Source organism: Heteronotia binoei, chromosome 3 (genome assembly GCF_032191835.1).
Source record: "Heteronotia binoei isolate CCM8104 ecotype False Entrance Well chromosome 3, APGP_CSIRO_Hbin_v1, whole genome shotgun sequence".
Lineage (NCBI taxonomy): Eukaryota > Metazoa > Chordata > Lepidosauria > Squamata > Gekkonidae > Heteronotia > Heteronotia binoei.
Window position 1 is genome coordinate 90,821,578 of NC_083225.1, and position 144,179 is coordinate 90,965,756.

The following is a 144,179-nucleotide window of genomic DNA, read 5'->3' on the forward strand; positions in this document are numbered from 1 at the left end:
GTTTCTGCAGAACTGAAGGATGTCTGCTTTTAAACAGTGTCTTATTCAACTGTATCATCCCACTAATGTTCCTAACTGCTCTTCTTCATCCTTCAGTTTCCTTTTTAATTATATGCAGTTATGGAGTGTTAAAATAAAAATTGAAATCATACATATTGATGACATAGTTGGTCCTGAAAGTCATTCATCTTGTCATCTTGTACATTCAAATTCCAGAGATATAGGATTATGAAAGCTTAAGTTGGGGCATTTATTTATTTGTTGTTGAAGAGAATTTCCACTTCTGCAATGTAATGTAACATGGCATGAAAATCCTGAGAAAAGCATGTTGTACAGCTTATGCACCACCTCCCATTCTGTGCAGCAAATTACTGTTGTGTACTCATTCCAAGATTCCTCTGCATCCCATTCCTATTACTACATATATAAAAAACACAAAGCTAGCTATATATTATACAAAGTAGGAGTCAAGTGCACCTTTAAGACCAACAAAGTTTTATTCAGAACGTAAGCTTTCATGTGCTCCAAGCACATCATCTCCTTGTCTAATGAAGTGTGCTTGAAGCACACGAAAGCTTACGTTCTGAATAAAACTTTGTTGCTCTTAAAGGTGCACTTGACTTCTACTTTGTTCTATTGCTTCAGACCAACACGGCTGCCCACTTGGATCTATATATTATACAGCTCAGTTGTCCATTGGATGGCACTGAATGCCCTGGAAAAACTTACACTGTAATCCTATGCAGGTCTAAGTAATCCTTTGGTCTAGATCCATTAGTTTTCAATTATCTTAGACTGAATAGGATCTGACTATTATACAAGCACAGCAACGGAAATATTTAAGCCCATGCCTTGAATCCAATTCTACAATTTAGATGCACCACTAGGGTATAGACTTCAAAAGAAAACTTAAGATCCATAAAATTCTCTGTTCTATATGGAATATTTGTTATGTGTGTTTGGGGGAAAGGGTAAAGAGATCAACTAGTACCAGATGGATAATGAGCCTACAATTATTCTTTAACATGAAAACCAGCACAGTGTTGTGTTACTTGTGAACTTTCCTAATAAGTGAAAATAAAAGGAGTTAAAAATCATATTTGAACAATTCATTTTCAGTGGTTAAAACAATTTTATTGGTAACACATGGTAATAAATCTATTTCTTACATCTTTAAAAACTTATTTTATCTACCCCATATACTACTTTCTACTCACCCCTCCCCCCGTTACTTGACCCCTGCCGGTGTTATTTACTTAAAATGCAAATATTTAAAGGTACCCTTAACTATTAAAACAAAAATTTATATTCTTCTTCTTTTTAAAACTTAATCATTATCAAAAATTGTCCAATGTCCTTTTATTTTCCACTCTTTTTTTACATATCTTCTAAACTTTTTCCACTCCATCTTAAAAACTTCTAAATCATAATCTCTTAATATTCTTTTTAATTTGTCCATTTCACTCCATGTCATAACTTTTATAATTCTCTGGTATTTTTTCTTGCTTCCGCAACTGCACATATAATGTCCTAGCAGCTGAAAGCAAGTACCAAATTACAGTTCTATCTTCTTTTGGAATTTTTTCCATTTGTAATCCCAATAGAAAAGTCTCTGCAACTTTCATAAATTCATATCCCAAGATCTTAGAAATTTCTTGCTGAATCATCTGCCAATACTTTTTTGCTCTTTCACAAGTCCACCACATATGGTAGAAAGAACCTTCATGTTTTTTCATGTTTTTTACATGTCTGGCATCTTATTGTTCATCTTTGCCAATTTTTTAGGAGTCATATACCACCTATACATCATTTTAAAACAATTCTCTTTAATACTATGACATGTCGAGACTTCATAGAATTCTTCCACAAGTATTCTCAAGTTTCCATCTGTATTTCTTTATTTACATTAATTGCCCATTTAATCATTTGAGATTTCACTACTTCATCCTCTGTAGACCATTTCAAAAGTAATTTATATATTTTTGAAATTAATTTTTCATTATCTCCAAGCAGAACTTTTTCCATTTCTGTTTGTTCTTTTCTTATTCCTTCAGTTTTGATATCGTACCAAGCTCTTTATTTGTTGCATTTGGAACCAATCATATTTATTATTCAACTCTTCAGCAGTTTTCAATTCTATTTTGCCACTTTGTATTTTTAATAATTGATTATATGACAACCACTTTTCTTCACCTATCTCAGCCGTTATTTTTATTACTTCAGCTGGCACTATCCATAACGGTCTTCTCTCATCTCCATATTTCTTATATTTCATCCATGTATTTAGCAAATTATTTCTTATATAATGGTAGAATTACAATTCATTTTCAATGGCAAGTTAAAAGCAGAGAAATCCATATAACCTCAATTAGTATTAAAAAAATAATTTGTTAGTGCTTATTATACCAGTCCTCTGACACATGCTCATTTCATGAAATGGAGCCAGTTATCCAAGAAGGTAATTTTGCCCTTTGAGGGGGGATAGTAAGAATGAATTCTACTAACACTGCTTTTTCCTGGCCATCTACATTACAAGTATGAGGGCAGCAACCTTTTAAAACTTTCTGAATAATTATGGATGTTCTTAATCATTCTTTTCCTACACTGCCCCCAATTATCATGATGCCTTCTTCGCAATTTTAGCAGAAAACAATCTGCCAAATAAGGCCTACTGAATCATGAGTAAAAGGAATTATTTTATAGCAATAATCATATAACACTGTAAATTACAATTCATATATATATGAAGTGTAAGTGTGTGTGTGTGTGTGTATACACACACTTTTCATCGCCTTGTTCAAATTAGCTTGCAGTTTCACATCTTCACCACTATTGCTTTGCCAATTACCTGACATTTGTGTATCTTATCATTCCCCTCATGAAGTACTTTATGTTTTTGTTTATTGAATTTCTTATTGTTGACTTTAGGGAATTTGTTCAAAGCATCATAATCATATTGTAGCTTTTCGCTTCCTTAGCATTTAACATCCCTCCCGGCTCTTTACTTTTTACACGTTTGACTGGCACATTTCCCCTCCACAATCTGCCAAGACACTAATTAAATTAACAAACAGAAATCAACCAAAAAGACATACTCCTGTGAGAATCCAAGCTATTAAATTATCACTCTAAATTTCATTTCTTTAAAACTGGTTGTTTTGATTTAAGGGAACATGGTCACTACATATGAAAGACTCAGCTGAAGATCTCATTGGCCTTGAAGTCTTTCCAGACTAACAGGCACAGGAAAATGTGGAGCAAACAGGATGGAAAAAGTGCAATAAAATAAAGGCATTAACAATATATACTGGCAGTCATCAACACGTTCTGCTTGTTGATTTTCCTACGACATCAAGTTGGCCACTACTAGAAGACACAATAAAGCTGGTCCATAAGATCACTGGCTTGGGCGCAATATAACAGTTCTGAAGAGCAACGGATAGTAAACACTTCAATCATTTTGTTACGCAAAACATTTCTCCTCCCCCCACCCCTAACAAACACTTAGCATATACAGTTGTGCTCAATCCTGACAAGATTCAGGCAAATTCTGATGACTACTTAAGATGGATACGTTATTTTCAATGCCAATTTCAATTCAAAAAACCTTTCTTGGCATAACCATTTCCAATGCCCTTAAAAAAGAAACGTACACTATAAGAAATGCACTTACGTAGTATCTTTGCAGATCACAAACAAAAGCTGCATTCAAAGTATGGTGTGCAATTTTTAAACCTGACCAAAAAAATAACAAGTGTCATAATGCTCTCTCTTTATATAGTTGATATAAGGCAAATGAGAGTTTTAAATGATGAGAACATGTTTGAGCAAAATCTACATTGCTACTCTACCTCATCCCATCCCACTTTTCCAGAACTACAGATGAAATCCAGTGAAAATATATGGCTTCGAACATGGCAAGTCAGTATTTTCATCATGGTTTCCTGCCATTTTCATCCAAGAAATAGTATAAATTCTATTGGTTGTCAAGGCAGCTTGAAATTCAGCTCCAAACTAGGAGACTACTGGGGAAAGATTTTGGACTGTCAGTTTCCTCATGCTGGCCCATTTCTTTCACTCATCAAGAGGATTCCACCTGACAATGAATTTTCCTTTAAAATACATTTGCTCTATCCAGCCTGTTTACTTGGTTCTCTTGTATTTTAATCCATAGGAGCAATAATATAGTAAGATTCCATTCAACAGATTGACATAGGTTTAGTTGTATTCCTGTTCTGCATCAACTGGGAACAGTTGACTCATGATAGACTTCAACACTTGTGCAGAAGAGATGTTCAGCATCAGTACTACGAGGCTTAGCAACCAGAAGTCATGCCCTGATTCTTGTAACATTTCTGTATGCATCAGATAATGCAAGAAGACTAATCAGATGGGATTTCATCTTATGAACATCATTCAAACTAAAGCATCTTCCCAATATTAGTGAAAGTTCTGTCAGTTCAAGACCTGTGCCTAGTCCCTTATGAAATTAAAGACCTGTGCCTAGTCCCTTATGAAATTAAAAATCAAGAATTCAAAATTTTCATTTCAGCTAGCGTCAGTATCTCTCTAGTCAGATGCATACTGGCGGGATTGTCAGAGCCAGTTTGTGTGCTTTCTCATCAGCTGAATTCCTTTCAGCATCATTGTTCCATCTGGTTATGTAATAGCTTAGTTTATAAAAATCTTGACCCACACACTAAACAGATACTGTTCTTCCCATGCCTACAATGTAGATTTACTGGTAGTCAGCTGCTCTACATCAAGGATGGTGATCCCATCTCATTGCAGCTGCTTCTGGTACCTACTGAGGGACATAAGTATACTAGCCAGAAAGCACATAAGAGCTTGCCATCATCAAGAATGCAGTTTGTTATTTTTAAATAATAATTTTTTTAAAAAAAAAAATCAAGAATGCAAGAAACATAAATGCTGTCCTCTCTCCAGAGCTAAAAAAAGCAAGGACACTGGCACTAAATTCATTAGTGAGAAGGAAAATTCAGCCTTCCTGACCTGAGGAAGCTTGGAGAGTGTGAGATGACAGTTGTTGCCTTCTGCAACATCCTGAAGTTCTCTAAAACTGAAGCCTGAAGTGAAAATACATGACAAACTTCACTGGTTGAGTTATCTGTTGAACTTCATACAGAATGAGACCTGCAGATTGAACACCAGATCTTCAACAAATAAAGTCAACATAACTGACCACCACACCCTTCCTTTGAGACTAGAAGAGAAACCACAAACATGATTTTCCACCTGTGTTGATGGGTGCTCCATATGTGACCAAGAACGATTTATGCACAATGATATCTAACTGTCAAAGATACAATTGACGCTGCAGGCATCTTTGACTGCATCTAGTACTTCCTTGTGCAGCACAGCATCAGGGTTCAATTGCACCTAGGCAGTACAGCTCTTCATCACACAATTTTGAAATGACTTTTGATATTACATTCCCCCCCACCCCCCAGTTCTGGTTTCATCCACATCATACATCATCAGCAAGCCATTTCTTAGTGAGGTTGTCTGTTTTCTATGGTTCACTGAAGAAATTCTTTGTAGGTATTTGGAATCCATTACCAACTTTCCACTGTGGTCCCACATACTGATTCTGCACTGTTAAAAAGCAGACACTACTTCACTTACAACTACACTTGCAGAAAATGGGTATGCACTCAAAGTCAGCTTCTCTGTATATTTATACAGGAGAAGGGTATCAAATTTGCCTGCTAGCTTTTCATTGGCCTTGGATATTTCCCGTATCTGCCTAATTTACACAAATGTCAGGGTAGAGAGTAGAAGTGCTTTAAGTGCGGTAGTGTGTGGTAGAATTGCTTGAAATGCTTCTGCCTTGTCTAAGCATTCCTTCAGTCACAGATTGTGTGCTCACCTGAAACAGAAAGGAACTCTTTCCAAAGGAAAAGTAGTGAAGCCTAGTATAGACTCCATCTATGGCAGGCTATAGTCCAAAAGACTGTCCCCAGCAGAACGACCCTTGGCACTTACCGTGAGGGGTCCTTCTCCTAAGAGGACAGGAGGACATCTTGGGTGTTTTCCCACCGTCCAATCAGGGAGGCAGGAATCTAAAAGATCTTCCCCTTCCTGTGGCTGTGGGAACCACCCTTCAGTTCGGGTGACTCCGAGAAGCAGTACGAAAATCCTATATCTAGTAAAAAAAGAACTTCTCATGCAAACAGTTAACAGTACGTCAGGTACAACTGCCTAAACGCGGCAGATTGAAATTCAAGGTAAACCCTAAAAAAGGAACGTAAGAGGGAAAAAACAGGTCCATGACAATGGACATAATTAGTAGAAAGTACCAGCAATAGGTGTAGAATGAAGGAGTAGGAACAGGCTGCCCAAGGTAGGGCGATAGATGGGAGGGCAAGATGTCCTCCTGTCCTCTTAGGAGAAGGACCCCTCACGGTAAGTGCCAAGGGTCGTTCTCCCTAAGAGGCGGAGGACATCTTGGGTGCTCCCAGAGCAGTATTGTTAAACAGGGTGGGGTCGCCCTACTCGGGCAGGACGTGTTGAAGGATTCGCCTGCCGAAGGCGGCGTCTGCTGATGCGTAGCCATTCAGTTTATAGTGCCGAATAAAGGTGGATATTGAAGACCACGTAGCTGCCTTGCACACCTCCTCGACAGAGGCGTTCTTATTGAAGGCCGCGTTGGCCGCTGAGCTCCTGGTCGAATGTGCCGTGATTCCTTGTGGAACTTTGAGGTGTAACGCCTTGTACGCCTCCGTTATGCACTGCTTGATTGCATAACTGATAGCAGACTTGGACATCTTCTGCCCATTCTGGGTTCTGCCACGTTGACAAACATGGCGTCAGATTTACGAAATGTCTCAGTCCTAATCAAGTAGATCTTGAGTGCCCTGCGCACGTCCAAGGTATGCCACGTGCGCTCCTTCGGGTGCTTGGGATCTGGACAAAACGATGGTAGGTTGATCTCCTGGCTCTGGTGGAATCTAGAGGAAATCTTCGGGCGGAAAGTGGGATCCGGGTAAAGAACGACCTTGTCCTTATGAAATACGCAAAGTTCCTTCCTGACCGACAGCGCACCGATTTCGGAGATCCTCCTGGCTGAGGTTATTGCCACCAGGAAAATCATCTTCATGCGCATTATCCTTAATGGTACGGACATTAATGGTTCGAAGGGTGGATTGGTTAGAGCCGAGAGCACCGTGTTCAGTTGCCAAGTTGGAAAGCGATGCATTTGTGGTGGAGAGCTCAAGGAAGCCCCTCTAAGGAACCGCCGGAGGTGTGGATGGGATGGCAGATGTACGCCATCTACCTGTTGGAGAACTGATGCCAGGGCCGCGACCTGTTGTCTGAGGGTAGCAGGTTTCAGTCCGGATCGGAGGCCGTCTTGAAGAAATTGTAGGATCCTAGGGACCGTAGGCTGTAGCGGGTCCACCTGTTTTCTCCTACACCACCTGTGGAAGGCCTTCAAAGACGCGTTATAGATCCGTGTAGTGGATTCTCTTCTGGAAGCTAGAATTGTATTGGTCACATCGCTGGAATAGCCTAGGTCTAGCAGTGATCTCCTCTCAACCTCCACACGGTCAGACTCAGCCATTCGGGATGGGGGTGCCATACTGGTCCCTGCAATAGCATGTCTGGTTGAACTGGTAGGTGGAGAGGTTCTTCTACCGACATCTGCTGAATTGAAGAAAACCAAGGACGACGAGGGCACCAGGGTGCAACTAGTATGACCTCGGCCCCCAGCCGGCTGATCTTCCTGAGCAACTTGGGAATGACCGGTATCGGGGGAAAGGCGTATAGGAGATCCTGCGGCCATGGAGATGTTAAGGCGTCTGTGGCCTCCGCCCGACTGTGGTAGTACCTCGTGAAGAACCGAGGGAGCTGGTGATTCTGGTGAGACGCAAAGAGATCCAGTGAAGGTGGGCCGAAATGTTTCACTATCTTCAGAAACAAGGCCCTGTTGAGCGACCACTCCCCTGCTTGAATGCTCTCCCGACTGAGCCAGTCTGCTTGGGCATTGCAGGCCCCCTTGATGTGCTCCGCTCTTATTGATTTTAAATGGAGTTCCGCCCATTCGAATAACTTCGCAGCCTCCTTGTGAAGGGAACTGGACCTGGACCCCCCTTGATTGTTTAAGTAGGCTTTCGCCGCTATATTGTCCGTTCGCACTAGCACGTGCTGTCCCGATACCTGGACCTGAAAGTAGAGTAGTGCCAATCGTATGGCCCGGAGCTCCAGAAGGTTGATTGGAAGAGTCGACTCCTTGGCTGACCACAGACCCTTTGTGGGAACCTCGTTGAGAGTAGCCCCCCAACCTGAGAGGCTGGCGTCTGAGAACAGTTGTAGTTCTCTCTCTGCGGCGTAGATTCTTCCCTGCCGAAGGTTGGTGGTCTTGGTCCACCACAGAAGACTCTCCTTGACCTTCATCGGTACCGTCAGTGAGATGGCACATCTCTCCATGATGCGGAGTTGATAGGGTCGTAGAAACATTTGCAACTGTCTGGTGTGATGGCGACCCCACTGTAATGCCTCGAGATTCGAGATCAGGAGACCCATGAGCCTTGCTAGTGTCAGGAGCGTTGATGATGATCCCTGAATCACCTGCTGTACCAGTGTCTTGGTCTTTGAGATCTTGTCCTCCGGAAGGAATATGGAGTTCAAGTTGGTGTCGATTATCATGCCCAAATGTTCCAGTCTCTGGGTCGGATGCAATTGGCTTTTGGATAGGTTTATTAAGAACCCGTGCTGTTGAAGGCAATTGACAGTGCGCTGGACGTCCAATTCCGCTTCCCTCCTCGACGAAGATCTTATCAACAGGTCGTCGAGATAGGGGTGCACGTGGATTCCCCTCTGTCTGAGGTGTGCTATCGGATTCACCAGGACCTTGGTGAACACCCGCGGTGCCGTCACCAGGCTGAATGGAAGGGCCCTGAATCGGTAGTGTGATCTGTTCACGCAAAATCGAAGAAATCTGCGATGCGCGGGTAGGATCGGAATGTGCAAATAAGCCTCCATTAGATCCAGTGATGCCATGTAATCTTGGTGATGTAGGGCTTCTGTAATGGACCTGATGGACTCCATTCTGAAGTGTCGAAGTTTGATGTTCTTGTTCAGGAATTTTAAGTCCAGGATCGCCCTCCAGTCCCTGTTCCTTTTGGGCACTGTGAAGAAGATCGAATAGACACCTTGATATCTCTGATTCAAGGGAACTTGTTCTATAGCTGCGATCTCTAGGAGGTGGTCTATAGCCCTGAGGGTAACATTCCTCCGACCCGGGTTCGAGCGAAGAGGAGAAACGATAAAGCGGTCTGGGGGTGAGCGCTTGAATTCTATCGGGTAGCCCCGAGTAACAATGTCCAGAGTCCATGAGTCCGCCCGTGACTCCCTCCAGGCTTGATGGAAGTGAAGCAAGCAGCCCCCTACTGGGATGAGATCCCAGTCATGCCTTACTGGGCTTGGGGCCCTTCTCAAACTTGTCCGATCGGTTGGGCTGGTTCCTCTGGAATCGGGGGTTGGAGAAGTTCTTGCGGAAAGTTTGTTTGGATTGACTCCAGGATTGTCTTCTGTATTCTTGTTTAGGCTTGGAGAAGTTGGCTGTGGTACGAAAGGAACTAGAACCGAACCCCCGTCTGTCGGGGCGTCTCAGAAACTTTGGCATTGCTTTCTTTTTGTCTCGCATCTCCACCAGGATCTTCTCCAGTGAGTCCCCGAATAGCTTCTCTCCTTGAAAGGGATAGCCTGACACGATGGATTTTGAGTGATTGTCGGCTGGCCACGCTCTCAGCCATAAGCCCCTTCTCGCGACGGTGTTAGCTGCCATCGCCCTGGCTGAGAACGAAAGAGAGTCCAGTGAGGCGTCCGCTGAGAACTCTGCTGCCCGCATGAGTCTGCTGGTGCCCTCCAGAATCCTCTTATCCGTGTCTGGTACGAGTTGTGCTAAGCGTCTGACCCACACTATTGCTGCTCTAGCCACAATAGAAGTAGCAGTAGTTGCCTTGATGGCCAGGGCTGTGGCCTCGTGGCTCCTCCTCAAGGCCAGGTCGATTTTCCTGTCCCAACTGTCGCGGACTGAACCCTGACCGTCCTCAGCTAGCAACCCCTGGGACTGTAGGGCTGCCACGGGAGCATCTACCAGGGGAACCTGTAACATATCGTTAGCAAAGGAGGGAAGCTCATACAATTTTTTGACAGAATTGGGAACCTGCTTGCTGACACTTGGTTTGGCCCATTCAGTTTTTAAATGACGTTCAAAGAACTCTGGGAAGGGGAAGACGTTGTCCGAAGCACGGTACCTCGGGAAGAACTCCGTGTTCCCCTTGGGCTTATTTTTGGGGTTAGTCAGGGAACTAGTTGTTTCCTGTTCTTCAGGTGACCCCTGAAGGTCCAGTGCAGCTAGCACTTTGGGAAGAAGAGATTGAAACTCCTCTGGTTTGAAAAGGCGTGAGGAGGGTTCTGGCACAGTAGTGCTCTCTATTTCTTCATCTGAGAGGAATTCACCCTCCTCCCGTTCTTCCCCATAAGACTCCTCCGATAGAGCTTCATATGGGAGCCTCTCACCCTCCCGGAAATCACTGGCTGAGGAACCCCTTGGAGCCTTAGAATGCCCCCTGGATCTCTTGGGAGATGGGGATCTGGAGGAGGAAGCATGGCTAGGGGACCTTGGTCTCTTGTGGGTGGCTGCCATAATTGCTGCACCCACAGTCTGTTTTATGGAGTCTAAAAATTCTGCAAATAAAGAGGGCCCCATGGTGGGTACGTTACCAGAGCCCCTCTGGGGCTGGTAGGTCTGCGGAGCTTCCTGAGTTGGCTGGTCATTGAAGGCGCTGGGGTCTCCCGCCTGGAGATTGGCATCCATCGTCCCCCGCCACTGGAGGCTGTTGGCCTGCCGGCCTGCTTCCTTTCGCACCTTTTTGTGGTGCTCAAAATGGCCGTCGTGGCCGGAATGCAGCTCTGAGGAGGCCTCCTCCGCTGCAGAATAAGACCAGCGCCGCTTCCTTTCGTCTTTTCTTCTGCCCCTACAGGGCACGTTGCCGGCAGCCGAGGCAAGCCCCAAGGTCATGCCGGCTCCGGGAAGCGGCCTTTCGGCCCCGCGCGATGCGTCGGGCGCCGAGTCGTCATCTAAGAAGGGATCTCTCCCCCGACGTGCCATCTGGCCTCTCTTCGCGCCGCGGCTTGCGTTTCGCTCGTGGTTTCCGCGGCGCCGCTCCTCTCTCCGAAGGAAAATGGAAGGGGGGGGGGAGGAGTAGCGAAAAGAAGAAGAGCTGGTGAGTGAACAAAAGGCTGCAGTATTTAGACGAAGGGTAAGGTAGAATAATTAGATTAGGATAGGAAGGAGAAGAAAAAGATCTGAGGAAAGTTTTTTTTTTTTTTAAGAAATTAGTCTCTCTCCAAGAAAAGAATAGGAGCCTATTCTAAACACTTGCTCTCCCTGTTGAGGCAGGAACAGAACTGAAGGGTGGTTCCCACAGCCACAGGAAGGGGAAGATCTTTTAGATTCCTGCCTCCCTGATTGGACGGTGGGAAAACACCCAAGATGTCCTCCGCCTCTTAGGGAGAACTTTGTTTTGCTAGTATGCTTAATTCTCTTTCTCCCAGCAGTCAGGCCAGCCCCTCCCCACCAACTCTCTTCCCAGCTCGTTGTTCTGGATCATCATCCTTCATTCTTCAATTATAACAGTGGCTACTAGGGAAGGGCATGAACCAAAATAGGAACTGAAATTCATCACAAATGCACCACCAGGCCAGTTCATGATTCACAAAACTTGGTTTGTGTCGTCAGATATGCTATTGCCAGTCGCGGGGCTAGGAGAAAACATTCAAAGAAACTGCCTTCTGAACTCACCTGCAAGTCACACCATGGTGGCACAGTATGCCAAGACCACTTAAAGGGATCCCTTTAAACAGCTTTTGCAAACTGCAATGCCACCGCAACACAATTCACAAGTGAACTGAGAAGGCAGCAACTGATTGTTGACTGATTTTTACATGGGAAATTCCCGCTCAATAACAATTTTTGCCAAACCTGAACTGAATGTCACCTGAACTTAATGGCACCCGACTTACATGCAACCATATCTCTTAGTACCTTGGTATTACCGTGGAAAGGACCTTGAGCTATAAACACCATCTTACCAAAGCAGCAGCAAAAATATGCCTGTGAAACAACATTCTCCAAAAATCATGTGGTAAAACTTGAGGTACATCTACTACAAAATTTAGATGCTCAGCTTTGAGGTTGGTACATAGTACTGTGGAATACAATGCTTCAGTGTAACTCAATCGGTCTCATGTCCACAAACTTCAACTCAATACAACAATGAGAACCATCAGTGGATACATTAAACCCACCCCAAACTATTAAAACCAACTATGCTGTGCCACATCGCTCCCCCACATCTTCAAAGGCAAGTTGCTCTTCTTCATGAATATAGAAAGATCACTGAAAGCAGAGAGTTGCCCATCCACAAAGACATGGCTAACATGGATCTATCCAGACTAAAGTCCCAACACCCAGCAACACATCAGCACACATCCTGCAATCACAATTTTGATCTAGGGAATGAATGGTTGTGAATATGGATGAAATCTGTTTCACCCGATACCCACAACCTGATAAACACCAATGAGAGGCCTGCATGCTTTGACTTGCCACATAAAGTATGAAACATGGCTAATAGAATACAAACAGGCTTTTGCAGTTGTGCAGCCCTGTTTAAATGGGGCAAAATACCAGGACCCAGATGTGATTATGGTGCAGCCTGCCAAACTATTTTCCATCTGTCACAGGAATGTGAGTGTCGTGCTTTCCTGGGAGACGTGATGGAGCTCTTTGTAGTCTCCCCGGCTGCAACTGAGTGGACTGAAAATTTAGAAATTATTATTTAAGATTGCCCAATCTGCCTCCATACCTGTTATATCTACTTAGTTACGTATTTTATATTATTATATACTTTCTGTGTGTAATCCTGCTTTATGATAAATAATAAACCCTGCTATACAATAACCCCTACAATAAATAATGAATTAATAAACTTTGCTATATGATAAATAAATAATAAACATGGGAAACTAGCAAATGGACAGTTATATCTGATCCCCCCCCCCAAAAAAAATCAGGCTGATTTAGATGTCTTGAAGGTAATATACAGACCATACTGTCCATCATTATTATCTGAAATTGACACCAAGATGCAGAAGAATGCAAGGCATTTAACAGAATACAGACACAATTTGTCACTAAAAGTTATTTTAAAACCTCATACTCACTTCCTAGTATTTCAAAATGCCTAAATTTTTGGTGACATTATCTGTTTCAGTTGCAGCATTTAATACCAGACAATCAGATGTTTAACTCTAATTTTACCATAACTTAAAAAGCAAATATTTTTTAACTCTACCCTTGTACCTCTCCAGTTTTGTTTTGTTTTTAAATTCTCATAACTTCCTCTGATGTAAATTGGCTGGGCCATGTATGCACACTGTGGCATAAAAACTAGATGGGAGTAAAAGGATAGGAGGTTTCTACCATCAGTAGAAACCCTCTGTTCTTACATGTCATCCATCTCTACTCAAAGCATCCAAGTTGTATATATGCACTGCTCTCATGTTTCAGCCTCAATTAGGTCATGAGTTCTAGAGGAGAAAAGAAAACCTGGGAGTCTGAATAAGGATTCCCATCTATTAGCCTCCAAAGGATTTGGTGTAGTGGTTAAGTGTGTGGACTCTTATCTGGGAGAACAGGGTTTGATTCCCCACTCCTCCACTTGCAGCTGCTGGAATGGCCTTGGGTCAGCCATAGCTATCGCAGGAGTTGTCCTTGAAAGGGCAGCTGCTGTGAGAGCTCTCTCAGGCCCACCCACCTCACAGGGTGTCTGTTGTGAGGGGAGAAGATATAGGAAATTGTAAGCTGCTCTGAATCTCTGATTCAGAAAGGGCGGCGGGGTATAAATCTACAGTCTTCTTTTTTAGTCTACATATAACCAATTCAAGGAGTTTTGCCACCTTGAGCCTGCCTGGTTAATGACATCCTTATTTAATATTAGAAGGATAAATAGGTCACCAATATTACATCCCATTCATTGCAACTAAACTTAAGTAAGTGACACAAGTAAGCATTTTAATTTGCAGGATTTATGAGGCATCCATTAATATAATGGTTAATCTAATGCAACAGCAGATAGAAAAAAATACCAAGATGAATCATTTTACTTTGATTATTTATTATTTCTTATGAAGGACCTCGTTTCTGAGATTAACCGAAGAGCAAACCAGGAGAGGGCCTTCTTGGACATGGCACCAAACTCTGCAACAGAGAGACTCACCTGTCCTCTTCTTCTTCCACCAGCATGTGAAGACTTTTTTGTTTTTTCTGACATTCCCTGAGGAATTCTCCTTCCTGCCTTTTTTTAATTGCATTTTTATATTTTATGGCTGTAACAGTTCACTTAGACCCCACCCTTTTTCAGTCACAAAGGACAGAAATCTCCAAGTACTGCAATTCAGGTGCTCTTCACTTTATCAATTAAGACTTCACTGATACTCTAGTGCCAGCATGGGTTTCTCAAGAACAAGTCATGTCAGACACTAACCTTATCTCTTTTTTTTTATAAAGTGACTACCTTGCTGGATCAGGGGAATGCTGTAGACATCATTTATCTTGTTTTCAGTAAGGTTCCACATACTATCCTTGTTGACAAGTTGATAAAACGTGGTTTGGATCTTGTTACCATTAGGTGGACCTGTAACTGGTTGACAGATCACATCCAAAGAGTGCTTGTGAATAGTTCCTCATCCTCTTCAAGAGGAGTGACAAGTGGAGTGCCTCAAGGATCTGTCCTGGGGCCTGTTTGTTCAACATCTTTATAAATTATTTGGATGAAGGAATAGAGGTAATGCTTATTAAATTTGCAGATGATACTAAATTGGGAGGGGTAGCAAATACAGTAGAAGACAGAAACAGGATACAGGATGATCTTAACAAGCTGGAAAACCGGGCTGAAACCAATAAAATTAATTTTAACAGGGAAAAATGTAAAGTTATGCATTTAGGTAGGAAAAATTCCATCCATGGTTATAGGACAGGGGAGACGTGCAGTGGTGGGATTCAAATAAATTAACAACAGGTTCTATGCCCAGAGTATTGCCGATATTAGGCCGATATTAGGACGGCCTCCCCCTCCCACCTAGGTTATCTCCACTTGCACTTAGGTTCGCACCCCACCAGCCACTTCGGTCCCTCAATTGTCTGACTCACTACTTATTTATTCAAGATTAATTAATTTGAAAACCCACCCTAATACTCCCTCTAATTGATTAGTCAAAAATTAATAAATTCATTCCTAGCATTATTAATAAATAATCCCATCAATCTTCCCAATTAATAAGCTAAAAATATAAATATAGATATATATTCCAAATATATAATAATAATTACATTTACCAATCAATTGACTAAAAAAACCCTGATTAATTAATTAATAATAAATTCCAACTAGTGGTCAGTAAAATCTTATAGTCAGTGGGATAGAAGTCCAATTATTAAGTCAAGTTGAGTGCTGTTCTTAAAGTGCCAGTGCGTTGTTATCAGAGTGCAGTTCGCATGGAAGTGGCTTTCTTGGGGCCTGGTAGTACTCACAACTTGGCGACCCAGCGGGGGGGTGAGACCTCCCCCCGTGTTCTCCCAGCTGCTCAGTTGAGACCCTACAGCTTCGGCCAGGGAAGAGCACAGACCTGTAGGCACCACCTCTTCTCTGATCTTTCACAGCTCGGCACACACCCCAGGACTCCCCAGTCGGGGAGTTCCCGGTTGCCTGCCCAGCCATGCCCAGGTAGTGTCCGCAGGGTGGGAAGGTGGAGAGTGGGGGGGGGGCGAAAGTTGGGGGTGCCTACCGAGGCCGACGCCCTGGGGGCAGTCCGCCACCTCACCCACTCACAATATTCTGCTCCTCGGCCTCCGTCTGTCACAACCTCCGGCCACACCATGCAAATACGCACCTTCCTCGTTCTCTCTCCCACGGTTCGAGCCCCGAGCACAACACCAGTCCTGCTCAAGCTCCAGCCCTGGCAGCACTCTGCACGGTTCCTCCCTCGCCTCCCCGACTCTCCGTCTCAGCTGCCCGACCAAGCCGCTCACCTTAGTCCGTGGCTACAACGGCCACAGCCTCCAGCAACGTTACCTCCCATTCAATCACAAAGTAGTGTTTTTCGCCGCACGCTCCACCTGGCCGGCTTCCAAGACCCCCCTCCAGCCGACTCCATGTGCCTCGCCACCCCACCAGTGACCTCCACTCCGCACAGGTCACACTTCCTGGCTCTCCATCCCAGTCGCCCGGCCAACCGTTCAGTCGCCCAGCCAACCGTTCAGTCCAGACCGCGGTTGCGGCAGCCCCAGCCTCCGGCGCTTCCCGCACGCCTCACTCAGCCAGCTTCCAGCGCCTCTCTCTAGCCGCCTCCCTGTGCCCCCGCCGCCAGTGCTCCTCCAGACACGCTTCTCAGTTGATAAGTAAATTCAACAGACTCTACGTTTATGTAGTTTTGGTGTTTTGCGGTGTTTTTGTTATTTTTCCTCGGAGCCTCAGCACTCAGGCTCCTCACCGCGCCGCCATGTTGATTAGCAGATTAAAAGAGTTTGTTTTAAAAATTAGCAGCAGGCACCCAGCCAACAAACGGTTCTGCCGAACCGATAGCAAATTAGGTATCGGTTCTGTAGAACCGGTGCGAACCGGCTGAATCCCACCACTGGAGACGTGTCTGGGCAGTAGTATGTGCAAAAAGGACATAGGGGTCTTAGTGGACCGTATGCTGAACATGAGTCAACAGCGTGATGTAGCGGCTAAAAAGGCAAATGCAGAAGTATAGTGTCCACATCACGTGAAGTGATGGTATCACTTTCCTCTGCTCTGGTAAGTCCTCACCTGAAGCATTGTGTTCAGTTTGGGGCACCACATTTTAAGAAGGATATAGACAAGCTGGAAAGGGTCCAGAGGAGGACGACGAAGATGGTGAGGGGTCTGGAGACCAATGAGGAAAGGTTGAAGGAGCTGGAGATGTTTAGCCTGGAGAGGAGGCAGCTGAGAGGTGATATGATCACCACCTTCAAGTACCTGAAGGGTTGTCATATAGAGGATGGCATGGAATTGTTGTCTGTGGCCCCAGAAAGTAGGACCAGAACCAATGGGTTGGAATTAAATCAAAAGAGTTTCCAGCTCAACATCAGGAAGAACTTCCTGACCGTTAGAGCGATTCCTCAGTGGAACAGGCTTCCTCGGGAGGTGGTGGGCTCTCCTTCCTTGGGAGGTTTTTAAACAGAGGCTAGATGGCCATCTGACAGCAATGTAGATCCTATGAATTTAGGGGGAGGTATTTGTGAATTTCCTGTATTTTGCAGGGGGTTGGACTAGATGACCCTGGAGGTCCCTTCCAACTCTATGATTCTATGAAACTATTTGCCTTGCCTATTCACTAAAGTCTCTCCCCCAAGTTGCCTGTTTATAAATGCCACAGTCCTTATAGGCCCTCTGCCTGCCCCGCTCTCAAAGTCAGTCCTTTCTCTGGTAGGAAGGATGACAGACGTCTTCTCCACTGCTTCTCTCTGGGAGGTATAATTTCCTTCACCCTCCCTGATAACATCCAGGGATGACATTTTCCGGCTGTCTTTCTCAGGCTGCCATTTTTCTCTGCTACATTCCTGTTTCATGTTGCCTCTTGGACCTCCATAGTTATCCCATCCCTCTCTTGCATGGTCCTGGATCCTTGCAGGCACACTCCATCCTCTTCCTCCCCTGAACTCTGACATCTTTCCCTTTTATTTCCTGGCTCCTAGGCCTCCACCCTGTTCCTAATTGCTCCCACCTGGGCTTCCATGCTAATCTGCTGGCTACTCCTTGGGAAACTGTTACAATGTGTATTTTATATATATATATATATATATATATATATATATATATATATATATATATATATATATATATATATATATATATATATATATATATATTTAACTTGGTTTTAATTGCTTTACTGATGAGTTTTTGTTTGCTTTTAATGGTTTTTAAGATGTGCTTTTATTATGTGTTTCTGTGCAGTTTTAAACTGATAGCAGAAAGGCAGTATATAAACTTTGTAAATAAATAAGAAGTTGTTCAGCAGTCCATTGAAGGATGACTTACACAATAAAAGGGGGCCAATATTGCTACTTTTGATGTTACCATGAAACAACCCCATACCTTGTTTATGCATGATATGAATTGCAGGGTCATGTAAGCACATGATCAGGCTCTCATTTGCATGCATTTATGTGCTCAGCTGAGGGAAGAGTTGCAAATTAAATGCAGATGAAACTGCCATGGGAGTCAGCATGCCATGCTTTGTGATGGCCTGCATACCACAATGTAACTCACAGGCAACCTTCATAGACACATTAAGAATGTGCCTTCGAAATAAATAACTGCACATAGAACCATCTTCATTATCTGGCAACTTTCCAATCTTAGCAATTATGCCATACAATATAAGGAATGGCACTTTTTTAAAAAAATGGTTCTTAAAAAAATTGTCTAGCTGTCTTTTGTGTTTAAAAAGCCTCATATTTCATGTACACCAATCACAGTGCTGATGTGCATGTGAATTTTGTACTCTGAATTTGATGCTTTGCCCATGTGTCTCTGGGGAGCTCACCTACACATACACCAACACACATATGTTAGTTAAACGCAACATACTAAATGACAGCTACTGCCATGATTCTTGCTAAGGAATAAAACAATTTAAAGCCATATACAGCCTGGATATGCACAGCCATGCACAGCTTAATAACAGCATAAGAACCTACACAAACATTATGATTATCTTCAGGGCGCTGCTTCAGGTGCCATCATCTGAGGCTAGATGGATGGCAAACCAAGGAGCAGCCTTTTGGGTCATGTTGCTGAAACTTTATAACTTTATAACCAATGTATATTTCATTTGTCTTCCTTTATTTCTGTCTTCCATGAACAGGTAAGCCTTTTTGGCTTCATCTGATGTATCCTTACTGGCCCTCATTATTTTAATTGCTGGTTATCATATATGTACTGTTTTTAAAGCTGATCTATATTGTCTTTTTATGTGTTTAGGGCTTTGAGGACCCTAATCAGTTAGGTAGGTGGGATACAAAAGTTTTAAATAAAATAAATAAATAATATACATTTTGGAGTGGAAAGCTACCACAGCACCCAAATGTTAACTAAGCTACAAATACACTCATGAAACCATGTGACACTAGAATACAGCTCTACATACAAGCAAACTAATAGCAAACAATTATTCAGGTGAGTTTTTTCTAAGCTTTGTATCCTTTAATTTGGTGACCAGACAGTAAAATTTTGATCAGTTCTGTACAGTTCTATCTGCCAGCCTTGGTCTGTGTCAGACCAATGAGGGATCTGTACAAATCTACTTCATGCTTCTTTCCTGAAACTGGTGTTTCTGTTTTTGTTCTGAAATGCCTGCAATGGCAGCACATGGCCAGTAAAATCAGCATTATATGGTGTATCTGGAGACACATCTAGAAAGGCACCTGCAAATTTCACATCTGCCTTTCATTACAAGGGGACATGTACTTGTATACTTGGGTCTACAGCAGTCAAATTATAGGTAGTTCACATTATCTAATTGAAAAAGTCAACTGACATCCCAACCCTAAGCAGCATGGCCATTATTTAGTAAAAGTAATTTCTTTCCACAGTCAGTTTCTTATATGCTCCACATTCACAAACTACCTTTTTGTAACAATGTCAGCAAAAATCCAAGTATACCTGTGCACAGCTGCAAAATGTAGGGGGTTTGGAGGATCAGCAATCTCATGAAACAACAATTTTGTGAATGTTTTAATAGATTGTGTCCTATATTGTCGATGGCCACATTTAGCGTATGTACAATTTCCAGCACTTCATGACCAAAGGGATATAATATGGAGGTATTTATCAATGCATTATCTAGTAACCTTTCTGGCACCTAGAAGACCTTTTATTCAACCTAACAGGAACACATTTTGCTTGGTAAATTCCTTTTATACTCAATATGATTTTCACCACCAGTAGCTATTAGCTAGCTACTGTCTTTGAGAACACTGCCCAAATGTCACAGTTCACCACAAAGAACAAGTCTGAACATTAATATATTAATATAAATACTCTTCTGTATTTATGCCAACTGCAAAACATTCATAGAAAAAGACAGAATTATCTAATGTAGCAAAGCCAAGCAAAATATATTGACTTCAAATGGGACTGTTTTGGATCAAGGCAAGTGGAGATCACCTGTGTAGTAAATATAACCTATAAGTCTCAGATTCCCAAAAAGTCCAATTATATAAAATAAATTTTCCCCAGATCCTAAAGTACAGGTTGTATCCAGAGTCAATCCCAATGAAGAAAGCACCAAGGCTACAGCTACCACCACTGTGAGTGGTGTGCATACATATAAGATGAGGCTTTTAATACTACTCCCAGAGTTTCACAGTAACATTTATACTACACTATAAAAAGCTAGAACTATCCCATCCTTGTACCAGTAAAGAACTGCTGACCATAGACACCACTGAATAAATCAACTGTAGTACTTTTTAATTCTTTCATTATAGTTAATTGTTCCGCAGCAATGTCCATTTCTTAATTAAGAGCAAAGTGAATAATTAAACTAATATCCTATTAACAGACTTGGTCCATTTGTCAACTCATTGAGACTGTCCACAAAGATGATCTAGGCTCCCAACCCATTCATAAGGATTTTAAAAATCATCTATTTTAGGTGTGTTTCACTTCTTCCTCTCACAACAGGGTTTCCCCTTGATGACAACTAAAACTAACTTCCTCCCCCCCCCCGGGCTTTTTTACATGTTTCTGTTTTATCAAGCCAACTAATTAATTCTAATCTGTGTTCTATCAATCATCAAATACACTCATCAGGCCAAATGTGGTCCAAAAGTGTTCCCTGTTACAGTGACTTCTTCCAGTCCGTGTAAGAGTTTCAGAATGCTAGTAGTGTTCCCAAGGTCTCCATCCTAGGAGCTTTTTTGAAATGAAAAGCATAAGCATCTGCCTTTTGGTTGAAATCCAGTGTTTGATCATTATCTACGTATGGTTTGAGTCACATAAAAAAAAAGAACGTAAGGATCCATGTTGTCTAGAACTCAAACAGGAGGAATGCAAGCTGCCAAGATGGCTGTACTGAAGAAAGCAGAGTCCCCAAGATTATCAAACTGGTACATTTCATTATCAACACTCACATAAGCATTCTGACTTCTGCATAAGTTGCTGGAGAGGGGAGCTTGCAGAATTATAGACTTTCTCCCCTCAAGTACTTGGTGAACACACAGACCAGGATCAGACTTTCTGAATGTGATGACAGTTTATTTCAATTATTTATGACAATTCATCACAATGTACAATAATGGTACTTGTAGTGTAGTGAAGTCTCTGTAATAAGAACCCTCAGTAGAGCACTCCCCCCACTCCTCTTACATCAGACATTACGGTTAATATTTTATGCCTGCTTACTGTAACAGCAAGACACATTACTACATCTTTACATGCATGGCTATGAATTTATACTTCCATTCTGATGTATTCCTTTTAGTAACTCAATTAATCCAACAAACTTTTTTATTCCTGTTGCCAGAGGCTGCAAACAGGCATTTTTTTCTTTACATATGAATTTGCTCCACTTCCTTTATTCTAAACACAGAGTCCAGTATTCCCAAGCAATGTGTATAGGACTGAAGTATAACTAACCAAGTACTTGAATTATTTAAGGTATTACAGAATAAAATAAAATACATTTTATTTTATTTAGATTATTTTACTCAGAGACTGGTGAACAACTTTTGGGAAATAATAAACTAAGTAGGTTTAAAAAATGAAAGATTACCAATGTATTTCAAAACAAGGCTGCTTATTGTATAACACTAAACTCTGGTTCTGGAATATAATTTTGCATACAGATAGTTAGGTAAACATATTTTAATGACATTCTCTTAAAGCTTTCAGTAACTCCTGAAAGTCTCTTCTTAAAACACATATTACATGGCTAATTACAATCGTGTTCATGAATGAAAATACATTATCAATTACTCTGATTTTATACTGTATTCACTTTTCTAGCACACAAAATATTCTCATACTCAAAAAGATATTTATAAAGTGATTTTAATTAATCCTATAAATGGTCATTAATAAATGTTTTGAATATGAAATGCTAGAACACTAGCATCACACAACACACAATTCAGTTTATAACTGACAACCAGAAAAAATATTAAACAAGAGTTTACTCAAAGTTCATCACTAGTCTGAAGTATTAATTCAGAGGCAACAATGTAGGGGGAGGGTTCTGGCAGCTAGCCAAAATTTGTGGTTACTACCAACTAGACCCAAAATCTCCCCCCCCCCCGGGGGGGAGGGAATGACTACAGTGGTGCTCAGCCCAACATTATTTATTTAGTTTATTATTTATTTATACTGTATTATTTATTTCCCAATTTTCTGCTTCAAGGTACATTACATGGCATAGAACAGGGGTGGCCAACACTAGCTCTCTAGATGATTTTTGCCTACAACTCCAATCAGCCCCAGCCATTGGCCATGCTGGCTCGGGCTGATGGGAGTCGTAGGCAAAAAACATCTGGAGAGCTACCATTGGCCACCCCGGTATAGAACAATCTAATCAACTAGCATGAGAGATCTAATAACTACAGCAATAAGAGTAAAATTACAAAAATTAGAAAAGTACAAAACAACTATCAGACATGCTATGGTATGAAAACAATGCTGTAAGACCATGATAGGACATATAACAAATAAATAATATATAGCATACACTGTAGAGACTACTGTCCTGTTCTGAATTGGCTATATAAAAATGCCCTGCCAAACAACTGCTTTACGTAGTTTGAGAAATTAAAAGAAATGTGGGAGCGTTTCTTCCCATACTGAAATTTGAAACTGTAAATACTACCTTCTTCTCTTTGTAAATCACCATCTCAAGGCTTCTAATAGTGTCACCCAACAAATGGGTACGATCAGCTCAAACACATTCTTTTTCTGTTGTGGATCCTATTTTGTGGAATGGCCTTTCTGAGGAAATCAGGAAAGTTCCCACACTTCTGACTTTATGAAAACTGTACAAAACAGAATGGCCCGAGATGGTGTTCTTATAAACACACTATATGACAATGGAATGGTTCAGGAAGGAACTTTTATAAAAGGAACAGACTGTGGACTGTCTCATGGTATACTATGTATCATCTGTTTGCTATATATATTATCTTGCTCTTACTGCATTGCTTTCTGCTTTTGTAATATCATTTTCTGCACTGTTTGATGTGTAATGATTTTCGCTCTGCTGTAATCCTAGTCTTATTGCATGTCTCATCTGGTTGATTACATTGACTTCTATTGTGTAACCCATTTTGAGACTCAGTGAGAAAGACAGACTAGGAACAAAGTAATTAAATAAATGTAATGCATAGGATCAGGCGGTAAGTCAGATTCTTTTCTAAGTGAATGAACACAGGGTCAAACAACAGTGGCATGATCCCTGAGCTACTCACAGGTAATGGATCCTTTCTCAGCAGTTATACATCTTCAAGGCAAACACCACAACCATCCCTGTGAATAAGTTTCCTGTGGGGTAGCATTTATCAGCAAAAGCAGATTTCTGTTCACTTACCTGTGAGACCAAACCCTTTATTATTAGTCTCCTGTTCTATCAAAAACGATTTCTCCAGCAATAATAGAAGACTATTATGGAACAATGTCGTGTTCTGGTTTTTGTTTTGTTTTTTCTTTCTTCTTTGTTTGCTACACCACCACTTTTACCCCTTCGTTCCCTAATCTCTCTCTCTCTACTTTACTCCAACATGATATCACCCCCCCCACCCTCATGCAGGCTTTTAAAATCAGGATTCTTCAGCCATGCTAACTGCTAATTTTGTTTTATTCAACTGCACAGAGAATTCACCCTTGGAAGATTCATGATAGAATTCACACTTTTTAAGCTCAACTCCTTCCTCTTTCACATAGAGAATTTACACTATAAAGATATGTGACAGATTCTACACCAATACCTAGTGTTGATTGGAGGGGCATGGCAAATGACTAATGAGGCACTGCCCATTTTTGCACCACTGTGCCTTCAGGCCTAACACCACCCCTGTTCATTCCTAAGTGCAATGAAACCTCCTGTCCCAATCACTGTACAACAAGAAAGCTGGATGTACATAAGGAACTTCTGAAGTCCAGTGAAGATCCAGGAAAGCCTTCAGACTTCTCCTGAGCAGTACAGGGCTTCAGAGGCACACTGAAGCAATCACTCATACTGCTTTCTAGCTGCTTCCAAACTCCTTTCTAAGCATCTCTGCCCTTCTTGTGAATATGAAGAAAGGTGCATGCTCATCCTGACCCTAAACTAACATTTGGAAAGGACAAACTGCTTTCTGAATCCCTCCGAAGCCTTGAATGGGTTCAGGGAGAACCACCTCCTGCCTTCTGCTGGGTCTGGAGGAAAGGAGAAGGAAGGAAATACCTTTCACACTGTGGCTTGAAGTAATTCAAAAGTCTCACTGCTCTGAGCACCTGGAAATCCCAGTCCAAGACTAGAGGAAGCCCCCCACCCACACCTCACCAGACTCAAAGAAGTGCTCACCATCCCCTTCTCTGTTTTCTAGAACATCCGATTTTAGATAACTGCTTATACCATTTGTTCCACAATAATACTTATCTGAACTGGAATCCTGATTTTAAACACTTTTAAGATATATACAATTCCCCCTGAATTTAATTGAACTTACTCTAAAGTCTGCCATGGGCTCAGGATACATGTGTTTCAGGTTAAGGAACTAAACAGCTTGAATAGGAAGCTGGCAGCTTTAATTAGCTCATTTGTACCAGACATAAATGTTTTACAGAACTTGAAAATTATATTTGTTAGCAATAAAAAAGTAGATGATTATGGACATAGTTAACACAATAGTCAAGAAACACACTGTTTAAAATATTTTGAATATAGCTTCAACAACAGCAAAAACCCTGTGAGATTCCCACAGTCTCTACCCCCCTCAAACTGTTTAAAGAACTTTTTATCATACATCTGTTTTTTTGTACCATTTGGCTGTTGAAAATGGATCAAATGTACCTGATATTTTAAGTCAAATTTTCTGCAAAATGGCTCACTGTTAGAATACAGTAAATACTTGGAGTACTATAGGCAGTAAGATTAATCAATTTACATACCTGTGGTTTCTCAAGTTCCCAAGCCTAGTCATGTGTACACTCTCTTCATTTTCTCAGAGAGAGAGAGAAAATAACTTCTTCCAGTACTTGGCTTCCACACTGCCATCTATAGTCAAATAGAAGAAATTAGATATCTATTAATCTAGTAGCTAACTGTCACAGTCTAGAGTGCATTAGAATCTCAGCATTTCCATCAATAATGCATACACAGATACATCGATAATTCTTTTTAGTAACATCCAGCAAAAGTGAAGGATTTATTACATCTTAGACTACGTGAAGTCAACCATACTAGCTGTCTGGCAGTGTAATGCTTTGCAGCTTTCGCAGACTCAGTATCGTAAGTCAACATGTGCACATGGACACATCCTTGATTCATTTGGTATGAAAAACTAAAATGCCACCATCTCTGTAAACATCCATATGAATGACATGGCTATTCTATGAATATGCTTCCATATTAAATAAAGACTGTATGCCTTTTGAAAACTACTTCAGCAACTCTGTAAACAAAAATGTTGAAAGGGGTGGAAGGGAAAAGTGCTAGTGCCTATTATTTTGCTATTATACAAGTTTCTGCATTTTTATTGCAATAGAAAAGTGCCATGTTAACAATTTCATAGAGATAACTTCTTTACCTGAATTAGTGTTTTTGCAATTAATTTAACATGCTAACTACAATTAAACCGCTTCATACGTGAGTCAGAAAAATGTCTCTGAATTAGTCTTACAAGCTCATATGTCATTTGTAAGAAAAACATAATACAAAATCTTGTACTACACATTTTTCATATACAGTAATAATGGCAGCTGCCATCAAACCTACTGCTAACCATACAAGTTAGAAGAGGTGCATTTCACCCCAAATCCCAGACTGACCAGGAGCAATTTCATCTAAACACCAGACCACAGTGCTTCATTGTGCCCTGCACCACACACAGAGGAATGCCTAAATCTCTTCGTCTCTGGAAACTGCTAGTCAAGAAAAAAATTGTGTTTCGCACATGGTAACAGTCCGAGCACAGTACAAAAACCGCCAAGCCGCTTGTCAAGATACACTCATGTCATTCGTACTCCGGTCGCCCTCTCTCTCCTCTTCTTAGTCCAGCTCCCCAAGTCAAAACGTACAAGCAAATCAAGCAAGGAAAACGCAACGTGTGCAATCTACCACGCAGACGCTGACAGCTATAGCTTACAGTTGCATGCCTTTGCATTCTCAGACTGACACTGGAAGCAGTGGAGAAGAAAAGCAAAACGACTGATTACCTCCCCGACTCATCAGTCACTCTCCAGCCCTCCCATCCAGCAGGAGAAAGGCAGCAAGTTGCTCTAAAGCTACATTTTGTATTTGCGAAAGAGAGACAGACCCACGCCCCGTCCATCCCCGTCCCATCATTTATTGGTTCTGGCTGCGCGAGTCCAGCTTGTCGCCCGGCTCCCTCCCTCTCCCTCCCCCCCACGCACGGCTGCAGCCGCCAGGGGCTGACAATGCGGTGGAAACGGGTGTTGCCCACCTGCGCACATGGGCTCGCTCCTCTCGCGCGTGGTGCCTCGCGCTCTGCCTCGCTCTCAGCTTCTCGGTGCCGCAGGATGAAGCGGCGGCTGCTCCATGCAGTTCGGGGCTTCCCCCCTCCCCTCGCTCGGTCCGCTCCAAGCAGCCAGGGGGAGCCTCACACTGCGGGTGCCGCTCCTTCGCCGTTTGGGATTCCTAAGGAGGGAGGCAGGCAGCTCTTCCCCCTCGCAGTTCACGAAGTGCTGCTGCTGTTCCCAGCTTGGGTGCGCGCTCTTTCCGAGACACGTTTCTCCCGCCGGCTCCCCTTGCCGAAGTCCCACCGCATCTACAGCCGGTGCCCTCCCCTCTTTCCTTCTCCTCCCCTCCTCTTGCTTTTTATCACATGCCCAAGTCTCTCCAGGCCCCTCTGGCGCCGCTTGGTGAGTGCAGCCCTCTAGCTAGCCTGCCTCCTGCCTACACACAAGCCAGTCCGCCCCCTCCTCCCGCCTGCACCACAACCTGACTGAGCCACACAGACAGACACATACACAGGAGTACAGAGTCAGTCACCTGACTTCGTTGCTTTTCCCCGCCGCCCCCTTCCTTTTCCTTTCCTCCCCGACCACGTTCGCCGGAGACGCTCAGGCCAGCCCACCTGTCTGCGGCCCCTCCCTCCTAGTCAGCCAGCCAGCCAACCTCCCACCCTGCTCTCCCTGCCAGCTAACCACCCACCCACACAGCCTTGCAGAGCGAGAAGCGGGCGGCAGAGGCGCACACACACGCACGGCACGCTGAACCCCTTTCCCTTGCCCGGCGCGCGCCACTGCAAACGGGCACACGCAGCAAGCTGCACTCTTCGCTAGCCTCACCAAAAGGGCTAGATAAACTTCGACTGCCCCTCCAGGGAAAGCGGGGAAGCAGAAAGCCGCAACAGTTTGACCCATGCGATTGTCGTGACCTGCCTTCTTTGCTGTGGCATCTGTTGCACAGAGGAGGTAAACAGATTGAGATAAATGTTTGGATTTGAAGCAGTTTTGCTTCATATAAAAATTATGTGAAAGTAAGTGCAATGCAAATCCCTTCCAACTCACTTTAACCCTCTTACTCGAAAATAATAAGTTCTTCTAACTCTGTGCGACCCACTTCAAAGGGACCGTGTTTAGAATCAGGATTTTAGTCTTACTGGAAGTACCCTGAAGGCATTGAAACTGGCATACCGTTCTAGATGTATTTACTTCGGAGTGTATCCCGGTTATTAAAGTAGAATATATTTCAAGTTCCTGTATTTTAATTGACTTAAATCAAAGGCTTTCTGTTAAATTGTAGCTGAAAGTAATATAAGACTGCAAGCCGAGTAATTATGGAATAGCTCTCAAAACGTGCCATTTTAGGAATGGTTGCTCTAAAGCAAACCCTTAAACGTCACACAGTGTCTTATCCTAGGCTATGTACTGTATATGTGCTTAGAATTGTATCTATAATGAGTTCTGGCCTGGCTCGTTGGAGCCTGAAGTACTGAGCTTGGGGACGCAGGAACAATAGGGAGTAGGATCCAAATTCCTGCTGCCCTGCTCCAATCACAAGTCCCCAGCTGGTCTGAATGGTCCAATCACATGCTAGCGTGGGAACTTTGGGTGTGTATATAGTTAGCCCTGTGGCCCCAGTCTTTAGTCTTCTAAGGTAGCGCTATACCATGCTGTATTCAATAAAAGAGCTATGTTCACTACCACCTCGCCTCATCGTTGCAGAGAACCCACTATATTATACTATGCATATGTTCTTGGAGGTACGATCCATGGAAATCATATACTAACTACTATGCATGGAAAGGAAGGAAAGGTCTCCTGTGCAAGCACCAGTCGTTTCTGACTCTGGGGTGACGTTGCTTTCACAATGTTTTCACGGCAGACTTTTTATGGGGTGGTTTGCCATTGCCTTCCCCAGTCTTCCCCAGCAAGCTGGGTACTCATTTTACCAACCTTGGAAGGATGGAAGGCTGAGTCACCCTTGGGCCAGCTACCTGAATCCAGCTTCTGCCGGAATCTAACTCAGACCATGAGCAGAGTTCAGACCACAGTACTGCAGTACTGCTGCTTCACCACTCTACGCCACGGGGCCGCTAACTACTATGCATAGAAGTGCATAATTTCTTAGATGGGGTACTTAGAATTGCAGCCTGGAATGAAGCAACTGGCATGGGGATTCCAGCATAAGTTTTATGTTTACTATAGTAAAAGAGATTCCTTTATGTGTCATCAAGAGTGAACGAATGAATTAACAACCTGGGGAAGGCAATGGCAAACCACCCCGTAAAAAGTCTGCCGTGAAAACGTTGTGAAAGCAACGTCACCCCAGAGTCGGAAACAACTGGTGTATGCACAGGGGACCTTTCCTTTCCAAAACCTCCATCCCACTCAGGGTGAACCAATGAATTATTGACTTCCGAAATGCCCTGTGGTTACCTGCTGAGGTCTTGCACACTGAGGACCCTGGCTTCATTTATTGGGTCAATACATCATATTGGGTCTTTCTCTTTTCCTGCTGCTTTCAACTTTTCTAAGGCTTTCCTAGTCCTGTTTTCTCATAATATAGGGTTGCCACCTCCTTGTTAAATAATGAGTCCAGACAGCTTTCATCTCAACAAAGCTTGTTTATTAGCAAGAACAGTCACAAAGAAACACAGACACCATCGCAAACTATATACAGTTTGGAATGTTTAAAACACACACACACCCCACCCCGGCAGGCTCCAGCCAATCTCATTTTGCTTTCCAGGATCCTTCATTTGCATTTTCTGGAGAAATGCCTCGCTTCCGGATCGGCCAGTTCTGAGAGAACAGCCATTGAAATGCAGGCATCAGGATCCTGGAGAGTAATAGGCGCCAGCCTCAAACTCAAAAAAAAGTAACACATAACACACTCAATACACAACACCGCCCCCCTCCTGCTACCAATGGGTTAGGAAACTTCTGGAGATTTGGGTGTGGAGCCTGGAAAGGACAGGGACCTCAGTGAGATTCAATACCATTGAGTCCACCTTCCAAAGCATCCATTTTCTTCTGGAAAACAGAACTTCCAGAAGTTTAAGAACAGAACTCAAGTATAACATTACACATTAAATGATGCAAAAATTACATAGCAGAATCCTAGTTTCAGCAAACAATATGCAGTAAACTTACTTGAATACAGTAATATAGACAACAGCCGCTAATAATTTATTCAAATAATTTTGTGAAACATTTAGTACTCTGATGATGTTGCTTGCATAGAAAAGCCCTCTTGAATAATTCGGTTTTGCATGGTTTGCAGAACGCTTCCAGCACATTTTAGAACTGTAGTTTTAGTACAGCTGACAATGATTTTTTAGATATAGCTAAGTGCAACAACAACAAAAATCCATATATGTAACTTTTCAGAGCCTGAAAACAGACAAGGTAATGTGCTTGGCTTCATCAGGTAACAACTGAAAATTAACAGAAATGACAGCATTGTTGCTATCTTGACTTTAGTCATGTATTACATATTGTAGGGTATAATCCATATTTAAAAGATTAATAGGATTCATAAAATGTATTTTCCTTTGACATTGTTTCATCAGGTTACATTTCATCCCAAAGCAAAAGCGACAGTGCACAATAATGTATTATAACTTCAGTTACATTGCTCTCTACATGCCTGCCAGATGCAACAACCACCATGGGGTGTCGAACTCATTTGTTACGAAAGCTGGATTTGACACAAATGGGACTTTGTGGGGCCAAGCCATGCATGTCATAAAATGTAATGCCATGTAGATATAAACTTTATAAAGGTTACAGGCAGGGTCTTTTTTGTAGAAAAAGCCCAGCAGGAACTCATTTGCTTATTAGGCTATACCCCCTGACACCAAGCCAGCCGGAACTGCATTCCTGTGCATTCCTGCTCAAAAAAAGCCCTGGTTACAGATAAACACAATCAAAGATACTATTTTTAACATAAAATACAAACATGCTTAAGATTCTTGTGAGATTTTGTTTAAAATGGACAGGTGGGGAAATAGTGAGATTTGGCAATGCAGTTCTTAAAACATGAAGAAAAAGCATAAGGATCATAGCAGAAAATAAAAATATAAAATGTTCTGAATCTAGGAAAACATGAAATGGCTGGACATTGCAAGCTTCTCCCCCCACCCTGGGTCTACTCAGATTGACAGTGGCTCTCCAGTGTAATATCCCCCTTTGGCTGTGGGATCGCAGGTTGGATTACTCATTAGGCACCAGTTCTCATGTCCATTCAACAGAGACAAGCTGGCCCAAAGCATAAGCCCTTTATTTGCAAGGAGCTTCAACTGGCCATAAACACTGCAAAAGTAAAATTGCCTTAGCTCCACTCTATTAAAATACATTGCAGCACAGAGTTGCAAGGAAAACATGGAAGGGGTTTTTCATTAAGATACCTTGCAGCTTTGAAAGCCCAGAAGCCAGCAAAGACAAGGCAGAAGGAGCTGGAAACTTTGCAGGCAGCCTTGGAGCTTTAAAGGGTGAGGACTGGGGGCGGGGGGAATTGCCATGGGCCAGATTATTTTATTTTAGTATATTTCTATTCCGCCCATTCCTCAAAGGGCTCAGGGTGGAGTACAACATATGATACAACAATAAAATACAATAATAACATTTTATAAACAAACAACTCAACAGCACTCAGCAAATTTTCCATATCATCGCATATTGCCCAGCCTGACCATCTCACATCATGGTAAGATGTTATCCCATAGAGATGGCAGATATTATTCCATTTTATAGCACAGGTGACAGTGCCGGCAGTGCTGGCTCTGGATGGGCCAGGAGTTTGACAGCCATAGTGTAGTGATTACAGTATTGGACTAGGACCTGGAAGGACCAGGTTCAAATTTCTACTCCACAGTCCAAGCTTGCTGGGTGACCTTGTTCCAGTCACCCAGCCTAACCTACCGTATCAGATTGCTGATTTGGAGGTAACATGGAGAAGAAGAGAGTTATGACTGCTTGGGTCCCCATTGGGGAGAAAAGCAGGGTATAAATGAAGAAAATAAATAATGAAGTAAATAAATTAGCTACCAAATTCGGTTTCAGTTTTTTGTAAAAATTATCTTTGTGATCACTTATCCTTTAGGTAATTTAATCATGGCAATTTCTTTAGGAAAGCCATGCATAGGCTTCACAACATCTACTCAGATTTGTAAATTACACTCCTCACAGTAAACCTATTAGTTGTATTCCTGTAGTACTATGCATAACAATATAGATCATTCACATAAATAAGAAAATAATTTGAAATACAAACATATTTCTACTTCAATATTTAAATATTTATTTGGGAACAAAATATTTAATTTATGACTTCATAAAACCAGAAACTTTTCAATTAAATATTTTAAACACTTCATCAGTGATAGTATTTGTAATACACCAGAAAAGTAGAAGGGACAGATTATCTTGTGTTTAAATAAGATTATCATCCACTGTACACAGAGAAAATGTTCTAGTGTTTCTGGGTTTGATGCACACTTGTTGATGTTTCAGCACTCAAAATTTTATTTTAAAACAAACCAGTTCTACTAAGCAAAAGGTGGTAGAAAGTTCCAGATACTCACCGAATTACCAAATGGTACTCATCAGGAACGAAAATGTTCACTCTGATCTCTAAATAAAAGCAGAACAAATTAAGTATCTGTAACACATAACAGAAAAGTGAAACTGTCACTCTACTTATACTCTTACAGAACAGATATTTTAATAGTTTAAAATAAATTAAAGTATTTTGGCTCAGCATATTTCTTACTGGCTTGTTATTTTGGCATGAAGCATATCGTTTCATAAGAATAACCGAAATATATAGATTGGTAGGTGTATGTATGTTTGTTATTAGGCTTTAAATAAAAAGATCACTATTTGCTCAGTATTCTTGATTTTTCTTGTAATTTCAAAGGAGCTTTGAATTTATGTCTAAGTGTTCGGGGACTGGAATTTTCATTCTTCCTAGTTTAGCACTCCTGCTGAGAGGCTGCATCTCAGCATTCACTTAATTTTAACAGATTTTAGCCAATGTTCCTATAGGACATTAGGTCAGTTAACTCAGCAGAACTTAATTTTCATCTTAAAAAAAACCAAAACAAAACCTTTGGTTTGTTCTCAGGATTATGCTATTTAATAAATACAAAATCATGGACTACCTGAACCTTACTCCAGAGCAGCAACATTTGAATGGAAAACATCCTTTGGATGTTGTATTTCTAGTGAACTCTTTCCGGTAGAACTTTACATGATAAAAAGTAGTGTGGAGAGGTAGAGTTTTTCTCCATATCCAAGCAACATAGTTGCTTGTGTGTACCAAGTTATTTACTTTTTCCTCTGGCTGCTTTTGTCCATTCCAGAAGCTGATCATGTGCCAACACGTGTCCAATTTGCCAACTTGTGGTGTCTGCAAGAAATGTCTGTATTAGGACTGGTGTGAATGTACCCTGAAATGGGGCAGCTGCCAAGATCCAGGTCTTCCAGTGGGACTCACTCCTGCCACCTTCTATCCACATCGTTTTCACTGTGCACATCTATCAGGTTTTCTTTTTCATTCTGCATTGATTTGCCTCCCTTCAATGCTTAGTTCACTTTCTATTCACTGTTTCCATGTATTTTTGAGAGCACTTTTGTGCTAGCTTTTCCCTTGCTTTGCTTCCAAGCCTAAGGTAATTCAAAAGCATACAGATTCCCTCAGATATTCGGTCTTTCACCAATCACGGACTAGCGGGCGGGGGGGAGGAGTGGCACTGTTCATACGAGAGGCTTACTCCTGTAGGGCGCTCCCAGCTCCAAAGATCGAGGGTATTGAATGTGTCGGTCTGGCGTGGGAGGCTGGAGAGGGGTTGGCGATTTGGCTGGTGTACCGTTTGCCTAGCGCACCGGCCAACGCCTTACCGTCCCTGCTCGAGGCGGCGGCAGGCTTGGCGTTGGAGCACCCAAGGCTGGTGATCCTGGGTGACTTCAATCTCCGGGATGACCCGGCCTCCAGTCAGGCGACGGACCTAGTGTCATCCATGGTGACACTAGGACTCTCTCAATTTGTAACATCCCCCACGCACCAGGCCGGGCACATGTTAGACTTGATCTTTGCAGCTGGGGTTGTGGTGGACGATATAACCATAGAAGCGGTGCCATGGTTGGACCACCGCGCCCTTAAGACTCGCGTGAACGCTCCACCCCAAACCTGCTTAGGCGTCGAGCCTATTTTGGCTCGCCCGCAGAGCCAAATGGACCCGGAACGGTTCCAAATGGCTCTCCGGGATCCCTGGCCCTCTGGCAACTCCTTGGAGGCCCTGGTTGAGGTCCGGCATAGCCGACTCTCCAGGGCTATCGAAGAGATCGCACCCCGACGCCTTCTGCGACCCCGGACTAGGCTGGCGCCGTGGTATACCCCAGAATTACGCCAGCTGAAACAAGGCCTCAGACGGCTAGAGAGGCAATGGCGGCGCACTCGAGACGAAGCGATCAGAGCATCTTATAGGAAATGTATGAGATCCTATGAGATGGCAGTCAAGGCCACAAAGAAAATGTACTTTGCGGCTAAGATTGCATCTGCAAATTCGCGCCTGGCACAATTATTTAGGATAATTCGAACACTTACTACATTGCCACAGGGCAAACCAAATTCTAAGGAATTAGAGATAGGCTGTGAGACTTTTGCGAAATATTTTGCAGATAAAGTCCAATCGCTCCGCCGCGACTGCCCTGCCATATTGGATTCAGTATGTATACTCGAGGCTCCGTGCCTGCCTTCCAGTTTGATCCTGGATCACTTCGACCCGCTCAGCTTGGAGGAAGTTGACAGTCCTCTCAGCTGCACGTGCAACAACTTGTGATCTTGACCCATGTCCCTCCTGGCTTATTAAAGCCTGCCTGGAGGAGTTAAGATGTCCTATACGGGACATCATAAATAGATCCCTTTCAGAGGGCCGTTTTCCTGACCCTCTGAAGGAGGCAGTGGTCCGCCCTCTCCTAAAAAAGGCTACATCAGACCTGACCGAATTGGCATACTACCGGCTGGTCTCAAATTTGCCCTTTTTGGGCAAAGTTATTGAGAGGGCTGTTGCGCTGCAGCTGCAGAGGTTTCTGGAGGACGCTTCCGCCTTAGATCCATTCCAGTCTGGCTTCCGCCCGGGACATGGGACGGAGACAGTCTTGGTCGCTCTCATGGACGATCTCCGGAGGCACCTGGATCGAGGCGGTGCGGCAGTTTTGCTGCTGTTGGACCTGTTGGCTGCGTTCGATATGGTCGATCACCGGCTGCTGGCCCGCCGCCTTGCTGACGCAGGGATTCAGGGGTCAGCCTTACAGTGGCTTTCCTCTTTCCTTGAGGGTCGGGGACAAAGGGTGGCAATTGGAGGAGAGCTGTCCCAGAGACACTCACTTAATTGTGGGGTGCCGCAGGGAGCAGTTCTCTCTCCGATGCTATTCAACATCTTTATGCGCCCCCTTGCCTAGATCGCCCGGAGACATGGACTGGGTTGCCATCAGTACGCTGATGACACCCAGCTCTATCTATTGATGGGTGACCGGACTGACAATGCCCCGGAAAATCTGGACCGAGCGTTGCAAGCCGTGGCAGACTGGATTAAGCTGAGTGGGCTGAAACTGAACCCAGCAAAGACAGAGGTCCTTTGCCTGGGCCGCGGCGGCTTAGGGAATGGGGTCTCCCTCCCACTTTTTGATGGGGTGCAACTGGTAGCAGTGCGCAGAGTTAAGAGCTTGGGAGTTCTATTGGAGCCTCCCTTGACAATGGATAGTAGCTACTGCCAAGTCCGCCTTTTTTCACCTTAGACGGGCAAGGCAGCTGGCCCCCTTCCTGGAGAGTGGCGACCTGGCAACAGTGATCCATGCAACGGTCACCTCGAGGTTGGACTACTGTAATGCCCTCTACATGGGGCTGCCCCTGTACCGAACCCGGAAACTGCAGCTAGTGCAAAATGCAGCAGCCAGGCTGCTACTGGGACTGCCTCGGTGGGAACATGTGCAGTCTGGGCTGCGGGAGTTGCACTGGCTGCCAATTGTTTACCGGGTTCGTTACAAGGTGCTGGTCATTACCTTTAAAGCCCTATATGGTCGAGGACCTGCCTACCTTAGGGACCGCCTCTCTCCAAACATTCCCCAGAGAGCACTGCGATCAAGCTCAAAAAATCTTCTTGAAATCCCTGGGCCAAAAGAAACTAAATTAAAAGCTACCAGAGAACAGGCGTTCTCTACAAAGGCCCCCCAATGGTGGAACCAATTGCCGGAAGAGGTGCGGGCCCTACGGGATCTTAACCAGTTCCGTAGGGACTGCAAAACTGCCCTCTTCCGGCTAGCTTTTTAAGACAGAACTCTTGATAAAATCAATAATACCGAGCCATCTTATATGCCATTCGACTGTATTTTAATGTCTTACTGTTTTATTGGTTTTATTCTTTAAATTGTTAACTGTATTAGCTATTGTTTATTTGTATCATGGTTTCTACCATGTCCTGTTAGCCGCCCTGAGCCTGCCTAGGCGGGGAGGGCGGGGTATAAATAAAAGTTTATTATTATTATATTTCCCCATCCCCTTTCCCTGCCCCTTATAGGCAACTTCCATGCCCACATCCAGGTCTTTCCGCCCATTCTGTACCTTGCATCATTCATCAATGTGTCCCTCATTGTTTGACAATTAAATTTTTTTAATAAGCAACCTGAGTCTAGCAATATGAGACTATCATTAGTCTTAGATTGCCATTAAAAAAAAGACTCCCAGATACTCTGCCCTCTCCTACCACCCAGTTTAAACAGGGCGGCAGGAGGAGGCAGCATAGAACTACACCTGTGGAGAGCCATCAGCCTGCAGGGAGCCATCAGTGAGCCTGGCTGGGCTGCACACACAGCTTACTACAGAGAATGAATCCTTTTATGCAGAATACTCTGGAGAAAAAAAGAACGGTGTATATGGCAGATATAGAATCCAAAGTCAAGTTTAAAGACTTGACTGCTGAAATTCTCTGCAGCAAGCTGTGCATGCATAATAAACCATAGTCAGGGAAGGGTGGGAAAGCACTGGAAGGACTGGAAAATGAGCATGTTTTGTGGGGGAAGGATAGATAGTTAGGTAATGGGGAAGGAGAATGAAGGGAGATGTGAATGGGGGGGGGGGGTACAGTAGTCACCAGAGGAGGGAAACTCTCTGGCCAGGGCCTACTGAAACTTGGAACCAGCCCTGGTTTGTATAATTGTGTTGCTGTGGTATGCGAATGTGCAATTGTATCATTCTATGAATTAAGGTATCAAAGAAGAAAAACCCTCCAGCCATTACTGTTGTATGATAAACACTGCATGCTACATGACAGGGCAGGAGGTAGAGAATAAGAGCTGCTGGCATAAATACAATAGGCAATGCTAATTATCTCATGAATTCAGCCGAGGAATGGAAGGGTGCTAAGCAAAATTATTCAAGGCTAGGATAGTTATTCAGCATAATTGGCCCATGCTCGTGATTTGGTCTGATGAGCAAATTTTCAACTGACCTGGTATGTATAGGATTCCTACTGGGCATGCCTGTGATTCCCCCTACAGTGGAGGGTGTTGTATATCCACTGTTCACCATTGTGGCTTCTATGGAGTCCCACATGAGACTACATGATTGCCACAGAAAGGAGCTTCCAAGTTTTTCAAAGAAGTTCCTAGGCTCTGGAGTGGTCTCCTTCCGCTCTGTCTATAGAGATCCTTTTTCTTGCCCAAAGGGCCACATGACAGAGGTTGGACAAGCACTACTTACTCAGTTCTCTTCTTGCCACCATAAGGAGAGGATGTATTTCCAACTGCTTCATGAGGCCTCAAAGGACAGTCCACTGAGCTTTTTCCATGAAGATAGCCAGAGACTTCAACCTACAAATTGGTAGGATGGCTCTTTTAAAGAAATGTGGGGAGTGCAGAGCAAAAATGGCCCAAAGTGACCATAACTCCAGTCTCCTGTGTTTGGGAGAAGGCCATAATATGGCCACATGCCCAGCCTGCTGATGCCTTACCTCTAAGTCAGGGCAGGGCAGTAAGTCTTAAGGCTGTGTTATGGGAGAAAGCCCTTGGTGCCCCAAGACCCTCGTGGGGAAATTGAGCCCAAACGGAGAAGGGAACAAGGATTCATTGAGTGGCTTCAGCACCAACACTTTTGGTGTCATAACTGCAATTCCAGACCTCCACCCTGAGATCAGCATCAAACAGCCACCAAAAAAAGCCAAGAAAAAATCCAAGCACTCCTGTCACAGTCTGGCTTAATTGCTGTCACATCAACGTCATTCAGTCTTACCATGGAGTCTTGACAATCTTCATCTCAATGATGCCAAGGATCACCATTGGCTTGAGGTCATAGATCCTCCCTGCCTTGACCCTGACAAACTGATTCCCCTCGAGCATCCACACTGCCTATTTTCAGATTGAGGTCCCCTTGATGTCAAGACTCATCACTGGGGCTTGAGATCAATGCATCACATCTGAAAACATCTTTGCCAGCAAGACACACCGACAGATCTCCAGAGTAATCAGAGGATGAGGTCTTGGAGAAACCTCCTTTCAGTCCATCGGTGTCGCAAAGCAAAGGACAGTCTGATCAACAGCTGCTGAATCAATGGCCAGTACAGCAAAATCTTTAGGTGCCGTTTCTGTTCATAATGCCACCGCAATGGGAACCCTGATCAGCACAAGGTTCATACCAATGGCAACCTCAGAACAACCTTCAAGATCCAGAGGAGATCCAAAGCAATACCACCTTGAGAGAGGGATTCCCCATTGGGTCCAACTCCATGGATGCACTCTACCAGATTTCAGAGGCTGCTTTAGAGAGCACTTCACTGTCCTCCCCAGATGATATGGTTGCCAACCCATCAGTGCCTTCTCCCACAGAGGACCTTAAGATGTACTCAGAGCAGTTGGTCCAAATGGTTACAGGTAAATGCAACCCCATTTTTCTTGCCTGGTTAGTTCTGTGGGTGGGTGAAGGTGGCATGGCATACCAGCATCATTGTGCATTAATTGGCTATACAATATATATGGCTGATGGGCTGAGCATAGGCATGATGTTCCATGATTGGTGGATATGGGTAAGGTCATTGTGGACTCCAGTGCAGTCTCAGTTCCTTGGGGTTGGGTCTTTTTTGGCATTTATTTTCTCTGTAGAGAGAGCATATGATTTTAACCAGCAGCATACTGGCATCCAAGTCTTAGGACTGAGCTGTACATCTCTTAGGTCAGTTATTAAATCCCTAGAAATATTCAAGATAGTTGTCTCTTTGTTACCAGCACTTAAATATTGTATGGTCTAGTCAAAATAGCATCTTTCGGCTTGCTGTCTCCAAAGTAGATGCACCTACTTCAGTCCACTACACTGGAAAAAAATAATTTGAAGATTTCAGCCTCAGCTACTGTAAAATAAAATAGCAAGGAATGCTCCCAGTGCAGCTTCTTATTGTCAAATACATTTTTATTTACATTTTTTTCCACTGTGAACTTAATTTAAGAACTATGTAAACACCCATTTACTGATTAGTTTTAGTTTTACTCAATAATAGTTCACCTTCAGCATAATGAAGTTCTGCTGCATTGCGTTATGACAGACTTCAATTACAGTATCATTTCTAAAGACAAACATTTATTAATATGGATAAATAAATGCTCATAGCAAGCTAAATAAAACAAATGCTAAACAGCATATAAAAATCATCCAGCTGATATGGTGTAAGTTTTCTTATGTCCAGCATAAGCTATGAAATCAAAAGGCTTTTTCAGCCAGGAAAGGTAGTGGTGAAAGACTATGGTGTTGACACACTTCACTCCTCCCCCTTTCTGTCTGTTGAATTCATGCAGAACCCATGACACGGCAACAGACTTGCTGAGTCCCCATCTGCCCAGTAACTCCCATTTGCTGTTTCCCAGCAGAGTTGCAATCCTGAGCTATTCTATTGCTCAGCTGTAAGGAAAAAAGCCCATTAAAGGGCTAAAAGAAAGGAAGGAAATGCAGACCATAGCTCTTCCATTTTGAAGGTAGAATACAGTGCCACCCACTTCTTTGTATTGTTTTTGGTCAGAGCTTCCACTTTGACCCAGATCAAAGGGGAAAGTCCTGAGGGTCATGTGGAAAAGGAACACAATGTCTTATGGATGTCCCTGAACACAGCAGGCATTTCATTGTCCCATGCAGAGATTTTTTCCCATGTGGAAGCACCTTTAGCTCGAAAGAAGAGGGGAAGGCTCCAGGGTAAGCAAACCAAAACAAAAGGCAACCAATATCTCCATGGTTACAAAGTTATAAGGGATAAGGCACAATCTGGCAATCCATGTTGTGCATATATTACATATACCTTTTGTTTGCCTGTTTGTCTATCAGCTTTCCTCTTGTTTACAGGTAACCACTTTAAAGCATATTTAAAAGTTATGTGCATTCCTTTTGCAATGACTGCAAAATAAAATGACACATGGCAATGTGTGGATAGCCTCCTCTCATCCTTTTTAATATCACCAGTGCGTCAGACTCTTCAGGTGTCACATTATTCACAGTGAGAAGAATGCCCTCAAATAGGGACCAAAATATCTGTGATTTTTTTTCCCCTTGCACTCTCACTTAGCACAGATTTTAGGACTAGCTGAAATGTTCCAGCATCTGAAACCTCTCTTTCTCCCTCCCTTTTTTTTCATCAGACTAGTGAAACACTGATGTGATCTTCTGGGTCTAATTATGTGTTGTCCTTACATTATCTGTTCCAATGAATTTCCCATTAAAACTGCCATTATTCTTTCAGTGTTATATATACATATATATTTTCCTCACTATTGAAGTACTGATAGCACAGGGAAAAGCTGAGCTTCCATAGCTATTTTTCCATAAATGCCTGTCAAAATTAAGATGAAACCAGAGCAGGATTACAACAGACAAGAAGCCGTTTGGAATAGATTGCCTACTCCTTTTCAGTGCTTGGGATAAAGTCCAGTGGGCAAGGCATTCCTAGATCTAGCTAAGATGGCTGCCATTATTCTAGAATTTTTGTTAGTTAAAGTATTGTCCCAGTAGCAAAGTCAAAAGTACAATAATAGCACTGGGGTGGGGGAAAGAGGTTACATAACACCAACTACCATGCCCACAGAGTCCTGGTGTCTGTCGTCACCCATCAATCATAATGTCATTCACCAAAATTGCAATTTAGTCCAAAGCTACAACATAACATTAAAAGGCCAAATCATGCAAATGCATCAATGAATATAAAATATTACATAACATACTGAATAGAAGCTATCAAATATAAAACTTACTCTACTTACATTAAAATATATTCAGGAGGGTAGCCATGTTGATCTGAAGCAATATTATTTCTTTTGGGTCTTTCTTGCAAAGGATTTTCTCGGTACCATTCTGGCTTTGGCTTGAAAGAGACAATAACAGAACACCACTAGTGGTCACCCATAGCTCTCAACTCAAAAATAGTCCTATGCATCAGCAGCAGCTTACAACCTCTACTGGATAATGACAGTTCTCTTTCACATATACAGGGAACAAACATTTTATTGCACACAGACAGCCCCCCAATCTTTACTCCTCACTCACATCTATTTTATTTACTTTTATTTATATCCCAGTCTCCCCACAAAGCAGGCTCAGGGCAGTTTACAGGGTTTAAAATTCAGGTGATTAAAATTTCAAATTCATATTAAAACCAGAATAGAAGTACCATTAAGGTAACACACAACTAGAAGCCTTCTGAGCACTGTCATGGTATATTAAGCTCACTAAGCTAAGCTGACAGCAGGGGAGGCCACAATGGACATCCATTGCCTCAACTGAAAGCCTGGCAGAACAGCTCCATTTTGCAGGCTCTGCAGAATTACAGTAATTACATAGACACTGGTACCAGAGCTTGCAATAAACCCAGATGACAACTTTGCTGCCACATATACCCAGACAACAGAATCACTGGACCTAACATCAACTACATCTCAGGTTCATTCACTTGCTCATCTTCTAACGTATATGCCATTAAATGCCAACAGTGCCCTTCAATTCTCTACATAGGGCAAACAGGTCAAACCCTACACCAAAGGATAAATGGACACAAATCTGACATCAAGAATCACAAAACTGAGAAACCTGTAGGAGAACATTTCAACCTTGCAGGGTACTTAGTGGAGAACCTCAAAGTAAATGTTTTATTGCAAAAGAATTTCAGAAACAGATTGGAATGGGGTGATTGCTGAATTACAAGTTATTACAACACTCAGGAGAATGGAACTTCCAGAGCTTAACAGAGATATTGGGCTCTTATCTCCCTACAAACGCTGTCACTCAGTTCTCATTTACATCCAGAATTAAATTTCATTGGTCTTAAAGGTGCCACTGGACTCAAACTTAGTTTTCACATCTCTGTGTTAACTCTTTAAGCTTTTTCGCACACAGCTTACCTCGCAGTCACAATTCTGTTTCCTCCGCAGTGTCTGTCGGATTACCCACCATCTGCGCTGGAATTACAGGAAGTGCCGTGGCTTTTGCGTAGCAAACGTAAACTGGGTTTTAGCGGTTTACGTTTGCTATGCAAAAGCTGCGGCACTTCGTGTAACTTCGACGCAGATGGTGGGAAATCCGACCAGACGCTGTGGAGGGAACAGGATTGTGACTGCGAGGTGAGCTGTGTGCGAAAACAGTCTTTTATTTGTATGCTAGTTTGCTGCTATTCATAGGTATTGCCCCAATCCAATCACTTTAATCCAGTTCATGTGTCACTTTATTCTAGTTAGGTGTCTATTAACAGTATTCAGCACCTGCTTTAGTAATATCATTTTCCAAATTTGGAACTTATGAAAATGCCATAACAAGAGGACTGGGCAAATAGACGCTCTGCTCAAGATGGGTATTAAACACAGGGCTTTTTTTGTGCAGGAACACACATGAATGCAGTTCCTGCTGGCTTTGGAAACATTCCTGCTGGTTTGCAGAGCGTTCTGGCTGACTTGAAGAGGAGGCAGGCATTTGAGAGACTGTCTGTTGAAGTGCCTGCTGCTCCAAGCCTGCTTCTTCAATCGAGTGGCTTGGAGAAAACAGGCACTTTTAAAGATGGCTAACTGCCTGACTCCTAGGCTTGCCAGGTCCCCAGGTCCTAGTTTTGCAGGTGCTTTCCCTCCGCCAGCCAGCTGGCGGGCAGGGAAGCCCCAGTCCCAGCAGGAACCATGTGCCTTTCCACTTGGGAAAGCTAGAAGAAGCTGGGAAAGGGCTTGTTTTTTGGAAGGTGAGTGCCTTCACATTTCTGCAGGAGCCTGGCTGAGTCTGCCTTTGCATTTGTGAAACTTTGGAAAAGTAAGAGAGCCTCCGTTGTTTCAAATTCTTGTTAGAATTCCATTGCACAGCAAAATAGATAGTGGCAAAAAAATAAGTCTCTGGTTGTTTTGCATTCAGTTTTAAAAATCCTTTGCACAGTAAATAGAGAGGTGAGAAAGTAACTCTCTGTTTTGCATTCAGTCTTGAAAATCCTGTGAGTCTCCGTTTGCTTTGCATTCATTTTTTAAAGCCCTTTGCACAGTAAAATAAATAGTAAAGAGACGTTTGCTTTCCCTGTGTTAGTCTTGGTTAGATTCAACAACTCTCCTGAGAAAATTGCTCCGGTGAGATTACAAATTTTTGTGTGTGTGCTGTGTTTATTTTGGCTGCTCTGGATGTGTGTGTTTGTGTGTGTCTTAATTTTTTGAGCTATTCTCAGAAGTTTCTTCTGCATTATTTCTTTTTGATATTATTAGTATAATTATTGCCTTCCCTCTTTAGAGTTCTTTCCACAGACCTTTGTATCACTGAGCTTTCAATGATTCCTCATACCTGGTTAGATCTACCTTTATCACAGCCATTACTCTGTGTTTCTTCCTTTTGCTTTGGGAAGGGGGAGTTGAACAACTATTTAGATTATTTGTAATCATGGTTGTGCATGTTCTCTCTTTTTAAAGGAGATATGTTTAGATATCTCCTTCAGGTACCCCTTTACTTACTAAGTGAGCTTCCTATTCAAAGGTATTCAGCCTTTGAAAACAGTTTCAAATAGTCGAATAACTGTTTTAGAAGTATTTCTCTCCTCAGGTTTCATTTTTTTCATATACATTCGTGTTTTCCACCAATATTAGTGCCTTATGATTTCCTTTTCTTCTTCTTTTGTGTTCTTAGAAGCTCACTGATTTATTGAGCAGAAGACACTTATTTTAATGCAAGTGCTAAAAGGATTGAGACAAATTCCACAATTGCTAGAGTGTTCTTATCATAAATAAATAAAATATTTTCATTTTAGTATACATGTTAACCATGCATCAAATGAGCTTTCTTGACTGATCCTTTCGTATTTTAGATACCTGGTCAAAGAATCCTTCACATGACAGGATGCAAAAACATTTTGAGGATAAATCCAAAGAATTTTGGGTTTTGGCACCTATGTGACACAGAATTTTGGACTCGATGGACCACTGGCCTGATCCAACACGGCTTTTCTTATGTTCTTAAATTTGTTATAGCTAATAGCAGGGCTTTTTGTAGCAGGAACTAATTTGCATATTAGGCCAAACGCCCCTGATGTAGCCAATCCTCCTGGAGCTAGCCTGTAAGCTCTTGGAGGATTGGCTACATCAGGGGTGTGTGTGTGTGTGTGGCCTAGTATGCAAAGGAATTCCTCTTACAAAAAAAGCCCTAGCTAATAGTAACAAAGTTAAGAAATTAAACTCTGTTGATTTCAAAACAACATTCATGGTCAGCTTTCAGTAGCACATATCTTTGATCTAAGGTTATATGTACCCCGGATTTTTTTTTTTAAGCAGGAACACACAGGAATGCAGTTCCGGCTGGCTTGGTGTCAGGGGGTGTGGCCCAATATGCAAATGAGTTCCTGCTGGACTTTTTCTACAAAAAAACCCCTGTCTATACCTACTTTGGCATTCTTAACAAGGGGTTGGATCTAGCCACATATTTCACTCAGTCTCACCAAAATCCCCTCCTTAATACAGTCTCCATCCTACATGGCTTTTTTCCATGCGGGATCCATGACCTTCAGCACAGTCTTTTTTTTTTTTTTTGAGGAGGTGGGGGGACATATTTCTCCCTTTCTCACCACCAAAAAACCCTGTTTGGATCTAACCCAAGGTTAAGTTTAGGACAGAGATGTAAGCTGCAAACAGTGTAATCTTAAGAAAAATAACACCCTTTGAAGTCCATGCAAGTCAGTGTGCTTAAAAGGGTATAACTCTTTCTAGGACTGCACTCCAAATGTCTAATACCAAGCAAGGCAAACCATCCATCTCACCCTTGCCTGGTCTATGAAATCCAAGCTTTTATGTTTCTGCCACAAAAAGAAAAAAATACTCAGGGAATACTTAATCCCATTAATTCATGTGAGTGACCTAAACTATATGCTGCTAAGGAAGGGTGTAAAGTGTCAAATCATGGGACACAGGCATATGACTCCACGGAAAGCCACAGAAAGGTTCTGAATAAGAAAAGTGGACATGCCCTGATTTTTCTCATTTTCAAATAAACATCAATATTTCCATGGGGAGAGAAGGAGCGTCACAAAAGAAGCATAATCCCTGATGAGCTTTTGCGTACTTAAGTAAGAGCCCTCGATAAATGTCTGCAGGTGGGAGAAGGATCTTAATGGTGCTTACTCCAGAGCAAGTATATGGACAGCCTTATTAAGTAAGTGCTGTTTTGAACCCTTGCTAGAATGCACTTTGTATTGATTATTAATAGTAAAGCATCCCTTTTCATATGAACTAAACTCTACAGACTTCACAAAATGTTGGTTGTTGCCAATCCTCAATCACGTTTTATTCTAATGGGACAATCCTCCAGTCCTACTATGCCAGGACTAATACCAATGTAACCGAGTGACAAATTTAAGTTCAAAAGCAGACTAACAGCATGAAAATAGAAAGTAAAGTTAATGAAGCAGTACTAATGGCAACACCCCTGCAACTGTGTTGTTAATATCAATTATGGTATCATATCAATGATGCCTTCACATTGCCTATAAATGGAAAATCCCAGTCAACAGGCAACAACAATTGGAATGGCATTATGATGTCACCACAACTGATACATGCAGGGGTCGTTTTGTAGAAAAATAGGTGGTGGTGCTCATCCAGGGATTGTTATGCAGCTGCACATACTATTCAATGGACAAGGAGGTGGAACTCTCAGAAGGAGGAAGTGGAACTCTCAAAAAGGTTCAGGAGCTGTGCTCCTGCGAGCTCCCACTGAATCTGAGGCCTGGATACATGTATAGACATGTACTCAGGAACAGACAACAGCACATTGCCCTATCACTGGCCTGCTATAGCTTAGCAGTCAGAAGACCTGAATTCTGAGACTGCCAAGAGAAAAATTTGTGCTTTGCTGTGGTGTCAGTAATTCTACTCTGATAATATTAACAGAACTTTATACAGTGTGGGTGTCAAATGTCCATCCCACAGGCCAGAACCGGCCCACCCAGAGTTTCTTTTAAAGAATTGTATTGATAACATATGGTAACAATATCCATTTATATCGTCTCTATCTCTAACCCATATGATATTTTCTAATCTCCCCTCCCTCCATTACTAGACTCCCACCGAAGTTATATACTTAAAGTTAACTTATAAAGGTACCTTTAACTATAAAAATCTAAATTCTACCTTTTTCTAATATTTAATCATTATTAAAAAATTGTCCAATGTCTTTTTACATTCCATTCTTTCTCTACATAACATCTAAATTTCTTCCATTCCCTTTTAAACACTTCCAAATCATATTCTCTTAGGATTCTTGTTAGTTTATCCATCTTGCTCCACGATAAAACTTTCACAATCCAATCCCATTTCTCTGGTATTTTTTCTTGCTTCCACAACTGCGCATACAATGTCCTAGCAGCTGAGAGCAAGTACCAAATTAAAGTTCTATCTTCTTTTGGAAATTTTTCCATTTGTAATCCCAACAGAAAGGTCTCTGCTACTTTCTTGAAATCATATCCCAGAATTTTCGATATTTCTTGTTGTATCATCTGCCAGAACTTTTTCGCTCTTCCACATGTCCACCACATATGATAAAAAGAACCTTCCTGATTTTTCCATTTCCAACATCTATCGGACATCTTTTTAGTCATCTTTGCCAGTTTTTTAGGAGTCATATACCACCTATACATCATCTTGCAACAATTCTCTTTAATACTCTGACATGCTGATATTTTCATAGAGTTCTTCCAAAGATATTCCCATGTATCCATCTGTATTTCCTTATTTACATTAATTGCCCATTTAATCATTTAAGGTTTTACTACTACTTCTTCTGTAGACCATTTCAACAATAATTTATATATTTTCAATATTAATTTTTCATTATCTCCAAGCAGAACCTTTTCCATTTCTGTTTGTTCGCGTCTAATTCCTTCAGATTTAATATCATTTTCCATCAAGCTTTTTATTTGTTGCATTTGAAACCAATCATACTTATTGTTCAGCTCTTCAGCAGATTTCAGTTCAGTTTTGCCACCTTGCATCTTTAGTAACTGATTATATGACAACCCTCTCTCTTCATCAGATTCAACCGTTATTTTTATTACTTCTGCTGGTACTATCTGTGGAGAAACGCCATCTTAGTTGGGAGGGAACATGAAACTGCTAAGCAGGCTTTGGGGCCTAGCCCTCCTTTCATCCCCCCCTCCCTTCCAGAGCCAAACCAACAACTCTAGGGGGAAAGCCTCCTAGAGCGGCAGGAAGTTCTTTTGTTCTTGGTATGTGAGTTAGGCAGGAAGAGAGGCAGTCCTCAGCTGGCGCTCAAAGGAGGAGGTTGTGAGCATGGGGGCTCCTGCCTGTGGGATAGGCCTACTCAAGAGGAAAAGAACCCAAGGCAGTCATTCATAAGGTAGAGCCAGTTTACACCAGGGATGAGCAGATGTGTTTAAATCCACCTTTATTTGTCCTCTGGTTGCAATTCAGGTGCTGTGCAACTGTTTATATGCAACTGTTTTTGTTTTGTTCTTCTTTTCTTTTCTTTTTCTCTTTTAATTAAATATTTTTACTGTTTGGAATGCTGGCAGTCAAACTCTGTACCACATAGATCCCCAACTGCTTTAGACCACGCTACTTTAAGAAGGGGGGCCCAGGGAAGGGGGAAGGCATGCAGTTGGATAAGGTGCCAATCCTCCAGGGGTTCCCCGAAGAAGTGCTGTGGTCTCTGTGATACCCAAGTACTGGGTGGCAGAGGGCCTTGAGGCCTGGCCTCATAGCTGGAGAGGGGGATTGGGAGTCCTGTTCCTCTCAATCTGAACCCCTAGACTGAGCAGGTGGTGGCAGCGAGCCCAAGTGGCAGGAGGAGAAATAGCTCCCTCCAGGAGTTGGCGACTCAATAGGGAGTTGACGGGACCGGGTCTGAAGGCAGAATCGGGCCGGTTCCGTCACACTATCCATAATGGCTTTCTTTCATCACCATATTTCTTGTACTTTATCCATGTATTTAAGAAATTATTTCTGATATAATGGTGAGAAAAAAAAAAACATCCATCTTTTTTTCCCCCATAGTACATATAAGCATGCCAGCCGAATTTGTTTCCATGAGCTTCCAGCATTAAATTTTTTTTTATTTAACAACATCACCCAATCCTTTATCCATGCCAAACAAACTCCATCATGATATAATCTTAAATCTGGAAACTGAAATCCTCCCCTCTCTTTGGCATCTGTTAAAATTTTCATCTTGATCCTTGGTTTTTTCCCAGCCCATACAAATTCTGAAATCTTCCTTTGCCATTTATTAAATTGTTTACTGTCTTTCACAATCAGAATAGTTTGAAACAAATACATTATTCTTGGCAAAATGTTCATCTTAATTGCAGCAATCCTACCCAACAAAGACAAATTATGTTTATTCCATTTCACCATATCTTCAGCCATCTTATGCCATAACTTTTCATAATTGTTTTTGTACAAATCAATATTCTTGTTATCTCTAAACCCAAATATTTAACTTTAGAGGTAACTTTGCACCCCGTCAGACTCTGCAGTTCTTTCTGTTTATTTAGTTGCATATTTTTACAAAGAAATTTCGATTTTTCTTTATTTATGTAAAGTCCTGCCATTTCTCCATATTTTTTTATCTTAGCTAACTACAAAGGTATCACTTGTATCAGATTTTCAGTTATAAACATAATGTCATCCGCAAATGCTCTATATTTATAAAAGAATCCTCTGATTTTCAGTCCTTCTATTTCTTTATCATCTTGTATTTGCCTTAGCAAAATTTCAAGAGTCATTATAAACAACAATGGTGAAAGCGGACATCCTTGTCTTGTACCATTGCTCACCTTGATATCATTTGTAAGATCTGCATTTATACACAACTTTGCATGTTGTTCCATATATATTGCTTTTGTCATTCTTATAAAATGTTCTCCAAGATTTATCTTTTCCATTACTGCAAACATAAAGTCCCAGTTCAAATTATCAAAGGCTTTCTCTGCATCCACAAAAAATAATGCCACCTCTTTTTCTGGATGTTTCTCATAATATTCTACAATATTTACAACTGTTCTTATATTATCTCTTATTTGCCTTTTAGGGAGAAATCCAGCTTGATCTTCCTTTATAAAATTAATCAAATATTGTTTGAGTCGTTCTGCCAAGATTCTTGTATATATCTTATAGTTAATGTTTAATAGTGAAATTGGTCTGTAATTCGTTACATTTGTGACATCTCTATCTTCTTTAGGAATCAATGAGATTACAGCTTCTTTCCAAGTATTTGGAATTTTCCCTTTTGTTCTTATCGTATTCATCAATTTTTGCAATTTTGGTACTATCGCTTCTTTAAAGGTTTTATAAAATTTAGCTGTATATCCATCCGGCCCAGGAGCCTTACCCACTTTCATTACATTGATTGCTGCTTCAATTTCAATTTTTTCTATTGGATCATTCAAAATCCTTTTCATATATTCAGTCAAGGGTGCTATTTTAATATTTTGTAAATACTCCTCCATTTTTTTTTTATTTTCACACCTTTAAATAAATTTGCATAATATTTGAAAAATTCCCTTTTTATTCCTTCTTGGTCTACTATCTCTTTTCCATTAGAGCCAGTTTGGTGTAGTGGTTAAGTGTGCGGACTCTTATCTGGGAGAACCGGGTTTGATTCCCCACTCCTCCACTTGCAGCTGCTGGAATGGCCTTGGGTCAGCCATAGCTCTCGCAGAGTTGTCCTTGAAAGGGCAGCTGCTATAAGAGCCCTCTCAGCCCCACCCACCTCATAGGGTGTCTGTTGTGGGGGAGAAAGGTAAAGGAGATTGTGAGCTGCTCTGAATCTCTTCAGAGTGGAGGGCAGAATATAAATCCAATATCTTCTATCTTCTCTATTAGCCACAATTTTATTAATAATTTTATTTTCTTTCTTTCTCTTCAATTGCCAGGCTAAATACTTTCCAGGTTTGTTCGCACCTTCAAACAAAGGATTAAAGATAGTGGCTAAACGTAAAAACTGTGCCGTAATAGGTGATTTTAACTACCCGCAGATTGATTGGGTCAATATGTGTTCAGGTCGAAAGAAAGAGATTGAGTTTCTAGATGCTCTCTCCATGTATTGGGTATTTTCCCATTCAATCTTATCTTTGTAATCTCGTTGATTCCAAAGGAAGATAGAGATGTCATGAATGTAAAGAATTATAGACCAATCTCATTATTAAATAATGATTATAAGATATACACAAGAATCCTGGCAGAACGGCTTAAACAATATTTAATAAATTTTATAAAGAAAGATCAAGCGGGTTTTCTCCCCAAAAGGCAAATAAGAGACAATATTAGAACTGTTGTAAATATTGTAGAATATTATGAAAGACATCCACATAAGGAAGTTGCATTATTTTTTGTGGATGCAGAGAAAGCTTTTGATAACCTGAACTGGGATTTTATGTTTGCAGTTATGGAAAAAATAAAGTTGGGGGAAAACTTTGTAAGAATGATAAAGAATGAACAACATGCAACGTTATGTATAAATGCAGATCTTACAGATGAAATGAAAATTAGCAAAGGCACAAGACAAGGTTGTCCGCTTTTGCCATTGTTGTTTATAATGACTCTTGAAATCTTATTGATGCAAATTCAAGATGATGAAGAAATAGAAGGAATGAGAATTAAAGGATTTACCTTTTAATATAGAACATTTGCAGATGACATAATGTTTATAAATGAAAATCCTATACAAGTAACACCTTTGTTGTTAGCTAAAATACAAAATTTTGGAGAATTGGCAGAACTTCATGTTAATAGAGAAAAATCAAAACTTTTATGTAAAAATATGCAAGTAAATAAACAAAAGGAACTGCAGAAGCTAACGGATGTGAGGTTACTTCTAAAGTAAAATATTTGGGTGTGGAAATAACAATGAAGAACATTGATTTGTTTAAAAATAATTATGAAAAGTTATGGCGTAAAATGGATGAAGATATGATAAAGTGGAACGAGCTTAATTTGTCATTGCTTGGGAGAATAGCTGCAATTAAGATGAACACTTTGCCGAGAATAATGTATCTATTCCAAACTATCCCGATTGTGAAAGACAGCAAACAATTTAATAAATGGCAAAGGAAGATCTCAGAATTTATATGGGCTGGAAAGAAACCAAGAATTAAAATGAAAGTTTTAACAGACGCTAAAGAAGAGGAGGATTTCAATTACCAGATTTAAGACTATATCATGAAGCAGTTTGTCTGGTGTGGATAAAAGATTGGGTGATGCTATTGAATAAAAAACTGTCATGGAAATAAATTCGGCTGGCACGCTTATATGTGCTATGGGAAGAAAAAGATGGATGCTTTCTTCTCTCACCATTACATAGGAAATAACTTGCTAAGTATCTGGATGAAATATAAAAAATATGGTGATGAGAGAAAACCACTATGGATACTGCCTGCAGAAGTAATAAAAATAACAGCTGAGTTAGGAGAAGGAAAATGGATGTCATACAATCAACTATTAAAATACAAACTGGTAAAATAGAGTTGAAAACTGCTGAGGAGCTGAATTATAAGTATGATTGGTTTCAAATGCAACAAATAAAGAGTTTGGTGGAAAGTGATCTTAAAACCGAAGGAATAAGACGAGAACAAATGGAAATGGAAAAAGTTCTACTTGGAGATAATGAAAAATTAATTTCAAAAATTTATGTTACTTTTAAAATGGTCTATGGAAGATGAAGTAGTGAAATCTCAAATGATTAAGTGGGTAATTAATGTAAATAAAGAAATGCAGATGGATACATGGGAATATTTGTGTAAGAATTCTATGAAACTCTCAACATGTCAGAGTATCAAAGAAAACTGTTTTAAGATGATGTATAGATGGCACATGACTCCTAAAAAGTTGGCAAAGATGAATAATAAGATGACATACAGATGTTGGAAATGTAAAAAGAGCATGAAGGTTCTTTCTACCATATGTGGTGGACTTGTGAAAGAGCGAAAAAGTACTGGCAGATGATTCAACAAGAGATTTCTAAGATCTTGGGATATGAATTTAATAAAGTTGCAGAGACTTTTCTGTTGGGATTACAAATGGAAAAATTTCCAAAAGAAGATAGGACTTTAATCTGGTACTTGCTCTCAGCTGCTAGGACATTATATGCACAGTTGTGGAAGCAAGAAAAAATACCAGAGAAATGGGATTGGATTGTAAAAGTTATGACATGGAGTGAAATGGACAAGTTAACAAGAACCTTAAGAGACTATGATTTAGAAGTATTTAAGATGCAGTGGAAAAAGTTCAGAAGATACGTAGAAAAAGAGTGGAAAATAAAAGGACATTAGACAATTTTTTGATAATGATTAAGTATAAGATGGAGGAGGATATGAATTTTGGTTCTTATTAATTAAGTGTACCTTTAATATTTTAAGTATAGTACACCGGCGGGGGTCAAGTAATGGGGGGAGGGGTGGTTAGAAAATAACATATGGGATAGAGGAAAAAAGTAGTTATTAATGATGTAAGAAATTGAATATACTACCGTATGTTACTAATAAAATTGTTTGAACGGGAGTTTCTAGATGCTCTTAATGACTGTGCTATGGAGCAGATGGTCACAGAACATACCAGGGGCGGGACGATCCTGGATTTGGTCCTAAGTAATGCCCAAGACTTGCTGAGAGATGTAAAAGTGATTGCACCGCTTAGGAGCAGTGACCATAAGGTTATTGATTTCACCATTTGTATAAATAGGAAGTTGCCTCAAAAGACTAGCACAACCACGTTTAACTTTAAAAAGGGAAAATTCTCTGAGATGAGAAGGCATGTGAAGAGGAAACTGAAAGGAAAGGTAAATACAGTCAAAACCCTTGGGGAAGCTTGTAGGCTATTTAAAACTACAGTCCTAGAAGCTCAGATAAAATATATACCACAAGTTAGGAAAGGCACAAACAGGTATAAGAAAAGGCCTGCATGGTTAACAAACAAAGTAATGGAAGCTGTAAAAGGTAAAAAGGACTCCTTTAAGCAGTGGAAAGCTAGTCCAAGTGAGATTAATAAAAGAGAACACAGGCTGTGGCAAATCAAATGCAAGACTGTGATCAGGCAGGCAAAAAGGGACTATGAGGAGCATATTGCAAAAAACATAAAGACCAACAATAAAAATTTCATCAAATATATTAGAAGCAGGAAACCAGCCAGGGAGGCAGTGGGGCCCTTGGATGACCAAGGGGTAAAAGGATTACTGAAGGAGGATAGGGGAATGGCTGAGAAGCTGAATGCATTTTTTGCCTCCGTCTTCACTGTAGAAGATGAGAAGTGTTTGCCCACTCCAGAACCACTAATTTTGGAAGGGGTGTTGAAAGACCTGAGTCAGATTGAGGTGACAAGAGAGGAGGTCCTACAACTGCTTGACGAATTAAAAACTAATAAGTCACCAGGTCCAGATGGCATACATCCAAGAATTCTGAAAGAACTCAAAGTTGAACTTGTGGATCTCCTGACAAAAATATGTAATCTTTCATTGAAATCCCAGGTATAAATACAAGTTGATGGGGTGTGAACTGGCAGAGACTGACCAAGAGAGAGATCTTGGGGTCGTGGTAGATAACTCACTGAAAATGTCAAGACAGTGTGCGTTTGCAATAAAAAAGGCCAACACCATGCTGGGAATTATTAGGAAGGGAATTGAAAACAAATCAGCCGGTATCATAATGCCCCTGTATAAATCGATGGTGCGGTCTCATTTGGAGTACTGTGTGCAGTTCTGGTCGCCGAACCTCAAAAAGGATATTATAGCATTGGAGAAAGTCCAGAAAAGGGCAACTAGAATGATTAAAGGGCTGGAACACTTTCCCTATGAAGAAAGTTTGAAACGCTTGGGACTCTTTAGCTTGGAGAAACGTCAACTGCGGGGTGACATGATAGAGGTTTACAAGATAATGCATGGGATGGAGAAAGTAAAGAAAGAAGTACTTTTCTCCCTTTCTCACAATACAAGAACTCGTGGGCATTCGATGAAATTGCTGAGCAGACAGGTTAAAATGGATAAAAGGAAGTACTTCTTCACCCAAAGGGTGATTAACATGTGGTGGCGGCCACAAGCATAGCCACCTTCAAGAGGGGTTTAGATAAAAATATGGAGCAGAGGTCCATCAGTGGCTATTAGCCACAGTGTGTGTGTGTGTGTGTGTGTGTAGATAGATAGATAGATAGATAGATAGATAGATAGATAGATAGATAGATAGATAGATAGATAGATAGATAGATAGATAGATAGATATAGATAGATAGATATAGATATAGATATATAGATATAAAAATGTTGCCACTGTGTGACACAGAGTGTTGGACTGGATGGGCCATTGGCCTGATCCAACATGGCTTCTCTTATCTTCTTATTCACCCAATGAAGGACTCTTGTGGGCCCTGTGGATATATGTGTTTTACTTTGGAGGTTCATGCTGTACAAAATCTTCAGTTTTAGTTTTGGGGAGGGTGCAGATTCTCTCCGCCGGAGAAGTCAGTTTCTAGTCTCACCCAGCAGTGCTTTATAAATGTCCCCTGGCCAGTAAAAATGAAATTGTCAGTTCACACCTCTGGCTAGAAACTGACACCTAGGAGCAGACAGAGACAGAGTGGACAGAAGGTTTAAGATGTTAGAATGTATATGTTTCTGGAGATCTCAGGAAAGGCTGGATGGGCAAATAGAGAAAATAAAACCCTTTGGCATAGAGGTGAAAGCTCTCTCTGGCTGATTTCATCTAGGGAGAAGGAGCTTGCACACTTGGGTTCCTGATGAAGGCTGCCACTGCCATGTGGCAGGCTGGTTGCCTGAACAAAGACACCAAGGTAATGAGAAGCTTTTAGTATTGTGTAACTTCTAAGTTAAAGCATATCCCAAAGAATAAAATTAGCCAGGCATGTACAGAGTGAGGGACAGGGGATTTGAGTGTTTACACCTTTCTTTTGGATTCCTTAGTCTGTTATTGTGCTGAATATGTGTGTGGATATTTCATTTTTAATAAATTCTTTATAATTTTGAAAGTTAGCAGTTGTTCTCTGTACTACATAGACCTCCTAGTAGCCTCATAACGGAATAAAATCCCACATAGGTATCAAACAGAGGGACTTCCGAGTTGTGTCACCTTGAGCTCAGTGGGGGTCAGCAGAGCTTGTCTCTAGCGGCCCCCCTGAATCAGGCAGTTGGAGAGGTGCTACAGACATGGCATTTCCTGGGAGACCCTGAAGGGATTTCCTTTCGACATTTCCTGTCCTTCTTGTATGCCCTGAGGCTCCGCTGCCATGATCACCATCATGGCAGTAAAGGTGAACACCCAACCTCTTGCACTTTTTCCTCTAAACAAGCTTCTGATGCATCGCTTTCCTACCTCAAGCACAGCAATTCTACTCGGCAAGTAAGTTTGTTTTCAATACCACTGGCTAATGGGTCGTTTTACATAACAACAAATGGGACAGTTCAAAGGAAGGGAAAGAGGCGAATTCCCCCACACACACATACTTTCCCGTAAATGAGGCTTCAAAAAGACAAAGAACAACTTTGAGCATTGGCAACAATTTGAATTAGACTGAATATAGATACTCAAATCGACCCGGATTATAATTGAATATGTGTTAATGAGACTATTATCTGGCTATAATATGGTCTGAACAAAAACGAGATATGTTTTAGAGAGATTTGTCTTTGCTGCCTGAGTGCAACTGAAATGGCAACAATCAAAACACACGGCTGGAGGAGATTTGGAGAGACAGACTAACTGGGTCTCTGAGTTACTTTTCAACTTTGATTAATAGACTGAGTTATATGGCAGAGAATGGCATTACCAAGCAAAATGTTTTATGAAAAAGATACAATGGATACCATAACTTTTCTAAAGCAAGGCCTTGGTTCATTAACAGAGTTGATAAAAAGCAAATGGGATTTTTTATGTTGAAAGCTAGTGAAATCTCAAATCTACATGAGCAGAGTGTTAAAGGTAACATCTGTGGAATTGGAAATGGAGAGTGATCCGCTGGGAAACGAACAGAAGAAAACCAAAATGGAACCTTATTGTGCAGTTAAAAAGAAGAACCGGAAATCGAGACTGATTGAAGTTTTTTCGAGAGGAACAAGTGGCGTGGGATTCTTACTATTTTTATCGAGAGGGATGACTGCAATAAGGAGAGAGAAGGTATATCTCACAAAAAAATCAAGCCGTGGAAAACTTTCAGGAAGAAGGGTTTTTAAACTGTTTTTCTCTCTGTGGGTAATTGGATATGGAACTCTCAACAAGAACTGACATGCGATTTTAAAAGGCCAAGTGAGATTTTGGGGACATATTAAGTTGTTCCTCCTAGAGCAATATGGATATAAGAGTTAAAGGATTGAAAAGTTTTGAAAAGAATTTTATATAAATAAATAGTTAACTTGGATTAATTTTTAAGAAGGCAGAAAACACAATTATTCTGTAATCTGGTAGATCTGCTCTTTGTTTGGAGAAATTGTTTATACTGAGACAGATAAATTACTGTGTTTTTTTCTGCTTATTACTTTTTTATCTCTCTATGTTTTATGATATTTTAAATCTGATTTCTTTTTCTTTCCATTTGAAATAAGTTAGAAGGATAAAGATATTTGTTTCTTATGCTCATTTTAATGACAACATTGTTAAAATAACAAGTTAGTCTGTATTTTTAATATGGTTAAGCTTAGCCAGTTAGTTCTGTGTTGAGACGTCTCTGACTTTTTTATACTTAAATGTGCTGAAGAAGGATATAGACTTGTACTTTAAGTAATAGTTTAGTAAAGAGTGTATAATGAAAGATAAAGATGGTAAAATATAAGGGGAAAATTTAATACTTGCAGGTAGAAAGAATTGGGTATTTCATTTGGAGGTAGAAATGTAACTGATATATTTGCATTTTTCTTTGTTTCTGGTCTCCCACTCTGCATCCACCCATCCCCCTCTTTAATGCTTCTGTATCTATGCTTATGCTTTTTCTTTTTATAGTTAAAATCAATAAAAATTATAAAATCTCAAACAGAAAGCATATGTGACCAACACCATACAAGTTTTGGCCCATTTGGCCTTTCTCAGCTGTCAAACATGTATATATCACATTAGCTCCTAGTAATGCAATAAATACTAAAAATAGGACCAATTAAAAATGATTTTATAACAAATCTCAATGACTCAAGGTAGAGGTAAAATACAGAAGCCACATTTTCAAATACCTTCTGCCCAGGTCATATGCTTGTGCAAAAATATTTTCATTCAATGATGCCAGTCATTATGGGGACACACCCCAAGAGCACTCCAACATCTGGTGCTTTAATAATAATAATAATAAACTTTTATTTATACCCCTCCCTCCCCGCCTAGGCAGGCTCAGGGTGGCTAACAAGACATGGTAAAACCATGATACAATAAAACAGTATATAATATAATTAATAATTTAACAATAAAACCAATAAAACAGTATGACATTATGGTACAATCAAATTATGTATAAGATGGCTCAGTGTTATTGATATTATCAGGAGTTCTGTCTTAAAAAGCTAGCTGGAAGAGGGCAGTTTTGCAGGCCCTACGGAACTGGTTAAGATCCCCCAGGGCCCGCACCTCTTCCGGCAGTTGATTCCACCATTGGGGGGCCTTTGTAGAGAACGCCTGTTCTCTGGTAGTTTTTAATTTGGTTTCTTTGCCAGCTGCTTTGCCAACTGCATTGGCTCCCAGTTGAATTCCAGATCAAGTTCAAAGTCTTGGTTCTTACATTTAAAGTGCTATTCTGACTGGGACCAACATATCTTCAGGACTGCCTCTCTCTGTATAGCCTCTAAAGGGCCTGCGCTTTCCTGCTCAACATCTACTGGTTGTCCCCAGCCCCAAAGATGTCCACCTAGTCTCAACCACAGCCTTTTCAGCTCTGGTGCTGACCTGGCAGAATGCCATCCCTCATGTGATCTGGGTCTTTCAGAATTTAATGCAGTTCTGTAGAGCCTGTAAAATGGAGATGTTCTACCAGACCTATGATCAAGGCAGCAACAACTCAATCACAATGGCCTCTCCTGCCCTGCACTAGCTCTATCTAGTAGTACTACAGTCCATCTAAGCTGCTTACTCATCCACAATGTTCCCTCTAAGCTGCAGTCTTCTGAGCAAAAATTCTACTTTGTGAGTTATTGGTATTAAAATTGTGAGCCACTGGCATTAAAAGTTGTGAGTTACTGCATACATTAGTGTGCTCTGGGGTCATCCTTCTTGAGCTAAGACAAAAATGTGTGAGCTGGAAGCTAAAAATCTGTGAGCTAGCTCACACTAACTCAGCTTAGAGGGAACCACCCACCCACTTCTCCTGCACTGGTTAGATCTGCAGCTATAGAGAATCTTATGATGGCCTTGAAAAGTTTTTGGAAAGCAGTACGCTCTGGGGAAGTGATTGCTACTGCTGTACTTTCTTATCTGAAAGCATTGGTTCCAGGTCAGTTACTTACAACACAACTTTAAAGAAGGACATCAGAAAAATTCTTATGTCTGGAATGGCATATCAGGTCACTGTCTGTCTTCAAGATTTTACAACAAACAATCATGGAGATTTTATATAGCAATTCAAGTTTCAAGATCCATGTTTCATGGACTTTGTGTGCCTGTAGTTAATTACTTCGAAGATTGTATAATAGTTTGATGTTTATGTTTTCTGGAATATTGATCACTTCTAGATGCACTTGTGTGTTTTTGGAATTCTGATGAGGATTGAGTATTAAGAAGGCAGTGGTCTGCCCTCTCCTGAAAAAACCATAGTTGGACCCTAAGGTCCTTACTAACTACCGCCCAGTATTGAATTTACCATTCCTGGGTAGTGGAGAAGATGGTGGCGACACAGCTCCAGACCTGCTTGGAGGAAACTGACATGCTGGACCCTTTCCAGTCCGGCTTTCGTCCTTTCCATGGGATGGAGATGGTGTTGGTCGCCTTGGTGGATGATCTCCAGAGTAATCTGGATCGTGTCATGTCCTCATGGTGCAGGCAGGCAGGAGTCCAAAGCCAGTCAAATGTTAAAGTCCAGGAAGTCAAGCAGGAGCCGTCACCAATGCAGAATCACAAACTGGCCGACGCAGGTAATGGGTGGAGAGCCAAATGTGGTCCCCAGGCTTCAGTGGGAACCCCACCTGTTGCTTTCATTGTCAGCTGTCTTTTAGGCCTCTGGAGAGCCCAGAGTTCCTGCAGGTGCACATCAGCAGCAGGGACTGCTGTGGGGGGCAGGACTGCGGGGAAGAAGTGAGGGTGGTACCCATAGGTGGCAGCAAATGGTGTCTGTCGCATGGGCGTATGGATGGCGTTGTAGGCAAACTCGGCCAGGGGTAGCAAGGCGGCCCAGTCATCCTGCTGGTAGCTGGTGTAACAACACAGTTATTGTTCCAGCGTGGCATTGGTGCTTTCGATCTGCCCGTCCGTTTGGGGATGGTACGCCTAGGACAAATGCACCTGGGTGCCTAAGCTGGAGTGCAGGGCTTGCCAGAATCGGGAGCTGAACTGGGGGCCTCCGTCTGAGATCAAGTGTGCCGGAAGCCAGTGCAGGCGAAAGACGTGCTGGAGGTAGAGCTGGGCTATTTCAGGAGCCGTGGGCGGCTTGGGACATGGAACAAAGTGAGCCATCTTGGTGAAGAGGTCCACCATCACCAGGATGCAAGTGTGCCCCTTGGACCTGGGAAGCTCGGTGATAAAGTCCAGGGAGATGGTGTCCCATGGTCCTGCAGGCATGGGTAGGGGATGCAAAAGCCCTGCGGGCTTGGCCGGTACATCCTTGGCCCACTGGCAGACCTCACAGGAACTGACATAGCAAGCCACGTCGGCACAGACGCGAGGCCACCAGAACTCCCGCGTGAGCAGGTGCAGGGTCTTGTGTTAGCCGAAGTGCCCTGCAGGAGGGGAGTCATGGGTCAGGTGTAGCACGTCAGCTCAGAGGGACCCCGGAGGCACATATAGGCACCCACGGTGCAGGAGGAGACCTTGGCGGGTAGAGAGGTCCCCGGCCGGGCCGTCTTGCACTTCCAGGAGGCATTACTGAGCTCAGGTCTTGGGCCTGGCTAGCCTGGATGTCTGCAGCCAAGGTTGGGCAAGTAGTGGTGGCAGCGAAGACCGAGGGTGCAAGGATTAGCCCAGTTGGGGTCTCCTCCATTAGAGGCACAGCATACTCTGGTTTTCGGAAGAGGGCGTCTGCTTTCCAGTTCTGGTTCTGCGGGAAGTAGGTGATCCGGAAGTCAAACCAGGAAAAGAAGAGGGACCCCCAGATCTGATGCTCGGTGAGGTGTTGAGCAGTCTGTAGATGCTCCATGTTCCGGTGGTGATGCCTCCAAAACTCGACGGCGGTCTTGATGGCCAGGAGTTCCCGCTCCCAGATAGTGTATTTGCGCTCTGCGGGGTCAGCTGCCGCAAGTAGTATGCGCGGGGTTGTAGCGGCTGGGAGGGGTCCTCCCGCTGAGATAGCACTGAAGGCGTCGGTCTCTACTGTGAACGGCAGCTGAGCGTCTGGGTAACGCAGGAGTGGCTCGGTGGTGAAGCAGGTTTTCAGGGTGATGAAGGCATGGTCTGCCTCTGGAGTCCAGTGAAATGGCTCTTTGGGCCGGAGGAGCTGGGTCAGAGGCGTGGTTACGTCGGCATAGGCAGAGATGAACCAGCGGTAATAATTGGAAAAGCCAAGGAACTGCTGTACGTCCTTGCAGTTTCACAGTGTCTGCTACCTCAGGACCGCCTTGACTTTGTTCAGGTCCATCCAAGTCCCATGGGGGGAGATGATGTGGACAAGGAACTTGACTGCTGTTAAGTCAAAGGCACACTTCTTTAGCTTGGTGTAGAGACCATGCTCACGGAGGTGTTGCAGGACATGGTGGACGTGCCCTGCATGCTGGGCGGGGCTTTGGGAATAAATTAAAATGTTATCTAAATAAATGATCACAAAGCAGTCGAGTAGGTTGCAGATGTCGTACATCAGCCTTTGGAAGACAGCGGGGGTGTTGGTCAGGCCGAAAGGCATCACAAGATACTCGTACTGGCCATAGTGGGTCCCGAAAGCCATCTTCCATTCGTCTTCTGCATGGATCCACACCAAATTGTACACGCCCCCGAGGTCCAGCTTGGTATAGACCTGGGCCCCCTTAAGGCAATCCAGTAGTTCTGGGATCAGTGGCAAAGGGTAACGGTCCTGGACAGTGATTTTGTTCAGGGCCCGGTAGTCATTGCAGGGCCAGAGCTCACCGCCTTTCTTCTTGACAAAGAGAACAGGGGCGGACAGCAGGGATGTGGATGGCCAGATGAAACCCCGTTCCAGGTTTTTGGCGAGGAAATCCCACAGGGCTGCTAGATTCGGTTCGAACATGAGGTAGAGCCGCCCTATAGGCAAGGGTGCCCCTGGTACCAAATTGATGGCGCAGTCATAAGGCCAGTGAGGGGGGAGCTGGTCGGCCCCCTTTTTCTCAAAGACATCGGCAAAGTCTGTGTAGGCTGGGGGAAGTAGAGGACCAGCAGCCAAGGCAGCGGCAGCCAGGGTGGCCGACCAGGCCTGGTGAGGACAAGGGTCCTTGAAGCTCAGCTTTCCCTTTGCCCAGTCCACAAGGGGGTTGTGCTTTACAAGCCAGGAGAGTATCAGAATGAGGGGAAAGTGGGGCATCGAGCAACATCGAATTGTACTTACTTATAATGGTGTTAGATCTGGAGCGTGACCGGGTGGGTCTCCCGGGTCACCGGAGTGGAGGAGGTGCCCATCAATGGCTTTGACCAGGGTTGGGGTGTCTTTGTCCTGCACAGGGATCTGGTGTTGCTTCACAAAGGCCACATCGACGAAACATCCGGCGGCCCCAGAGTCGACCATGGCATAGACGAACAGCCAGCGCCCATCTGGCAAGCCAAGTGTGACCGGTAACGTAGGGTTCAGGGGACTCGACTAGGTGCCCCAAGCCGGAGGACTTGGGGCTGGTCTTTTACTGGTGGTGGTGGCACGGTACTCGGCTGGGTGCGCTTGGCGGGGCAGCCGGAAGAGAAGTGCTCCGCCCCTCCACAGTACAGGCAGAGATTCTGTGAGCAGCGCCGTGCTTTTTCCTTGGGGGTGAGCTGCGGTCGTGCAGCCCCAAGTTGCATGGGCTCAGAGTTGTCAGTCTCAGGACTGGTGTGCATCAGGGTTGTCACCATCGCTAGGCAGCGGGGCAGCTGAGAGGGACGGGTGCTCCTTCACGCTTGGCAGCAGCTTTCCAGGTGGCCATAGATGCGGAGACACAGCATGATTAGGCCTTGCAGTGTGTCCGGTCGGTCTACTCGTGCCAGCTCATCAAGGACTTTGTCAGCCAGCTCCTCCGTATACTGGTCCATGAGGGCAGCCTCATTCCAGGCCAGTTCTTGGGCCAGAAGCTTGAACTCGGTGGAGTACTGGGAAACCGAGTCTCTACCCTGCTTCAGGGTCAGGATCTTCCGATTGGCGGTGGCTGCTTGCTGGAGGTTAGCAAAGGCTACCGCCATATGATCCAGAAAGCCCTGGTAGTCAGTCAGCAGGGGTGATGGGGCTAGAAGCAAGGGGGTAGCCCATTTAGCTGCCTGCCCCTTTAAGAGGCTGACAATGAAGCATACCTTGGTCTTGTCATTGGGGAAGTCTCTGGCACGTAATTCAATATACAGTTTGCACTGTGCCAGGAATGCAGCAAGCTCCTCCACCTTCCCAGTGAACTTCTCTGGGGGAAGCACCGGGCATTTGGGTGGGGCAGCGACAGTGGCTTGCTGCTGCTGTTGCAGGTGAGCCACCATTTGAGTGAGGTGCTGTACCTGAGTGAGCAAGGCTGCTAGCTGCCCAGAGCCTCCACTTGCCTCCTCATCCATCTTGTAGAGTGAGTGTGTAGGTGGAAGCAATCTGTCACGTTCTCAGGGTCCAGGCAAAGCCAGTTCAAAGCCAGTCCAAGGTCAAAGTCCAGGAAGTCAAGCAGGAGCCAAGTCACCAATGCAGAATCACAAACCGGAATCAGAAGTCAATGTCCAAAAGCCACAAGGTCAGCGTGCCAAGGAAATCAAGAAGGTCAGGATCAGGAAGGAGCGTGGATGTAAGCCAGGGAATTGACTTGTTGCTTCCACAAGGTTACCAGGTCCTGGGTGGGAGCTATATGGGAGTCTCAATCAGCCTGCTCCCTGGGTGACAGTGACTCTGCTAGAACTCAGGGCTGAGAGATCTGAAGCATCGGCGTGCCTCATGTCTTCGTTCTGAAAGTTCTTTCCGGAGCCTGCTTCAAACTCTTGAGATGGGAGGAGGAGAGCTCGGAGGAGATTGATCATCAACAGCTGACACTGGTGCCCAGAGAGTGATTGATGGGCCAGCTGCTGTTTGTTGAGCTGAGGAACTGGCTGGCAACTCTTCCAGGTCTGTTAACCCTTCCAGCTCCTCCTCGTCAGGGCTCATGACACTTTTAGACCTCTCAGCAGCATTTGATATGGTCAACCATGAGTAGGGTTGCCAAGTCCAATTGAAGAAATAGCTGGGGACTTTGGGGGTGGAGCCAGGAGACTTTGGGGGTGGAGCCAGGAGATGTTAGGGGTGGAGCCAATATCAAGGCTGTGACAAGCGCCGCAGCCGCAGGTTCCCGCGCCGCAGCCGCACTAGCAGCTGTCCCTCCCTCCTCCTCCCGCTCGTCCTCCCCGCCCCTCCGCGGCCGCCTGAGGCTGGAGGCCTGGGTGAAGCAGGGCGGTGGCGCGGGCATGGAGAGCAGGGCCGGAGGCTCGGGGCCTTCTCCTCGGCCTCCGGCGCTGCCGCGCTGGTGCTGGCGGGGCTGTGCTGCACCCCTCCAAGAGCTCCCTCACCGCCCTCGGCCGCTCCTGGCTCCGCCGCCTCCGCTGCTCCGGTGCGCCCGATCTCGCCGCGCTCCTGCTACCCCTCTGCTGCGCCAACGCCGCCAGCGAGGCCCTCGGCCGACAGCTCCTCCGCCGCCTCCTCCTGCTGCTGGGCGCCGGCGGGTCCGCCGCCTACGGCTTCACTGGGCGGGGAGGGGGCGGCAGCGGCTCGCCATTTCCCCCTCCCCCCGCTTCCGTTTTTTGGGGGAGCGGGGGAAGAGGGTGGAAATCCTGGGGTCCCCCGCCAGGGCGGGAGGGTTGGGACCCCTAACCATGAGGTGTTAGCCCACCGCATTGCTGACATGGGGATCCGGGGACTAGCTTTACAGTGGCTAGTCTCCTTTCTTCATGGTCAGGGACAGAGCATGAAGGGAGGGGAGTTGTCCCAGCGACACCCACTTGAATGTGGCATGCCACAGGGGGCAATCCTTTCCCTGATGTTATTTAACATCTATATGCACCCCCTTGCCCAGATGGTCCGGAGGTATGGGCTGGGTTGCCACCAGTACACTGGTGACACCCAGCTCTATCTGCTTATGGATGGCCACCTGTGACTCCACCACAGATCAATTACGTGAGGCGTTGCAAGCCGTGGCTGGTTGGTTATGTCAGAGCTGGCTGAAGTTAAATCCATCTAAGACAGAAATCCTGTGTCTGGATCGGGGAAGGGTTGGGGAGTGGAATCAGGCTCCCACCCTTCGATGATACTCCATTAGTGCCATCAACAGAGGTGAAGAGCTTGGAGGTAGTCCCAGGTTGCCACCACTGCAAGGACTGCCTTTTTCCATCTGAGGCAGGCCTGGCAGCTGGCCCCCTATCTGGCATCCCATGATTTGGCCACAGTGATTTATACAACGGTTACCTCCAGATTAGACTATTGTAATTCTCTCTACATGGGGCTGCCCTTGACTCTGTTCTGGAAACTCCAGCGGGTGCAGAATGCAGCAGCCCAGTTATTAGCATTGAGGCCTATATGGGCACAAATGCAGCTGGTGCTGTGCGAACTGCATTGGCTCCCCATCGAGTACAGGATCTGTTTCAAGGTGGTCCTTACCTTTAAGGCCCTATACAGCCTGAGGACTGCATATCTTCGAGATTGCCTCTCCCCATGTGAGCCCCCTCGATCTTTGAGATCATCTACGCATCTTCTTGTGATCCCTGGTCCTAAGGATGCCCGGTTGGCCTCAACAAGGGCCAGGGCCTTTTCAATCCAGGTCCCTATCTGGCCGAATGAGCTCCCATTGGAGATCTGGGCCCTGTGGGACTTACCTAAGTTTTGCAGGTCCTGTAAGATGGAGCTCTTCCGCCAGACTTTTAATCTACTGGGCATCCTCTGAAACCTTCCCCCAGCACTTTACTATCTATGTGCTTGAGTTGGGTCAAGAGTCTGAGTTACAACCTTAAGTGGTGTCAATGACCTGAAGCTGTGATAAGTAGTGTTAATTAGTTGAAGTTGTACCAACTGCTGAACTATGGCTGTACTATTGTTGGAGTTATGGTCCTCTATTTTAATGTGTATGTATTACGTTTATGAGATTTAAAATTCTTTGTGTTTAATTTGATATGTTTTATTTATTGTTATTGCAATATTTTAATGTTGTAAGCTGCCCTGAGCCCGCTTTGTGGGATATGGCAGGGTATAAATTGCAAATTAAATTAAATTAAATTAATATAATTTTTGGAAGGATATCAGTAAATTGTTATAAATAGTTTTCCACAGTGATTTTTTTGTTTGTTACTGGTACTGCAGTGTGAGACTTCCAGTTTGGAGTTTGAGCTGGCCTGTTCACTCTGTGAAGAATTCCTTTTTAAAATTTTTAGCTGGATTTTTGTTTGTTACTGGTTAGCTCTGCAGCTACATCAAAACTAGAACCTCATCCAGTTCATCAGTAAATTATTTAGCTGGCACTTCTGAAGGCTTTTATTGATATAAATAGCTTATAATTGTTTTGTGATTGTATTTTTTAAAAAATTTTGTATGGTTTTAAGAACATTGTGACCCACCCTGTGCCTGCTTGTAGGGGAAGGTGAGATACAAGCCTAAATAAATAACTCTTCTTGCAGTCAATCTAATCTGCTCTGTTACATTCTCAGACTAGCACTGAATGGGCTTCATCTACTGAGACTATATTTGTTGCTGATTTAAATTGTTCCTGACATTTTTAAAAAATGATTTATAAGGAAAACGTGCAAATTTACACAGCAGAGAGAAGGCTGAATACAACAAATTACCAAAATATGTTAACATTATTTAATTTTAAGTATATCCAACACAGATGGTACTTTACTGTTCCAGCAATTTATAAAATAAGGCCACCTTTTTACAAATAAGTTGGTTTTCTCTCTACTTTCTTTAATATGGATGTAAGAAACAAGTTTTATCATCATATTTCTCACTCTGAAATATGCCTTTGACCTTTCTGTTCATCTGAACAAATAAGAAAAATGAACGTTCTCGTGATTTATTTGGCATGGGGTTCTGGCACCACTAAGAGCACCTTCCTTCTTTATCTTGAAATCCCAGGAATTTAAAAAATTCTTGCTCTTGGCTGTTAATTAGATCCAGGCCATGGTCTGATGCACTTTCTCAGCCTTTACATCAGGTCTGTGAGAAAGCAATGGCAATTGCTCTCTCTCTCTTTCTCTCTCTCTGTATACATGCACACACACAAACACACACACATATATATATAGCCAGTTCCCACTATTCCATCATACTTTGGTATGACCAAGACATGGAACACAGGATACTCTTGGGGTCAGCAATGTTAGGGAATTCTGTTTGAAATTCTATTTCTTTATCTCAAACAGTGCAATGGATCGCTGGATCAAATAATCATTGAGAAGCATTTAACATGGAGAAAGCAAAAACATTTATTTCTACAGGAAAGGGTACTGGGAGGTGAAACAACAAACACTATAGAACTACATGCTTCCACTAGAAGATCATGTGCTTAATGGAGACTACTACCTCCTTCTTCTTGACCTCTCTGCCTGAACAAAGGAAGTCACCTGACTAACTGACCAAACAGACAAAACAGGTTTTCCTGCTTTTAGAACTTGATTGACAGCAGTCAGTATCTTCTTCCCAGGTCATGCAGACAATAGGGAATCTGGCACAGTGTTAACCCTATAATGACTGGAACTTTAGAACATTGCAAAAGACATACAAAACAGATGCATATTTCCAACACCCCTTCTCAATGCCTAATGTGCAAGTCATTATACATTCAATAGTCATTACTCATTATTCACTGTAACAGTCACATCAACTAGATTCATCATTTCACGTAAACGTTCAAATCTAGCAAAAGGTAATGGTTTTGTAAGTATATCAACTACCATAGCTTCTGTACAACAATATTCTATCTTAATCAGCCCCTTCTGGTGTAGATCTTTCACTAGCTCACATTTAATACCAATAGATCTACTTCTTGGTGTTCTACATCCCCCTTTACAAATAGCAATACAAACTTGATTTTCATCAAACATTACAATAGGTACAGGTTCTTTTATCTTGAAGTCTTTCAACAGATGAAAAATCCATTCAAGTTCACTGCAGGCATTGGCTGCTGACATACACTCAGCTTCTGCTGTAGATTGTGCCACTATAGTCAGTTTTCTGCTAGTCCATTCTACAAGTTCATTTCCATAGAAGAACAAGTATCCGCTGGTTGATCTGTAATTGCACGATTCTTCTGCATAGTTGGAATCCATGTATCCAGCTAGTCTGGGATTCTCAGAAGGTTCAATGATCAGTCTTAAGTCCATAGTCCCTTTTAAGTATCTGGCAAGTTTCTTTACTGCATTCCAATCATGATGATTAGGCGAACTAACTTTTCTGCTCAGTATTCCGACAGCAGCTATTATATCAGGTCTGGTAGTTTTACTCAGGTACAGGAGTTTTCCTATAGCTTCTCTTTGCCAGGGACTTGAAAACCTTCAGGTATTTCCATATAGATTTCCTCTGATAACTCACCATTAAGAAATGCTGTCTTAATGTCTAGGTGCTCTACAAGCATATCTTTAGATGCTGTCACACTCAGTAGTGTTTTAAGTGTAGCACTATTGATAACTGGTGCAAATGTCTGTGAATAATCATTTCCGAATTCTTGTGCATAGCCTTTGGCTACTAGCCTTACTTTGTACAAGTCTATAGTTCCATCATCTCTGTACTTTATTTTGTAGACCTATTTGCATCCAATCGGCTTTTTTCCGGCAGGTAGCTTTGTAAAAGTCCATACATCTTTTTCATAAATGGATAGTATCTCTTGTTCCATTGCTTGAATCCATTTCTCCTTTTCTTCATTAGGTAAATCACACACTTGTTTCCAGTTCTTGGGTTCCTCTTTAGGTTTTATAGTCTCTATAAATCTCACAGTGTCACAGTATCCATATTTCTGTGGTGGTTGCCCTTTTGTGCTCCTTTCTGATTGTCTTAAAATGAGTGGCGGTTCTGTCGCTCCCTGCAGTCTGGTAGAGTCCCTTCTGGTTCAGTAGAGTCTTCAGAAGGTAGACCTGCCGATTCACCGGTGGTCACTACAGGTAACCAGGTACACCAATCTTCAGAAGCATCATCATTAACCTCAGGATCAGATTCAGGTACACAGAGTGCTCTAGGCAAACTACTGTCATCCACAAACACAACATTACAATGTTTGGTCTTATTCAGCTTTGGATAATAGACTCTGTAGCCTTTTCCCACTGAGGGATATCCTACTATGAATCCAATCTTAGTCCTTGCATCAAGCTTCCCTCTATTTTCTCTAGGAACATATGCATAGGCTTTTGCTCCAAAAGTTTTGATATGCTTAAGTCCTTGCTTCTTGCCAAACCAAGCCTGGAACAGAATAATTCCTGTTACTTTTGAAGGTATTCTATTGTGGATATACACTGCTGTATTTACAGCTTCAGCCCACAGGCCTTTAGGTAATCCAGAATGCATGAGCGTTGCTCTGGTCATTTCCTGTAACACACAGTTAAGTCTCTCTGCACTCCCATTCTGCTGTGGAGTGTATGGGACAGTCACTTTGTGTTCAATCCCTTCTGGTTTCAGAAACTTCTTAAACTCAGTATTGGAATATTCACCACCTCCATCTGTCAGCAAGCTTTGAGGTGCATGCCCAAATCTGTTTTAACCATGGCAACATATTCTTTAAATTTATCAAGAGTCTCATCTTTTGATTTGAGCATATAGACAGTGCTATATTTTGTCTTTGCCTCTGTGAAAACTGAGAAAAATTTATTTCTCCCATTCGAAACTTTTATAGGCCCAACAACATCACTGAATATTGTCTCCAAAAACCTTTCATTATGCAGGGAGGGATGGTGGCTCAGTGGTAGAGCATCTGCTTGGGAAAGCAGAAGGTCCCAGGTTCAATCCCTGGCATCTCCAAAAAAGGGTCCAGGCAAATAGGTGTGAAAAACCTCAGCTTGAGACCCTGGAGAGCCGCTGCCAGTCTGAGAAGACAATACTGACTTTGATGGACCAAGGGTCTGATTCAGTATAAGGCAGCTTCATATGTTCATATGTTCACACTGCTTTTTCCACTGAAGCAAGGTGCAGTTCCTTTTGCTCTCAGAAAAACATCACATCTTTCCTTGGATTTATCACAATGCACAACATCAAGTCCACAGCCCTTTAGCAACTTCTCAACACTCTGCATGCATCTGTGTGCTAACTTTACATGCCAAGCATAAACACATCTCCTATGGTCACACTTTCTGCCTTCAGTCTGGCAAACAGTCTTTTCCACAACATCAACAGCATCAGACCTTTCACAAGTCCATAATACAATGCACTCCATTTCTTTCATCCAGTTTAAAATTAATTCCAGAATTCTTCTGAATAATTTCACTATCATCTCTTTCATCAAGATATACAGCATAATTATTTCTTATAAGCACTTGGCTTGAAAGTAAATTCTCAATTGATGCAGGTGCATAAGCTACATTTTTCAGTCTTACTGGCATTAAATCTCCATCAGTGGTAAGCAATTTCATTTTGATCTCACCCACACCACAAACTTGTAAGGGTTTCTGGTCGGCACCTATCATTTCAGGTCTCTGACTTTCATCCAACACTGAAAACATGCCTTTATATCAACAAATATGCATAGGAGATCCACTATCAGTCAAAAATCTTCCTTTTTCACCAATAAAATTCACATTATTAACATGCATGGTACTTTCTCTGTTCCTTTCTTTGTTCCCACTTGGGCCATGTGGCTTGGAAAATTTCTGGTTTAAAAATTTCCGGCTGCTATTATCTCTATGGCCGCGAGATGGCGCCCGTGTTCCCTCATTTGAAACATGTGCTTTAACATTCCTTTGTTCAGTGTCTTTGTCCCCAGATCTGAAGACTGCTTCCTCCTCGATAGCATTTAACAGGCCTTCCAGACTCAAATCTTTTTGCAGTCTCAAAATCAGCTTAATTGGCTTGTAGCTGTTTGGTAGAGCTTTTAATATAGTTGAGATTAAGTCTTGTTCTGCAATAGGTTCACCAAGCTCCTGTAGTCTGGATTGCAAGCACATAAATTCCTTCAGACGTTTAGTCACATGGTCCCCTTCTTCCACTTGAAAACCAAATATTTTGCCCTTTAAATCATAAATAGTGCTTATGGGAGTTTTGTTATATTTATTTTAAGGCATTCAAGCATTTATTTTGCAGTTTTAAGATTGTGCAATTCAGGAATTTCATATGGCTCAGGATTCTAAAATGAGAGTTTTTGCAAAACCGTCTAGCCGTTTATAATTTAATTTTTCTTGCTCATTCTCAGGGGGATTTTTAGACAAAATTCATTCAGCTCCATAAATCTCAAGTCTTTGCGTTAGGAGCAAGAGCCAGAATGAGAAATTATTCTTAGTTAACTTCAGGGTACTAAATCCTATCACTGGTAGGTTATTCACGGTACCAAAACCAAGATTTGCAGTGGCTGTTCCTGAAGATGTGGAAACAGAAGATCCAGTGGCTCCTCTCTCTGGGTTCAACATTCTTCACAGCAATCAGGCAGGGCAGGATTAAAGATTCTTCCTTCCTCACTGGAGAAAAAAGGAGGGTGAATGTGCGCGCATGGTTGCAGCAAGGCTTTTCCAAGGTCTCTGGCGTAATCCACAGAAAAAGGGTTTAAAAGCTCCAAAATTCTCTTTCTAGCACATCTGAGGCTTTTAGACAAAAGTACCAGCATTTCCAGATTGAGACAATCTGAATTCAAAGCTCATTTAAGTCAGAACGCTCTCAGTAATGGCAAGAGGGAAAAAAAGGCATCATTTTAAAATTGCGGCTTGTCTGTACAGCATAGCAGCTTTTTGCCTATTGCTTTCTAAATGCTCTCAAAGGCGATCCAGATTTTTAAAAAACCATTTAGAGTTCAAAAAACAGTCCATGCTATAAGCTACCAGCTTGATGGCAATAACCAAGAACCATCTGCTCTGCTATCAATTTTGTTAGGGAATTCTGTTTGAAATTCTATTTCTTTATCTCAAACAGTGTGATAGATCACTGGATCAAATAACCATTGAGAGGCATTTAACATGGAGAAAGCAAAAACATATTTATTTCTACAGGGAAAGGGTACTGGGAGGTGAAACAACAAACCCTATAGAACTACATGCTTACACTAGAAGATCATGTGCTTAATGGACACTACTTCCTCCTTCTTGACCTCTCTGCCTGAACAAAGGAAGTCACCTGACTCACCAAACAGACAAAGCAGACCTTGATTTACAGAAGTATCTTCTTCCCATGTCATGCAGACAATAGGGAATCAGGCACAGTGTTAACCCTATAATGACTGGAACTTTAGAACATTGCAAAGGACATACAAAACAGATACATATTTCCAACAAGCAAGAGTACAGAATGGCTTTAGCTACCAATACAATGATGTCTCCCTTTTATATATACTGAGATACTCCAGTTCTGGAAAAGCAAATTATTATATTTTGGTCCAGCCGCTACTAGCATTTGAGTTTGTGTATGTGTGTGTGTGTGAAGGTTATATCTTCTTCCAAAGTTGCAGGAAAAGGGGAGTCCCATCAGTTCTATACACTTGATGACCCTGTAGGGTTGGCAAATATGGGTTGTGAAATTCCTGGTTATTTTGGCGGTGGATCCAGGGTACAGTGGGGGTTGGGGAGGGAAGAGACCTCTGTGGGTTATAATGTCATACAGTCTACCTTCTAAAGTAGCCATTTTCTCCATGGGAACTCATCTCTTTTACCTTGAGATCAGTTGTATTTCCAGGAAATCTCCAGTCACCACCTAGAGACTGGCAACCGTAAAATGTGTGTTTTGCAGTATTTTGACCTCTCAAGAGCACCATTAATAGCCAAAGAGGTCTGGGGGGAAATCCCAACTTTTCTTTTCCAAACTTCTAAAAATTACATGGCAGCACCAAAAAACAATTTTTAAATAGTGTGCATAGAGATTGAGCCTAAAAGCTAATGATTACCTGAAACACTGAGTTTGGGATCTAAGAATTTTATATTTATATATATATATATATATATTTCCTGTTCTCATTACTAAACCTCTGGAATTATGTACTTACAACACTAGGAGAAGATTGCTGTATATGTCTGTTTGTGGCACCCATTCAATGTTTTATACTCAAAGTCATGCTGAGTTTGGGCCGGTTCTGAAGAATGCTGCTTCATATTTCCTTTTGATATACCTGAAATAATTTTAGTTTCCTATATAATTTTTTTATTTTGTCTAGCAGTTGTTTGTTTGCCTTTGAATTGGTCAAATCTTTTGCCTGGCCCCAAATATTTTCTGATATCTAGCGCATACCCATACAGTTTAGAAAAATAAGAAAACAGTTTACTGGAAAATCACCTGAACTAATTTACAGCCATTTATTGATAGATATGCAGGTATACACCCAGTGATGGAGAAAGGAGTATGGTAGTGGAAGCTACCAGAGATGTATGAAATTTAGTTGATGTTCTTTTACCCACACATGTGAAATTGGTTCTTAGAATGCCAAGTATATGAAATCTCACACACAGTTCTGTATACTTTTTAGTTTAGAAATGAAAGAATGAACAAATTTAAGGTTAAATGCAGTATTATTTTTTCCCCTTGTTGGGGAAAGATTTAGCCAGCTCCTGAAGCAAAAAGCTCCCAAATCCAGTAATTTTATCATAGAAGAATGGCTCTTAAGAAACAAAAGAAATCAAAGAATATCCTCTTGCTAAACACAGAAGGCTCATGTGAACACTGAAAATCTTATGTTTCAAAATTAAATTTACCATTTACAGTGGAATGATTCATATTTGATATTTTATTCTATCTGGCTCAAGGGGTATCTTTTTACAGAAATCTACCAATTAGAGCTCACAAGCTATTTGTGTTAAATATGTAGCAATCTAAACAAACAGCTTCAAACAATAAAAAGACATATTTTGTTTCTTTTTTATAGAGTTTCCAGATTTGCCTTGCTTGTTAGCCATGTGAATCAGAACATTTGACAATGATGAAAAATACTGTTTGAGATTCATAAGCAATGTATGACAGTATATTATTAATTTATGCTCCATTATATATACAAGTGTGACAGCCCTTCTCCATAGAGCAGGGGTGTCGAACTCATTTGTTATGAGGCCTGGATCTGATATAAATGAGACCTTGTTGGATCAAACCATGTTGGGCTAGGCCATATGTGTACCCATTTAATTTTAGGTAGCAGAGATATAAACTTTATAAAGGACACAGATAAACACAAAGATTTTTTTTTAAAAAACAACTTGAAATAAACCATAATTAAAACATTAGCTCTTTGTCTTAAAGGTGCTTTCTTTGAATCTCTCCCATGGGATCCAGGGAGCTGGACAAAGGAAGCTGTGGCTCTTTCATTCCTTCCCCAGGGGGCCAGAAGGGGGAGGAGCCTCAGCCAATAGAAGTAAGAGAGGCTTGGCTCAGTAGCTCTGCTGTGCAACTGGGAGAGCCTGGCAAAGCAAACTATTCCTCCCCCCCCCCCTTCCTCCCCAAGAGAGAAGCTTCAGCCAATGGAGAAAATAGAGGCTTTGCTCTGTAGCTCCTGTGGAATTGAGCAAGCCTGGCAAAGCAAGTTGTGATGCAGAAGGAAGCAAGAGAGAGGGAGAAAGAAGCAGATGACAGCCACTTGGGGGCCTGATAGGAACCCTTCAAAGGCCTGATTTGGCCCCCGAGCCGCATGTTTGACACCTCTGCCATAGAGTATTCACCTCAAGGTGGCTGTTTTCCATAGGGGAATTGATATAACTTCACCTTACCATCTCATCCCCTATCCCTGCAGCCTCTATCTAGAAAAAGGACAGTCTTTCTCCACAGTGTGGACAATAGCAGGAGGGAAACAACCTCAATGGGGTATAATGACACAAAGTTCACCCTGCAAAGCAGCCATTTTCTCCAGGGGATGTTATCTCCGCCATCTGGAGAGCAGTTGTAATTCTGAGTGATCTCCAGCACTCACCTGGAGGTTGTGTCAACCAAACAGAGAATCGCGGCCAGGAGTGGCAGGAGAAAACCCCAAAGGGTTCTGTGACAATCAGCCTCACAAGAAAAAAATTCTAAGTGGTTTAGAAAAATTCAAACATTCTATTATCACTCCCATACAAAATATTTCATAAGTCATACCCTGACAAACAAACACGCATACTAAGTGCAAGAGAAGGACATAAATAAGTATGTAAACAGTCCAATCCTGGAAATATTCAGAAAAAATCCTTCCACTTCAAAGGAATTCCCAGTCCGGTTCCTGAGGAAACCACATTGTGAAACTTAAACCATCACGTGGTTTCCTTTTTCTGAATATTTCCAGGATTGGACTGTTTACATACTTATTTATGTTCTTCTCTTGCACTTAATATGGGTGTTTGTTTGCCACTCATCTGGAGGTTGGCAACAATGGTTCCCCAGGAGGAAATGGCTGGTTTGGAGGGTGGAGTCTATGGTATTGTACCTGTCTGAAGTCCCATCCCACCTCAAACCACACCCTCTCCAGTCTTCACCCCTCAAATCTCCAGGAATTTCCCAACCTGGACATCACATAATTATACAAAGCAGATTTGATTAGTTATGCAGTTTGTTTGATTGGTTAATTTTGATTGGTTATGCAGTTTGTTTGATTGGTTAATTGGTTGTTTGATTAGTTTGATTGGTTAATTCAATATGAGTCCACATGCTTGGAGACATCCCTTCTGGATGCTTCTGCTGACCAGTCTCTTGTGGTTTTGGCTTAAATTTCCTTGACTTGCAGGTTCCTTTATCCATTCCAAGGTGCTTTATTTGTTTTTTTCACATGCGTCCCAAAATAGTCTACTTCCAGGAAGTCCCAAACACATCAACTTGCAGTTAGAATAATGTCTCCTTTGAGATATCAGCTACTTTCTCTAAGAGCATTGATAGCTTACCTTAACATCTTGTGTTAGGAAGCTACTGGAGTTAAATAAACTCAAATAGAGTTTGGTGTAGTGGTTAAGTGTACTGACTTATCTGGGAGAACCGGGTTTCATTCCCCATTCCTCCACATGCACTTGCTGATGTGACCTTGAGTCAGTCTCAAGTTCTCACAAGCTGTTCCTCTTGAGAGCAGTTTCTGTGAGAGCTCTTTCAGCTCCATCTACCTAACAGGGTATTTGTTGTGGGGAGGGGAAGGGAAAGGAGATTGTAAGGTGCTCTGAGACTTTCTGGTAGTGAAAGGTGGGCTATAAATCCAATCTCCTCCTCCTTCTCCTCCTCTTCTTCCATCAAGACTGAGTGACATGCAGCTCAGCTAATGAGAGGGTAGGTGAGTTGTTGCTAAGGTCAGCTTGCCTTTTATATCTATACTAGGAATAAGGCCCATTGAAGAGAAAAACACAACGGGCTATAGAAAGAGGCTCTGGGCAAATGCCCCCCCTTGCTGTCTTCCCATCCACCAAAGTGAAGGCATTCATTCCCCCTCACCTCAAGGAGAGCTGATCTCTGCCATCTGGAGAGGTTGTAATTCTGAGTGATCTCCAGCTGTCACCTGGAGATTGGCAACAGTGATTCCTGAGGAGGAAATGGCTGGTTTGGAGGATGCAGTGCATGACATTGTACCTGTCTGAAGTCAAACCCCAGTCTCTCCAAGCTCCACCACTTAAATCTCCAGGAATTTCCTAACCTGGAGTTGGCAACCCTATCTTCTTCTCTTTATCTGCCTCTCTTCAGCTTTCCATCACCTTCCCCCTCCCTGCAGCCTCTGCATAGGAAAAAAAAACAGTCTTTCTCCACAGTGGTGGGGACCAAAGCAGCTTACATCATTCTTCTCTCCCCCCTTTGATCTGAACAACAACCCTGTGAGGCAGGTTAGGCTAGAAGTCTGTGACTGGTCCAAAATCACCCAGTCATCTTCCACAGAAAGAACCTGGGTCTGGCAGACCCTGTTCTGAAGCCCTAACTACTATACCCTTCTTAAACTCCACTACAGGATCTACAGGAATTTCCCACCAACCTGGAACTGGCAGCCATAGGTTAGGACTGGTAACAAAGAATTGTCCCTCAGAGACTTTTAGTGATACCTTTCAGACCAACACTCCCTCTCTGATAATGTTGTCAGTCTTAAACACAGAACTTCAATCTGTCTCTGTCTCTCGCTTTCCTTCCCTATCTCTCTCTTTGTATCTGGCCATAGAGGTACAGGCTGCCATCCCCCCCCCCCCCCGGTCTCTGTCTGTTTCTCTATGGCTCTTTCCCTCCTCCTCCATCCTTCAGCCAGTCAAGGCATAGCTTTCTTTCTCTCCTCTGCAAAGCAGAGCAACAGGCCGCTTAGCCAACAGGAGATTAGGGAGAGCCATAAAATGTCAGAACTAAGGTTGATTGCCTTTGACTGACAGAAGCAGCTTGGCTGGCTAGCGACAGCCCCTTGTGAGGGAGAGCGGAGCAAAGTAACCAATGAGTTCTCTCCTAAACTGTCTTATCTGCCACTAACTCCTGTCTTTTTCTATCTGCTGCTTTTCAAGTCTGCCTCTCTCAACATTGGCCAATTCCGCACTAGACCTTTAATCCAGGAATTTCAGCCCTGTCCCCAAACTGACATTCTACATTTGAATCTAGTGTGGAAAATCAGTTTGGGGACAGGGCTGAACCAGGATTAAAGGTCTAGTGCGGAACTGGCCCATTCTGTCCGCTCTCATTGATTGTTCTGAGAGAGGTGGAACCTAGCCTGTCTGTCACAACAAGTTATTAATAAAACTAATCAGGCACTTCCTATACCCATGTACTTATATTTCTTCCAATAGCTAACAGAAATCTTGCTCTGTAATCTCTTTTTCACATTTAAAGTACCACTAATCAAATGTGGCTGGCCCAACACCACTTTTTTTTTTTTAAAGCATCTTCTTTCCAGTTGGTTTTCACTATTCTGTGGAATTTACAGGGGTTTTTTTATCAAAGTTCTGTCAGCTGCACATGACTGATTCATTTCAGTGAGCTTTCTCTGCATGAATTGTGATGGGTTACCAACTTCCAGGTGGTAGGAAAAAAATGAAATGTAAACCATGAATTGATAACGAAGTAAATAATTTATAATGATATTAACCCACCAAGTAAAAAAACATAAAATTCTAATCAGTCATTAATCAACTAAAGCATTTCATAAAGTGCATTACATTCTTAAACATTTGAAACATTTCAAAAAAGTCTCAAAAAATCATCTTGTCTTAGTCAATTTAAAATAAAACCTTATGTAGAAAGAGTCTTGTCAATTTCAAAGTGCCAAGTGCCTTAGGAAATCCTACATTTGTTCCCTGCAAAGTATGACGTGAAAAATCACTGTGGTGTAAACATTTGTTCCAGATAATGTTATCAAAAGTTTCTTTGAGGAACAATCAATTCTCTTAATTAGAAGAACAGGCTATGTTGAATCTACCGGACTTTGCCAGCCTTTGGATCCATTTCATTTCCACATTTCATCAAGAGACAGAACAACAAGAAAATTCCATGTACATCACATCCAACTCATACACAACTAGATCATTTTCCAACAATATCTCTAAGTATTTTTCAACCCCAAGCTGGTAACCCTAGTTTATTTTATTTATTGATTTCATTACATTTATTAATTTATTTCATTACATTTAATATTTTTATTTATTTATATCATTCGATTTTAGACCACCCTCCCCCTGACAAGGCAAGGCTCAGGGTGGCATACAACATAGTAAATTCATAACATTTTTTTTTTGTTATTTATACTTTATTAAATTTTTTCATAAGCACATCGCAGACGGTCATTCCGTCGAACGAACATGGCACTCATCCCACACCCTGTGCACCGCCACCATGTATTCTCCTGATCTAAACTGCCTGTAGCCGGAACAACTTAATTAGATGCCGGCATGCCAGTTCCCCAGCCCACGTGCCCCCAGGCAGGCAAATCCCAGACTTCAAGGTACAGAGTATTGAGTATTTGATGCTTCTAAAAAAGCAGACCAAATCTCTTCGAATTGTTGTTGTTGACATTGCCAGCGATATGCTACCCTTTCTTGCACAGCTAAGGCATACATTCCCTTGAGCCAAATTATAATCATGCCAGTGAAGTCTTCACGCCACTGCCGCAGGATAAGCTGCTTCGCAATCATTATAGCACGTGCAGCCCATCTTCGCTGCTTACGAGTCAGTGGCCAGGTCCACAGGAAGTAGTTCAATAATATCTGCATAGCAGAGATAGACTGGTCAATATTAAGTACCTGTTGCATCCATCGAACGATCCGTCCCAGAAATTTTGTAGTATCGGGCAATTCCACAGCATGTGAACCAGACCCGCCTCTGGGCTCAGACACCACCAACAAGCCGAGGATTCAGCCAAACCATGCTTATAGAGGCGAAGAGGAGTCCAGTAAATCCTGAACAAAAGCTTTTGTTGTATTAAAATCAGACGAAGATCTTTCGAACAATGCCAGAGATCACTACAAATAGCCACCCATTGAAAAGGGTAAATAGGGCAGTTGATTTCCTCACTCCATTGACATCGCAAGTCTTCCATAGAGTATTGCGAGTCTTTTTTCAGGCATGAATATAAAACACAGACTGGCTTATTTTGTTCTATTGCATGTTCTAGAGTCTGCAGGAGAGGCGGGGCCTCCAGAACTGCCAAGACATCTATGCTGAAAGAAGTGGACAGTGAATGCTTCAGTTGCTGGAATTGCAGCCATTGGTTAGCTGGTAACCCAAAGCCGCTTTGTAGATCCTCAAAAGAAAGAAATGCGTCCTCATTGCTATCTTTAAGTTGATTGAGAGTTAAGAGACCCCTCTGTGCCCATAACTTCCAAATCACCGGCCGTCCCCCTATCTTCACTTCGGGGTTATCCCAAAGGGTCATCCGACTATGGATGTAGTTATCAAATCCGTAGGTATCACCCAAATATTGCCATGTTTGTCTTGTCGCCTGAATTGATGGAAGAACCGACTCTCCCTGATGGTATGTTGACCCGAGCGCATTCCATGTCGACAAAGGAGTGAAAACGGCAGTTTCCAAGTTCATCAGGGGTGACCCTACAAGTTGATTAAGTGAAGCCCATCTCTGAATACCAGCCAACAAGTATGCCCGATGGTATAGGCATAAATTTGGCAGGCCGAATCCACCTCGGTCGAATGGTAACTGTAGACGTGCCCACGACAGCCAGGGGGGTTTCCCCTCCCACAAGAATTTCATTAATATTGAGTTGATTTTTCGAAACCATTTCTGCGGTATGTATTGATGGATACCACGCAACACGTAAAAGAAACGGGGGTAGATTATCATCTTCAGAGCGTTTATTTTACCCCAAAGCGACAAGGGGACAGCGGACCATCGCTCTAGCTCCGGCTGTATTTTCCCTATTACTTTATTTAAGCTTAACTCAATCAGCATCTTAAGCAGTTTAGGAATAAGAATACCCAAATACATAATAAAAGCCTCTTGAACTGAGAACTGCCCAATGTTTCCCATCAGTTCCTCTTCGCCCCCAATCTGTAAAATTTCTGATTTTTGCCAGTTAATTTTATAACTGGACAGCCTGCCAAAGTAAGTTACCAGTTGAATAATCGCCGGTATCGATATTTCCGTCTGCGTAATGGTAAGCATAGCGTCATCGGCATATAACAAAATCTTGAATGTCTGTGATTGGTGACACATGCCATGGATGTTATCATTCAATTGAACCGCCCTAGCAAGTGGCTCCAAACAAAGATCAAAGAGAAGAGGGGACAGCGGGCACCCCTGTCTGGTGCCTCACCAAAGGTTAATTGAAACCGAGAGGTGACCATTCACCCGCACCCTTGACGTAGCAGACTTGTAGATCAGGCACATCCAATGAAGGAAATCTTTTGGAAAACCCATATGTTTCAATACCTTCTGCAAGAAAAATCTATCAACCCGATCGAAGGCCTTCTCTGCGTCTAAAGAGATAAGGAGGGCAACATCATCTTTCTGAGCATGGATCACGGTCAAATCTGTAATGAGCCGAATATTGTCTGCACCAGAACGTCCTTGAATAAAACTGGTTTGGGAAGGATCGACCACCGAGGCGATGACCCTTTGAAGACGCTTTGCCTATATTGCCATCAGAATCTTATTGTCAATATTTAGAAGTGATATAGGGCGGTAACTGGCACAGAGATGGGGGTCTTTCCCAGGTTTCAGAATTAAGGTAATCCAGGCTTCATTAAAATAGTTTGATGGCATACCCTGATCAAAAATTGCTTGGTATGTAGCCAACAACTTCGAAGCAAGTTTATCTGCAAACTGGATGTACCACATCGGAGAAAACCCATCAGGGCCCGGTGAAGAAATGGTTTTGAGTCCGTGGATCGCCTCATTCACTTCCTCAAGTCTCAACGGGGCCTCACACAACTGCGGGAGACCCAGGGAGCACAGAAAAGATTCCTGGTCTGACGGATCCACCGCCGTATGTCCCTAATATAAAGTCTGGTAGAATTGACAGAAGCATTCAGCAATCCCCGCAGAAGAGACGTGAGGCTTGTCATATTCATCCACAATTTGAGCGATCCATCTCTGCTCTTGCAGGGCTTTAAGCCTGGATGCGAAAACCCTGCCTTGTCTCTCTCCGAATTCCCAATGCTGTTGTTTGATGCGTGCATAAGCAAGTTCGGCCTTGTTTGACCTGAGCATATTAAGTTGAAAATTTATTTGTTGATCTGCCTAAATTGCACCTCTGAAGGGCTTTGGAACTGTGCATCCCATAGGGCCCAAAGTCTGGACTTAAGATTCGCCTCAGTACGGCGTTTTCCCTTTTTTTTACTGCAGTATAGGCGATGATTATTCCCCTTATCATTGTTTTAAAAGCCTCCCATACAGTCAAATAATGTTGAACGGAACCCTCATTAGTCACAAAGAAATATTGAATTTCTGTTTCCATTTGTGCACAAAAAGCCTCGTCATTTACTAAAGAGTTATTAAAGTACCACAATGGGGCCTTATCTATATGTAGCATGTTGTCCATTTCCATATGCACCGATGCTCGGAAAGAGTGGAGGGACAAATTGCCGATGAACGCACACATCGGAATATAGATTTAGACAACAATAGGTAATCTAATCTTGCAGGGGTCTGGTGGATATGAGAGCAGAAGGTATAGGCTTTCATGTCTTTATGTTGCTCCCTCCAAACGTCCACCAGCCCAAATTCCTTCATCAGGGCCAGGGCGGCCGACCGTGATCTCAAGGATCGTTCAATCGCACCTATGCCATCCATCTTGCAATCCAGAGTAGTATTTGAAATCACCACCTACGATAATATTATCATAGGCCAAATTCGCAAGTATAGCGGCCACTTTGTTAAAAGTGTGGGGATTATCGTTATTCGAACCATAAATATTAATCAAGGCCGTCATCACCCCCTAGGCTTCCCCTAGCAGTACAATATAGCGACCTTGAGGATCGGGGAACTCCGAGATCTTTGCCCACCTCAACTTGGCCCGAATAATTATGGCTATGCCACGAGCATTTCGTTCGAAGCCCGCCAAGAACACCTGGTCACCACGATACTTTGCCAACCAACCAGCTTTGTCTTCAAGAATATGAGTCTCTTGCATCATAACAATGTCAGCAGCTCGTATCTCGCGTGCGCCAAGGATCATGGCTCTTTTTTGGGGTCACGGAGGCCACGTGCATTGAATGTCAATACCTTAAACAGCATCCTGTGCCCTAGCCCGGGAGCACCCGGCCGGGGGCTGACAGCCAGGCACCAAATGGTAAATAAGGACAGGCATATTACACCCTACAGTGAAACCCACCACATAATACGCTCCGAACCCCTTGGAGCGTATAACCCCCACCCAAACTTCCTGGCTTCCAATTGGGGTCATGAGGTGCTTAGCAGAGCCCAAGTGGCATGAACCTGCACTTGTTACATTGGGTAATAAATCCAAACACATGAAGATTAAAGAAAAACTCACTAGCGTCTGTATAGCTATTACGCCTAAATTATGGACATGTCCCAGTCCAGTATGTCACATGGACTGCCACCCTAGCATGCACATTCCTAACCAAGCAATCAGTCGAGACCCTGTCCCCCGGTCCGCACAGCCCGCCCCCAGCCCATCACACAAAACTCACCCCCCACCCCTCCAGCCCACTTGTTAAAATAATGAGAATCAACAATGGATACAACTCAACCTCAGTATAACTGGTATACAATGCATTGGCAGATGAGTGCAGTTATGAGTCAGTCCAAGCAACAATACTTAAACTAATAATTTCTCCGCAGTAGCTGCAGTAATCCAATAAGTGCCGGTTGTCTTAATGCAATCGGAGTTCATTGGGCAAGGGGGGAGAAAAGAGGGACAAAAAGGCTCACTCAAGAAAAAGAAATGCTGGGTAGCCAGGCAAGCTGGCACGGGGAGGCCTCCCAAAAACTAGGCGGTTAACTGTGGGTATTAGAATAAAGGACAGGCAGACGCAGCATCATTGGGGAAGTACATTGCATTAAGATGGAACATTCTGGGAGGGGAAAGCCAGCACCATCAGGACCCCCTTGCAACCGAAAAAACACACAAAGAAGAGATTGAGCAAATGGTTGCAGACTAAAGCAACCATCCAGTATTTTTGCAGCAGCAAGCATCTGCGCCCTGAACATGATTAAGTCTCCATGGACCTTGCATTCCCTCCCTGTGACCTTGATGAGCTCACAGCAACTGGCAGTTGTAAAGTTCTTAAAAATTCTTCCGCAGTCTGGGGGGAGTAGAATGCTTTACGCTTCCCCTGCTGAATCACGACCAGTGTTGCCGGGAACAAGACGAAGGCTTCTAAATTCAGCTGCTTAGCTAGATCTTTTGCCGGATTATATGCCCTTCTCCTCTGAATTAAAGATAGTGGGTAGTCTGGATATAAGGTGAGACGCGCTGCACTCCCTTGCCAAGTAATTCCGCTACTCATTGCAGTCTCCCAGAACTTTCTCAAAACAGTCTCGAGTGGTAAGATGGACAAAAGAGATCAAGAGAGTGACTCTTGTTAACCCCTGCTGTCCTGGTCTCACCATGCGAAGAACATCAGCCATGTCCAGAGCAAAATCATCAGGGAGTTGGAGTATCTGCCGGAAGAGGCCAACCACAAAAGAAATCAACTCAGAAGGAGACCGAGCTGGCAAGTCTGTCAGACCCACCAAACCTAAGTTGCGACGACGCGTTTCAGCCTCCAGGGTATCTAATTTCGCCTGCAGTGCCTGCACTTCTCCCCCTGTCTCTTTAAGAGCTACAGCTTGCTGGGCCACCGATTGTTCAACTGAGGCAACTTTGCCTTCACAGAGCTGAATTTTATTTAAAGCTTCGTTTGTGGCATTTTGCATTTGTTGTAACTGCTGAGTCAGTTGCTGTAGCTGTTGGGTGAGTTGAATAGGGAGGCTCTCTAAAACTTGCAGCTTGTCAAGTTGGCCATACGCGCCGACAGCTGGTGTAAATCGCCCGCAAGGGCGTCTATCTTCCCCTCTAATTTCTCCATGGGGGGATCTTCCTGACGACCGCTCTGCCGGCGAAGGCTCGTCCCCCCTCAAAGAATCTTCCTCCGCCCCCTGTCTCCCGCAACGGAGTGCCGCGCTGCATTGCAGCGCCAGGGAGAGAAGGAAGGCAGCAGGAGGGAGGACCTGAGCCTTGTTGCACAGGGTGGGGGGCGACAGAGCTAAACTCCGGCGGGCCGCTTCTTCAGTGGGTTGCCTGCCACTGCAGAGGCACTGCAAGGGAATGGTGGCAAGGCTGTGTGGCGCCATGAGGGGAGGGGGCAGGGTGGCGAGGCTGTACAGCACTGGGGGGGGGCAGCGAGGCTGAATAGCACCACAGGGGCTGGGGGGGAAATTCGGTGCCCCCACCCTGCCAGACCTGGGGCCACGGTGGGTGGGCCAGGCCTGGTGCCGGTCCCTGGTACCAAGAAGGTTGGGGACCACTGATCTAGTCCAACCCATTGCACAATGCAGGAAACTCACAAATACCTCCCTCCAAATTCACAGCATCTCCATCGCTGTCAGATGGCCATCTAGCCTCTGTTTAAAAACCTCCAAGGAAGGATAGCCCACCACCTCCCAAGGAAGCCTGTTCCACTGTGGAATCGCTCTAACCATCAGGAAGTTCTTCCTAATGTTGAGCCAGAAACTCTTTTGATTTAATTTCAACCCATTGGTTCTGGTCCTACCTTCTGGGGCCACAGAAAACAATTCCACACCATCCTCTATATGACAACCCTTCATATACTTGAAGATGGTGATCGTATCACCTCTCAGCCGCCTCCTCCAGGCTAAACATCCCCAGCTCCTTCAACCTTTCCTCATAGGACTTGGTCTCCCCGACCCCTCACCGTCTTCGTCGTCCTCCTCTGGACCCTTTCCAGCTTGTCTATATCCTTTAAAATGTGGTGCCCAAAACTGAAAACAATACTCCAGGTGAGGTCTTACCAGAGCAGAGTAAAGCGATACCATCACTTCACGTGATCTGGACGCTATACCTCTGTTGATACAGCCCAAAATTGCATTTGCCTTTTTAGCCACCGCAATACACTGTTGCCCCATGTTTAGCGTATGATCCACTCAGACCCCTAGATCCTTTTCGCGCATACTACTACTAAGACAAGTCTCCCCCATCCTGTAACTATGCATTGGATTTTTCCCACCAAAATGCAGAACTTTACATTTATCCCCGTTAAAATTCATTTTATTGGTTTTAGCCCAGTTTTCCAGCCTGTCAAGGTCATCCTGTATCACGTTTCTGTCTTCTACTATATTTGCAACCCCTCCCAATTTAGTATCATTGGCAAATATAATAAGCATTCCCTCTATTCTTTCATCCAAATCATTGATAAAGATGTTGAACAAAACAGGTCCCAGGACAGATCCTTGAGGCACTCCACTTGTCACTCCTCTCCAAGAGGATGAGGAACCATTCACAAGCACTCTTTGGGTGCCATCTGTCAACCAGTTGCAGATCCATCTAATGGTAACAGGATCCAAACCACATTTTACCAACTTGTCAAGAAGGATAGTATGTGGAACAGTATCAAAAGCCTTACTGAAATCAAGATAAACAATGTCTACAGCATTCCCCTGATTCAGCAAGGTAGTCACTTTCTCAAAAAAAGAGATCAGGTTAGTCTGACATGACTTGTTCTTGAGAAACCCATGCTGGATCTTAGTAATCACATCCATTCTTTCTAAATGTTTCAGGACCAACTGTTCGATGATTTGTTCTAAAACTTTTCCAGATATAGACATCAAGCTGATGGGGCAGTAGTTACCCGGATCCTCCTTTTTCCCCTTCTTGAAGATGGGGACTACATTCGCCTGCCTCCAATCTTCCAGTATCTCTCCCGTTCTCCAAGAATTCTCAAAAATATTAGCCAGAGGCTCAGAAATTACATCCACAAGCACTTTTAGAACCGTTGGATGCAGTTCATCTGGCCCTGAAGACTTAATTTCATTTAAAGAAACTAGGTGTTTATGTACTACCCCTACACTGATCCTAGGTTGGAACTTCATACCCTCATTGTATGTTCTGTTTTCGCCATGTTGAGCACCGTTTCCCTCAAAAGAAAAGACTGAGGAAAAGTAGGAATTGAGCAATTCCTATTCATTACCTGTTACAATTTCACTTTCCTGTCCTTGCAATGGGCCTACCAAGTCCTTGCTCTTTTTCTTAAACTGAACATAAGAAAAGAACCCTTTTCTTTTTTAGCGTCTTTGGCCAGCCTAAGCTCATACTGAGCTTTAGCTTTCCTAACTTTTTCTCTACAAGTACTGGTGATTTGTTTATATTCATCCTTGGTTATAAGGCCCTCCTTCCAATTCCTAAAGGAGTCTTTTTTATTTCTCAAGTCTTTAGAGAGCTGTTTATGGAGCCAACTCAGCTTCGTTAGGCTTTTTCCATTTTTTCTTCTCATAGGAATTGTCTATGATTGCACTTTCAGTATTTCGCTTTTAAGAAACTCCCACCCCTCCTGAAGCCCCTTCTTCCTAAGTATTTCTGACCATGGGATTTTACCCAGCACAGTTCTAAGTTTATTGAAGTTTGCCTTTCTGAAGTCCAACCTATAAGTCTGACTACATATAGCTTTCCCCTTCCCTAAGACTGCAAATTCCAAAATCATATGGTCACTACTGCCCAGGGTGTCCACTATTTCCACTTCTTCAATCAATTATTCCTTTTCGGTGAGAATAAGATCCAAGATAGCAGATCCCCTTGTTTCCTTCTTCACTTTCTAGAAAAGGAAGTTGTCAGCAAGACAAGTCAGGAATCTATTTGATTTTTCATTTTTAGCAGAGTTGGACTTCCATCAGATGTTTGGGTAATTGAAATCTCCCATGATCACTGTGTCTCTTCTCTTGGAGAACTTTGCAGTCTGTTGTAGGAGTATCTCATCCAAGTCTTCTGCCGGCTTGGTGGTCTATAGCAGACCCCCACAATAATATCACTGTTATTTCTTACTCCTTTTATTTTTACCCAGAGACTCTCAACTGAGCTGCCATGCTCAGATTCACGTATTTCCTCACAAATAAATACCTCCTTCACATACACTGCTACACCTCCACCCTTTCTCATTTACCTGTCCCTTTTAAATAAGTTGTACCCCTGAATCCTAATATTCCAGTTGTGAGTCTCATCCCACCAAGTTTCAGTAAGGTCTATTATGTCATAGTCTCCTTCCTGTATTAGGACTTCCAGTTCCTCCTGTTTGTTTCCCATACTCTGTGTATTAGTGTAAAGACATCGGAGTCCATGTTTTATGCATCGTGAAGGTTTAATTTCCGTACAAACCTGCAAGTTAACTACCTAGTGTATGGACCACTCTTGCAACTCTTTAGTGTTCTTATCCCCAGTTTCTGGCATCATACGAGGCTTTGAATTATTGTCTCACTCCCCCATACAAGTTAGTTTAAAGCCCTCCTTAATAGGTTAGCAAGGCTGTTACCAAACACCCTTTTCCCTACCGCTAACCATCTCCCAGTAGAAGACCTCCATCTCGAAAGTGTAAGCCGTGGTCCAGAAATCCAAATCTTTCCTGATGACACCATCAACGTAGCCAGTCGTTTATTTGAAGTATTCTTCTTTCTCCTAAGCAATGGCCTTCAAGAGGAAGAACTGACGAGAACACAACTTGTGCGCCCAGCTCCTTCACCTTCTGACCCAGAGCCACATAGTCTTTTCTAATATGTTCAGGGCTATGACGGGCAGTATCATTCATTTCTTCGTGGATCAGCAAGAAAGGATAGTAATCCGTGGGCTTGATAAGCCTTCCAATCCTTTCTGTCACATGCTGGATGTATGCACCTGGCAGACAGCAGACCTCTCGGGATGACAAGTCCAGTTGGCACACTTTCGGCTCCATCCCTCTGAACAAGGAGTCTCCAATCACCACCACCTTCCTCTTCCTATATTGGGAAGCAGAAGCTCCATGCTTCTTATCCACAGGATCCTGAGAAACCTTTTTCAAGCTTTGCAGAGAGTGGAGAAGTAGCCCTTGTTCCAATGGTTCAGCATCAGTTACTGTGGGGAGATCCAGGAACCTATTGCTGAGTAGCAGAGGCTCAGAACATCTCCTGATTTTCTTTCTCCTTCGGGTTACATTTTTTCCAGGAACCCTCCTCCTGTGTTGGGTTCTCTTCTAATTGCTGAGATACCACTTCCTCTCCCTCCACTTGTTTTTTCAAGAGCGCCTCATGCATTCTGTCCAGAAAATCTTCACCTTTATACACTGCAGTGTGGACAATCGTGCCTCCAGTCCCTGTATCTTCTCCTCCAGCATGGCCACTAACTTACACTTACTGCAAGTGTAATTGCTGCTACTCTCAGGTAGAAATACAAACATCCCGCAGCCTTTACATGTCACTGCCTCTGCTCCCACACCAGCCATGCTGCTGCAATCCATTTCAAAATTTCTTTATCTTGACTTCCCTGTAAATTCCACTACCAACTGCCACTTAAAACTACTTGTGCGTAACTACCCACCTGTAACGTACTCAGTCTGGAGACGCGAGACGGGCAACATTCTTTATTCGGAGCACGTTGCAAGAGAGCGAACACGCGGGCCGGGTCCCGCTTATGTACAATTCCCGGTACAGCCTACTGGGCAGGTTAGGCCAATCCTGACCTGTTAAACTTCCCACCACAGCTGGTGATTGGCAGGGGATTTCGCGCCCTGCGCGGGAGGCGCCTGGGACAGCCCAGTCGCCTCTGCGCATGGCACGTATGGCTGCCAATACACTACACCCCTCCCCCCCTGGTTAATGAACATAGTCCTTCAGGTACGCAGGAGGTCGGCGCTCCCTGGTGGACCTTCTGGGGAGGTCCGGTGGGGGCGGCGCGGCTTCCACTGCTGGTGCGTCGGTGGGCCGTGGTGTGGCTGGAGGCTGCGGGTCTGGTTCCGTTGGTCTCTCGGGCTCTGTCGGTCCCGGCGCTTCGTGCGGCGGTGTAGCCGGTGTTGGGGCCGCGTCCTCTGGTCGGCCCTCAGTTGGCTCCTCCCCGGATCTCGCCCCTTCTGTGTCCGCAGGTTCCTCCGGTAGCATGCGGCGGCGTAACTGGTCTATGTGCCGCCGTAATACCTGCCCCCCCTCGGTTGATATATCGTAGTGACGGGACCCCGTTACTCGTAGCACTCGGCCTGCCACCCACTCCGCCCCCCTTGCATAGTTCCGGGCGTATACTGGGTCGCCCGCAAAGAAACCCCTGGCCGCGTCCCGGACCTCAGGACTTCCGCGTGTCTCCGAAGTCCTGTCGGGGTGTAGTCTGTCCAGTCGGGTTATGAGCTTGCGCCCCATGAGGAGCTCGGCCGGACTAACCCCCGTGACCGGGTTGGGGGTGACCCTATTATCGAAAAGGAACGCGGCCAACCTGTGGTCCCAGTCACCCTGCACGATTCGGCTCAGGGCTTCTTTTGTTGTGCGGACCATCCGCTCTGCCTGACCATTGGTGGCCGGGTGGAAGGGGGCAGACCTTATGTGCCTAATCAGATATCTCTGGAGGAATGCCTGGAAGTCGGCCGAGGTGAACGCGGTCCCGTTATCGGAGACTATGGTGTCCGGGATACCGTGTGTGCATAAGACCCTGCGCAGCGCTCTGATCGCGGCTGCGGACGAGGTGGACCCTACGGGAATGACCTCCAACCATGTGGTGTAGGAGTCCACGATTATCAGGAAGATCTGCCCCTGGAATGGCCCCGCGAAATCCAGGTGGAGTCTCGACCACGGCTTCCTGGTTGACTCCCACTGTGTGGCGGGGGCACTGGGAGGTTCGGGCCGCGACTCCTGACATATCTGGCACCTCCGGACCCAGCTCTCGATCTCCTCATCCATCCCCGGCCACCAAACGTAGCTTCTGGCTAAGGCCTTCATGCGGACTATGCCGGGGTGGGTCTCGTTTTGGGATTCCAGAACCCGCTTTTGCAGCGGGGGGGGGGACCACCACCCTACTACCCCATAATAGGCACCCTTTGTGGGCTGCTAGTTCCTCCCTCCTGGTTTTATACGGCTTGAATTCTTCCCCCATGTTCCCTTCTGGCCAACCCCTCACCACCAAGTCGAGCACCCGTGCCAGTGTCTTGTGTTTCTGGGTGGCCCTGGCGACCTCCGCTGCGTGGAGGGGCTGCTCCGGGAGGTTCTCCACTAGCATTACCTGGTGTGCGGGGGCGGGGTCTGGACCTACTTCAGGGAGTGGCAGCCGGCTGAGTGCGTCCGCGTGACCCATAGCCTTGCCGGCTCGGTGGACCAGTGTGTAAGTGTATGAGTTGAGGAATTGGTTCCACCTCAACACACGCTGTGATAGAATTTGGGGGGTTTGCCGGTCTGGGGCCAACAGACCTAGGAGGGGCTTGTGGTCCGTAGCAATAGTGAACCTCCGTCCGTACAGATATTCATGGAACTTGCGGACCCCCACCACGATAGCCAAAGCCTCCTTGTCTATCTGCGCGTAATTGCGCTCGGCCGGAGTCAGTGTGCGGGAGTAGTACGCTACCGGTATCTCCCTCCCGTCCGGGAGTTGGTGCCCCAGGACTGCTCCCACCCCATAAGGCGATGCATCACAGGCCAGGATGACGTGGAGGCCCTCGTCAAAATGGTGGAGCACCGCATTGGACGCCAGGACGTCCTTGACCGCCTGAAACGCGGCGGCTTGTCGTTTGCCCCAAACCCAAGGGGCTTTTTTGTCTAACAGCCAGTGAAGGGGCTCTGCAAGGGCTGCCTTGTGGGGGAGGAATGAATGGTAGAAGTTAAGCACCCCCAAGAAGCTTTGTAGCTCCGCTTTGCAGGTGGGGGCCGGGGCTTGCACGATGGCTCGGGTCTTTTCTTCCGTTGGATGGATTCCTGCTGCATCTACGGTGAACCCCAGGAACTCCACCCGTGGGACCCCCAGCAAGCATTTCTCCCTCTTAACCTTGAGCCCCGCTGCCTGGAACCGGCGGAGCACTTCTCGTAGTCGGTTGCTGAACTCTTCGGGGTCCGGGGCGGCGACTAAAACGTCATCGAAGAACGGCTGGACTCCGGGGATCCCTTTAAGGAGAGCGTCCATTATACTCTGGAAGATCCCCGGAGCGACGCTTACCCCGAACTGTAGCCTCCTCACCCGGAAGGCCCCCCTGTGTGTCACAATCATTTGGGCCTCGGCCGTCTTTTTGTCTACCGGGAGCTGTTGGTAGGCCTGTGCCAGATCCAGCTTCCCGAAGATTTTAGACCCCGCGAGGGCAGCCAAGACGTGGCTCACCACCGGCACTGGGTAGGGGTTATCCTGCAGTGCCTTGTTTATCGTGCATTTATAGTCTGCACAGATCCGCACCTCCCCGTTTGGCTTGATTGGGGTTACGATGGGGGTCTCCCAGGTGGCGTAGTCCACTGGCTCCAGGACTCCCTGGGCCGTGAGGCGGTCTAGTTCGGCCTCTATTTTTGGCTTCAAGGCGAACGGGACCCTCCTCGCCTTGAGCCGAATTGGCCTGACCGTGGGGTCTAGTGGTAGGGAGAAGGCCGGCCCTTTGTAGCTCCCTAGGGAACCATCGAATACGTCAGGGAACTCTTGGCATATCTCCCCGAACCCTCTGGGCGTTAGGGTTTGCCCCACCCCCTCCAAGCGGATCCCCAAGGGTTTGAACCACGCCAGTCCTAGCAGGGTGGCAAGCTGCCGCTTTACCACCAGGATGTCCAGCGGGCCATAGAAGGACCCCCGCTCGACTTGCACCCGCGCCCACCCCGCGATTTGCACCGGGTTCTTCTGAAAGTCCCAGAGTATGAAGTCCGCCGGCCTTAGTTGAAGCCGCTGGCGGGGGCACAGTTTCCTCAGGGTCTCCTCCGCTATAATGGAAATGGAGGAACCTGAGTCCACCTCCAATTGGCAGGGGTTCCCTTCGATGAGGACCGCCATTTTAATTTTGTCGGGGGTGGCGAGGGGCAAATTCAGTATCTGAAGGGACGTGGAGTCTGTGGAGTGGAACTCCGCCGACTCGTGATGCGTGGTCGGCCTCCGGCGGTTGGGCTTGGCTCGGCAAGCCCTGGCAATGTGGCCAGTCTTTCCGCAGCTCCGGCAGTCCCAGGTCCGGTACTGGCAGTCTCTCCGGTTGTGGGGGTCGCCGCAGCTGGCGCACTTGGTGGCAGGAAGCCTCTCCAACGCTGGTGGTCGATTGGGCGCTTGGGGGCGTTGGGCTGCTCTGTTGGGTGGCCCGGCGGGGCGCTGCAGCTGGTGGGCTTCTCCCTCCTCCGGGCGGTCGTGGTCCAGCTCCTCGTGGTGGACAGCGTCCGTCCGGGCCTTGGGAAAGTTCCTGGAGGTCCTCTCGAACGCCACTGCTTCGTTGAAAGTGCTCTGGAGGGTGAGCTCTTCCTTGGCGAAGAGCTTCTGCTGGAGCCTCTCGTCGCGGAGGCCCCACGTGAAGCGATCGGCCAGGGTGTCTTCCAGCTGGGGGAAGTTGCAGTTCCCGGCGATCCTGCGGAGGGCCGCCAAGTAGTCGGCGGCTGATTCTCCGGCAACCTGGTCCCTTCTGTGGAACAGGAACCGGCGGGCCACCCGTGAAGGCTGAGGCAAGAAGTGGCCGGTGAGGAGTCTGCTGACCTCGGCGAAGGACTTCTCCGTGAGGCAGGTGGGGGCCGAGAGACCCTTGGCGATCTCGAATGTGGCCGCCCCGCAGACGCTCAGGAGAACGTCCCTCTTCATGCTGTCCTCCGTGACCTTGTTGGCCCTCAGGTAGCATTCGACCCTTTCCAGGTAGGACTCCCAGGCCTCTGGATTCGCTGGGTCGAACGGCTCAACGTGGCCGGTGGTTCCGCCCTGGTTGGCCATGGTGGCTGCGGCGGCGGTCGTGGTCGGTGGTGCCCTTGGTCTCCGACGTAGCCGGTAAGGCTAGTATCCCACCTTCGTCGCCAGTGTACTCAGTCTGGAGACGCGAGACGGGCAACATTCTTTATTCGGAGCACGTTGCAAGAGAGCGAACACGCGGGCCGGGTCCCGCTTATGTACAATCCCTGGTACAGCCTACTGGGCAGGTCAGGCCAATCCTGACCTGTTAAACTTCCTGCCACAGCTGGTGATTGGCGGGGGATTTCGCGCCCCGCGCGGGAGGCGCCTGGGACAGCCCAGTCGCCTCTGCGCATGGCTGCCGATACACTACACCACCTTTCTACAGAACCCCAGGCAAGACCCCCAGTTTAAGAGTCACAGGCCAAGAGCCCTTTGGTTCACGCCAAAGGCTCGTGCCTCTGGCAAAAAGGAGCCTTGCAAATTAAAGGATCAAGCCCCCACCCGCCTCTGACTCAACAGCCGGAGCAACGCACAAAAGCAATCAGAAGGATGGGGCCAGCAACTACCCCCAGACAAACAAGCTGTCTTCACTCAGCAACAGCTACACAAAAGACACACAAAAGCAATCAGAAACCCCTCTCCAGCAGGCACCAAGCACTCACACAGTTCCCTCCCACAGCAACCCTAGGTAATGCTCCCCAGCAGTTTTAGTATAGTATAGTATTGGGCTGTGCTCTAAGACTGACTCCTGGGCCAACAGGGCCAACTATATATACATTCAAGGTTCCCATGCTAGCATGCTATTGGACCATTCAAACCTGCTGCCTATTGTTCCCAAATCTCCAAATTCAGTTCTTCAGGTTCCAATGAGCCAGGCAAGACACCATACTTTATACATATATTTGATCAGATATACAACAGGACATTTAGCTATAGCTAGGTTTTGCCATAAGAGAAGTAGATTTAAATTCCTGCTCATTAGGGCTGCCAACTAGGTTTCCCAACCTCCCCGCCCTGGCGGGGGACCCCCGAATTTGCAGCCTCCTCTCCCGCTCTCCAAAAATCTGGGGGTGGGGGGGAGGCACTTCCCCCTCACAGCGCCGGGCTGCCGCCACCGCAGCAACACCAGCGACGCCACCACCAGCGCCGCCGGCCCGGGAACAGGCAGCAGCCGCAGCCCGCCGCCGCCATCGCTGCCGCTGCGCCCCAAGCTACAACCCGCAGCGGCGGGAGCAGCGCGGAGCCTCGTTCCCCTCCCCACTCGTAAGCCCCCCCCCACTCAGCGTCGCCGGCCCGGGCACAGGCCGCAGCCCGCCGCCGCCATCGCTGCCACTGCGGCCCGAACTACAACCCGCAGTGGCAGCAGCAGTGCACCAACCCCAACCCACAGCAGCGGGAGCAGTGCGGAGCCTCGTTCCCCCCCACACACTTGGAAGCCCCTCCCCACTCAGCGCCACTGGCCCGGGCACAGGCAGCAGCCACAGCCCGCCGCCATCACTGCCGCTGCGGCCTGAACTACAACTTGCGGCGGCAGCAGCGCACCAACCCCAGCCCGCAGCGGTGGGAGCAGCGCGGAACCTCGTTCCCCCCCCCCACTCGAAAGCCCACCACCGAGTAGCCAGGCGGGATGAGGTGGGGGCGCCGGCGCACGAGGAGAGGAGAAGCGGGGAGGGGAGAGGAGGGGGCACTGGCCGGACGCCTGCACTGAGGGTCAGGGCGAGTCCCCATTCCAACCCCACTGTCAGCTAATTGCAAGGGAGTCATCCTCCGATAATAGAAAACCACCCTTATGTGAATAATCCTTTTAGCCGCGAAATCTGGGAGGAAGATGTGGCCATGCTGGGGTGTGTGTGGTCATGCTTTCCTGGAATCGCACCAGGAAGAATGAAGAATGTCAATAGCCAGGCAGGAACCATATCAAAATGACTGCCAGTAAAATGACTCCCTGTCGGGCAGCAGCCTGATTGCAGGAGTCGTTTAATCACGATCTGCTAATCTGGTAAAACCTCAGTTCTGGGGGAGGTATATAAACGGGACAGAGAGACTCTCTCTGTCATCACAACCGCCCGAATCCTTCTCCGTTTTCATTGATTACGCTCGGTGAGTGTTTTTTTCCCTCTAAACCACAACTCGGAACCTCTTAAGGATCGCCTGCCCCACATAGCGAATTTCATAGCTATTCTGAGACTTTTCATTTTTAGAAGAGATGGGCTAAAAGGGGGACACGATAGAGGTAGGGTTGCCAATCCCCAGGTGGAGGCAGGGGACCCCCTGGTTTGGAGGCCCTCCCCCTGCTTCAGGGTCATCAGAAAGCGGTGGGGGGGGAAGGGAAATATCTGCTGGGAACTTTATTATTCCCTATGGAGATGTATTCCCATAGGAAATAATGGAGAATGGATCTGCGGGTATCTTGGGCTCTGGGGGGGGGGCTGTTTTTTGAGGTAGAGGCCCCAAATTGGCAGCATAGTATCTAGTGCCTCTCCCCAAAACACCCTCCAAGTTTCAAAAAGATTGGACAAGGGGGTCCAATTCTGTGTGCCCCAAAAGAAGGTACCCCTATCCTTCATTATTTCCTATGGAAGGAAGGCATTTAAAAAGTGTTCAGTCCCTTGAAATGTGATGGCCAGAACTCCCTTTGGAGTTCAATTATGCTTGTCACACCCTTGTTCCTGGCTCCACCCCAATGTCTCCTGGCTCCACCCCCAAAGTCCCCAGATATTTCTTGAATTGGACTTGGCAACCCTACTGCCAACCTCCAGTAGTAAATGTTGAACTGACAAGCTTTGGTGTAAATGATAATAGAAACAAAGTTCACCAAAAAACAATGTAACATATACACTTTATATGTACCATATAAGGCAATACAATGTTAAGAATATAAATTCATCTTGCAATATTCAAACACAATCAGACATAAATCACAATAGCCAGTGTGGCGGAACCGGCCCGATTCTGCCTTCAGACCCGGTCCCGTCAGCTCCCTAAGGAGTCGCCAACTCCTGGAGGGAGCTATTTCTCCTCCTGCCCCTTGGGCTCGCTGCCACCACCTGCTCAGTCCCGGGGTTCAGATTGAGAGGAACAGGACTCCCAATCCCCCTCTCCAGCTATGAGGCTAGGCCTCCAGGTCCTCTGCCACCCTGCACTTGGGTTTCACAGAGACCTCAGCACTTCTTTGGGGCACCCCTGGAGGATTGGCACCTTATCCAACTGCATGCCTTCCCCCTTCCCCGGGGCCCCCTTCTCAACACAGCGTGGTCTAAAGCGGTCTGGGGATCTAGGTGGTACAGAGATTGATTGCCAGCATTTAAACAGTAAAAATATATTTATTTAAAAAGGGAAAAGGATAGGGAAAGAAAAACAAAACAAAAACAGTTGCCTTTAAAAAGTTAACACAGCCTAGTACAGCACAACACAGCTCAGCAAACAGCATAACAAAATAAAGGTGGTTTTTAAACGCATCGTATTGTCCCTGGTCTATACTTGATCTGCCTAAGAGAATGACTTACTTTGTCTTACTGCCTGGAGCCTCCCAGGCAGGAGCCCACAGGCAAGCAGCCTCCCTTCCCGAGCCCCTGCTGCAAACTGAGAAACTCTTCCTGCCTAGCACATGGCAAGAACCACAGCACTTCCTGCCTCTCTAGGAGACTCTCCCCCTAGCGTTGTTGGTTTGGCTCTGGAAGGGAGGGGGGGAGTGAGGGGAAGGCTCCAAAGCCTGCTGAATGGATTTACTGATCCCTGCCTTTTTGGATGAAGCACCAACACTCTCAGATGGCGTTTCTCCACACGTCCCCCTCCTTAAATTCTGAGCCGGAGGGGTTGCCTCCTACAGAGGTGACCCCGTAGCAGAATCCAAACAAACAAGGAGAAACCCGTTAACCAAAATATTTCACAAACATTCAGGTATTTCTCCAATAATACACAAAGTCCAGCACCCTAGGTGTCCATGTCCTTTCTGGACAAGTCGCATTGCTGCATTCGGAAGGAATGTCCAGTCTTTAAGATGTACTCCTCCATTTCCCAGGACCACCTCTGGAGTTTGGTGCTCTCCCTCCGTTGCTGCTGTTGCTGGGAGGAGTGGTCCATCACAGGAGGAAATTCCTGGCCCCACATATGGGGTTGGAAACTGCCCAGTTCCCACACAGTTGCTTCTTCTTTATCCCTCATTGGTGGAATATTCCCTCTGTCCACTCTGACCTCCCAGAAAACCACCTCTGGGGCTCCAAACAATTGCTGTCCCAGCTTCTTTTTGTCTCCTTCCTTCCTACCTCTATGCAACACCATGGACCTCGCAGAGACTGGCTGTGGTACATTCACCTGCACCACTTTAACTGCCTTTCCCATTTTCTCCATAGCCCCCACACAGGTAGCATCGTCTAGATCATCCACAATCATATGGGGTCCCCCCCATTCCACTTTCCGTTCACCAGTATGAAGTGGCAGGGAAAGCATCACCCTATCCCCTGTCTCAACTTCTGAGAACTCCACTTTCTGGTCCCTTGCCAACTCACACAGTGGATCCAGCCTAGGGTCACTTTGAACCTCAGACAGGAACATTTCTGGCTCCCCCAGACTTCCTATCATCTGTTCCTTCAAGCCACCCCTAGTCCCACTGCTTCCAGAACACCCAGCCAACGTTTGATCTGGGTTCTCCGCCCCCTCAGTTGGTTTTTCAGTGTCAGCCAACTGAGCTCCTTCCTGCCTGGAAGACTCCACAGCATCCTGCTGCCCTTGCGGAAATTGGCACCCCTCTTCCCATTGGGCACACCCTCCTGCAGGGCTTGAGACAGGCTGGTCCTCCCCCTCCCCGGTTGGTGGTGAGGTGGCTTCCCTAAAGTTGCCTTCCTCCCCCCACCTTCCCCTGAGGGTTTGGCTTGGGTTCTCCGTCCCCTCGGTTGGTTTTTCAGCACTACCAAACTGACCCCCTTCCTGCCTGGAAGGTCCCACAGCTTCCCAGGATTCCTGTCTGCCCTGCTCCAAGACGACCTGTTTTGAGAGCGTCTCGGACGATCCCACTTCCTGATCCACAGCTACTTGGTGAACCGGTTCCCACCTAAGGCCGCTCTGGACCCCCTTCTGGAACCGCTCCCGTTCCCCCAAGCCTTCAGCTATGTGCTCCTCTGAGCCCACATTAGCCTTGCTGCTCTCAGAACCTCCTGTGAAATCTCCACCCTCCACCTCGGTCTCTTCAGGATGCACATCCTTTACGCTAGACAGGTTCCCTTCCTCGCTAGGAACATCCACAGCCTCTTGCTGCACTTGGGGAAAGCTACACCCCTCTTCCCCTTGGGAACACCCTACTCCAGGGCTTGAGACAGGCTGGCCCTCCCCCTCCTTGGTGACTGCCCTCTCTTCGTCCTCAGTAACCTGGGCTGTTTCCCCCTCCCTGGTTGGTGGTGAGGTGGCTTCCTTAAAGTTGCCTTCCTCCTCCCACTTTCCCCTGGGGGTTTGGCTGCGGGGTACAGCATTTATAGAGTACTGGCCAACCAACAAATCCCGGCCCAATAACACTGGAACTGTCTGTTCCTTCCTTACCCCACATTCAGAATAGGATTTACCTTCTTGTGGAGCCAACCCCCTGAACTGCTTTCGGGAGTGGTCTGGCCCCAGTTTAAACCTTTTAAATACAGTGGCTTTATAGGCCGCAAAAGTTATCCCCCCATCTTCCATAGGCATGCTGTGATAGATGGCTGAAAGCTCTCCAGTCAGGTTGCTACAGAGGTAAGACATATAGTCCTCCTCTGCAATCCCCCACTGTTTGGCTGCCCTCTCAAAGTTGGAGAGGTATATGGAGGGGTCTTCTCCCTCTTGGTACACTGCAAAGTCCTTAGGGGTGACTTGGATCTCTTTGCTTAGTTCAGCTTCCAGACGTAGCACCTCAAGCTCATGGCGACGTTGCTCTTCCTGCTCCCGTCTGTAGATTTCAGCTTTCTCTCTTTCTTCCTGTCTGCGGATCTCAGCTCGTCTCAGCTCTCTCTCTCTTTGTCTTTCCTCCCTCTCTTGTTCCTCCTGTCTGCGGACTGCATCCCTCTCTGCTTGTCGTTCCTCTCTCTCTCGTTCCTCCTGTCTGCGCTCTTGGTACGCCTTGGTACGGATTCTTGCCAGTTCCAACCGTAGCCGCAAGAGTTCTTCTGACTGGGTGGGAAACACTTTTGCAAGTGCCCCTGCATGCTGATGATACTCCAAAAGGAGGTCTTTCATATCTACTACAGTCATGTTGTCACACTCCAGCTTGTGCCTTGCACACTCTTCCTGGAGCTGTGGCTTTGTCATCTTCAGGATTTCCAGCATCTTAGCACGCTCCATCCTAACTAGCTAAACTTTCCCTACTCCAGTTGACCCGAAAATAAAACAAAACCGCTGTTGCTTCCTCTGGGTGCTTGCACGCATCAAAAACCAAAAATGCCTGGCCAATCAAGTTCTCTGTTTGTTCTCATCCCACCGCTGCCGCCAAGTGTGGCGGAACCGGCCCGATTCTGCCTTCAGACCCGGTCCCGTCAGCTCCCTAAGGAGTCGCCAACTCCTGGAGGGAGCTATTTCTCCTCCTGCCCCTTGGGCTCGCTGCCACCACCTGCTCAGTCCCGGGGTTCAGATTGAGAGGAACAGGACTCCCAATCCCCCTCTCCAGCTATGAGGCTAGGCCTCCAGGTCCTCTGCCACCCTGCACTTGGGTTTCACAGAGACCTCAGCACTTCATTGGGGCACCCCTGGAGGATTGGCACCTTATCCAACTGCATGCCTTCCCCCTTCCCCGGGGCCCCCTTCTCAACACAGCGTGGTCTAAAGCGGTCTGGGGATCTAGGTGGTACAGAGATTGATTGCCAGCATTTAAACAGTAAAAATATATTTATTTAAAAAGGGAAAAGGATAGGGAAAGAAAAACAAAACAAAAACAGTTGCCTTTAAAAAGTTAACACAGCCTAGTACAGCACAACACAGCTCAGCAAACAGCATAACAAAATAAAGGTGGTTTTTAAACGCATCGTATTGTCCCTGGTCTATACTTGATCTGCCTAAGAGAATGACTTACTTTGTCTTACTGCCTGGAGCCTCCCAGGCAGGAGCCCACAGGCAAGCAGCCTCCCTTCCCGAGCCCCTGCTGCAAACTGAGAAACTCTTCCTGCCTAGCACATGGCAAGAACCACAGCACTTCCTGCTTCTCTAGGAGACTCTCCCCCTAGCGTTGTTGGTTTGGCTCTGGAAGGGAGGGGGGGAGTGAGGGGAAGGCTCCAAAGCCTGCTGAATGGATTTACTGATCCCTGCCTTTTTGGATGAAGCACCAACACTCTCAGATGGCGTTTCTCCACAGCCAGATTTCCAGGACTCTGTTTTAGCAATGTCTCTTTGAATTCACATGCTGCAAAGCTCTTCATTGTGGATACATTCCGCTTCAATATAAATGGTTCAGAGTCCGCAAAAGTAACAGGCAGATGTTCCAGAGCTGTGCACTTGGGAAAAATTTCACAGAAGCCCAAAACTGAGAGAGAAATAAACTTTTTCTTTCTGGAACTTCAAGATGGTTTCAATGTCCTTCATCTCCTCAATCTAGGGTTGCCAAATCCAATTCAAGAAATATCTGGGGACTTTGGGAGTGGAGCCAGGAGACTTTGGGGGTGGAGCCAGGAGACATTAGGGGTGGAGCCAAGATCAAGGCTGTGACAAGCATAATTGAACTCCAAAGGGAGTTCTGGCCATCACATTTAAAGGGACAGCACACCTTTTCAATACCTTCATTCCATAGGAAATAATGGATAGGGGCATCTTCTTTTGGGGCTCATAGAATTGGACCACCTGGTCCAATCTTTTTAAAACTTGGGGGGTATTTTGGGGAGAGGCACTAGATGCTATACTGAAAATTTGGTGCCTCTACCCCAAAAAACAACCCTCCCAGAGCCCCAGATACCTGCGGATCAATTGTCCATGATTTTCTATGGGAATAAATCTCCATAGGGAATAATAGAGTTCCCAGCAGACATTTCCCTCCCCTCCCCCCCGCTTTCTGATGACCCTGAAGCGGGGGGAGGGTCTCCAAACCGGGGGATCCCCTGCCCCCACCTGGGGATTGGCAACCCTACCTCAATCCCTCATAAGAAAACAACCATTCCAAGCGAGGCCACAGAGTACATTTCTCTGCATGGATGAATGCACAGACTGAAACTCTGTAGGACTGCAACAGATGGGCAATCTCCCAGTCCACATTTTCCCAGTGGTTTAATTTAAAATATTTAAAAGGGACCATGTCAGAGCCTCCTATCTGATTAATATCTCCTCCCATAACCTCAAAATAGCCTTCACTTCATTTCAGTTTCAAAACATGCCAATGGCATTATTAGCCAGATGTTACTCCCAAATACCACTAGCTCTATGCCACTTCATTTGTGGAGCTCAAATTCCAGAAGATCTTTCACATATTTTATCCTGTCCTCTTTATTTAGAGCCCAAAACCAATTTTTTAACAGCACTTTTGACGGGCTTAAACTTCTCCTCTGGCTCAGAGAAGTTGCTTTTTCTTCCCTCAGGTTGATTATAAGTGCTTAGATACAGTTGGCTTTTTCAAACATGAACACAAATTTATTTAACAAACTGTGGCTAACATGCAACCTCCTTGAAGATAGTTTCAGAGAGTAGCCATGTTGGTCTGCAGTAGAACAATTAGATTCATGTCCAGTAGCCCACTTAGAGACCAACAGGATTTGAAGAGTATAAGAGTGAAACTTCCAATAATGAAGGGAGTGTTGAACCTTGAAAGTTTATTTTATTATTTATTTATTTCTGTAGATTTGTATTCTGCCCTTTCCAGTGGGCTCAGGACGGATTCCAACATATCAAACAGTTAAAAACCAACAATACATCAATAGATAAACAGTTAAACAATTAAAACATATTAAAAGTTAAAAGTTTAAGACAACTGACAGTTGAGCCAATAGTTCAGTTAAAGCAGCATGAATAAGGTAGACACTTAATTTAGGTGTCCGACGAAGCCAGCTATATCAGCCCGATTTCCTCCAATCCAGATGGTAGTCAGTGTTGGGAGGCCAGTTAGATGGTATAACTAAATAAGGACATATGCCCACCTTAGCCAAAGGCCTGGCAGAACAGCTCCGTCTTACAGGCCCTCTGGAATGGTAACAGGTCCGGGAGGGCCCAAACCTCCAAAGGGAGCTGATTCCACCAGGTTGGGGCCAGGGCCGAAAAATCCTTTGAGCCAGGGATGGTCAGAAGATGTTGGGTGGCCGAACGTAATGACCTCTGGGGCTCATATGGGGAGAGGCGGTCCCTCAGGTATGCTGGTCCCAGGCTGCGCAGGGCTTTAAACATCAGTACTAATACCTTGAAGCAGACCCAGTATTCTATTAGTAGCCAGTGCAGACTGCGCAGCATCGGCCGACTGCTCGCCCGTACAGGCGATTCAGTCAGCAATCATGCTACACTCTGCACCAGCTGGAGTTTCCAGGTCAACCTCAAGGGCAAGCCTGCATAGAGCGAGTTACAGTAATCCAACCTGGAAGGGACCGTTGCATGGATCACTGTAGCTAAGTCCCAAGGAACCAGGAAGGGTGCTAGTTGCCTGGCCTGCCGGAGATGGTAAAAGGCAGACCGTGCAACATGTAACCGGGCCTCCATAGAGAGGGTGGCATCCAGTATCACACCCAGGCTCCTCACCTTCTGAGTCAGCACAAGGGATGTGCCATCCAGGGTGGGGAGCCGGATGCCTGATCCCAGCTCCCTGCAACTGATATACAGGACCTCCGTCTTAGTTGGGTTAAGTTTCAGCTGGCTCAACTTCAGCCAACCAGCCACTGCTTCCAAGACCCTGGTTAGGTGGTCTGGGGTAGAGTCTGAGTGGCCGTCCATCAACAGATAGAGCTGGGTGTCATCTGCATATTGGTGACAACCCAGCCCAAAACCTCTGTCAATCTGGGCAAGGGGGTGCATATAGATGTTAAACATCATTGGTGAGAGAACAGCTTCTTGTGGTACACCACACTCTAGCGGGTGACGCAGGGAAGACTGCTCACTGATCGCCCTCCTTTGTCCCCGACCACAGAGAAAGGAGGAAAACCACTGTAAGGCCACCCCCTGAACTCCAATGTTGGCAAGGCGGTGGGTCATTAGATTGTAGTTGACCGTGTCAAATGCTGCTGAAAGATGTAAAAGCAATAGCAGCGCTGACCCACCTTGATCCAGGTGCCTTCTAAGGACATTTGTGAGGGCAACCAGAGCAGTCTCTGTCCCATGGCCAGGGTGGAAGCCGGACTGGAAGGGATCGAGGACAGATGTGTCTTCCAGGAAAACTTGCAACTGCTCTGCCACCACTTTCTCAATTAAATAGGTCGCAAAAGCCTCACAGCCAATGTCCAATTCCCTAAACTTTTGGTTGCTAATTGACACCATAGTCAATGATCGAATCGTTCTAAATAATTGAGCTGGGCATGATTTCACAAATGTAATGGAGACTGCATAGAAGTCTCTGTTAGTGGACTTCACTGCCTTCTCATGAACCTTCATAAACGTTCTATAGGAAGTTCCAGACTCCTTGTTGTAAGATCTCCACCACACTTGCTCTAGCCGTCTAAGCTGCCGTTTCATCCTCTGCAGCTCCAAGGTATACCAAGGAGCTGCTTTGGTGCAGTGGCGAAGAGGTTGCCGGGGTGCAATATTATCAATGGCCGTGGAGAGCTGGGAGTACCAATCCTCCACTAACTCATCTAACGAACCGCCTGGGGGCATTGGATCCCATATAGCCTCCCGAAGCTGCTCTGGATCCAGTTAGCTCCGTGGGTGAGCATAAATCTGTTCATAGCCCAAGGAGGAGGGCTGCAAGTCCAGACAGACTTTCAAGGCACAATGATCTGACCATGGAACTGTATCCACAGCCAACAGATCCAGTGTTATACCAGCCTCAAAGACCAAGTCGAGCGTATGGCCAGCCTGGTGAGTGGGAACCGAAACAAACTGGCTGAGTCCCAGTGTCTCCATGGACGACACCAGGTTCTGGGCCTGCAAGGATGCTGCATCATCAACATGGACATTGAAATCCCCCAGGATTAATAGCCTGGGGAAGTCCAGTGCCCAGGTCGATACCGCATCCAGCAGGACAGGCAAGCTCTCTGGGGGTGCGTTGGGCGCTCGGTACACTACCCAGATAGCCAGACTCTCCTCGGCTTCCCAAACCAGACCGACACATTCAATGTTCGTGATATTTGGAGCAGGAAGTGCCCTGAACGAATAAGACTCACGAATGAGCACTGCACTTAGCACTTTCATCTGTAATTTGGCAGTAGACCATGATTGATGAAGGACTGAGAACCCAGGTGGGGTAAGTTGGTTCAGGGCAATTGACTCACCCTCCCAAACCCAGGTCTCAGTCACACATGCCAGGTCTATCTGTAGCTCCATGAAATAATCACATAGAGTATAGGTCTTATTGATAGACCTGGCATTAATCAAAACAAATGTTGGAGCAGGGTATGTTTTCCTAGCCCCACAACTGGCATGCCTTGGGATGGGACGTAAGAGGTCTGAGCCTTCCCATATCTCTGACCTCTTCCTGGTCTCTGAGACCTAGTCCCACTGCCATATCTCCCCTGCCCCCAAATGTCCAAGATCCCTGACCCAGTCATGGCCTCCCACACACAATGCCATCGGGCCAAATTGGTCCACCTAGCAAGTATCTACCCCCAATATCAATTTGCAGTTCTTGATCTATTACAGTTTCTTAAATCTAATACAGAGCCCACTAGTCACACAAACCTAAATTACAACTAGATTGACATCAACTACTAATTTATCCTCATTAGCTAATTAATTAATCTCACCACCATCCTAATTTAATTCACTAACTAAACCAATCTATAACACAGCAATTAAATGGCATCAATTGCACTAGTTAATTAAATTCCATTGTCAATTCTATAAAGTTAACTCAATCTAAATAGTGATTAATTAATTCACTCCCTTCCTCTGCCTACTAACAAATAATTGTACTAATTAGATTAACTTGGCCAACATATAATTAAACTAAGTTGTGATAAACCAGTGATAAACAGTATCAAAGGATCAGTAATAACATTTGAGCTAAGATAAATGGACTCTGCCAAATTACAGATGAAAGTGCTAAGTGCAGAATCAAGTGCAAGATAAGCTCCCTGTGAATTTTACTAGCAGCATTTCTATTTTCTTTAGACCTCTATAGGCAGCTGAGGCTCTCCAAACCTCCAGAGCACTTCCGTCTTCCACATCCACCTATTTCCAGTTGGTTCAGGCCAGTTCACAAAGTTAGCAGTACCTCGAAGTCTCTTAATTGTGACGTCAAGATGTAATGTTGGATGTAATATTGGGACACCTGAAGGTAGACCGGGCGGTCACCAACTCACTCTGTTGGCATTCACAGTGCCGTGAGGCTGTCTGGCAGATCTCGGGTACCCTGTGCTGCTGCAACGCCCAAAATCCCCAGCACTGCCTTCGGATTTCTCTCAGCACCACCCGACACCAAATGGCTGATAGCACTGGTGATCTCCGATTACCGCCTGGGTGAGTTTCCAATTCGCGCCGTGGCTGCTCCGGTCTTCCGCGGCACAACCAGAAAGATCAATGGGAGGGCTTCAGATTGTGTGAGAGGAAGGGAACCATTCTTTCTCTCTCAGATCAGCAGCAGTACACTAGCTATCACTGTCCCATTAGAGGGACCTCAGCATTGGTATGGCTGCTGGCTGCCTGTCATCATCACTGGCACCTCCCTCTTTCTTCCTCCTGCCCCTGAAAAAAAAAAACTGGGTTATCCTGGCTGGGCCTGTGGGTGCTGTTGGTTACAATTGGGGGCTGCAATGGCCCTTTCAGTATTATTAGGCATGTGTGGATGGGGACTGGGGAAATTTGGATTGCTTTGCAGATTTTAAACCAACATTCACTTTTGGTTTGGGGATGGATAAGGGGTGCAGGGGGGATGCACTGCCAATCAATTTGTGAGTGAGTTTTTGGGCTGTCTTTGGACTCTAGTCTATTTTTAGTGGGAGAGTGTTTTACATCCACCTTCCAAGCGCGGACCAAGAGAGGATGCAGGCACAAGTAGGTGCTCACTTCATTCACTCTCAAAGTCTACATTCGAGGAGCCAAACAGAGGCAAGTTGACCTTCAGGGAGACCAACTGCTCAACTGTCCAGGATTGCAGGTGATTGCGATGTGGGCAGACAATGTTGCCCATATGCAAAAAGATGCGCTCGCTCTGCATGCTTATCAGTGGGCATGGGAGGAACACCTTGGCCATGGAGGAGAGGGCCAGCAAGACCCCCTCCTTCATGACCCAGTAGTCCAAAGGAGACGTTTCCTGCAACTCGCTGAGCTACGAAAGATAGCCCCTCACCATCGCAGCACCCGTCTCCGCTCTCAGGGGCCTACTACTCCCAGAGGCGCCAGCAAGCCGCCTGATGAGTGTCATCTCAGGACTCTTAGTGGTGTGAGTCTGGTGGGAAACACTGCCTAGCCAGGGAGGTTGGGGATGAACAGCAGTGGAAGTGGCAGATGAGCTGCTTCCACACCATTCCTCCTCAGTTACCGGCACTGGGCCTGCCCTGACTGCAACGCTCGACCTTCTGAGAGAGCTCGTCTTGCCAACGATCGAGCTCATTTGCCCGCTCGGCGACTGTGCCCTTAAGGTGCGGGTCTAACATGGTCGCCATCATGTAGACCTTATCCTGGGTGAAAGTCTGAAAGTGGGCCTCAAGCCCTTCCTGCAGACTAACAATCAGGGCGCACACCGCTGGAAGAACTTCTACACGGCCTTGAGCTGGCACTAGAATGAGGCCAGGTCCTCACAGGCCATGTGGACCGTAGGGACGACAAGTGCGATCCTCGCCATGTCAGAGAAGAGCATTTCTGTGTGGGTCTTGAAGGGCCCAAGAACCTCCACAGTCTTAAGAAATGACCACCCAATCCTCTTGGGTGAGATGGTTCTCATCCCGAAAGACCCTCGTCTCAGAGACAAAGGCATCCAGGGCTGCTTTCTGCTCCACCATGCGCTGCAGCATGGCACAGGTGTGTGCCCTGGTACGCCTGTCAGTGTCTGTTTAGCACACAGCAGATACGAGTCCGTATTGCTGCGTGAGAAGTGACCCATGATGTACGGACACTTCTGGAGCAGAAGTCAGTATTCATGGGTCGCGGCTAGATACCGACAATCCTGGCTTTTCGTTTGGCCCAATGCATCCTTAACCACAAGGTGGAGAAGGTGGGCCACGCAAGAAAGGCGTCGTAGGCCCTGACGCTGGACAGCCACCTTGATGTTAGAGCCACTGTCAGTCACCATGAAGCCTGTGGCGATGTCCGCGCTGCCTACCCAGCCCTCTAACTGCTGTGAGAGGATGGCTCTGAGAGTGTCCGCCGTGTGCGGTGTGTCGGCTGCTTCAGCGTGCAGCAAGGCCCAGCGATAGCCGGCCTGGCAACCCTGACCCTACCTGCAGCTACCTGCAGCTACTGCCAGTGCCACCCCCACCCTGCAGCTCTCTGGGTTGCCACCAATGTGCAGTCAGGGAGAGATACTCCTCAAACGCATTTTGGGAGCTCCAGATATCTGAGGTGAAATGAACAGTCTCCCCGACAGCACGGGACAAATGCGCCTTCACCACAGATCTGTTCGCCCTGAAAACAGCTGGCACAATGGTCCTGCTAATGGTGGTTCTAGCAGGAACTTTGTACCAGGGCGCCAGGTACTCGAGCAACCCCTGCACCCCAGAATTCTCGACCACTGAAAATGGAAACCCATGGACGATCAACCTGGCAAGATTCCAGGCAATCAACCTCCTGCCATACCTGATTTCCCCTCTTGGCACACATCCCTGCATTGCCACGGAACTCTCCTGGAGAGCTCTAGAGGTAGTCGTGATGGGACAGACCTCCTGGCTGGGTGGTGTTGGCCCCTTGGGCACCCCAGCACCAGCCTGCTTCTCCCCCTTAAGAAGCACCGCCAGGTGGTGCTTCTGCAGGTGGTTCCGCATCCCCCCTGGCGTCAGGTGGGCAGGGTCCCATCTACGACTGATCCAGGCCCTGCACAGCTGGCACTGCACATAGTGTGGATAAGTCAGAAATGCTTCCAGACAGCTTGGTTGTCCGGAGCCACCTCCTGTGAGGAGCTCGGGGCAGACACATCATGTCTTGGGGTGGCAGGAGGGGCTGGCCACCGGGGGGAAGTGGGTGGAGATGGAGGCACCTCGTGTTTCTCCATCTCTTCCCCCTCCACCCCATGCGGCCTCCCTCCTGGCCATCCCCTGAAGGACTGCTGGTGCCCAAAGGAACCGAAGAAGGAGGCTGGCCCTCCTCAACCAGCTTCTCCTCCAGCTCCTGCACAACATTCTGCACCTTCCTTGGGGTGATCATTTTGGACAGAAAACTGTTCCCAAAGATCATCTCCAAGGAGGGCTGCTCTTGCTGCCCCTCCTCCGGCTGCTGAGGCCAAGTGACATCTGCTAGAGGGGAGACTGCCCGAGCAGCAGACCCCTGCTCAGTGCCAGCACCTAATGACACCACTGCATTGTACCCTGAACCAACAGGTGCCCTGACTTCTTTTTAAAAACCCTCTCACCAAAACTTGTTTGTTTTTTTGGTCTCTAACCTGTCCTTCTTTGGGTTGGGGTAGTAGTAGTCTGGTAAAGTTTAGGAGACTAGGTGATCCTGCCTCTACTGGCTATAGTTTTCAAAAGGCTACCTTGAGATGAAGGCAATACTTGTTCTATCCTCCTAGTTAAACTTCTCCTAACTAGATCCTGGGACAAATCTGATTTCCTTGGAAACTAGAAATCAGGTGTCCCCTATAACTTGAGAGAAGCTGTAGTTTACTCTATGAAAATCTATGGAAATCTAAGGATGCACCAGCTTTCAGTGGCTGAAAGCAAGATGCACTGCAACCCTAGTCTCTTTAAAAGGGAGCCTGATGTGGCCTAGTAGTCACGTTGCTTGTTATGAGAAACCTAAAATCTTTTTAAATCACCCCTATCTGGCCTAGTTGAATTTTGAAAGAAGATAAAGCCCTAGACTGGATTAATTTTTTTTAAAATTTCAAAAAACACAATCCCTAAAAACACACTTATTAGTGGGGCAGCCTATTTAGTGGCCCTAGCCAAACCGAAAGCACACTCAGACTCCAAAAATAACTCTATAAAAACATGAAAGTGACCCACCCCACACAGCCCAAACCCCCACACCAACCAGAGGTAAATTAAAAAAACCAAAACGTGACAGAAAGAAACTTAACTTTTAACCCACCCACCCAAAAAAACCAGAACCAAGAAAAGGAACAATAGGACAGGAGGATGCAAAACCCGCAGCAACAATGAATAGATCCAAACATATCACTGAGAAAAGGCCAACAAACTCAACTGTTAAAAAAGTGACCTTTTCAACAAAAACCTCAGGCCAAATCAGTCAACAATACCCCCCCCCCCAAAAAAAACTAGAACCAGGAAAAGGGACAATAGGATAGGAGGATGCCAAACCCGCAGCAACAGAGAATAGATCCAAACAGATCACTGAGAAAAGGCCAACAAACTCAACTGTTAAAAAGTGACCTTTTCAACAATGAAAATTAGGTCAAACAGCACCCCCCCCCCCAAAGAACCAGAACCAGAAGAGAAAAGGAACAACAGCAGCACAACACAGCAGCAACAAATCAAACACAGAATCCTTTTAAAACAGTAAAAAAAACCTTGACTTTTTACCAACCCCTCCCCCCCCCAAAAAAAACCCCTTCACCCTAACCCCAAGAAATCCAAGCCACCCAAATCAGGAAAAGTAAAAGGACACTGCACTTTTAAAAGTCCTCTCACTAAAGTAAGATATGGGCAAATTGGCAACCCCCCAATCCCAGGCCCCCACCCCAGCAGAACTCCCTAACCCCAAATAAGCTACCCAGTATTCACCCACCAAATCTGGATAAGTAAAGGGACTCTGAGTCTTAAAAAGTCCTTTTACTAACTAAAATAAAAACAAGAACCTCAAGACTGCCTTACCTTAGACGTCTTCTCTACTCCAGGCAAGCCAGGCAAGGCTGAGAGACAGCAGTAGCAGCTGAAGCCAAGGGCCAGCGCAGCATAATCTCTCTCTCACACCAACACACCAACACAGCAGCAATGGAATGGAGTCCAGCCACGCAGACTCCTTAAAAAGGTTCTCTGGCCCTACACAAAGCAGTTTCAAAAAATAACACTGCTCTGTGATTGGCCAGAGAACACTGTTTACTTGGATACCCAGGTAAACAAAAGAACAACAATGTTGCTGATGGCTGGGGTGTTAGCCCAGCCATCAGCTACACAACAGCCCTGCAAAGCATGCATTTGCAATGCATTTTGCAAATGCATGCTTTGGATTGGCTGCTGGGGATCCTCTCCCCCTCCCCCTCCCTCCCTGATCCCAGGGAGGCTATGGGAGAGGCGGGAAAAGGCTTCCGAAGACAGGAAAGGAGGCAAGCAGTTCCCCTGAGGCTGCAGAAGCTCCTTTCCCGCCTTTTCCATGGACTTCCGTATACTTCCGAATATACGTATAATGGGTCCCAATTGGATTCGGAAGTATACGGTGCTGTATACTTCCGAATCGGGGGTGATTTGGTGGCTTCCTTGATTTGGCCGAACTGAATGCACATCCCTAGTTATGACCTGGTAATAGTTGCAGAGTGTTAAAGTCTGTAGGAGCTGCAGTCCGACGCTCCTCTCCAGTTCACACCAGGAAAATTTCATTGGTCTTGAAGATGCTACTGGACTTGAATCTACCTGTGTAACTTACTGCTACTTGTCTTCTAGTCTCCATTTCCTTTTTCAGTATCTTTTTCTTAAAATCACAGGAATGTTTCTAATTCTACACATCAACAGACTGACCTTGAGTAAACTATTGCTGCTCAGTTACAGCCTAGTAGCCCACTTCACAGAGTTGTTAGTAGATAAAAATGTAAAGTAGTTTATACACTAAGAAATATTACATAAATTATTAACAATTACAATAAATAATATTCTCTCTGTAATGGTTGGACATTTCAGAGCTTTATTATTTTCAAATGTCATTCTGTCACCTTAAAAATAATTGTTCAATGCTATCCTACCCTAACAATTCCCAAACTGAAATGACTCATTTTGTAATACTTTTGTCAAATTAACAGTTTTTTAAAAATGGGGGGGGGGGGGAATGTTAGTCCAAAAAGAGTACATTTAAAAAAAAAACATGGTCTTACTAACCCAGTTCCTTCTCCATGTATTTCCCACAAACTGTCAACTTCCCACAGGATCCCACCCCCATTACGCATCTCAACACAATGCTCTCAACAAAGGCATACCAGCCCCTAATGTTCCAAAGCTTATGTTCCATTCACCTTCAATCACTCCAGGTTCACCAGATCTGTAATTAAGCATTAAAATGAGACAGCCCAATCCAAGCAGGAAGACCATTCTTTAGAAGTACAGTGAATTTCAAATTATGTATAGCATCCATCCATACTGGTGCAATTATGGGCGTTTTCGCACTCACCTTCAGCCGGCGCGACCCCCCTCTTCACCGCGCAGGATCTGCCCGGATTTAGCACGTAAAGCCGCGGAGCAGCCGAAAGAGCCGGAAACTCCCGGCGCAAAAGGAAACTGCTTTTTGGCGGTTTACGTTTGCGCCGCAAAAGCGCCGGGAGTTTCCGGCTCTTCCGGCTGCTCTGCGGCTTTACGTGTGAAATCCGCGCAGATTCTGCGCGGTGAAGAGGGGGGTCGCGCCGGCTGAAGGTGAGTGCGAAAACGCCCTATGTCATTTATTCTGAAAATAAACTGAAAGAAAGCTTTTTCTTTGGCTTACTTTCAAGGGTAAGTGAAACAAGAACAGGTAATAGCAGTGGGATATGGCCATACCCCTACATCCGTGTTGGCAATATGGGTGCATAAGTCTCACATGTTTGTCCCATTCTAGAACTAGCATACCCCAAATTCCTTACATTTGCTCTACATGCACTCTGTAATGCCAATTGCATCGGTAGTACACCCTGTTGGAAACACCGTATATAGAGTCCACACAGCCTATCCATCCTAAACACTATTGTTCCATTTTCCAAAAGGTCTACAAGATTTTCTTGCTTCACAGGTGCCTACAGTAACATTAATGTTATTTGAACATACAAAACATCATGTGAACAGTCTTTCTGCGTTATCAAGATCTAGATCAGCAATGAGCCACAAGCAACTTGCTGTTTGATTCAGTTCCATGAAAAAATTTAGCAAGACCCTTGGCATGTCTACCAAATTTCAATCCAAGCACAGTAACATTTTGGTTCACAGTTTGTCTAACTGGAAAAATAAAATTATCAGAGGTTGTGTATTTTGAAAGAGAGAGCCTACATTTTAATCTTACATCTTTCCCATAGTCATTTTTGTATTATACTTAAAGCCCTGTGCACTTCATAATTACACAATCCTTAGTGCTAGGTGCCACTGACTTCATTATAGAACCTGATCACCTCCATTCCATTTCAGCAAAAAACCCCACTGAAGGACATATTTATATAACTATTAGAGATAAAGCCAGTTGTGGAGAAAAATACAAGGGGCTCTAGAGAGAGGCTCTGGGTGAGTTTCCCTCCCCCTTGCTGTCTTCCCACACACTCAAGTGAAAGCATTCACTCTCCCCACCAAGAAAGAAGAAGACGACGAAGATATTGTATTTACATCCCACCCTATATTCTGAATCTCAGAGTCTCAGAGCGGTCACAATCTCCTTTACCTCCCCCCTCCAACAGACATCCTGTGAGGTAGGTGGGGCTAAGAGAGCTCTTACAGCAGCTGCTCTTTCAAGGACAACTCCTATGAAAGCTATGGCTGACCCAAGGCCATTCCAGCAGGTGCAAGTGGAAGAGTGGGGTATCAAACCTGGTTCTCCCAGATAAGAGTCCGCGCACTTTACCTCTACACCAAACTGGCTCTCTGCTCTGATTTCTTCCATCTGGAGAGCAGTTGTAATTCTGAGTGATCTCCAGCCCTCACCTGGAGATTGATTCCCCAGGAGGAAATGGCATTATACCTGTTTGAGGTCCCACCCCTCCTCAAACCCCACCCTATCCAGGCCCCACACCTTAAATCTCCAGGAATTTCCTAACCTGGAGTCGGTGACCCTATCTCCTTCCCTTTATCTGCCTCTCTTACTTCAGCTTTCCATCACCTTCCCCCTCCCTGTGGCCTCTGCATAGGAAAAAAAGCAGTCTTTCTCCACAGTGAGGGGGGACCAAAGCAGCTTATATCATTCTCCTCTTCCCCTTTGATCTGAACAATAACCCTGTGAGGCAGGTTAGGCTGGAAGTCTGTGACTGGTCCAAAATCACCCAGTCAGCTTCCACAGCAAGAATCTCTGTCTGGCAAACCCCACTCTGAAGCCCTATGTCCTCTTCAAACTCCACTACAGAATCTCCAGGAATTTCCCAGCAACCTGGAACTGGCAGCTGTAGTCAGGACTGGCCCCAGTGAGTTCTGCCTCAGAGGACTTTAGTGATATCTTTCAGACCAACAATCTGTCTCTGATTAATATTGCTTCACAATTTTCACATTGGGAAAATGAAATTATCAGAAGTTGTGTATCCAGTCTCTCTCTATGTCTCTCTTTCCCTCCCTATCTCTCTATTTGTATCTGATCTGTTGCCACAGGACACCATTTCCCCCCCTTTCCGGAGGAGGATAGGGAGGACTCCTCAGCCAATCAAACAAAGCCTTTCTCTTGCTGCTTCCCTCCTCCTCCTTCCCTCAGCCAATTGAGGGAAGGGTTTCTTTCTCTCCTCTGTGAATCAGGCAGCTCATCCAAAGGGAGAATAGGGAGAGCCAGTAACTGCCAGAACTAAGGCTGGTTGTCTTTTACTGACAGAATCAGCTTTGTTGGCTAGCAACAGCAACTCAGGCAGGAGAGAGGAGCAGACTCAACCAATGGCACGCAAGTACTCTTGACTGACAGTTTGATGGCCCATAGGTTGATGCATCACAGTCCCACTCAGTCCCAACCAATCAGGTTGCTTGGTTTTGCCATGACAAAAGGGAAATTATATATAAAAGATTACAGATGATTATGTATCTTCAGTTGGAGTATGAAGATGTAAATGAGACCCTAATGATATGACTGATGAGATCCTATAATAGTGTTGCCTTAGGGCCAAACTGCATATTATTTAGGTCCAGGTTCAGGGCGGGGGGGGGGGGGGGAGGGCTACATCATCACCCTAAAACGAGTGGAGCTCCTGGGGACATTAAAAAAGGCCTTTCCCCACAGCTGTTGTGTGACTGTGGGGGAAGCGAGTTGGGTTCATCTGCAGAACCCAGTCCAGGAAACCTGGACCTAACTCATCACACAGTATAATGTCTAGTTTGGCCCTGAATGGATATGGATTTCTTGAAGGATAGAAAACTAGGCCTTCTGTCTGTCTAGCACAGAAAATCTTATATTAATCTCCAAGGTGCCTCTCAACACTCCTTAAAATTGCCCCAGGAATTCTCTATCCAGAAATGAGACAAATATGACTGATTCCTCACCAGCATTTGCTCCACCCCCACACTTCTCCTTGCATTGGCTCAAGCCATCGATTCTCCACCAGTCGCTCTGTGGCACCTCTTGCTTCAGAGCTCCTTCCCATTCCCGTTGCAGCAACTGGAACTCCAAAAAACCAGTATCCTGTTGCTGCGATGGTAATAGGAAGGAGCCATGACACAAGAGACACCCACGGAGCAACTAGTGGGGAACCCATCGCTTGAGCCAGCGCAAGGAGAAGCACAGGGGTGGAGCAAATGCCACTGAGGAATCGGTCTATGTGAAGTATTTCAGTGACCTTTCAAAGGGATATTATAATATTGGGAACTACAACAGTTACATCTGGATTGTTTTTGTTGATTGCATCTTATTTGGATGTAGAGTTGTCATCTCCAGGTTGGGGACTTCCTGAAGATTTGAGAGTGAAGCATGAGGAAGCTGAGGTTTGAGAGTGACCTCAGCAGGGTATAACAGTCTAAAGTAGCCATTTTCTCCCAAGGAATTGATCTCTGTAGTCTGGAAATCAGTTGTAATTCTAGAACAGCTCCAGTCCGCACATTGACAATCCTATCTGGATGTAACGTTCTATAAACAGCCAGCAGGTTAATTTGCATAAGGTTTTATAAAAAAGAAAGGGGGAGATTTTCAAGCTGAGGGTTGAGCATTCAGTCTGATTGAGAGAGCTTTCCATGAGTATTTCTGAAGACCAAAGGACCATCTCTGCACATACCATAATTCTATGGAAATTAAAAGACCAAGTTTTGTTTTATTGTTTTAAATTGTGTCATCCACTTTGAGTCTCAGTAAGAAGGCCAGACTATAAATAAAATATTAAAAAAACAGATTTTGAAACCATTTGATTACAATGTCAGTTGCAATGCCTCTGCTGAATTATGAATTCTGTTAACTCTTTTCCAGGACTTTTCAAATGGAACTTAGCAATCATATAGTCCATGAGTTTATGCATCCAGAATTATACATCTAGAATTACACTCTATGCAACATTTTCATTTGGTGTTTGTGGAAAATTTAGACAACCACAAAATATCAGGAAATGTGCTGCACCTTCTACTCATTGTTTTTGAAGCAGTAACTTGTTATCAAGAATATTACTGATTTCCTTTTCTGTGCAGAAGGAGATTGTGACAAACAGATAAGGGAAAACATTAATGTTCTTTTCATTTAACTGTTTTTCAATCAATGCTTTTGATAATGATGCTCACAACTCAGTGTCTTGGGTGTCCTGGCAGTTTTGGGTATCAGTTCAGGTTATTAACCTGAATCAACCTAGCCTTGAGTTTATTTATGTAACCAGAATACCCTAGGCTGTTTAACAAGTTAGTCTCATATCAGTGTGTCCTTAGTGCTAATTGTGAATGCAATGGAACTATGTGTACCAAAAGTACTACTAGATAACATAAAAGAAAGGTCCCCCAATGGATCATTGTCTTTGGATATATTTTGTTCCATATATGCAAATCCATATGCAAATCCTTATATGTAATTCATGTTAGAGCTGAAGCTGCAGAAATACATGTAGTAACCAACAAAGAAGTTCCATTAAACTCAGTGTAAGTATCTTCTCAGTAAGCTTTCTTAGGATTAGGCTATAAAATAAACATTTATTCAGTTTATCTATACGTTGAAGAAATGTGTGCCAACTAAAAGAATAGACACCCCAGATTTGTACATTATACAAGAGAATGATGGCAGAGAACCAGATATGCTGACCTCTCCACCAGATGTGTTTAAATAAATCTGATGAATACTGCAGATATTCTGTTGCATCTTTTGGGTTTAGCCAGTCCTTGCCAAACAAAGGTCCTTTGTTGGAAGTGAAATTCTGAGCTTGCTTTAACATAATCTTCTGTTTATCTTCCTTTTTGTATTGGACCTTTTGCAGCACAGTCATCCCTAAATCTTGCCCATAGCCAGTGGCACTTTCCATGGTATGTGGTCTTGCAATACTTGTACGGTATTGCAAGCCAATAATAGCATCCATGGTGCAAACAGGCTTGTAGGATCAGTTACTTTGAAGGTGCAGCCTAATCACTGTCAGCTAGACAGGAACTAGACTGTTGCCATTTACCACAGCAATTCCAGCTGCCATCTTCATGCCCAGTACCCTCTGTAGTCAAATAATGTGCTGCATCCTCCAGCTGGGTTCAAGGGAATAGCCAATCTGAAGATCATAATTCCTGTTTGCATCCACACTATAAAAACCAAACTAGATGTCACCATTTTTAAAGATGCATTTGGCTATTTTAACAGTCAGAAGCACCCAATTCTATGGCACAGTGGGACCAGAAAATCTTGTTTTTCCCTACCATGTTTTTTAACATCCTGAAAGAAGCCACTTTTTAAAAACTGTTACAGGAAAATGAACAGCTCTGTTCCACACATTAGTAGCCCATGTCAGAAGGTCAAATTTGTTTTCTTTATGCCATTTTATTAATAGAAAGTTTCATTTACAAAACTCTTATTGAAATTTGTCTCCCTGTCATGTTATGGTATGGCTCTTAAAACTGGTCTGCTTTTAGGGCAAAGCAGGAACTCTGTACTTTTACCACCCCCCAAAAAGAAAAACATTTAATCACAAGTACATTCATTCCATCATATCAAGAAAATAGTTGCCGTAAATACCTGGAGTTCTGGATGCTAACATATAATAACTGGATCTAAATCAAGTTATAGTTTCTAAGATTATTGAAATCAATGGGCTAGAATGGTGTAACTTTGTTTGGGACTGAACTGTTACACATTCATTTTTTACCTAAACTATTAATCATGAGTAGATTTAAATTTATGTTCAAAATAGACACTGTTTAGAACACAGGTCCCTTATCAGTCATGTATTTTCAGTTTCAGAGAATATGCGACATCAGGCTCTGGGAAGGCAATAAAGAAACTGAGAATCTTCAGTACGAGAAGAGAGTTAATTTCTTTAAATCCCACTTTTCCATTAAGATGTTCTGAATGGCTAACTAAAATCAAAGTGACATCAATACAAAATGGATGGCTGTGGGCTTGTACTTCCCTCAGCTGCAGGCAATTTGTACTGTCAAGTGGCTGCAGGGTTGCCAGGTCTGTGCTGGAAAATACCTGGAGACTTTGGGGGTGGATCTGGGAGAGGGTGAGGTTTGGGGAGGGGAGGGGAGCGGCCCCAGCATGGCACAATACCATACAGTCCACCCTTCAAAGCAGCCATTTGCTCCAGAGGAACTGACCTCTGCCAGCTGGAGGCTGGCAACCCTCCAAGTATTGATGAGAAATGGAGGATTCTCCCTCACCCCTGGGTATTGGCATTCTGTCTAGCAGCAACAGAAATGACTAATGGAGGGTTGGCCCTTGGGCTCTTCCTCTGAGATGGTTAGCAGCAGCAGAGGTAGCAAGTGCAGAAATTTGAAGGCATTTTGGAAGAGGGGTTGCTGCATATAATGTGAACATTAATCCATTTTTGTCTCTGGTCACACAGGGTTTGTAGATTTTTGTATGATTAAAAAAACCTGACAAGCTTGTTTAATTATATGAGCTGACAATGTAGTAGAAGAATGTCTGCACAACATAAAATAAAATGCCCTTCTCAAACAACTTTGTTTTTTAAAAAAATATTGTTTATTTCAGCTGTAAGCTCTCACATTAGTAGTACCATGTCCTGTTACGAAAAGAACATCATTCACCTAGGAAAAGTTCATAAACTTTTGTTCTGAACAATACTTTATAATATAACAAAAGTCTTTAAGTAAACTTTCATATTAAAAAAGGCAAAAAGTGGAGGAATAGTGATAGATTATTAGCAGTAAAGTGTAGCTTCTGAAATTACACCTTCCATAGATGTATGCCCTAATGTAAAACCTTGCCATATTTTAAATTTATCTACCCAAGTAAAGAAAAAACATGGCTGTGCCTCAGTTGCAGGTCTTTTTCAGCGAAGGGCAGAATTTCAATCAATTTCTCTTCTGTCCAGAAACAAATCATAGCACTAAAAGGTGTTAATCAAGTGTTCTGGTATTTTCCAAGTTTTCTTCTTTCTGACACATGTACCATTTAATTTTTATTGTGAGTCTTTCTATTTTATTCCCTGAGCCCCAATTGCTATTCTTCTGAATGCCCAACAGATTAGACTGATTTCCCCTTGTTATAACACCAAGATTAACTCTGTCATACTTGCTTTGTGAACACAGACACAACCAAAGGTATCTAAAGATAGATCATGTTTATAATCTAATTTCTATATTTCAGAGCCTTCACTTATTTTTTTTAAATATCTTAACGCTTAGAAATTATTTTCTATCTTACTGGGATGTGTCAATGAGAATATCCAAATGGCACGTTTGATATAAAAAATAATTTCTGGGCAACTGAAGGTTTATTTTGTTTTGTTTTAATCCTGACTATTTGATAGTGGGAATGTGGAATAATATAGTATAGCCCAATTTCAACAGAAGCTAAGCAAGGTGGGTACTTGGATGGGAGACCTCCAAGGAAGACTTTGCAGAGGAAGGCAGAGGGAAACCAAGTCTGCTTAATCATTTGCCTTGAAAATCTTATTGGTTGTAACTTGACAGCACTTCACACACACACACACAGAGTGATTGTTTTAATTACTTTAAAGTAGTATTTCATTAATTTGCCACTGTTTAATAAAACAGTTGAGGACAGCAATAGCTTACTGTAGATCTCATTCAAGTTGTTTGGAATTTGTAATGTATTTTTCTTCAGATGCAGAAGTTGAGAGTTATTTTTATGCTATTTAGAGGATCAAATTCCTGTGCTCAGCCGTGTATCTTTTATGATACTCCTATTCATACTGGACTGGTAGGTTTAAAGAAATGATATACACAGCTCTGTTTGTAGTGTGAACTCTATCATGACTCTATTTACCAGTTTCCTAATACTTTTAGGGGCTTCTGGTCCATGTCTGGATCTTTAAACATACAATCAACTGTAAGAATATAAGGTCTCTCTCCCACTAAAGTTGGTTCCTACTTTACCCTGAACTTGGGTTGCCAGTCTCCTTGAATTGCAACTGATCTCCAGGCAGTAGAGGTCAGTCTCCTGCAGGAAATCGCAGCTTTGGAGAATAGATTCTATGGAATAATGTCCCTACAAAGCTCCCCCCACCAAAACTCTTTATCCATGATTCTCCCACAAATCTCCAGGAATTTCCCACCAGAGCTGGCAGCTCTATTATGAATTTATCCAGGTGAAAAAATAGTTTGAACACTTATCCTGACAACTGAATCAATCACTTCTGGAGTGACCCAGAAGCATCAGCATCACACTGGGGAGACACTCTAGCACTTGCCCAGAAATTACATAGAATTTCAGGGTGAGTGCTAGAGTGTCACTGCAGTGTGCTTCCAAGTCACACTGGAAGTGATACTATCATGCATTGAAGATGATTCCCCCCCTCCACTCAGTTTTGCCAGTCTGCATCTTCCAGCCATCTGGATGAGCATTGCTGGGAATCAGCAACAATTACTAGGGCCGTTTTCCCACTTACCTTACCCCGGAGTGACGTCCCTCTTCACAACGCTGCGTCTGCGCGGATTTCGCACAAACTGCTGCGCAGCACCAGGAAGAGCCGCATAGTCCCGGGGCTTTTGCGTCGCAAATGTAAACCGCCAAAAAGCAGTTTACATTTGTGACGCAAAAGCCCCGGGACTACGCGGCTCTTCCTGGTGCTGCGCAGCAGTTTGTGCGAAATACGCGCAGACGCAGAGCAGTGAAGAGGGACGTCGGTCCGGGGTAAGGTAAGTGGGAAAACGGCCTAGGAGTTTGTCTGCCATTAGTGGGCAATTGGTAAGCCCACCAGTATACTATGAACTAGGTGTATGACAGGAGGCCATATTTGCATAGGGTTGCCAATCTCTATATTTGCATAAGGAAGCCTGGAGATCTTCCAATACCACAATCTACCTCCTGACAACAGAAATCAGTTCCCCTGGAGAAAATGGTAGCTTTGGAGGGTGGATTCTATGGCATAGCATCCCATTGAGATCTTTCCTCTTCAAAAACCCTTCTCTACATAGGCTCTACCCCCAAATCTCCAGGAATTGCCCCATTCAGAGTTGGCCACCCTACCTGTATGCCAAGTTCTAAGGACATCAACTGATTATTAACGTCAAGGAAGTAAACAACACATAAGTGCACATTTCCAGAGAGGGGGAATATCTCTTCACTTAGTATACCAGAACAACAGTACTATCAAAAGATTCTGACTTTAATTTCCTGAATTTTAATAGGGTGACCAGTCTTTGCTAGCCACCAGGAGGATTAGGGGATGGAGATGCACAGGAATGGTACTGAGTGATGCCACAATGTCATTTCCAGTTGAAAAACTGGAAGTGATGTCATCACATTATGTAATTCTCTAGGAATCTATTCTAGAGTATCCTGCAGCACAGTAACATCAGCTGGAAATGATGTTGCATCATTCAGCTGGAAATGATATTGCATCATCATATAATACTGATTTTCCACTTTATTTTTTCTCCCATTGCCCCACAGAATGCTGGTGGGTGATGCTGCATCCAAATATATTTTTTAAAAAATATATGCATGTGAAGGAAGCCTGTGTGCCTAGATGGAAGTTACATTTTTTAAACAAAGATAACATTTTTGTCCAGTATGTGAAGCTGGGGAAGAGGTTAAATGAATACACCTTAAATACCAAATGGCATTTTAAAATTATAGCTGTGCCTATAATTTTTTCACTAAAACACCATTTAAATAAAACATACACATGCACACATCCGTAACCATTCTTAAGAGCAGTCTCTTGTTCCTCAGGTAATGGAGTTTGTTTTTTTTAATGGTTTTTTTCAACTGTGGCTGTAAAATATAAAAGAAAAGTCATTTGTCCAAGGTGCATTTGGTGTCTGTTAACATTCATGCTGATTTTATGGCAGAGTTGTCAGTAATACAGTTGCAACAACTCAATGAAGAATCCTCTTAAACTTCCATTTATTTACATAGCTTCTGTGACATTCAGTTGACTAAAGGGAATTGATTAGTAAGAATGCTATTAAACAACAGCCCACTCCAAGCATCATGCTGAGTTCTACAACTTGATTTTACTAATCAGTTCCTTCCTATGATCTTTATTCATCACTACCAACAAAATTTCAGAGCAGTATGTCCTGAATACTTTCAGAATAAAAGAGAGAAATGCCTTGCATTGAATGAAAGCACAGAAAGTAACCTGAGATAATTACAATGCAATTGGGAGATATTTTATTTTTTTAACTTAGTGTTTAGTTTTGTCATAGTTTAAAGTATTAAATAATGATATGACATAAGGCTACCTTAACAGGAGTACTATCTCAACGTAACTGACTCTAGAACAGGCCCAAACAGTTGTTTGTTGAATGGTAGGAATTCTAGCAGGAGCTTCTTTGCATATTAGGTCACACACCCCTGATGTAGCCAATCCTCCAAGAGCTAACAAGGCTCTTTTTTGTAAACTCTTGGAAGATTGGCTATATCAGGAGGCTGTGGCCTAATATGCAAAGGAGGTCCTGCTAGAATTCCATCCCTGGGTAGGGGTGATAAGAGTGACAAGCCCTTTTATCTATAGGAAGGCAACCAATCACTGGTTCTGCCTTCACTATGGCCCCACCTACTTCCCTGAAGCACATCTGGGGAAGTGCCTGCCTGCACCAGGTTGCCCATGGGCACCACACTGGGAACCCCTGAGTTAGGATAGCATCTGAAGGTGGTCTTGATAGCGTTATCATTGAAGCTATAGCCCCATGCTAATTCAATCAACCCACTTACATAAATTTAAAGAATTGTAGCTCTATTTTACAAGGACTTTCAAGATGATATGACGTGCTCCCAGTATCATCATGAAGATTCAGCTTGGAAATAGACCACAACTCCAGCAGCAGCAACCAGGTGCTTTTGTGGCTAAGTATTTACATTGATGTAACAGATTTGTCTCTATTTCTTCTCTTCCTACAACAGTCTATAAAAATCCATTTTAGTGGATTAGCAAGTCACAGGGTTTGCCAATGTATTTGGGGCCACAACAAAACAATTATTTGTTGTCTTTTGCTAAACAAAAAGGATAAATTCTTCTCTTCCCCTGTGATGGCCAGGTGCTTCCTCAGTTTCCCACCCATTCCAACACACCTTCAAGTAGCAATGACCAAGTTAATTTTAGTTAAGGTGTGGCTTGCAAGTGGTCAGTACGGCAATATTAACAAATAGCTGTGCAAGATACATGCTGCTATTGTATAGGAAGCCTGGGAGGTAGAATAGGGATCTCAGGTGATTTCTACTATTTTCCCTCTCCCCCTCTCTTGCAACATTCACAACAACATTTTGTTTCCACAACACACATCCACACACAAAGGTTTGTAGTCTCTTCTTTAGAAGAGCTCAATTCTTAGTGGTCTGGTGGATAAGACTAGGAATGTGACAAGTTATTGGTTAATACAGCAAAACACTGATTTAAAATAGTGTTTCACACACCCAAACTGAATGGCAGGAGATTTCTGTCAAAGAGAAATAAAGAATTATTTATTTGAAGCCCCTGCTTAAACCAAAGAATCTTAGCCTAGAGAAATAGGGTTAGGTTGTCTCTTGGGATATTTTTCTTGATCCTCTCCCAAATTCCTAACTTACTATTTCCCTAAGGTAGGATACCTTCTGTATTCATTTCTCTTTATTGGTCCCTGAGCCCTATGTACCTGTACTATCAATGCCTGAGTTCTTTTCCTTCACCAGGCAATGCCTAACTAACCTGGTAGTTTTCCCCTGTTCCTGTCACTTCTCCCAGTGATTTCTGAGGTGATGATAAACTTCCTCTCAAATAACTCTCATCCACCCTCCCAACCTCTTATTGGGAGATGCCACTTCGTATATGCCTACTCCCCTTGTAGGCAGAGATTTTCTGGGATGCCTGGAGGGCAGAACTAGAGGCCATATGTCCCACAGGCCACGCAATATAAAAATTGTATATTTCATCAGTGATTCTGCACCCTATGACATAAGCTCCCCTTGTATAAGGGTGTATATTTACATTGTGTAGCAATGTAGTGGGGATGTAGAAAGCAATCCTTGACCTTTACGTGTAGCAATATAATTAGGGATGTAGAAAGCAGGCCTTGACTTGCTTCCTTCTTGCCAAGATGCAGCAAAGGATAGGCTTCCCAACCCTCCCGCCCTGGCGGGGGACCACAGGATTTCCACCCTCTTCCCCCACTCCCCCAAAAAACGGAAGCGGGGGGAGGGGGTGGAAACGGCACCGGGGAGCATGGCGAGCCGCCACATCCCGGAGCCGGCGAGGCCGCCGCGCCGCTGCTGCCCCCTCTCCTCCCACCGCAGCTGCTCCTCCGAGATGAGCCCAGGCTGAGCCCATCTCAGAGGAGCAGCCAAGAGGCGGCAGCAGCGCAGGGGAGGGCGAGGCAGGCCAGGAGCATGGCGAGCCGCGAATCTGGGCCCTTCTAGGACCCGGACTCGCGGCTCGCCACGTCCCCGGCCCGCCTCCACCCCCCCCTTCGCTTCCACCCCAGAAACGGAGTGGGCGAGGCGGCAGCGGCGGCCTCTTCTCCGCTCGCCGTGGCTGCTCCTCCAAGATGGGCTCAGATGAGCCCATCTTGAAGGAGCAGCCAGGGAGAGCGGAGAAGAGGCTGCCGTGCCGCTGCCACCTCGCCCGCTCTGCTTCTGGGGTAAAAGCGGAGGGGGGGGTGGAGGCGGGCCGGGGACGTGGAGGCGGGCGAGCAGAGAAGAGGCGTCAGCTGCGCAGCGGCCTCTTCTCCGCTTGCTGTGGCTGCTCCGACGAGATGGGCTCAGGCTGAGCCCATCTTGGAGGAGCAGCCACGGCGAGCGGAGAAGAGGCCACCACGCCACTGCCGCCTCACCCGCTCCGCTTCTGGGGTGGAAGCGGAGGGGGGGTGGAGGCGGGCCGGGGACATGGAGGCGGGCCGGGGACATGGAGGCGGGCCGGGGCTCGTCGTTTCCCCTCCTCCCCCTAGCTCCACCCCAGTGTCTCCTGGCTCCACCCCCAAAATCTCCTGGCTCCACCCCCAAAGTCCCCAGATATTTCTGGGGATGGACTTGGGAACCCTAGCAAAGGAGGACATGCACTGTATGACAATATTGTTGCTGTATGTGTAGTATGGTCTATGTGGGACAACACAAGAAATGAGCACTTTGCAATGTAGGGTTGCCAACCTATAGATGGGGCTGGGATATCTCTAGACTACAAAGATTACTTTACCTAGAAGAAATGACAGCTTTGGAGGATGGACGCTATGCTATGCCACAGAGTCTGGAGGAAATGGAAGACCTATGGTGTGATCAGATGTTTGATTCTCCTCAATGGATTTAAATTGCTTAAACAGACAGCAACAACTGTATCCTGCTCATTCCTTATTGTAATCCTTTTTCCACATAGCTCAAAGCTCAAACCTTCAGGTATTATCCATCTGTATCTCGTTCCCTCAGCACGTAGCTTCTCTGTCAGTTTCTTGTATTTCTTCCTGTCATTTATCACTTGTCTTGGCAGGTCTTTCATTATTCTAATTCTGCTCCCTTCCACTATCCAAGTCTTTTGGAAATATTTATTCAGAATTTTCCCTGCCATGTCTTTTGTCCTTAATTTTATGACTATATCTCTTGGTAGGCCTTTATCTTTTGCATATGATGAATTAACTCTGTACATACTGTCAAACATGTTTCTAGACCTTTCAGGATCTTCCTCCAAAAAGTCAGCAATTATTTTCACCATAAATTCCATTAAATCAGTTCCCTCCCGGGGTCTGTACGCATGTGCTAACGAAGCCGGCTGTTTGCTCGTCCTCCCCTTCGGATTGGAATTTTAAATAGCTCAAAAGAATGTAAATAGCCTTTTGGCAAGACTATTTGAAGAAGGAGCTTACTTACGAAGGTCTGAAGAACATAAGAATTCCTTTCTGGGGTCCCAGAGGGTAAGATAACAACTTTTTCTATCAAATTAACGAGGTAACGCCCAGGTTAATTACTCAGTGGTCGCGCGTAACTCCAGAAAAAAAAACAACAACATGGCTAAGACAATTAAAGAATTATCAGAGCAAATTATTGCTTTCCAGGATTTAATAATGTCCTCCCAGGACCAGATAAGATCTGAAATTAAATCAGTCAGGGAAGCAATTTCAGAGTTGACTGCGGAGCTCAAGGACACACGGAATATTGCAATTTCGGCTAATGAGCTTGCCTTATCTAACAAACAGAAAATACTCCAGCTGAACTCGCAGCTTACAGAGCTCTCTGACCGTAACAGAAGAGCGAATTTGATCCTGGGTGGAATTTCAGAGGAAATAAATAATAAACTCCTGGAAGGAACTCTTATAGATTGGATGGTGAGCAAGGAGTTACTCTGCAATCTCAGGATATTGAGAGAGCTCATAGACTGCAAAGGAGACAAGATGGGGGTGCCCCATGGGAAGTCATAATTAAATTTTCAAGGGAAAAGACTCAGCAGATAGTTTTCAAGACTTTGGGAAAAAAAGAAAGAGCTTTCTTTTAGAGGAAGGAAAGTTTGGGTGAGAGAAGACTTCTGCCAGGAAACCATCAGAAAGAGAAGGCTAATGAGACCCTTTGGGCAAAAATTATATGACAATAAGATTAAATTCTCTTGGGGGTACCCCTCCTCAATAATTATTTTTAAAGACGAAAAAAGGCTGGTGGCCCGCAACCCTAAGGAAGCAAGAGATCTCCTCACTCGCCTGGGCATCGCCACAGACGACCTGAGAGACCCGAGAGAGGAAGAAGAAGAAGAAACAGTGGATCTCGATGTGGACCCGGGAGAAGGAAGCTCAAGTAGACAAGAGAAAAGGCCAAGAACGGACTACTAAAGGGAAGTATAAAATATTTTGAGCTAAATTTAGCTAGAAGCTAGAAGGGGAGGGTGGGGTGCATACCCCCTGGAAGGTGGAAGACAGGATGATTGTCACATCCAGAAAGTTGTCTGTGCCACAGGAGAAGGGAATGGGGGGTGATTTTTCAGTAAGAAGTATAGTAAAATACCCTCAGCCAATAGGGCCCAAGTTTGTTACAAATAAAGAGAATGGATAGATCTTTAAGAGTCCTTTCACTGAATGTGAATGGTCTAACATCAAATCTTAAGAGATTCAGAGTAATTAAAATGGCTAAAGAACAAAGAATAGATCTGTTGTGCCTACAGGAAACACACAAAAAAATAAATGATAGAAAACCATTGATAAAAGATTTGAGGTGGCAGGTTTTAGCAGAAGCAAGAGGGTCTTCCAAAGCTAGAGGCGTGGCTACATTGATTCGTAAGGATATTAAGGTGGAGAACATTGAAAAATTAGCAGATAAGGAAGGTAGATACCTGTTAGTTAAGTTTAAGCTGGAAGCCATAAAAATCACTATAGTAAATGTTTATGCACCAAATAAAAGACAAAGGAAATTCTTAAACTTGGTTTTTAAGAAGATACAACAGTTTTCAGAGGGCGAACTAATTATAGTGGGCGATTTAAATACGGACATAACCAAGAACAATAGTATTAAGCTAAGAGATTGGGGCTTGAGGGACGCTTATGAGTTTACCGACACGAGACCCAGCCCGACACACATTTCTTGTAGACATAAAACAGCATCCCGCTTAGATTATATAATTTTGGAAAAAAAATAATAATATGGTGATTAAAGAGATCAAGACCCATCCAATTTTGATTTCTGACCATGCCCCTCTAAGTATTGAATTAGAACTAAATCTTCCCTCGACAAATAGACCTTGGAGGTATAACAACCTGGTAATGGCAAAAGAAGAGGATAGGGAATACTTAATGACACAGTTAAAATTATATTTTAAGGAAAATAGAGGAACTGTGTCAACTAATATATTATGGAACGCTGCTAAAGCGGTAATAAGGGGCCATTTGGTTAGGAAAGAAAAAGACATAAAAAGAGAATGGTATAAAAAAGGCAAACAAAACTTAATGAATTGGAGGAGTTACAAAAAGAAATAATGGGAAAGTGTAATCCTAGTTTACAGATTAGAATTAAAGAGATTCAAAAACAGTTGGAGGCCCTAGATATGGCAACAATGTGGAAAAAGGAAATAATGGTTAGGAACGACTTCCAGAGGAATAGCATTAATACAGCAGAAAGGTTAGCTAATTATTTGAAAGTTAAAAAGGCAAAACAATCCATTAGAAGTATTAAAATTAATAATAATACAACTCAAAACTCTAAGGAAATCACTAAGGCATTTGAAGACTTCTATAAAAAATTATATATGAAAAAGAATATAACGGAGGTGTGGGACGCACCTAAGCTGATCATAGAGGAGGAAGCAAAAGCCTCACTGGGAGCTGAGATTACACTCCAAGAGATAAAGGAAGTAATAAAAGCGCTCAAAAAAGGTAAATCACCAGGGCTGGATGGCTTTACTTCTGACTTTTATAAAGAAATGGTAGAAATTATAGCACCTAAATTGCAGGTAGTTTTTAACGAAGTCTTGGAAGGAAAGAAAGCCCCGGACTCATGGAAGGAAACAGAAATAATTTTGATATTAAAGCCCCAGAAAGATCCGGAAGAAGTAGGTTCGTATAGGCCCATTAGTTTACTAAATCAAGATTATAAGATCTTTGCTAAGGTTTTAGCAAATAGACTTAAGAGAGTTATCCCGTCAATCATAAAAGGGGACCAATACGGTTTTATTGAGGGTAGATCTATTGCCCATCCCATTAGAAATATCTTAAATGTACTGCACCATGGCCAAAAGAAAAAAATAGCTCTGTTAAAGTTGGATGTTTATAAAGCCTTTGATACTCTCTCACATGAATTCTTGTGGCAAATATTAATGAAGATAGGTTTAGAGGAACGGTCCTTACATGCTATACAGGAAATATACAACGGAGGTAAGGCCAAAGTTAGAGTCAACACTGACCACTCACAAGCGTTTCCAATTCAAGGGGGGGTAAGACAAGGCTGTCCACTATCCCCGCTCATATTTATAATAGCTATAGAGCAACTAGCAGAGCGAATTAGGAATGCGGGGAGAATAGAGGGGTATAAGTCAGGTAATGAAGAAATGAAAATTAATTTATTTGCAGATGATATCATAGTAATTATGTCTAACCCAAAAGACGGAGTTAAAGAGATTAAGATAATTTTAGATGATTTTGAAAAGTATTCAGGGCTCGGAGTGAATATGGCAAAATCAGAAACTCTATACCTTAATGTTAATAGAGAGGAAAAACAGGAAATAAATAGGATTACGAATATAGGAATGGGAGCCAAGAGACTTAAATACCTAGGGATAGTCCTGCAAAAAAATATGGACAAAATGATAAAGGAGAACTATGGTAAAATATGGAAGAAAATAGAGAGAGATATGAATAAATGGAATCATAAAATACTAGGGATATCAACTAGAATAAGATCTCTTAAAATGTTCTTGATACCAAAGTTAATGTATTTATTCCAAACGTTGCCTTTAGGTTTGAGGAAAAATCAAATTGAACAATGGAATAAAGCAATCAAAGTGTGAATTTTTAATAATAAAAACTGTAGGTTTCATAAGAGAATTCTATACAACCTTAAATCAGAATTAGGTTGGGGAATCCCAGATTTAAGTAAATATTATGAGGCCTTCCAACTAAGAGTGTTACTAGATCTGAGTGAGGATAAGGTACAGAAGTGGATTAATTTCGAGAATGCAGTCAACAGTGGTATTGGAAGATTTGGAATTTTTTCCACAGTGTCGACAAAAGATCTAAAATTAGCTATAGGGCCCAGAAGAGTAGCATTAGAAACCTGGATGAAATGGTACCCACAGTGGCTAGGAAAGGTTTCAAGGTGGAGCCCCCTAGAAGCTATTGTTAAGGAGATGCATGCTATAAAATGGTGGGAAAGGCTTAAAAACAAAGGCTATTTTAGATTGGACGATATGTTTAGGGGTGGTAAACTAAAACCCTTACAGGAAATTACAGAAGATTTAGGTAATCAATACTGGTTAAACATAGCAGGCTTGCATAAGAGAGTTAAGAAGATCAGTGAAAAGGGAGAGCTTTGGTTAGACGCTCCAATGGAAGAGATATATAAAGTAATGGCCAAACAAAGGAAGGGTCTAGTGGGGTTACTATACAGAAAAAATGATTTCAAATAAAGATAAAATAATAGTACATTTACAAAAGATTTGGAGTCATGAAGGTCAGTTAACAGAGAGGTTGGCTGGGAAAATCTTGGAAGGACTAGAAGGGATTAAAGTAATCAAATTTAAAGAACTGGAATATAAATTTTTCACAAAATGGTACAAAACTCCCGCACAAATAGCTAATATATTCCCAGGAATGAGTTCCAAGTGCTGGCATTGCAAACAATTTAAGGGTTGGTTTGCACATATGTGGTGGGAGTGTGAAGAGGTTAAACCCTTTTGGGGGGAAATTATTCAATTTATTAGAAAAGTCTGCAATGTACCATTAACCATTGGCTTTAATATGATGTTGTTAAGCACAATAGGAAGTCCGGCACTAAGTAGACCCACTCAAAACCTTGTCAAGACAATGATACTAGCGGGGAAGGCGGTCATCGCTTTGGGGTGGAAAGATAAAAGTAAATGGTCAATAGAAATCTGGCACAGCTATTTGTTTGATTACATACAGTCTGACATCGTGGCAACAATCAACAAGGATTCCACGTGGGAAGATAAAGTCAAGGAAATCAAGACCAGATGGAACCCTTATTTAGAGTGGATCTCAGGAGAAACAAGGAAGGACATTCAGTGGAAGATCAAGACTTTGTGCCCTTGGCTGAGGGGAAAAGACTAAGAGAAGATGGGGAGGGTTGGGGGGGGGGAAGGGTTATTTATAATTCCAACATTCATATGTTGTAATGCTCAATTGTACAAGAGTCAATAAAACATAAAAATATTTATTAAAAAAAAAATCAGTTCCCTCCCCTTCAGGTACTCCTCTCAGACGCACTTGAGTTTCCATTAGTCTGCAATCATGAACTGTTACCTTCTCTTGCAGCTTTAATAAGGTGGAAGCATGTACATTAACTTTCTCTTCAACATTCTTGACTCTGTTTGTCACTCCCACCACTTCATTTTTGAAATCTTCCATTTCTTTTTTAAGCTCTCCAATGTCCTTCTTAAGTTCTTTTTTACAAGATGTTAACATCTTCTCCACACCCTTCATAATCCTAGCTTCCATAGCATCTATTTGACCTTGCATTCTATCCAGAGAGTGGGCTCTTGCACAAGTTTGCCTTTCTTCTGAAAAAAAAAACCTTCAAAAATTTTGAAGTCTCCAAATCTAAAATTGAACACCAAATCTAATAGCTTAGAGCTTGCCCTTTAAAATGAGACTAATTTCGCCATTCTCCGACCTTCCTGAGCTTAAATATTGATTTTTGACTGTTTTTGACAATTTTCTTTTCTTCAAAATGGCGATCGCAATTTCTCTATGGTTCAAATTTCTAGCGTAGGCCTTCTTCTCGCTCCTCACCTTTACTACTTCCTGTTGTGCTAGCCCCCAAATCTCGTTCTGAATGGTATCCAAAACTCACAGTCTTTGTTAGTCTCATTTCAGTCTTTACTTTCTCTTCTCTAGGCCCCAGTTCACGTTCTCAATGTTCTCCAATTATCGCGATCTTTGAAGTGCTTGTTATGTCGATTATAGAGAGTGCAGAGCTGTGACGCCGATGCATTCGTCAGTCACCACAGGTATTCAAAACAATTCTTTTATTTCACAATTTCTAACAAAGTCCTTGAGGGTCATGACCACCATGAGGCCTTGCGCCAGCTCCAGGGTGTTCATTCCACAGGAGCAGAGTAGGAGTGCCTTATTCTTATGGCTCGTGACGTCATTGTATTCGATGTGGTTCTCCAACTGCTCCAACCAGGTCTCCCATCTTTCCGGGCTGGCCACAACGAAGGCTTGAATTCCTGGTGTAGCGGCCATCTCAGTGGCGGTGCGGGGTGCAGTGCTGGAGGCAGAGGTAGCAATGCGCAATGCAATGCTGGGCTGCTCACCAGGATCCCATCCTCATCACCACTATAATATAGTGGGTTCAATGCATGGAATAGGTGAGGTGATTGGAGCAGGGCAGCAGGGATTTGGATCCTGCTGCCCATTGTTCCCAAGTCCCCAAGCTCCATTTGTAGGGTTCCAGTGAGCCAGGCAGGAACACCTAATTCAGTTCTCACTTGTGTCCACATACACAACATTTTCTTACAACTTAGCAATGTGTCCATAAGTGGTTACTTGCCCAAGGGTTGTTAATTACCTCTCATGGGCCGTTTTCCCACTTACCTTACCCCGGAGCAGAATTTGCAAGAGGAGCAGTGGTGACAGCATCAACAGCAGCAAACAAGGAAAGTTTGCTTAGTCTTTGATAGAGGGAAGGGGAGCAAGATGCTGTGAGAGGCAGGCAAAGCACACCTTCTTGCTTTGCAATTTGCCAGAGCAGAGAAAAGACCCCTTTTCCACCCCTTTTCCACTTTCCGCTCACACATGGGGAAGCACCACGTCCAGCTCAAGCATCAGGGGGATGGAGAAGACTTTAAGTGCAGGCTAGATAGCTGCCTAGTTGCAAATTCAGCATGGACAGCAGAGACAGCCCCCCCCCTCCCACATCTCCAACACCTCATGTCTTTCATCCCCTTCCTGGGTGAGAATGAAAACGCTTTGCTGGAGGATGGCTGAGGTGACCCTCAGTGGCAAGGACAGAATGTCTGATCAAACCTCCCCAGAACAAAAACTCCCAATCAAATTAGAAACATGGCCACAACATGGCAAGCATGTCATCTGATCACAGCCCCCAAGTGGCATCATTACCCCACTTAACACCATTCCCAGATGTCATCCTCTCTAAGCACCCCCACTTGTCATCATAGGTGGCTGCCTTGGGGGTCTAAGAGGGTCTTGAGCATAGACTAAGAAACTAAGGACATTCAAAGCTAAATTTGTTTTCTTAATTGTTTACATTGTATCCTGATTGCAGCAGGGTGCCAGCTATCATAAGATTATTACATCCTACAAACAAACCACTATGGAAGGAAAAAGAATCTTTTATCCTCAGGCCACTATCACTGAAGTATAGCTGTGGGTGTGTTTTAAATGTGTCAATTTGCTTTCAACTTATGGCAACCCTATGAATTAATGACTTCCAAAATGTCCTATCATTATACAGCCTTGCTCAGGTCCAAACTTCCTTTACCAAATCAATCCCTTCCTCTTTTCCTGCTGCCTTCAACTTTTCCCAGCATTATTGTTTTTTCCCAGTGACAAGTCAAATTCCACATCTCCACAGCTTTCTTAGACATGTGCACATGAATGCAGAAATACAAATACACAGCTCTAATGCATAGCTATCTAACAAAGGCACTCTTCCACCCACACTCGGTTGAAGAATTGTATAACCATCATTTCACCCGTTTACATCCAGGTAGCAATACTTGCTGTGTTTTGGAATTCTTCCATAGGACTACTGCTAACTGTAACACACATGTTTTGGGATATTTTTAGCAATATAAGATTCTATTTTTCTGGCATTATATAACATCTGCATTTGCTTAAAAAAACCCAAACCACTAGCCTATTAAAAAACCTTGATGCCTCCCAGTCCTGCTCTGCAAGTTCTTCTCTCTGGATCTTTTTTGTTGTATTTGCTCAAATACTACCAGGGTTCCCTTTCTTCCTGGAACTCCAAACTCTGGCTTTGTGTACATCTCCACTCCATATGAATTATCAGAAAGCTGAACACTTCCAGTCAACATCCCTATGCAGAAAAGGATAGGTTATATCTCAGACTAAGCTTTTTGCTGTCCCTTCTTTCTGCCTCTCTAAAGCTCTACCTACACATTACCATGTCCTTGTATTAGTTGGGGAACAACAAAAAGGGCCTCCCAGATGCATGCCAGCTCTTTTCTGTTTGCCACCACAGAATACATGCAGAAGTAGCCTTAGCCTCCAGCACCCACCTGTAATACCAAGTCCTTGAGCTATTCCCCAGCAAGCACAATGACTTTGTAAATGGGTAGATGGTGCTGAACTGTTAATTCTTCCCTAGGTTTACATTACATAAATGGTTTATCTGAGCGCTGAGACTGTATACAGGTATTTGTGTGTTCATAGTATTTTGTGCTGCATTTGAAAATTATTGACCATTTGCTTGTGAACCATTTCCTCTCAATAAATTTTCTTCAATCATTCTACTAAATCTCTGCTTGTGTTTTGTTTTTATGCCTGCCTCATCTTTTGATTCTAAAATTCCCTTAGAAATGTCTGTTATTGCCCTTTTGGATAAATGTGAAAACTAAATTTGCAGTTCTTTTAGAACAGAAGTGAGTGGTTACAGAAGAGGGGTTTCACTCTTATCCTTGGCTTCATCATACTGAAGCAGATATGTGTCCAGTACATGTCTTCTTGAACAGACACAGTAACAATCAACTGAGTCTTTGTGATACTTGAATCAATATATACCAGATGTAACTGGACCCAGTGTGGTGTGGTGGTTTAAGAGCGGCGGACTCTAATCTGGAGAACTGGGTTTGATTCCCTACTCCTCCACAGGAAGCCAGCTGGGTGACCTTGGGTCAGTCACAGTTCTCTCAGAGCTCTCTCAGCTCCAACTACCTCACAGGGTGTCTATTGTGGGGAAAGGAAGGGAAGACAATTATAAGCCACTCTGAGTCTCCTTCTTCTAAGTCCACTTCATTGTTATTCAGTGATCCACATTGTCCCTTTAGTTAAATAAGATTGCCTTTCTTTGCTGACAAGGACTTCATATTTTATATATAGCTCAGGTACACCATTACAGAGGGGAAGAATGAATCCTCAAACACTCTGGTGGACATGTGCAAAGGACCATTTATTAGCCATGGCTTTATCATATTATGGTGGAATGTCCCTGGCCACTTCCCAACATGTTTTTGATTCTGCTCACTATCAGAGATGTTACTCTATTTACGGAAAATATTTTTTTCCGCCTGTTCTCTGCTCACCTGGAAGGCTCCCTGGAGCCTTTTCCCAGAACTTGAAGAGAAGCACGAGACTGCCATCGGTCTTCTGGCACTCATAACCCCGCCACAGATTGTAGTTTGCATATGTAGAAACATTCATCTCTGCTTCATATGTGTAGTAAACACTAGCAGAACATCAGTGTACTCTGAAGAGCTAGATATGACTCCAGTAGCACCTTAAATACCAGCAAGATGGGGGGCGTGGCGTCGCACGCATAGGGAATGGACGCCTGAAAACAGAGCTCCTTACTTACCTCTGCCAAATCCACTTAAGCAAGCGCCCAGCGTTGTTGTTTGTTTTCTTTTTTTTCTTTAATTAGTATGGGAACAGTAGATGGTCAAAAATCCAGATCAAAAAGAAATTCAAGGAACTCTGTTAAAGACTATTTTCCCAAAAAGCCTAAGGCTAAGGCCTCAGGAAAAGCAAGCAGCCCTGCAAGCAAGATGGCGTCGGGAGGAGGGGAAAACACAGCAGCAGACCTAGCTTCATTTCGTTCTGAGGTAATGGAGGCTTTTCAAAAACTGGAACAAAATATGACTGACAAAATATCTGCCATGATCCAGCCCCTTACTGCTCAATTGGAGGGTTTCAAAACGTCCTTAGAGAAGGTGGCAGAGACTGCAGATTCTGCTTTTAACATGGCATGTGCTGTGCAGGAGGACACTCAGTATTTTTATAAAAGAGATGAATGGGCCACTGATAAAATTATTGCACTTGAGAACCAACTGAAAATGGGGAATGTTAAAATTCGTGGGCTCCCCGAAAATTCTGCCTCCCCCTCTGATCTAAAAACTCTTATAGCCTCCTGGCTATCGAAGGCATTGGGTTTTTCTGACTCTGATCTCTGTGCCCTGGAGACAGTATATAGAATTGGCCCATTGCGCAGACAGAAAACTTCGTTGCCTAGGGACATTTTAGTCCGTTTCTCTTCTGCCTCAGTTAAATCCAAGTTGCTGCAAAAAGTCCGGGCTATAAATCCTCTTCTGCTAGGAGATTACAACGTCCAAATTCTACAGGATTTGTCTTCTGAAACCTTGCAAAGGCGGAAAAATCTGAAGCCAATTATAGAAATCCTGAACAGGGAAAACATCAGATATCGATGGGTTGCTTCGTACAAGCTGCAAGTTACAGTGCAGGATCAGTCATTTGTAGCTGCAGACCTCGACTCAGGCCTATGCATGCTCCGTGATATGAATCTTCCTGTTCCCACTGGCCTCCTGGAAGCAGCCTCTCATGCTCACTCAATAACTTCAGACACTAGATGGCGTCGTGTGCCTATGAACCGTCCTGATCGGCCTGTTTCTTCTAGAAGCTAAATGCTGGAACTGTTGCTATGCAGAAATCTTCCCCCCTTTTCTTTTTTTTTTGTTTTGTTGAGGATTCCTGGCGTCCTTTCCCCCCCTGACATATAAGCTTTGCCTACTGAACTGCTGACTTATAAGCTTTGCCTACGTGGTGCTTATGAAGCAGTGTTTATATATGAAATTGGGGGGTTCCCCCCCTTTTTTTCCCTTGTTATTTATATTTTTTGAAAGCAATGTTATGAATGTGAGGGAGTTAGTAATTTAAATCAACTCATTAAAGGAAATCTTGGTTGATTGGGTATGCATGATTGGAAGAATGGAGTGACTTGGAATATATGGTTTAAAAAGTAAGTGGAAGTAGGTGTTTGAATGGGGAGGCTGGGTGACGAGAGAGGATGTGGGAGTGAGTGAGAGAGTGAGAGAGAGTGAGTGAGAGGGGGGGTAGTTCTGAGTGAGAAACTTGAATAGTATGATCAGGGCTTTATATCAATATATTTCTTTCTACTGTGAGTTAATGAAGTGTCAGGACCTTTTCCCTTCCTTTGTGAATTCTTGAATGGAAATGAGTGTGTGAGACAGAGGGTTGGTAGGGAATGTATGTGTGTGTCAGTTTGTGCCTTATGCTATTATGAAGGTTTGGAAATTTGTTTCCCTTACTATCACATCTCCCTACATAGGCTTATAAGTGGCTGAAGGATAGTTGGTGGGGAGTGTTTGGGGAGATCAGTATTTAATAGTGTTCATAATTCTGTTTAAAGTTTCATTGTATTTTTATCATAGTGTCTTAAGTCTCACTATAACTTTGTGATCGAGATCTGATGCTGCTACACTTGGTTTATTAGTTTGCCTGTACTTATCTTTAATTCACTAATCTGAGTTGATAAAAGGCACAGATTTTATTATATGTAGCTTTCTAGGCATTTTAGCCTTGATTCAATCAGCTTTGTGTGGCCTTTCATTATAAAACTCTCTATACATTCGGCTCTGTTATTCTGTTTATAAATTTTAATTTTGCTGGGTTGATATTGTTAAATATAAGCATTTTTGGCAGAGAGGGAGAATGGAGAACTTCGGGGTTTTTTTAAATAGCTCCATTTGGTAGTTGTTGCTAGTTGTGTGGTGTCTTCAGTAACGAAGACTTCCGCTTCAAATTTAACCTTTTAAGTAACTAGTTGTTGTTTTCCCAAGTTTGGGTTAACAGAGTTGGAGGGTGAGTTAGTGGCTAGTGTCTGTTAATGCTAGACCACTGGTGTTGGTTATGGTTTTTTGTTCTTGTTATGGGCAGCATAACTGTATTGAATTATTATGGTTTTAGCTGGAAGTTTTTTAAAGCCTTTGATTTGAAATCTGTCCTCATACCTTTGAAATTTGATCTACAGGATTCATCTCAAGCTATCCTGGTGGCACCTGGGTTAAATGCTATAAATTGTAATAATTTTGATAACCTTGGTTATTTCCTCTTTCAATTATGGCAGAGTGCCACTTGAAATTTCTTTCTCTAAACTGTAACGGGCTAAATAATTTAATTAAGAAAAAACGGGTTGCCTCTGCCATCTCTCGTCAGAAACCAGATATAATTTTTTTGCAAGAAACTCACCTTAAGGGTAACTAGCCCAGGGTCTTCCAGTCCAAATTTTTTGCTCATCAATTTCAAGCTTATGGGTCTTCCAAAGCAAGAGGTGTGGCCATCCTAATAGGTAAATCAGTCCAATTCACTTTTGAAAATTCCTCAATTGACCCTAGGGGTCGGTATATTTTTATCAATGGGGTCTTTAATGGTAGCCCTTATACTCTGGCATCGGTGTATGCTCCAAATGATGGACAAATTGCATTTATTAAAGATACGTTGTCACAACTTCAAACCTTTCATACAGGGCCCATTATCTTGGGAGGAGATCTCAACTATGTTGTTAATCCTTCTTTAGATAGATCTCAAAAAAGCCTGCCACCTATATCTGCCAATAAACGGTCTCAATCAAAAGATTTGAATGGCCAAAATGATTTAGCTCAAGTTTTTCAATCCTATAATCTGTCAGACATTTGGAGAAGCAGACATCCAAAAGAAAGAGATTATACCTTTTTTTCTTCTCGTCATCAAACTTATTCCAGAATAGATTTTCTTTTAGTTTCAGATTCTATTTCTAATCTTTTTTCTAAAGTAGAAATTGGCCCAATGATTTGGACTGATCATGCATGGCTGGAAGGGTATATGTCAGGCGTTACTGACAGATCTTTTTCTTTTAATTGGAGATTGGATAGTAAACTTCTGTCTATGAAATCGGTTACAGATTCCATTGAAAAAGACATTAAAGAATTTTTTCAATTCAATATGGAGTGTGGAGTACCCCAGCATATAGTTTGGGATTCTTTTAAAGCTGTAATTCGTGGCAGATTTATGGCTATTGCCTCTTCGTATAAAAAAGAAAAAATTAGATCTGATTTGGTTACCAACATTACCAAATTGGAAGAGAAATTTAAAAAATTTGGTAGCAAAAAAACTTATTCAAAACTTCTTATAGAAAGAAAAAAATTAGAATCTTTTGACGTCTCCAAGATTCAAAAACAAATGGCTTTTATAAAACAAAAATATTGGTTTCGAACTCCTCAATCTCTTAAACTCCTATCATGGAAGGTTAAAAAGAGAGTATCCTCAATGGCTATTTCTTCCATTCGTTCTAAATCTGGTACCTTGAAACATTCCACTAAGGATATTGTAGGAGTGTTTAAAAAGTACTATTCATCTCTATATTCCTCCCAGCATCCATCATCAGACCTTATTTCATCTTTCTTAGACACTCGCTCAGTTATTAAGCCTGTCTCTCCTGAGGTTAAATCCTTTTTGGACAAACCTTTTACTGGACTTGAAATACAGGAGACTATCAAGTCTATGAAATCCAATAAATCTCCAGGCCGAGATGGCTTTATACCAGAATTTTATAAATTTTTTAACATTTTGTTGGCTCCCATCTTGGCAGACGCCTGTAATCAGTTTGTACAGTCTGGTTCTTTCCCTGTTACTTGGTCACAGGCAAAAATCATACTTCTTCCAAAGAAGGACAAAGACTTACTAGACCCTAGTTCATACAGGCCGATATCGCTCCTTAATTGTGATTATAAGATTTTTACAGCAGCTCTGGTGGCTAGGCTTAATGCCTTTATAGGGAACTACATTCATCCTGACCAATCGGGCTTTATCCCACACCGTGAGTTAACGGACAATACTAGAATGGTCCTTGATGTTATTCAATACTGCCGGAAATTTAATATTGAGTCTTCTTTTATCTTGTCTATTGATTTTGAAAAAGCCTTTGACTCCGTTGAAGTTCCTTATCTTACAACCTTACTGCAGAAAATGAACTTTGGCCCGAATTTTCTGAAGATAATCCATTCTTTATATAAATCGCCTTCTGCTATTCTTTCTATTAATAATTTGGATTCTGAAGAATTTAATCTTTTCAGAGGGACGAGGCAAGGTTGCCCATTGTCTCCTCTGCTTTTTGCGATCGCAATAGAACCTCTTGCTAATGCTATCCGTGATACCAATATTATTGCTGGTATCCCTATTAGAAAGAAACAAATTAAGGTGTCTTTGTTTGCAGATGACCTAGTGCTTTTTGTTACAAAACCTAAGTCTTCTTTACCGGCTGTCTTTGATTTATTATCTGTATTTTCTTCCATATCAGGCCTTCGAGTAAACCCATCCAAAACCATTCTTTATCCCATCACAATTTCGGATGCTCTCCAAGACTTCATCTACTCTAATTATCACTTTAAAAAAATTGATAGATATTGGACATATTTGGGGATCAATATACCTTTGAAACTGGGAGATATTTTTAAAGTTAACCATCATTTATTGATTAAGGACATTCTTACCCTGCAAAAGAATAAAAATTCTTCACGCATTCCCTGGAATGAAAAAATTCAGATTATTAAATCTTTTATTTTCCCCAAATTTCTGTTTTTATTTCGAGCCATTCCTATTCTTATTCCTGAAGATTTATTTGTGGGTTGGCGTCGTTCGTTCTTAAGATATATTTGGAACAAGGGCTTGTCTAGAATAGGGTATGCAACTCTTATTCGTTCTAAATCCTCAGGGGGTCTGGCTCTTCCGGATCTGCATAAATTTTATGAAGCTGCCATTTTAGGTGGCCTTATTAGATACCATGATGCTGACTTAAATTCAGGTTGGAAGGCCCTAGAAGATACCTATCTAAATAACAAATCGTTTCACTCTATATTATGGGAATTTCCGAAGAATAGACCTCCTATTATCTCCTCCAACCTTTTTCTTAAAGCTATTTTTCAGATTTGGGACAAACGTCGCCTCTCTTTAGCCCCTCCAATATCTCCACTATCTCATTTTGTGGATGTTTCTTGGTTTCAACCGGGTTTTTTTTACAAGTCTTTTCCAATTTGGAAAAAATATAACCTTTATAGGTTTGTGGATATTTTGTCCAATGGAAAAATGCTCGACAAAAAATCTTTGGAAGAGAAAACTGGTGGGACAAAAATCCCATGGTTTGAATACTTGCAAACTAACAACTTGGTGACATCACTCTTAAAGAAATACAATTTCAATCGACCTCTTACTTTCTTTGAACACTTGCTATATTCTCCTTTTTTAAAGTGGAAGGGACTGATTTCATTTATTTATAAGGGTTTGCTAGACATTGATGCTGTTGATTTGTTATCCTATCAAGAAATTTGGCAAAGGAATAGTTCAATTAATTTTCAGGAGGATGTTTGGCAACAAATCTGGTCATCTCCTTCATTTGTTTCAAAATAATTGAATATACAATTACAAACTCAAAAAATTTTGTTTCGGTGGTATTTAACACCTCAGAGATTAAGCCATATGGCGATAAATCAATCCTCCAAATGTTGGAAAAATTGTGGAGAGGTGGGCACATTTATACACTGCTGGTGGTCTTGCCCGAGGGTGCAGTCGTTTGGGGCAGTAATTGTGGCGAAAATCAAGGATATCACGGGCTATAGTTTACCCTTAAGATTGGAACTCATTTTGCTTGACTGTTGGAAAGATTTTTCTATTACTTCTCTCAATAAATCCCTGATATCCCTTTTACTAGCTGCTGCTAAAATGGTGTTAGCCCAATTTTGGAAATCTCCCAATATTCCTCCAGTTAAAACCTGGTATGCTAAAATCTGGGAGGTCTATGCTATGGACAAGATAGCAGATAGTTTATGCAATATAAACAATTCAGAAAGTAACGAATCTCTGATGTACAAGTGGCTTCCATTTCTTAAATTTTCTTTTGGTCCTGTAGATCAGATGCGTACATGTATACCTGGTAGATATTATGACATTATTAATTTGATGTAATTAATATATGGACAGAGTACTTATTTTTTTAATTTAGCTGCCAATTATGTATGTGTGAGTGAATGTATATATGTTTTGTTTTGTTTGTATTTTGTATATATTTTTATATTTTGTTTTCTGTTGGCATGCTATACTTATACACAAAGAATGATTGCAGATACAGTCATTGATTGCTTTATTTGTATGTTTATTAAATTCAATAAAAAAAGTTTTTGGACAAAAAAAAAATACCAGCAAGATTCTCAGGATACCTGATGAAGAAAGCTTTGACTCTCGAAAGCCTGCATTCTAGAAATCTTAGTGTTTTTTAATGTGCTACTAGACTTCAATCTAGCTCTTCTACTGTGCACCATAAAATCATAGAATCATAGAGTTGGAAGGGACCTCCAGGGTCATCTAGTCCAACCCCCTGCACAATGCAGGAAACTCACAAACACCTCCCCCTAAATTCACAGGATCTTCATTGCTGTCAGATGGCCATCTAGCCTCTGTTTAAAAACCTCTAAGGAAGGAGAGCCCACCACCTCCTGAGGAAGCCTGTTCCACTGAGGAATCGCTCTAACCGTCAGGAAGTTCTTCCTAATGTTGAGCCGGAAACTCTTGATTTAATTCCAACCCATTCGTTCTGGTTCTACCTTCTGGGGCTACAGAAAACAATTCCACACCATCCTCCATATAACAGCCCTTCAAGTACTTGAAGATGGTGCTCATATCACCTCTCAGCTGCCTCCTCTCCACGCTAAACAGGCCCAGCTCCTTCAACTTTTCTTCATAGGACTTGGTCTCCAGACCTCTCACCATCCATCACCCTCCTCTAGACCCGTTCCAGCTTGTCTATATCCTTCTTAAAATGTGGTGTCCAAAACTGAACACAATACTCCAGGTGAGGTCTTACTGGAGCGGAGTAAAGCGGTACCATCACTTTGGGCGTTTTCGCACTGACCTTAATCAGCAGCAACGCCCCTCTTCAGCGCGCAGGATCTGCCCGGATTTTGCATCAATTGCCGCGGAGCACCCGGAAGAGCCGGAAAGTCCCACGGCTTTTGTGGCGCAAATGGAAACCGCCAAAAACCAGTTTCCATTTGCGCCGCAAAAGCCGCGGGACTTTCCGGCTCTTCCGGGTGCTCCGCGGCAATTGGTGCGAAATCCGGGCAGATCCTGCGCGCTGAAGAGGGGCGTCGCTACCGATTAAGGTCAGTGCGAAAACGCCCTCTGAGTGATCTAGACACTATACTTCTGTTAATACAGCCCAAAATTGTATTTGCCTTTTTAGCCACCACATCACACTGTTGACTCTGTGTTGGACTGAATAGGCCATTGGCTTGATCCAGCACGGCTTCTCTTATAGTCTTATGTCTCTTAACCAGGGCTGACCCTGTTTACCTTCTGAGATCTGATGAGATCAGACTGTACCATGCCGCCTTCCCTCCTCCAAGGGATATTTAGCACTTTTCAAATCAAGCTCATCGTTGAAGTAGATGTCTGAGAATTCCTAGGCTACATTTGTGTTCATAAGCTTTCAAAAGTTATTTTCAAGAACTTGCAACAGAAAATTAGGAATCAAGGCAGTAAGTGAAAAAAAGTAATACTTGTGTTTGCTATGAATGATTGCATAATTATATTGTCTGCCTAAAATTCTGCTGTGCACAAAGTTCAGGCTACTTGTTGCAGCCATGGAAACAGCTCTGCAGGGAGAATTCTGTGAAACACAGATCCCATTGAACAGCACTCTTCAGATATCACTATGGAGGAAATGAGTGCTATAGTTTAAGATAGTACGTTGAGGGAGAGGGTGGAGAATCCAATTATCTTTATAGGTAACATGTCCATAAACAGAAAGGGGGGCAATAAGAGAAATTTCCCTTCTTTAAACCCCCTTCTCCATTCCCAGTAAGGTGTGTTATATTTTTAAATTATTGTATTAGCCATCAGTGTGAATTTGTAAAATTTGAACAGCTTGACTGGCTAAGTAGATTCTATTCAGTTATATACAAAAGTCAAATTAAATTTGCTGGAAAAAATAATCCAATATTTCATACACCTAATAACTTCTGAATTTTGTAGTAGTCTACAAAAATGAATCTTGCCAACAGTTTGGATAGCTCCCAGGAAAAGAAAATCTATGTAAAGCAGTGCCAATGTGACAATATATGATACAAAATATTTAAAAATATCAAAATATTTATATGTAAATCAATAACACATCCATATTTTGAGTTCTATTTACCTGTCTGCCACCCAGCATTCTTTTAGTGAATAGTTGTAGATAACAGTCTTTTAGTGAATGGTTGTAAATAACAGTCTCTCCATCTGGAGAAATATTGTATCTAAATTAAGTGCAACTTAATGCAGGGGTAGCAATCACAATGCTTTGTGAGGAACCAATGTGCTATTACTATGTAACTGGGGGGGGGGGGGGGGGGTTATAGTGCAACCATATCAATTTCCTATTGAAAGTGTGTGAACATAACTTCATTGTCAAAAACAAATGTGCCCAGCTAAAACAGAACAATAGTTAAGTTAAATCAGTAACTTTTTTTAAAAAAAGATGCTGAACAAAGAAATGGGCTCAGTCAGTTCAATTAATTTTTTTCTGGATTCATTTTTGTTAGCTTCTGTGAGTTAAGAGACTAGATTACCTGTCTTGTATTGCACTTGAGGTGGTGAAGCCTCTGACACTGACCGAATTAAATGGTATGGATAGAACTAGTGCATTGAATGTTAAGGAAAAATTAACAGCTTGCAGTACATCTTTTTTGTGGGAAGGAGAAGTTGCCAGTTTTGATGACATTAAATATCTGAAAGGAGCATGTTTTAGATTACAAGAAGCCAGGATTGTAGCCAGGGTAGGACTAATGGCTACATTGCCACACTTGGAGAACTGCATTGCCCCAGCTAAGTCAATGAAAGTATATTTTTCATTTGTGGCATTTCTATTCAAAAATGAAACCTTCTTTTAAAAATAGGAAAATGCTTAATTAATTACATTAATGACATGTGATACTCCCCAGAACTAATAGTGCTATAAAGTCTACTTGCCCACGAAGGGTTCTTCCTGAATGATTTTCGGAGTCATAATTATTCTTATACCTTCAGTGATAATGGAAATGTCCATTTTAGCTACTATGACTCCGAGAACAGCAGGATCCTTAAAGGACATATGAGGTAACTTAAGAAAGTTGTATAAGAAAACAGCCCTGGGGATCCTCCAGAATTAAAGCTCATCTCCAGAA